The sequence below is a fragment of the Nomascus leucogenys genome, chromosome 2 (assembly GCF_006542625.1).
Source record: "Nomascus leucogenys isolate Asia chromosome 2, Asia_NLE_v1, whole genome shotgun sequence".
NCBI classification, from domain to species: Eukaryota; Metazoa; Chordata; class Mammalia; order Primates; family Hylobatidae; genus Nomascus; species Nomascus leucogenys.
The window spans coordinates 64,364,702-64,495,311 of record NC_044382.1 but is presented as its reverse complement, the minus strand read 5'-3'; the positions used below and the strand labels follow the sequence as shown (position 1 = coordinate 64,495,311).

The 130,610-nt window shown below is 45.5% G+C and overlaps 2 protein-coding genes across 4 annotated transcripts; both read right to left on the bottom strand.

Moving 5' to 3' along the window:
- Positions 1 to 15,182: 15,182 nt before the first annotated feature.
- CES1 (carboxylesterase 1) lies at positions 15,183 to 45,646 on the bottom strand. Of its 2 annotated transcripts, none has more exons than XM_030796899.1 (14): positions 45,506 to 45,646; positions 41,052 to 41,256; positions 38,138 to 38,282; positions 35,531 to 35,664; positions 33,347 to 33,500; positions 32,342 to 32,449; positions 31,514 to 31,618; positions 28,631 to 28,669; positions 24,631 to 24,771; positions 22,558 to 22,638; positions 22,147 to 22,294; positions 17,980 to 18,111; positions 15,861 to 15,933; positions 15,183 to 15,564 (listed from the first exon to the last, which is right to left on the bottom strand). In XM_030796899.1, the coding sequence occupies exons 1-14, from the start codon at positions 45,555 to 45,557 to the stop codon at positions 15,381 to 15,383; spliced, it is 1,701 nt and encodes a 566-aa protein (XP_030652759.1). In that variant the 5' UTR covers positions 45,558 to 45,646; the 3' UTR covers positions 15,183 to 15,380. The 2 variants fall into 2 exon arrangements, with proteins under 2 accessions (XP_030652759.1, XP_030652753.1); XM_030796893.1 differs by having other exon boundaries at positions 41,052 to 41,259; positions 45,506 to 45,583.
- Positions 45,647 to 59,859: 14,213 nt separating this feature from the next.
- CES5A (carboxylesterase 5A) lies at positions 59,860 to 89,770 on the bottom strand. 2 transcript variants are annotated; one of them, XM_003263063.2, is made up of 13 exons: positions 88,843 to 89,770; positions 87,523 to 87,727; positions 85,282 to 85,420; positions 83,247 to 83,380; positions 79,600 to 79,753; positions 77,013 to 77,117; positions 75,075 to 75,179; positions 73,231 to 73,371; positions 70,042 to 70,110; positions 66,564 to 66,711; positions 63,271 to 63,420; positions 60,405 to 60,477; positions 59,860 to 60,319 (listed from the first exon to the last, which is right to left on the bottom strand). In XM_003263063.2, the coding sequence occupies exons 1-13, from the start codon at positions 88,913 to 88,915 to the stop codon at positions 60,094 to 60,096; spliced, it is 1,722 nt and encodes a 573-aa protein (XP_003263111.2). In that variant the 5' UTR covers positions 88,916 to 89,770; the 3' UTR covers positions 59,860 to 60,093. The 2 variants fall into 2 exon arrangements, with proteins under 2 accessions (XP_003263111.2, XP_003263112.2); XM_003263064.2 differs by lacking the exon at positions 63,271 to 63,420 and having other exon boundaries at positions 59,862 to 60,319.
- Between the last annotated feature and the right edge of the window lie 40,840 nt (positions 89,771 to 130,610).

The following is a 130,610-nucleotide window of genomic DNA, read 5'->3' as shown; positions in this document are numbered from 1 at the left end:
GTCTTGTACTGGAGATTAATCCATCCTCCGCAGAGACAGGACAATGAAAGAGGCAATGTGAGAAGGAAGCTGGCTTTGCTGGGGATGGTTTGGCCTCAGGATGAGCAGAGTCTAGAGGGCTGGGTCGTGGACAGTGCTCAGGGGAGCTCTGGGCCTAGTGCATGCTTCTGAGCCCCAGACAATTTCCAACAATAGGATTTAGGAGTGCCAGAGTGCAGCATCCCTATCCTCCATTTGGAGCTGCCTATGGAAATGGAAGTGGCCCAGGCTGAGAATTTGCCTGGATCAGGGAAGAGAGAAAGGTGCCGAGGTGATCCTGTGGCACTGTTGGATGGCCTTTATTGACTCTTGCACAGGTTTGCAACACCTTCCTCAGTATGTACACTAGCCTCCTAGACCCCTCCCTGGGGCTGTCTCTTTCAACAGCTGGTCTAAACTCCCTCTGTAGCCTGGACCACTTCTGTTGCAGACAGTGACCACCTTGGAGTAAGTCTCCAGAGGGTCATCCTAATATTGTGTCTTTCAGAAACTCAGGGGTGATTTCTGGTTTCTGCTATAATGTAGAAAGCTCTGAAGAGTGTCACTCCTGCCTTATCAGAAAGAGAAAACTGGATTGTCCTCAAAATCATAACTTTTCCTGCACCAAATAGCTGAAGTTGCAAGGCACATGATTACCCTGAAACCAATGGGAAGAAAAGCACTTGGTGGAAATGTGGGATGTGAGCACTGGCTTACCTCTAACCTGTAGGCAGTAGATGGAGTGACCATAATGAGCAGAAATACTCTATGAATTTTAATCAGTGCTGAAGGCCAAGTGTAGGCCACTGTGAGAGTATAAAATCTCTGGGAACCATGGGCCCAAGGAGGAGTTGACTCCCTTCACAGACTCTACCCAATGGACGTCTATCAGGAGCTGACAAGAAAGATTGGGGTAGATAGTAAGACTGGAGAGGGCCAGGCACGGTGGCTCAGGCCTGTAATCCAGCACTTTGGGAGGCCGAGGTGGGCAGATGATGAGGTGAGGAGATCGAGACCATCATGGCTAACACAATGAAACCCCGTCTCTACTAAAAATACAAAAAATTAGCTGGGTATGGTGGTGGGCGCCTGTAGTCCTAGCTACTCAGGAGGCTGAGGCAGGAGAACTGCATGAACCCAGGAGGCGGGGCTTGCAGTGAGCGGAGATCATGCCACTGTACTGGCATGTCACCTAGGCGACAGAGCGAGACTCCATCTAAAAAAAAAAAATTCGCCCTAGGCAGAGCTGCAGGGGAGGGTGCCACGCGGGCTCAGGGCCTGCACATGAGTAGCTGCCCCACCTGGTGCTGCCCCAGGTAACGCATCTACAAGACGAGCCTCCCTTCCCCCAGCAGGGACAGATCCCACTGAGTCCTGCCCCGCGTGCTCTGCTAAAAGTTTGTATCAAGTGTGTGCCTCATTATTCCCTGCGACGGGAAGGGCTGGGGAGAAAAAACCTACCTTGCCACTTGATTGTGTCAAAATACAAGGGAATTCATTGCAAAGAGCTCGCCGTGCTCCATGAACAGGGTGGAGCTCAAGTCTGAAATTAAAGGATGGGTAGGAAGGGGGACGGCCAGCCACAGCGTGGTGGAAGTGTGACCCTGAGCAGTGGTGGCAAGGGGGCCAGCCCACGGGCAGCAGGGCTTCTGTTGGCAAGGTTGCTGGAGCACACCGTGGGTGCCTGGAGGACAGCTTATCTACCTTGACATGTAGGAAACAGACTTCTCCCTTTATAGGAAGATAATGCCATAAAATGTCTGTCTACCTATCTATCTATCTATTATCTATCTCTCACCTATTTAGCAATTATCTATCTATCATCTATTATCTATTATCTATCTAATCTATTTATTTCATTAATTACATTTATGTAATTGTATTTCAAGCTCTATTTACCTCCTGAACTTTTCATGTGAGAGACTATATTTATTCAATATATGCTTTAGGTACGTTTCATTTGGATTTCTCTTAGTACACACGATAGAGTCCTGATTAAAATCATTGCTGCATTTGATCATTTATATTCTATCCTGTAACTATAATTTATATGATCACCAGTAATTTTATCTGTATCAATCTTGTCTCCTGTATTAGATAACAGGTTCTTATGGTCTGGTACAAACTTTTAAGTTTTTTATTGAATATAACATACATATAAGAAATATATATATACACATACACACACACAAACACACACATGCTATGTATATATTGTGACTTGATAATTTCACTAACTGGTCACACTGTGTAATTAGGACCCAGATCAAGACACAATATTACCAGCATCCCAAAAGCCATATGGAGCTCAATTCCAGGCCCTGCTCACTTTCCCCTCCTTGCCTATCTACCCAAAATGGTCCCACAGTCCTGACCTCTAGCAGCAATATTACTTTTTCCAGGTTTTGTGGTTTATATGAACAGAATCATGTACTCTTGCATCTGGTTTCTTTCCCTCAAAATTACATTTATGAGATTCACATGTATTGTTGTATATGGCTGTAGTTTGTCATCATTGCTGTATAGTCATTCATTGTATGGATATGCCATAATTTACTGGTGTAGGGCATTTGGAGAATGTATTAGTCTGCTCGGGCTTCTGTAACAAAATACCATAGACTGGGTGGCTTAATCAACTGAAATTCGCATTTGCATAGTTCTCAAGGCTAGAAGTTCCATAACAGGACACAGTGAGAAGGCAGCAGTCTGCAAACAAGGAAGAGAGCCCTCACCAGGAAATGAGTCAGCTTAATCAACTAAAATTTGCATTTGCATAGTTCTCTAGGCTAGAAGTTCCAGAACAGGAAACAGTGAGAAGGCAGCAGTCTGCAAACAAGGAAGAGAGCCCTCACCAGGAAATGAGTCAGCTTAATCAACTGAAATTCACATTTGCATAGTTCTAGAGGCTAGAAGTTCCAGAACAGGACACAGTGAGGAGGCAGCAGTCTGCAAACAAGGAAGAGAGTCCTCACCAGGAAATGAGTCAGCTGTTCTCATTTAATGTTCTCACTTTAGATGATCATGCAAGGGACAAAATCTCCAGAATCTTTCCTGGGCTGGGTCACAGCTGGGGTGGGAAAGCTGTAGCCCCTCTGAAACTTCCCACATAGCTGTCCTTCTATGGAGGCCAGGAGCACATCAGGGAGGGTACAGTCCACAGTCCCCCTCCATCCCACCAATCAGTCTCCAAGGGGTCTTCACATCCACAAATTATCATTTTCACAGATCAATAGCACACACACCAAGACACGCAAATTCAAACCAGATACCCAAATGGCACTTATTGAATTTGCAAGGATTTTTACCACTACTCTTTTGGTGGTAGTGCCTAGTGGCAAGAATATAGAAAACCAGGAAGTTTCACCACTGATGTGAGAGATCAGTAGCTCCTGGGATTTGGGCAGAACTTTGTGCAGTCCAGCTTTTTGGAGAAGCTTATGTCATTTATTCTTGCTGAGTCCTGTGTAAGCCCCAAAGCCAAGCTTTCACAAGCTAGGACTTAGGCAACTTTGAAAAGGAGGAGTTTATCTTCTACCCTCTCGAAGAGTGTGTAGGAGGTTCCCCTTGAGAGTAACCACTGGTCCCTCCAGATGGCTTGGCTGCTTCTGCCAGGCTATACTTTCAGAAATGCCCTTCATTGTGCAATTCTCAGAATTAAAGCCTTTCAGCATCTCCTCATTGCCCGAGGATGAAGTCTGTTCTCCTTGGCTTGGCATTGAAGCTCTCTGTCCTCCATTCACCCTTCTAGTCCAACTGGCCTCCCCAAGAAGCCCCTGAACCTGCCTTGTTCCAATGCTAATTTCTTCTCTGCCTCTCCAAATTTTGCCCATCTCTCAATACCCGGTACCATCAAGAGTCATCACAGCTTTGGGCATTAACATATAGGAATATTGCTAGTTCTCAGGTCAAGAAAACACACAGAACATGCATCTCTATGGAGGCCACTCTATTCACCTGGATGCTTATAATGTAATCTGTAGTTTGAGTTCACAGGGTTCTTTCCAGATTATAATTCAATCTTCACTTTTCTGTGTCTAAATTTTTACATTGCTTTCTGAATCATCTTTTTTCCCATTTTATTCTTAACCGGCTAAAGGAAGGCTTAATAGAGTAGCCCTAATGAATAGGATCTGGGTTTATAATCAGGCTTTTGTGATTTGAATCAAAGAAATGCAAAAACTTAGTGTTTATCAGAGTGTGGTGCACTTATTCCCAGAGTTGTGCAAGATCATTTTCGAGGGTGCACAAACTAGAAACCACTTATAGAATGGCTGTTTATTTATTTTGCTGTGTATTAGCGAAAAAAACCCCTTACTATCAAGTCCATGGTTTAATGAATATTACCTGTGAGAAGGATTGCCGGCAGTCTGTTAAAATCTGTCCCACTTTCCTTGGTACACAGCCAGATTACATTTTCCAGCCTTGGTTGCAATTAGATTGAACATGTGAATAAGTTATCACCAATGTCCTCTGAGTGGGAGTGGAGAGTGCCACAGCCAGGCCTGGCCCATACAAATGCTCCATGGTCACATTTCTGACAACAACAAAATAAAAGAAGCTAAATATTGACATTACAGGGTTGGCCATTAATAAGATGAGACATGGATGCTGTTGTGTAACTGGGCTTTGCATAAGGGGTTTCCATTGTGATTGGATATTCCCCTTTAAGACCAAATCTGAATTGTTCTGACATGCCCAGGAAGAGGGGATATGGGTGAGACACTGACAGCATCTGCTGCAAGGGCTCCATGCCTGCTGTTATCATGGGACATAGGGCTGCTGTAGGACAAGTACTGAAAGATGAATCGTGGAAGGTTTTTAAGGTCCTAGTTGGCTACAAACAAGTTTGTTGAGTATTGGAGCTGGAGAAAGAGTGGGAGCCCTGCATGGGATCCAGAGGGTTGTCTAGGACCAAGAAGGCCAAAAGGAGGAGCCAGGGTGGATGTCAGGGAGGTGGTCTGGAGAATGGCAATGTCTGAGCTTGGCTTTTGTGTATCTCACTGTGTGCAGGAACGTGCAAGCACAGGGCCAGGACAAGGTCTATGCAGGACCTTCTAATACTGACCCAAGGCGTGTAGGTGGGGCGTGAGGTTAGGGATGCTTGGGCTTACCTAGAGAGGAGTATCCTTTCCTGGGTGCCAACTAGGGGAGGCTCACAGAACTCTTTCTTCCAGCTCTCATTCGCCTAGTCTGCAAGCCAGGAAATGTCCTCTCTCTAACCATGCTGGCAGGGTTTTTAAATTGAGAACTTCATAAGCATGATAAAAACCAGCTAACACTGTTCTAGCAGGTGCCCAGACACTCCTTTGCACAGGAAGGAGCAGGTGCTCATAACCCTGATTTCTTCACAGGGTCCTGATAACACCATTTAACCAAGACCACTGGAGTTGAATCTGTTCTTTCTTAAACTTGGCCTTGGCCCATGCTCTACGTCTGATCTACATATAGTGTTCCCATCTCCATCTTCTGATGGTTTTAGCAATAGTGTACTTCTGTTTTTCATCTCATTTCCCATGACTTTGAGTTCAGGGTTGTTTTTTTTGTTTGTTTTTTGTTTTTTTTTTTTGCCAGGACTACACAGATTTTATCAACTTTCACTTTTGTCATGTCTCACTCTTTTTGATGAAAATAACATTTCTGAATATAAAATTAATATGTTAAATTATAGAAAGTTTCAAAAATATGGAAACACAGAAAGAAGAAACTAGGTATCACTCTTAATTCCACTACCTGGAGGCAAGTGGTATAAATTTTTTGTGTTTTCATCTAAATATGTTCCATGTCCCATATACTTTAAAAATCAATTTTATATTTTGCTTTTGTTCATAGAACACTATGTTGTGAGGATTTTCTGAATGTTGATGCAAACTCATCAAAGCATTCCTTATTCCATCAAATGGCTGCATGAAATAGACTTTAATATTCCTATCCTATTAGACACTTAGCCTGGCTGCTCACATTCTGATGCTACAATAACATTGTGCTCAGCCTAAGGTTTATAAGTCTCTAACCACATGTCTAATAATTTTCTTAGGATTATTTTTAGAAGTGAATAACTAGGCTGGACCATAGAAATGTTTTAGAACTCTGAGCAGATATTGCAAAATTGCATTCCATTGCATAAGAAAGTGGATTTCTTTCTTTTTTTTTTTTTTTTGTGGGGGACAGAGTCTCGCTCTGTCACCCAGGCTGAGAGCAGTGGCATGGTCTGGGCTCACTACCAGCTCCGCCTCCCGGGTTCACGCCATTCTCCTGCCTCAGCCTCCGGAGTAGCTGCCTGCCACCACGCTCAGCTAATTTTTTGTATTTTTAGTATAGACGGGGTTTCTCCGTGTTAGCCTGGTTGGTCTCGATCTCCTAACCTCGTGATCCGCCCACCTCGGCCTCCCAAAGTGCTGAGATTACAGGCGTGAGCCACCGTCCCTGGCCAAGAATGTGGATTCTCTTTCTCATTTGGGATGCTAAGGTTAAAAATTAACATAACGCTGCAGGTTTCATAAACCTTCCCCACCAAGAAGCACATCAAGCCTGTTATAATCTGCATATCTTTCATGACTAGCCCTCTCATTGTCTCTGCTTCTCTTATTGTGCCTATTTGTCATTACCCAAATCTGTGCGCTACTTTCCTCTGAAGACTTGTGTTGTGATTGTAAGAATTGTATAAATATCAATGGCTTTAGCCAAAGAGTTTTACAAAGTACGTTTTAGGCAGCATGCTGCCTATAATAAGTTCTATCATTCACAAAAGCTCTTTCTTCTATGGTTGGCCTTGAGTTTCTTTGGAAAATGTTCGAGCGGCAAAGGCAAGGTCAAACCCTCCTTTTAGCAAGTTTTGCTTGACCTTGAAGCAGCCATTTAACAGGTGGATTACAGAGCCACAGAAGGATGGCATCTTTCCAGGTGTGCTTCCTGCTGAGCCGAGGGTGCAGTGAAGGATGCTGACAAAGATGAGTAAATAGATTATTCTTCATTCTCACATTGAAATTACATGTGCCGGTGGGGCATGAGGTTAGGGATGCGTGAGCTCCCATTGCTAAATCCTTTGGTGAATGAATTTTTAATGGTGTTAAGAAATGATGGCTGGAGGTGGTGACTCATGCCTAAAGCTCAGCACTTTGGAAGGCCAAGGTGGGAGGATTGTGAGAGCCTAGGATTTCAAGATCAGCCTGGGCAACATAGTGAGACCCTGTCTCTACAAAAGAATTTAAAGAGGAAATGATTATAGTGTACTACAAAATACCATATATAATATCATCCCAAGTTTATATACATAAAAGAGAGATATGCTAAAATAAACAAGAAGTATTCTCGGAGTGGTAGAGTTACGAGTGATATTTTAAATTTGATTGTTAAAACTGATTTTTAAATTATATAGGATATGGAAACATTTTAGAAGGACATACGAAAAATACACAGCCCTTACCTCAGGTAGTGGAATTATGAGTGATATCTAGTTTTGCTTAATGCGTTTCCTTATTTTTATCTCTTCTAATTATTCCTAATTTTTTTCATTTTATTTTCCAACTTTCTTACTGTACCCAAAGGGGAAGACATTGTAAATTTTCTCCACTAGCCTGGCATTGCCCTGACTCTTTCCTTCTTAGTGTAACTTCTCGGTGGGTATCACGACCAGTGCAAAGTGCTAACGCACAGGGACAGGAGGCCCATGAGGTAGCCCTGAAGGGGCAGTGATCTGTGGCTCCAATGAGCCAATCATTGGGAAACTGGCATCTTCTTGGGGCTGGGACAGGAGAGCTTTGTTGGTGGGAGAGGAGGGCAGAGCAGAAGGAGAGAGGGCAGGAGAGAGGCAAGTTCAACCTTGCTCAGCCCCTTCTTTTCTCTGCCAGGACTTTACTGCCTTAACACCCTAACACTCCCTGGCCAGGCAGGCAGCAAGACACATGGGGATAGTGAGCTATAAAGCAGTGAGTGCTGCAGATTCCTGAGACACAAGAGGCAAATTGTTCCCTCTCTGCATATGTTTGTATTTAAATAGCCTCACGTTCAGACAAGCAACTTGGATTTGCTTCAGTCTTCTCAGGATGGGTGAGAAAAACCCTGCAAATGCTCAAAACGAGGCAGAACAGAAGACACCTGTCAGGGTGGAGATGGCATCCAAGTGAATGAATGCAAGTCTATTATCAATGAATTACATCCATTGTAACCAGACTTAGAGGGATTGTCTTGTGTGAGAATGCACCAGCAGGCAAAGGGGTTTACGAGGCAGAGTCAGTGTCCCTGCACTGGCAGTTATTTTAAATGAATTGACCCAGGGTTTCCATATTCATTCATTAAACATTTGTTCATTGAACAAATATCTGGCTCTAATTCCAGTTCCACCTCAACCAGCTATGCAGCCTGGAGCACGTCACTGAGCTTTCCTGTGACTCTGTTTCTCTACTGTGCTGACAGCCAGAGGTTTCCTGCAGAGCTGGAGACCTTGGTAGCCTCCAGGTGTGTGTCTGGCAACATGAACTGTGAATGAATCCTTCTCTTCTCAGATGCTGAAGCACCCACCTACATGTATGAGTTTCAGTACCGTCCAAGCTTCTCATCAGACATGAAACCCAAGACAGTGATAGGAGACCACGGGGACGAGCTCTTCTCCGTCTTTGGGGCCCCGTTTCTAAAAGGTAATGGCTCCTTGCTGTCCCTGAGCTTGGAGTTAGGAGACCTGGGTTCCAGTGTTGGTGTGGTGGCCTTCAGCAAGTTTCTTCTCTCCTGGTCTTAGTTTCCTGATTATGTATAACAGGGTTGAATGTCACTGGGTTGTCCGCCAGCTTCCTCCCACTCTAACACCTGTGAGGGGGGCTGTGTATTCATGTGCCCTCTGCACAGACACTCAGAATCCTGCTCTGTGACATCCACAAGACAGGTGTGTGTGGGGGTCTCCTGAAGGATTCACTATACAGGGTTGAATGTCATCGGGTTGCCCCCCAGCTTCCTCCTGCTCTAATACACATGACGGGGGATGTGTATCCATGTACCCTCTGCACAGACACTCAGAATCCTGGTCTGTGACATGAACAAAACTGGGCTGGAAAGTGACAGACAGGACCTGCTGTGGAATTTGCTGTGCAAACAAACAAAAACAATACAGGATGCTCATTCTAACAATTTTGAAGAATTTCAGGACAGCAGGAGCACAGCATTAAAGCCACGTACAGCCCTCCCGCACAAGTCTCAGGCCCAGGAAACCGGCCCTGGTCACAAGAGCTGGAATATGAAGCTGCGCAGCCTGGATCTAGAGCCTGAGTCTTTAGGCGCGAAGCAGTACTGCCTTCTCACCCACAGCAGTGTTTGAAATCCCTGTCTGGGCCTGTCCTGGTTTCTAATTGCAGGGTCGTCATACTGGCCAAGGGCGCCCATTTGGAGGCGAGTCTCTGGTGCCCCCTTGTGGGCGGTGTCAGATAGCCACTCTGCTTCCGGGGCGGAGTCAGAACCACAACCCCAGGCCCAGGCTCCCAGCAATGTCCCCAGATAGTGGTGCGGACGCCTTGGCTGACACACCCAGGGACAGCATCAAGACTGGTCTCTTGGCTCTTTCAGCCTCTAGAGTCGTCTTCACGCATGGGCTGTTTGGATGGGAGTTTCCAAATCTTATTCCTCTTTCAAACTGAGATTAAATGCCTTCTGGCTCAGGGTCCTCCCCAGCCTCTAACACAAAACCGATCCAGTTCCTGGAATCTCAGAAGTGTTCAGCAAACTCTGTTACTGGCTGTTACAGCCAGTCCCTCCATGTCAGGACATTGCATCCTAGCACATTCTACAGTTATTCTCGAGAAATGCAAGTGAGAAAAGAGGGACGCCTGTCCTGCACTAACCTGTGTTTCTGAGGAACTGGCTACCAGCTGGGGGTTCCCATGATCACCGCCCTGAGTTTGATCATTTGCTAGAGTAGCTCACTGAACTCAGGGAACAACTTACATATATTTTTTAGTTTATTTTAAAGAGTATTATAATAAAGGATACAGATGAAGGCCAGATGGAACAGATGCATTGGACAAGGTATGGGGAATGGACACAGAGCTTCCATGACTTCTCTGGGGTTTACCACCCTCCCAGTACCCCCATGTTTTCAGCAACCTGGAAACTCTCCAGACCCTGTCCTTCTGGGTTTTGATGGAGGCCTCCTTACATAGCCATGATTGATTGAATCATTGGCCATTGGTGATCAACTCAACCTCCGAGGAGGACCCAAGGAGGAGTTGACTCCCTTCACAGAGTCTACCCAATGGACGTCTATCAGGATCCCACGAGAAAGATTGGGGTAGATAGTAACACTGGAGATGCCCAGGCACGGTGACTCATGCCTGTAATCCAGGATGCTCATTGTTAGAATAAGCATCCTGTATTGTTTTTGTTTGCTTGCACAGCAAATTCCACAGCAGGTCCTGTCTGTCACTTTCCAGCCCAGTTTTCTTGGGCCCCGTGGTGACGTTCACGTTGTTGATACCAAGTGAACTGCTCATAGGGTTTCTATGAAGACTCTCTGAGTTAATATGAAGAGTATTTTATAATTAAACACATAATAACTATGCAGTGAGTTTTACTTACTTCTATTACGGCTATTATTCTTTCTTTCTTTTTCTCTTTCTTTCTCTCCTTCCTTCCTTCCTTCCTTCCTTCCTTCCTTCTTTCCTTCCTTCCTTCCTTCCTTCCTTCCTTCCTTCCTTCTTTCTTTCTTTCTTTCCTTCCTTCCTTCCTTCTTTCTTTCTTTCCTTCTTTCTTTCTTTTGTGACGGCGTTTCACTCTTGTTGCCCAGGCTGGAGTGCAGTAGCACGATCTTGGCTCACTGCCACCTCTGCCTCCCGGGTTCAAGCGATTCTCTTGCCTCAGCCTCCCGACTAGCTGGGATTACAGGCATCTGCCACCATGTCCGGCTAATTTTTGTATTTTTTGTAGACATGGGGTTTCACCGTGTTGGCCAGGCTGGTCTCGAACTCCTAACCTCAGGTGATCCACCCACTTCGGCCTCCCAAAGTGCTGGGATTACAGGTGTGAGTCACTGCGCCTGGCCTATTACTGCTATTATTATAGAGTTCAAGGGTACCACGGACTGTTCACCAAAGGCCAATGTGCACTTCCTTGGGTACAGATCCATCTGCTGGGCAGCTGTCAGTCCATCCACCAGGTGGCATTGCCCAGCACTTCTTGGGGAGCCCCAAAACGAGTTTGACCTTGGTCCTGACCCAAGGATCCCACGGTCTGACAGGTTTGGCCTGTGGGCTGCAGCTTACCGACCCCTGCTCCGTAGCGTCTCCCCCTCTCTCTGGACCAGAAGGAAAACATATGCTATTTCTCCCCCCGCTGAGGCTCAAGGAGCTCTGGACGCTGTCTCGGACAGGACGACCAGGTGTGGTGTGAGGATTCCGCACTGGGGCTGTGGACGACCAGGTGTGGTGTGAGGATTCCGCACTGGGGCTGTGGTCAGCTTTCTCATGGTAAGCTTTGAATTTTCCTCCAGCAACAAAGGAGAAAGCACCCAGGCTTTCTTATCAGCTTTCCAGGTGTCAGCAAGAGGGGACAAGGGAAGGCTGAGGCTTAAAAGCCACCAGGAGTCAAACATTGAAATGTGAATTTGGACTATGACGCAGCATTAGGTTGCGTTTTCTTTAATCCAATCTGAAAATCATTTTTAATTGGTGTGTTTACATCATTTTTGTTTAGTATAATTATCGATATGGTTGGATTAAAATCTGTCGCTTCAGCAGTACTTTTTCATTTGTTCCTGTGTCTTTGTTCTTCTTCTCCTGTCTGCTTGCTTGTGTAGCGAGTATTTATGATTTCATGTTATCTCCACTATTGTGTTATTCTTCATGTCTCTTTTTAAAATTATTTATTGATTTTCCTGGGTATACAATATACGTATTTGATTAATCACCTTATACCTTCAGACAATACCAATTACACAAAGTGTAAGAATCTTACAAAAGTGTACTTCATATACCTGTCTCTCATCTTTCATATTATTTTTGTCGTATATTTTATTCTTACATATGCTCTAAATCCACAGTTCATTGGTGCTATTTTTGTTTTAAACAGTAATTAAATATAAGGAAAAATAGCTTACATTACCTTTGTTTTAAAGTTATATGTAGAGCTTCACTTCTTTGATAAATATCTAAGTTTTTGTCCTGTATCATATAACTTCTGCATAAAGAATTTCCTTTTATATTTTTGGTAGCACAAGTATGTAATTATAAATTCTCTCTATTGTTCATCTGAAAACATTTTTCCCTGTATTTTTTGAACAGTGTTTTTGCTGGATATAGAATTCTGCAAAGATTTTTTTTGTTTGAATACTTTAAAGGTGTCACTCCATTATTTTTTGGCTTACATAGTTTCCACTGAGAAATCTGCTCTAATCCCTTTCTTTGTATGCAATGTCTTTTTCCTCTGGCTGCCTTCAATATTTTCTCAATGTGTGTCTAAATGTGAATGTTGTTGTTGCTGTTGTTGCTGTTGTTTAATCCTGCTTGGAGTTTTCCAGGCTCTTGGACCTATGCCTTGATGTTTTTCATTACTTTTGGAAAATTCTCAGCCATTATCTCTTCAAATATTTTCTTCTGCCTGCTCTGTCTTCTCTTTCTGGGATTCCAGTTATGCATATGTTGGACCATTAGATATTATCTGACAGTTCTTTGATTCCCTGTTTTTTTTTTCACTGATTTTCTTCATTTTAAGTTGGGTAATTTATATTGGCCTGTCTTCTGCTACACTCATTCATTCCTCAGCTGTGTCAGATCTACTGATGAATACATTGGAGACATTTCTAATTTCTGTTACTATTTTTTTTTCATTTCTAACATTTCTATTTGCTTCTTTCTCATGGTTTCTACCTCTCTGCTGAAACTAGCCATGTGTTCATGGAAGTATTCCATATAGTTATTTTAAATTCCCAGTGTGTTAGTCTAACACCTAGGTTATCTCTGAATCTGGTTCTGTTGATTGCTTTGTTTGTCTGTCTCTCTCTCTCTCTCTCTCACTCTAAGCGATGCTATTTCACCATAATACTATGACCAGAGTGCAGGTGGTTATTCATAGGTGCAATTACAGTGCACTACAGCTTTGAACTCACAGGTTCAAGCAATCCTCCTGCATCAGCCTCCTAAGTAGCTGGGACTACAGGCATGCACCACTATGCCCAACTGCTTTGTCTCTTGTTAATAGGTGTTGCTTCCTTTATAAGGTTTGCAATTTTGAATTCAATACTTGATATCATGTGTAAGTGAGTTGAAACTGAAGTAAGTAGTATCGGTGACAGGAAATGGACATATCTTTTCTTCTGCTGCTAGACTGATTTTGTGTGTGCACGTGTGTGTGTGTGTGTGTGTGTGTGTGTGTGTATTTTGAGTGTGGTGATCGGGGAGTAGTTTTGTTGTTGCTATCGCTACCTTCAAATGCTTCCAGTGCTACCTTGTGCTGGTTCTGGTGTGCTTGTGTAAGGGCTGGTTTTCTAAAGGATTTTCCAATAATGTCTTGTTCCACTCTCAGCTTTAGGCCTGTCCTGTGCACTTGCTTTTACAAGAGGGTTGCTCTACATGCTTTGCTCTCTCTTCCAGCAGTAGATTTCTGTGACCTGGGACTTGCCAACTCCATGGTAGCAGCCAGAAGTGTCTGCTCCTGTCGTGGTCCAGCCTCAACCTTAGGCAGGACCTTCATTTCTTGCTGCTGGAGATGGAGCTTTGTCAGAGATATTGACCATCCCCAGCAGTAAAAGACCAATAATCTGGGCCCAAGATGACTCCCTGTCCCTCTCCCAGGGGTATAGAGTTTTAAAAGGTTCCTTATCTTCAACCTCAATATGTCTCTACCAGTACCTTGAGGAGGACAAGATTTCCTGGCCATTCCACAATGGTTGAAGGATTTTGTTCTTTAGGGGTGAAGAGTGTGAGCAGGGCTCATGCCTGCATTCCTGAAGGCAGACTTTCTCCAGTCTTACTCTCTGGGTCTCTCCAGACCCAGAACTCCCCTGAGCACTGTCCATGATCCAGCCCTCTGGACTCTGCTCATCCTGAGGCCAGGCCATCCCCAGCAAAGCCACCTTCCTTCTCACATTGCCTCTTTCGTCATCATTCTGTCTCTGAGGACAAAGTATTAATCTCCAGAACAAGACATAAGCACCAATTTGGCCTTCAAAAGATCCTTTATTCCCAAAGCTGAGGTCACAAATACAAAACTTGCTCCTTCATGGCCTCTGTCCCCTGCACCCCACCACCTAATCTTTCTCATGGGCCCTGGTAGATACCCATGGAGTAGAGTCTGTGATTGGAGATAACTCCCCCAAGGGTCCATGGTTCCCAGAGATTTTATACTCTCACAGTGGCCCACACTTGGCCTTCAGCACTGAACAAAATTCAGAGAGTATTTCTGCTCATTATGGTCACCCTGTCTCCTGCCTGCAGGTGAGAAGTAAGCCAGTGTTCACATCCCACCACTCCCCCTAGGTGCTTGTCTTCCCTTTGATTTCAAGGGAACCATGTGCCTTGCAACTTCAGCTCTTTGGTGCAGGAAAAGTTATGATTTTAAGGACAATCCAGCTTCCTCTTGCTGATAAGGCGGGAATGACATGCTTTAGAGCTTTCTACATAGTAACAGAATCCAGAAATCACCCATGGGATTCTGAAAGACACAGTTTAGGGTGACCCTCTGGAGAATTACTCCAAGGTGGTCACTGCCCACACCAGAAGTGGTCCAGGCTACAGAAGGAGTTTAGACCAGTTGTTGGAAGAGACAGCCTCATGGAGGGGTATGGGAGGCTAGTGTACATACTCAGAAAGGTGTTGCAGGCCTGTGCAACGGTCAGTAAGTGCCATGCAACAGTGCCACGGGATCAGCACAGCATGTCTCCCTCTTCCCTGAACAGGACCCATTCTCAGCCTGGGCCACTTCCATTTCCATGGGCAGCTCCAAATAGAGGGTAGGGATGCTGCACTCTGGCCATCCCAACTCGTACTGTTGGAAATTGTTGGGGGCGCAGAAACGTTCAGCAGACCCAGAACTCCCCTGAGCACTGTCCATGATCCAGCCCTCTGGACTCTGCTCATCCTGAGGCCAGGCCATCCCCAGCAAAGCCACCTTCCTTCTCACATTGCCTCTTTCGTCATCATTCTGTCTCTGAGGACAAAGTATTAATCTCCAGAACAAGACATAAGCACCAATTTGGCCTTCAAAAGATCCTTTATTCCCAAAGCTGAGGTCACAAATACAAAACTTGCTCCTTCATGGCCTCTGTCCCCTGCACCCCACCACCAGACAATTCCCCATCCATGGTAAGATGCCTTCTGAACCGGCAATCCCTTTCTTAAAAGACCCCAGTCTTTGCTCCTCCAGACTCCCAAGGCTGGCTGGATCTTCATTCACAGCTCTACATGTTCTGTGTGGGGTGGTTTCTCCAGTGCCTTCTTGGCAAAGAGGTTGGTCCAGAAAGCTACTTCTTTGTCCTTCAGCTTCTGGGCCACCTGGGTGTTGGCACCAATTTGCAGATACACTTCCTTCTGGTTGTACTCTGGCCAGTGGGGCAGCCCTTCCCCATTGGGGTTTCTGGAAACAGAATCAAATAGAATTGCCCCAAAGCTGCTGTGTGTTTCCAGCAATCTTCTTAGATGTGCGAGGATGCCCAAGTTATCTCTGTCAAGGGGGTTGTATACCTCCAGAGATGGAGAGCTCACTATCTCCTGGGGCAGCCTCTCCATTTGTAGAGAGCTCTCATTGTCAGAGTGCTATGGTCACAGGGTCAGAAGTTTGATCACTAGAACCTTAGAAGCTGCCCCTTCCCAATAGGCATGCCCCGCCCCCAACCCTCACCAGCTGTTCTCTGTCTTTGCCAAGAGCCTCACCCATTTCGAGCAAAGTTGGCCCAGAATTTCATCACCATCTTGCTAAGTCTGATCTCCTCTTCTGAGGCACCCTCTGTGGGGAAAAAGAAGAAAAGCGTTTGTTACTCAAAGTGTGGTCTGTGGACCTGCAGGTCTGCTCTAAACAGTCTTGGTGCATGGTCCACACACACTGAGCCAAAGTCTGCACTTTTAGAAGATAGTGGTGGACTTGTGTGTACATTACCTTTGAGCGTATCTGACCTAGGGCTCAGCAATGGGCATGCGTCATTCCATTGGCTGGCTGCCTTTGTCTCCTGTGACCCTCACCTGCCTCCTTCCTGCTCACAGGAAATGCCCCACCCCAGGGTTTCCTCTACATCAGCACCACCTCCCAGGGTTGCTCTCTCTTGGGTCTTTTCTCCTTCCCCGGCACGCACCCACAATTCACATTCTGAAAAACAACAGAGCCTCAAGGCGCCTAAGCATGCACAGTGAGATGCCCAGAGGCTCTGGTGCATTCTGAGCAGCCATGGGGTGAGTCCCATCTGATCTGTAACTACTGAGAGTTAAGACTTAGAAGACATTGTGAAAGGATTTTTTAAAATATTGTATAATGTAAACTAAAACTAAAATCCTAACACCCCCAACTGACTGAACAGACCCTCTCTGGGCTAAGGGGAGCCCCGAAAAACCTTCAACTCTGTTCCTGCCTGGGAACAGACAGGAGGTCAGACATGCCTCATAATACTCCCTCCCTTTTGTGGTTTAGACACCACCAGACCAGCATCAGCAATAAAATAAAGGTCATCATTCTGACAGAACACACTCTTTGTGGCAATAAGACACCAAATTAAAAACGAGACCTAAGGCCACGTCGGGCAAGGATTCAGGCCTACGTCTTTACCCTTAAAGAATCCACTTTGTTCTCACTGCCACGAGGTGCTTCTCTTTCTCTAGCAGCTAAACCAGCACTGGCCTGGAGTTAAGCAAAATGAAAACAGTAACAACGGCTGCAGCTGGGATACGCAGACAAACAGAACCCTGACTCGCCAGACTTAACTACCACTTTGATTGCATAAGAGACTGATTTCAGTAACTTTCTCCAGATAAGAACATCACCAACCATGGACTGGACCTGGCCGGTGTACAGAGGCTGCTCGCTTGCTGAGCTTCAGTGTCCTGAGAAGACCTTTGGACTTATAGGCCATAATTGTAATACATTTAAATATTAGGTGTCCACCACCAGGTGAACATGGGCCATGTTACATGAATGTTTGTTTAATACACATGTGTCAGGACTGTCTTCATGAATATCCATTGCTCCCCCGTAACCTGTTGAACATGTATGTTTAGCAAATCCGTTCACATAAAGCTCCTACCCAACCCCTCCTTCCTCAACAAGCCTGTGTCTGGGCTTGGCCAGAGGCACCTTCCCAGCCTGTGGGATGGCCACCTTGCTGACTATAAACCATATCAAAAATAAATTCTCTTCTCCTATTCCAAATTCACACATCCTGTGAATTCTAAATTAACAATTATTAAATGTATTTAATGTGAAGGTTTATGAGTTTTTGTTAGAGACAGACAGAAAGACAAACAGACACACATTAGACCTGACTCAGTGTTAACACCAATTCTAACCTCACCTTCACTCACTTTCTCAGCGCTCTTGGGAGAGGAAAATTGATTGGTGGCTTCTCAACCTAGAGCAGGGCCCTGCATGTGTCCCACCGCCTGTCATGTTGATGACACAGCCCAGGATTCTGAGTGTCTGTGGCAGAGGGCACACGAATACACATCCTCCCTCAGGTGTGTTAGAGCGGGAGGAGGCGGGGGGACAACCCAATGACATTCAACCCTGTCATAGTGAATCCTGCAGGAGACACTCCCCCACAAACCTGTCTTGTGGATGTCACAGAGCAGGATTCTGAGTGTCTGTGCAGAGGGCACATGAATACACATCCCCCCTCACATGTGTTAGAGTGGGAGGAAGCCGGCGGACAACCCAGTGACATTCAACCCTCTTATACATAATCAGGAAACTAAGACCAGGAGAGAAGAAACTTGCTGAAGGCCACCACACCAACACTGGAACCCAGGTCTCCTAACTCCAAGCTCAGGGACAGCAAGGAGCCATTACCTTTTAAAAATGGGGCCCCAAAGACGGAGAAGAGCTCATCCCCATGGTCTCCTATCACTGTCTTGGGTTTCATGTCTGATGAGAAGCTTGGACGGTACTGAAACTCATACACGTAGGTGAGTGCTCCAGCATCTGAGAAGACAAGGATTCATGCACAGTTCATGTTGCCAGACACACACCTGGAGGCTACCAAGGTCTCCAGCTCTGCAGGAAACCTCTGGCTGTCAGCACAGTAGAGAAACAGAGTCACAGGAAAGCTCTGTTATGTGCTCCGGACTGCATAGCTGTCTGAGGTGGAAGCAGAATTTGAGCCAAATATTTGTTCAATGAACAAATGTTTAACGAATGAATATGGAAACCCTGGGTCAATTCATTTAAAATAACTGCCAGTGCAGGGACACTGACGCTGCCTCGTAAACCCCTTTGTCTGCTGGTGCATTCTCACACAAGACAATCTCTCTACATCTGGTTACACTGGATGTAATGCATTGATAATAGACTTCATTCACTTGGGCACCATCTCCACCCTGACAGATGTCTTCTGTTCTGCCTCGGTTTGAGCATTTGCAGGGTTTTTCTCACCCATCCTGAGAAGACTGAAGCAAATCCAAGTTGCTTGTCTGAACGTGAGGCTATTTAAATACAAACATATGCAGAGAGGGAACAATCTGCCTCTTGTGTCTCAGGAATCTGCAGCACTCACTGCTTTATAGCTCACTATCCCCATGTGTCTTGCTGCCTGCCTGGCCAGGGACTGTTAGGGTGTTAAGGCAGTAAAGTCCTGGCAGAGAAAAGAAGGGGCTGAGCAAGGGTGACCTTGCCTCTCTCCTGCCCTCTCTCCTTCTGCTCTGCCCTCCTCTCCCACCAACAAAGCTCTCCTGTCTCAGCCCCAAGATGATGCCAGTTTCCCAATGATTGGCTCATTGGAGCCACAGATCACTGCCCCTTCAGGGTTACCTCATGGGCCTCCTGTCCCTGTGCCTCAGCACTTTGCACTGGTCGTGATACCCACTGAGAAGTGACACTAAGAAGGAAAGAGTCAGGGCAATGCCAGGCTAGTGGAGAAAATTTACAATGTCTTCCCCTTTGGGTACAGTAAGAAAGTTGGAAAATAAAATAAAAACAATTAGGAATAATTACAAGAAACAAAAATATGGAGACGAGTAAAGCAAAACTAGATATCACTCATAATTCTACTACCTGAGGCAAGGGCTATGCATTTTTTGTATTTCCTTCTAAAATTTTTCCTTATCCTTTATAATTTAAAAATCAATTTTAACAATCAAATTTAAAATAACTCTACCACTCAGAGACTGCTGCTTTTTTATTTTAGCTTATCTCTCTTTTATGTATATAAACTTGGGATGATATTATATATGGTATTTTGTAGTGCACTATAATCATTTCCCTTTTAAATTTTTTTGTAGAGACAGGGTCTCACTATGTTGCCCAGGCTGATCCTGAAATCCTAGGCTCTCGTAATCCTCCCACCTCAGCCTCCCAAAATGCTGAGAGTGTTAGCAAGAACCACCACCTCTAGCCATCATTTCTTAACATCATTAAAAATTCATCCACAAAAGGATTTAACAATGGGAGCTCACGCATCCCTAACCTCATGCCCCACCCGCACATGTCATTTCAATGTGAGAATGAAGAATAATCTATTTACTCATCTTTGTCAGCATCCTTCACTGCACCCTCGGCTCAGCAGGAAGCACACCTGGAAAGATGCCATCCTTCTGTGGCTCTGCAATCCAACTGTTAAATGGCTGCTTCAAGGTCAAGCAAAACTTGCTAAAAGGAGGGTTTGACCTTGCCTTTGCCGCTCGAACATTTTCCAAAGAAACTCAGAGCCAACCATAGAAGAAAGAGCTTTTGTGAATGATAGAACTTATTATAGGCAGCATGCTGCCCAAAATGTACTTTGTAAAACTCTTTGGCTAAAGCCATTGATATTTATACAATTCTTACAATCACAACACAAGTCTTCAGAGGAAAGTAGCGCACAGATTTGGGTAATGACAAATAGGCACAATAAGAGAAGCAGAGACAATGAGAGGGCTAGTCATGGAGGACATGCAGATTAAAACAGGCTGATGTGCTTCTTGTTGGTGGGGAAGGCTTATGAAACTGGCAGTGTTATGTTAATTTTTAACCTTAGCATCCCAAATGAGAAAGAGAATAAAGAAATCCACATTCTTATGCAATGGAATGCAATTTTGCAATATTTGTCCAAAGTTCTAAAACGTTTCTGTTGTCCAACCTAGTTATGCACTTCTAAAAATGATCCTAAGAAAATTATTAGACCTGTGATTAGGGACTTATGCACATTAGGCTGAGCTCAGTGTTATTGTGCATCAGAATGTGAGCAGCCAGGCTAAACATCTAATAGGACAGGAATATTAAAGTCTATTTAATACAGCCATTTCATGGAATAAGGAATGCTTTGATGAGTTTGTATCAACATTCAGAAAATCCTCACAACATAGTGTTCTGGGAACAAAAGTAAAATATAAAATTGATTTTTAAAGTATATGAGACATGGAAAATCTTCAGACAAAAACACAAAAAATTTATACCACTTGCCTCCAGGTGGTGGAATTACGAGTGATACCTCGTTTCTTCTTTCTGTGTTTCCATATTTTTGAAACTTTCTATAATTTAACATATTAATTTTATATTCAGAAATGTTATTTTTATCAAAAAGAGTGAGACAACAGTAAGTGAAAGTTGATAAAATCTGTGTAGTCCTGGCAAAAAAAAAACCCTGAACTTAAAGTCATGGGAAATGAGATGAAAAACAGAAGTTCAGTATTGCTCAAACCATCAGAAGATGGAGACGGGAACACTATATATAAATCACATGCAGCGCATGGGGCAAGGGCAAGTTTAAGAAAGAACAGATTCAACTCCAGTGGTCTTGGTTAAAGGTTTTTATCAGGACCCTGTGAAGAAATGAGGGTTATAAGCACATGCCCCTTCCTGTGCAATTGTGTGTCTGGGCACCTGCTAGTTAAGCGTTAGCTAGTTTTTATCATGCTTATGAAGTTCTAAATTTAAAAACCCTTCCAGCATGATTAGAGAGAGGACATTTCCTGGCTTGCAGACTAGGCGAATGAGAGCTGGAAGAAAAATAATCCTGTGAGCCTCCTCTAGCTGGCACCCAGGAACAGAGACTCCTCTCTCCGTGAGCTCATGCATCCCTAACATCATGCCCCACCCACACAGCCTTGGGTCAGTGGTAGAAGGTCCTGCATAGACCCTGCCCTTGCCCTGTGCTTGCATGCTACTGCACGCACTGAGATGCACAAAAGCCAGCCTCAGACATTGCCATTCTCCAGACCACCTCCCCCACAACCGCCCCAGCTCCTCTCTCTGGCCTTCTTGGTCCTGGACAATCCTCTGGATCCCATGCAGGACTCCCACTTTTTATCCAGCTCCAATACTTAACAAACTTGTTTGCAGCCAGCTTGGACCTAAAAACCTTCCACGATTCATCTTTCAGTACTTGTCCTACAGCAGCCCTATGTCCCATGATAACAGCAGGCATGGAGCCCTTGCAGCAGATGCTGTCAGTGTCTCACCCATATCACCTCTTCCTGGGCATGCCAGCCTGACTTCCACCTCCAGCATCTGCAGCTGCCGGCCTGAGGCCTTTGTCTGGTCACAAGAGACTACTCCGCCCTTGTGTGCAGCAGGTCAAAGTCACAGGGAATAAACAAATCCTTGCAAGAGCCTTCAACCAATGACCAGTGGAAGCTGGTGAATAAATACCCGGCTCCCTTGCCACTCAGATGGGTGCCCCTGAGCGCTGTATTCTCGGTGTTTCCTTGAGTTTCCCAGCTCCAGTTGTCCACAGTGGATACTCCCTTGGCAACGCATCATGGATTGGATTCCATCTCCTTCCTCTCTCACTTCCCCACTTCCCTACTGCTGTTATCTGGGATCATCACCTTAAAAAACCACTTGCCTCTGGATTTTTTTTCTCACAGTCTTCCACTGGCATAAACCAAAATAAGACAGCACCTCACTCCATGCCATATGGAATCAGCCTTTGAGGCCTAACCCTCAGCTCTTTCCATGTCTGTCTATGCTGGGAGGTAGGTGGGTCAGATACAGAAGCTGGTGGGGTTTGTGTCCCTCCCCTGTTCGACCTCTGGGATTCACCTCTGTGGTTCCGGGCCACAATCACAGATGGGACACCAAACATCACATCTGCTAACAAGTCCAGGAACAGGTCTTTCTTTTTGACAGGGTCGTCTGTTCCTCCTAAGTACTTCTCAATGGCTTCTGGAATCAGTTCCTTAGCAATGTACTGAAATAGATCAAAAAGTGACCACCATCCCCTTGGTGAGCGATGTAGCTTCTCCAGCCCACCAGGAAAGCCTGCCTCAATGGTGAACCCCACAAGCCCTGTGCAACTCCCCACTAGGGTGGAAAGTGAAGTGGGAAAAGTGGAAAGATGGGGGAAACCCTGAGGCCCCAGTCTTCGTTCTGCCATTTAATTGCTCTATGATTTGGGCAAGTCCTTGTTCCTCTCTGGGTCTCAGCCAATTCCCATGATTCCTAGACTCTTACAAAAAAGGGATAGGACTTCCACAAGAGTGACATGGCTGTCTTCTGGTCCAGTTTCCCTTCGGAGAGTGGATAGCCCATAAACTGTTAAAAAAAAAAAAAAGTTAAGCATTTATGAATCATTGGGAATTAATGAGAAGAAACAAACTGACCAACCAAACAAACCAATGCAGTCTGAAAGTCCTCTAATTATGGGGGCTTTTAAGGGCATGGGTCTTTACTGAAATGGGCAAAATCAATGAATCAAATGGGCTTATATCCAGAAACTCAAGCATTGCAAAGATTACCAAAAGAAAAAAAATTTTCGGAGAACCTGTGGCAGTGTTTTGCAGTGTGTGTGTGTGTGTGTGTGTGTGTGTGTTTGTGTGTGTGTGTGGCTGAGATCCCTACAGTGGTCAGTGACATGGAGAGGCAAGGTGGCTTCCAGGCCAGTGTGGAACACAGGGCTCTGGGGAAGAGGACACAGACCTCCCAAGTACCCCCACCTGTCACAGATGACACTGAAAGCCTTAGATCCTGCCTTCATGGCTTTGGTCTTTGGTATAACCTCCGAAATCCTTCTGAGGGGCGAACTGCACATCTCTACTCACATAACAACTCTTCCCAAACCTCTGCACTCAGAGACTCGACCAATCTCTGGCATTGCTTCTAGCGGCTTAATGCTGTGTCCCTAGAATGACCCTAGTATCCTTAACATACCTGCCTGGGAAGGCTCAACCCTGCCAGGATAATTTACTCTGCTCCAGCCAAAACCTAGAGAGAAGCAGACAGGCCCCTGAACCCAACTAGAGCAGTTACTTTGGAAGCCTGCAATGATAAACACTTTCTCTGCCCTTTGGGATGTGAATCTACCACCCAACCCCGTTTCCATGAGGACCTGAGAGCCTTCTCTTTGCAATGCAAACATTCAGGGAGCTCACTCTTGATCTTCCCAGTCCTTCTGGAAAGAGTAGAGCCTGACTTCAGTGGGTTCTTCCTGCGGTCTAATGCATGGCTTCCTCTGCTGAAGACAAGAGAAGTTTGTTTCTGCCCCAGGTGAGCCAGGATGAAGACATCCAGGCAGTCTAGTCACATGAACCAAGCCTCTTCCCCAGAGCCCTGTGTTCCACACTGGCCTGGCAGACACCTTGCCTCTCCATGTCACTGACCACCATAGGGATCTCAGCCACACACACAAACACACACGCACACACCACACTGTGTTTCCCTTGGCACACCGGGCCTATGAAACATGACCAGGCTTTTGTTTTGGGGATGTGAGTCCAGTCCACGCTGGACTATTTCCCATATTGCAATCATATTACTGAATAAACCATCCTACTGCTTTAACCAGGGTCAGTTTTGTTTATCTTCAACAGGAAGGAGAACCCTTCTTTACTTTTAGCACTCAATTACTTTTTCCATTTATTTGTTTCCAACTTTTCTTTTAGGTTTGGGGGTACCTGTGCAGGTTTGATCATGGGTAATTTGGGTCTCTGGAGTTTGCTGTATAGATTATTTTGTTACCAGGTATTGAGCATAGCACCCGATTAGGTAGCTTTTCCATCCTCATCTTCCTCTGACCCTCTACTCTCTAGTAGACCCTGATGTCTGCTGTTCCCTAGAAGTCAATGGTAACTCAAGAAGAAGCCACTTTCTTTGGATATTTTCAATGAGGTGATGAAGAGTATGAGTGATTTGTGGGGGAAGTATGCATACCCAACCCGAGGTGGGAAGCCAGGAAGCCCCCAACTGCCTCTCCGGACTCCTCAACTCCTTCCCCCTTCTAGGCTCCCTCAGTTTTCCCATCTGCACAGTTATTTTCTCTACTTGCCCTCCCAGCAAAGACACTTCAGGATTCTTCAATAGGAAGACAATCAGAGAGTCTGGGGAGAGGGGATCCCAGGGCCCTGATATCCCAGTGACGACTGTGCCCTCCTGGAGGAGATTTCCGTGGAAATGGTAACTAACTCCTGCTGAAGGGCACAGCTGCTCAGGACTCAGAGTGCGGCTTGGAGAGGGAAGCACTTCTGGGACTAGAGACAGGAGGGCTGATGGCGGTGGGTGAGTCCCTCCAAGAGGCTTGCGCCTTCTCACCATTGGCAACATCCAGCCAAACTCCTGCTTGTTAATTCCGACCATGTAGGGGATAGTGTGGAAGTTCCTTTCAGCTTGAAGCTCTTCAGGTGTTTTCGGCAGCAGCACTCCATCAATCACGGTGGCCAACAAGGAGTGACTCTGGGGGAGAGAGAAGTGCAGTGCCTGTGATTCCCTCCCAAGCCACATCCACGTCCCCAACTCTGCCTGTCTGGGGGTGAGACCAGTACCACAGACCGGCATGGCTGCACATACTCAGGGTCCTAACTTAAGGGGGTAGGTCTCTGTGACCCAGGGGTAGAACTTCAGGCAGAGGCTGACACTGGTCAGGTGATGAGGAAAGGAAGAAATCTTCACTCAGATTGAAATACATATATTATCTATATAAAATTACATGTCGATATATTTCAATTTGAAGTGCATGCATTTCCCTCTGTGTGTCCACAGTTATTTTCGGTAGTCCTGGCAGTTGCTTCTGATAAAGCCCCCACGAATGCTGAATTAGAGAATACAGGGTCATCACTCAAAGGGGAAATACTGGGTTAGGTTCTTGCAAAACTCTGGCCACAACATTTTCATCACCCTTCTTTTATGTGTGGGTTTCTGTTGAAAGAGACTTCCATGGTTCCATCCCACACAATAGGTATTACTTTAGCCCTTTCCATCACAGCCTCACGTATGAATCGGCCAATTGCCTTCTCCTTCTTCTGAACGTGCTATTTTGTGGATTTCTCAACACCGAATGCATGGCCAGCAGCACTGCAGCTCCTGCCTCACCCAAGCTTGTCTCACACAGGCGCCTTCCCCATAAGGCACAGCACAGCCTGCTTAGCCCAGGAGCGACAGACAGCAGTGCTGCTCTTGGGATCACTCTAAACAGTGACATCACCACAAAAAGCATAAAAATGCAGAACACATGGCACTAAATAGACCACAAAGAGGACACTTGTTAGCATGAGAGATGAAACAAGAAGACAAGGTTGCCTCGCCGGATCTCAGATGGAACGTGCCCATCATGCAAATCCAGCTTCCCCTGCGCTGTGCCTGCCTGTGTGTGACCATGAAAGTGCCACCAGTATCGATTTGGGGGTTATAAGGACATTTTAGCAAGCAGGTGAATTTATAAATGCAGAATCCGTGATTAATGAGGAAGAGATTGTGCTATCTATCTGTGATTTAAACAAGAGCTGTTATTGATCCATGGGTGGCTTTGAGGAGGTACCAAACCCTCATCACTCAAGGAGCCTAGACTAGGACATGATTCCCTATTAGAGAGAAAATTATGAATAAAAGAATCAGTGATGAACTCACAGTATATTGAACCATGTCCTAATTTTAGGTTTTACCTTTGATGAATAATTTTTAAATGGTCACAGATTAGAGAGAGCCCGACTCACATGTTGCCATCAGGGCAGCTAGTTCTGGGCACAGTTATATTTCATATTTAGTCACAATGGTGTAGTTGCTAAGATAGAACATGGATGTTGCTAAGATAGAGCATGGACGTTGAAACCAGATTAACTGGATCTGAAGCCTGGCTCTGCTACTTACTGGCTGGGAGTTTCACCTGTTTGGGCCTGTTTTCTCATCTAAGAGGTGAGTTATTGTGAGGATTAAATGGCTGAACATATAAAATACTTAGCACAGCACCTGGTATCTGGAAGGGCTGAATAACTGTTAGGCATTACTTGTTAGCAAGGTTGCTGTGGGTCCCTCTCATGGACACCAGTGTTCTGCGCCATCTTCCCAGTTCCATGCCCCATGGGCTGTATTTCCCTCCTGGATATCAGATGGAACTGGACAATTCCTAGCCTTTGAGACCCTATGGCTTCCGGAACCTTTGGTCTGCTCTACAAAAGCCAATGAATGACAAGCTAGTTCGGGCTGCCTGGGGGAGATGTTCTGTGAAGTGGACCAGACCCAGCTGGACAAGGCGCAGATCCTAATCCAATATGGGTGACAATGCAGAACAGGATTGGGGTGCAAGTCCAGCCTCCTTGAGAAGCTGTTCAGTTCAGGCAGGGCTGCTGTGGGAGGCCAGCAAGAGGAGCAGCCCCTCTGGAAGGAAGATGCAGGGCGGGCTACGTGGAGGAGGCGCTGCCCGCCTGCGGTGGGCTCTGGGCAGTGAATGGTATTGACAGGTGAGGAAAGGAGTGAGAATTTCTAAACAGTGGGAATGGCATGAGCAAAAGGACATAGGTGTCACTGTGCAGGGTCAATTCCAGAAGCAACCAAGAGTTTTGGGCTTGGAGAAGTGCTGTGGGGCTGGGTCTAGAGGGAGGGACAGGTGCAGAGCCTACCTTTTGCACAGTCTGGCACACAGTGCGCACGCAGGTATGTATTGAAGGACTAACTCCATGGAGATAAGGGGATTTGTCTCATAAGAAAGGTCAGGCTTTTAAGAAGTGGGGGTGATGTGCTCTAACTCTGTTAAGGAAGGCCAGTCTGGCTGCACCATGAGACATGGAAATGGGGAGAGAAGTTGAAGTAGAAGAGGATAAAAGTTGAGGCAAGAGACAGGAGCACTTCAGTTGGGCGACAGCCATGCTGGAAGACTGCCATCAGCAACAACGACAAGTGATAGTTGTCCACTCAGAGTTTGCAAGTGGCTGCCCTGTGTGGAGCATAGCGTTGTGTCAGAAAACTCAGGGCTTCCTCTACTCCACCCCCTTTCTTACCCTCTGCATCCTGTCCATCAGCAAATCCTCTCAGCTATTCCTTCAAAGATATCCAGACTCCAACCACTCCTCCCATCCCCACTGCCACAGCCCTGTCTAGGCTGCCAGGAGCCCTTGCCCTTGCCTGGATTATGGTAATGCAGTGGCTGTCCAGCTGGTCAACTGCATCCACTCTGCCCCTTTCCTACAGTCTATTTGAACACGAGAGGCAGACACCTTTGTGAGATCTAAGATCATGTGACTCCTCTGTTCAAAACCTCCAAAGGCTTCCCATCTTGCTCGGAATCCAAATCCAAGCACTTTAATTGATCTCTCTCCCACTGCCCATTACCTCTTTAGCCTCAAGCCAGTCTGTCCCCACTCTCAGTCCTCTCCAGCCAGACTGGCCACTTCTGTTAGGGTCTTTGCAGTGGCTGTTTCCTCTGCCTGGAATAGGCTTCTCCAGGTTTCCTGACAGCTGGCTTCCCACCTCCTCCAGAGCTTGGCTCAAATGCCACCTTCTCATTGAACCATTCCCTGATCCTGCTACTTAAATTAAAACCATCCGCAAACTCTACCCCCTAATGCTGCATACCATCAAACAGAATACATACTTGATTTGCTTTTTTATTGCACTCTCCCTGCACTGTAATGGAAGGTCCCAAGAGGGCAGGTAGTCTTTCTTGTTTCACTGCTATATCCCCAGCTCCTAAACAAGTCCTGTCACGTAGTAAGTGTTTATTATCTTTGCTGAATGAATCTCATGTACTCCACCCATGACCATTTAGGAGAGTGCTGTGATCTCCAGGGACGCAGCAGAGAGGACAGGATTGTAAGATGCTGCAGAGGTGATGTCACCAGAAACTGTCAACCCACTGGGAGGTGGGGATGGGGGTGAGGAGATCAGGAGGATACTGCTGGAGTTTCCTGTGTGCTGGGAGGACGCGAGTGTCCTTGGTCTGAGATTTAGGCTTCCTCCCTCCATGGCTAAACATCCCTGTTATCTCTGCCTCCTGATTGTGGAAGGTTCTGGTTCAGCCTCCTCCTACAGTGCCATTTTGGGGAGCAGAAAATGTAAAAAAGAAGGGGAGTGGGCAGAGCCCAGGGAATACGATGTGACGCCTGGGAGCACCGGACTGGGAGTCAGGAAAATGGGTTCCAGGCCTGCCACTAGTCTTCCTGGCTGTGTTACCCAGATGAGTCACTGCCCCTCTCTGGGCCTCAGCAACGAACACACAGGAGTTACTATAATTACCCAAGAGAGGATTCTTTCACTCACAGTTAATTGGACCTTAAAGGTGCTAAGACTCAAAACCTATAATCAAGCAACAAAAGGTCCTTACCTCTTTGGTGTCTCCCTGTAAGTCCAGAGTTAAGAAATTCTGTGAAGACAAAGGCAGAGGATGTGGGTGAGAGACTTCCCAGGAGAACACTGAGCTGTGTGAGTGGGGCAACAGAGGGGTCAGGTTCTCCCTCCTGGTGCCAAGCTGGCTGGGCCGAAAGGATGTGGGCAGGACTCTGGCTCTGCTAGGCCTGAGCACAGGGTGAAGGCGAAGCAGGGAGGGATGGGCACCAGCATGGGAAGGACGGGCCAGGGACTCTAAGCCAGGGTTGATGGAGCTCTGGAGAGGACACCCACTGGTTGAGGCTGCCCAGTCCTCCATCCCTCTCCTCTTCCTCTTCCCCTGGGAAGAACATGCCAATTCTCCTTCAGAGACCTCCTTCTTCTCCCATCACTCCATGAATTCAGATATCTATATGCAACCTGCGGTGCTCCATCTCCCTGAACATGAGTGTTAGTTCAGGGATGGGCATACACTCATGTCAATCCAACAGAGTTTACCCCAAAACTTTTGCAGGAATTGTTTAGAAAGAGGGTTTTTAAGCAGATAGGACGTAAGTCTAGAGTGCTGTTGTCTTTAACCTTCCCAGGAGATATATCTGCCTAAGAGTGAAGCCAACACAGAGATGTGCAAAGCTGAAGGATAGAGAATGGTAGATTCTCAATAATATCCTATGATCATCTGGATCCAGCCATGCCTGAAGCCATCAACTCCTGAGATTTTCAGTTTACATGAGAATGCTATTGCAACACATTTCTTTATCTGTTCAAGGCACTTGGGAGAGTTTCCTCATCTCCCATTAGAAAGCCCTGACTCATGCAAGCTCACTGAGTCTCATCCTACCCCATGCATCTCTTTGGTGTGTGTTCACCAAGATTGCAGTGACTGTAGTGTTGCACTGTAGGTCCCAGATCTGACCTGTGCTCAGGATGTAACCAGTGAAGGTCCCTCCATTAAGGATTGAAGTCCCACTAGCCAGGAGTGTGTGTGTGTGCATGCGCAAGTGTGTCTGTGTGTGGCTCTTTTTGTGTGGGTGTCTGTGTGTGGGTGTCTGTGTGTGTCTCTGTGTGTGTGTGTCTGTATGTGTTTCTCTGTGTGTGTGTCTGTGTGTGTGTGTGTGTTTGTGTGGCTGCATGTGTGTGTACTGGAGGCAGTGTGTTATCATGGAGGCGCTTCCTCAAGATCGCAGAAAAACTCAAAAGAATGTTCCAGGATCTTAGGGATGGGTTTCCCCAAAGACTCAACTCTTCCCTTTTAAGCTGGGTCCTCTGATGCCACATGCAGAATTGCTGGAATATTTGCCTCCTTCCAGGTGTTAGAAAACAATTGTGTTTTAATTCCTTGAACACTTTGGTCACTTAGAGCCTGAGCCAAGGCCTAAGCACCAATACCACATTGGACTCAACTCATGGACACACAAGCAGAGTCCAGTGGTAGATGCTGGCCCTGGCACCCAGGAGTAGCCTCAGGTCCAAGGAGAGAGTGCAGGCTACTCCTGAGCTTGGAATTCACCCTCTTCCCCCTCAAAGGGAATAGTTCCCAATGGCCCTGGGTGCTGTGTCATCTGGGTGTTTGTCCTCCTGGGCTTCCCTGTGATGAGAGACTGCCACGTCCGTCCAACAATCCTAAAGGTCCCCAAGTCCTAATATGTGAGGATGGCAGGGATGGCAGAAGATACTCTAGACCTGCAGGTGTGGGTTCTGGGTCCTACAGTGCTGCCTCTGTGACTAATTTTAACTGTAACATGGGCCAATTACAAAATTTCTCTGTCTCTGTTACCTCTGTTAAAATGGGCACAATGATTTCAAAGCTGAATTTCTCAAGAAAGATAAGGTGGAGTCAGGGTTAAGGGCATGAACTCCCCAATTCCACTGTCTGGTCTCAAATCTGGCTCCCTCCACCTTCTCTGTGAAGCATCCCTGATTACTATAATGAATGCTTCCCTTCTATGCTGCCACCATACTCAACCTGCGAAGTATATGAATGTGTTTCTCTTTGGATAGTTCCTTGAGAGCAGGGACTATGTCCACTTCATACCTGTTTTGCTACCTCTAACACCCACCCCTACATATTTAGCATGGATGAATGGATGGATCAATGGAGGGATGTATGGAGTTGGTCAATACATGGAGTACAGTTGAATTGAATGGATACATGAATAGATGGGTGAAAACTAGCGGACAGGTGATAACTGGATTGTTGATTTTGGAGGAATGGGTGATGGAGTTGAGATATAAGGTGGCTGGATGATCCATGAATGGTGGATGGATTGAAAATAGATAAATACGAAGTTATGAATAGGTTGACATTAGATTGATAAAAATATATGAGTGAATTGGATGAATTAGTGAACAGATAGATGGATAAGACAATCGTAGATAGACGGATTAATGAATGGCTGGATGGATGACTATCCTAGGATGACAATTGAGTCAGAGTCTCAGAAAATCTAGAAAACTGGACCACCACCAGGTCTAATACAGACAGTTTCTAAGTCAACCAAGATAAATCATGACATCTTTCTGAAAATCGTTGAGCTTACTATCTCCATCCTCCAAATTCAGGATGATGGTGTCCCTTGGGAATATGTAACATTTAATTTCTTAAAAATACATCTGAAAACAAGAATGGCAAAATATTAAATTTTGGTCAGGATTGGGGATTGTTACACAATTTTTTATCATGTTATTTTTTGACTTTCTTTTTATACATTTGTGGCATTTTACAATAAAAAAGGACAAGTCAGATTCTCCATTCAGATACTGAGACTCCTGAGAGTTGAGAAATTGTCCCAGGTAACTGTCCCTGGGCAAGAGGACAGCTGAAATGAAGAAGTCTGGGACCAAGTTTACAGGGTTTGGGCTACAGGAACAGGCAACCTACCATTTTCAATGTCGTCTCCAAGAGCTCCTCTTCCGTCTTCTGTCGCAGGCAGTGAACCATGACAGCTGAGGTGGTGGTTTTGCACCCAGCAGTGATAGCAATTTGCTGCAAAGATCACAGGAAACAACAGAGTTCAAGAGTGACATCCCTTCCCTCCATCAACGAGGAAAGTGGCATTCTATCCCAAGCCCAACTTGTACTAGTGGCAGGGGGGGCAGCAGAAGACACTGTACACCCGCGGGTGTGGGTTCCAGGTCCCACGGAGCATTGCCTCTGTTACTAATCTCAATTGTAACATGGGTCAATTATGTAATCTCTCATCTCTGCTACCTTATCTCCATTGAAATGGACATAATCATCTTAAGCTGAATGTATCAAGATACGTGAAGTGGAGCTGAGATAGACAGCATGGAATCCTGAATTTCCTTGTCTGCTTTCAAATCCTGGTTGTTCCACTTACCAGCTATTAGGCCATAGGCAGACCCTGAGAGACACAAGACACCATCACTGCCCAACATGGCACCAGGCCCTGGCACATAGGAGGAGTGCGGTCACAGACAGGGCACTGTACTGGCCGCTAGGGCCATGAGCTGGAGTCCCAGCTCTGCCCTGACCACCTGCTGCCCTTGGCAAATCCCTTCCAAGCCCTGTGTTGGTTTGCCAGGCTGTGAAACTGGGACACTGATCAGGGTGTCTCCTCGCCCTTCCTGCTCAGCCATTGGTGCCTCAGTGATTCTAGGAGAAGTTTAGCTACAACCCACTGCAAAAGATCCCTGAGGATTCAGGAGCATAGAGCCAAGGGGGTAGGGGTGTGAGCTGGAGACCTACTTCAGCCAAGGGCTTGACATCACCTTTCTTCACCAGAACAGCAGTGAGGGCTACGCCACTCTCAGAAATGGCCCGGTGGAAGAGGTTCTTGGCCAATGGAGACAAAACCTGAGAGCAGAGTGGAGGGGAGGAGAGTTCATGCTCAGGGGTGGGGTCAGTGACTCACTCACTCTTCCAGGCTAGATCTATCCCAGTATAAAACCAACACAGGATTGAGGAATCCAGTAGTGGGCTGACCCTCTGCCCACCTCGAGGCAGGCGGAAGGCTTCCTACAGCTCCCAGCACCTCTCATATGGCTTTTCATCCCAGCTTACCCAGTGTCTCCCGCACCCAATCCCCCACCCCAGCAGGACCCCTCACACCCCCAGGTTGTGTCTATGACCCACAACCCCTGCCCCATCCCTCCCTATCCTCGGCTCCATCCCTCCTTCCTCTGCCTGCCTCCCCTAGCCCACCAGACCCCACAGTCACAAAGACTGTTGCCTCCTTCTTGGGCATGGACCAGCCATCAGACCACCCCAGAGGAATTCCCAGCCTGCTCAGTGTCCATGTCCCCGCCACATGTAGTTCAGGTTTAAGCCAAACAATGACCTCTGTCCACCTCTTGTCTTTGCCTGCCCTTACTCATAATTTATGCCTATTCCTACTTCCCAGGAGAAGGGATGTGAGTCCTTATGTTAAAATGAGTGGGAGGGAGAGAGAGAAAGAGACAGAGAAAGAGAGAGAGAGAGCTCAACCAAGATAGAAGCAGAGAATGCCACCATTGCAGACTGCAACTGGAGATTTGTATGGCCCCGGAACACTAAGCTGAGCTCTGAGCTTCCTGGGGGCCAAGGAGAGCTTGGTCTTTAGCTTTCCACCCCCGATGCTGGGCTGTGAGTAGGGCCAGTCCTGAATTCAGGTATTGTAATCAGAGGTATCCATAGCTGGATTGACAGGTGTCCAAGAGGTCTCATCTGCATCACATCAAGTGTGGGGTTGGGCCTGGTGCCAGGAACACTCACAAGAACAGAGACACTTTCTGCTCCCGCTGACTCTCCAAAGATGGTCACAGAGCCTGGGTTCCCTCCAAAGCCGGCAATGTTGTCCTGGACCCAGCGCAGGGCAGCCAGCTGGTCCAGGTGACCCCAGTTCCCTGGGCTGTGTTCATCCCCTGTGCTGCCAGGAAGAGAACAGGTTGAGGGTGGAGAGCAGAGATGTCATGCAGGACCTTCAGGACCACAGATGGGACTGGGGGCTCTCAGTGAACCCTTAAGAATAAGGCTGGGCTTCAGCATCTCTGAGACCCTGCCTTCACTAGTACAGCATTGTGGTGATGTATGGTTCTACATTCACTCAACTGGCAACTATTTACTGAGCATCTACTGTATGCCTGACACTGTCCTATGAGCTAGAGCACATCTGAGACCAAAGCAGGCAAAACCTGTGACGACATTGAGTTCCCACTACAGATCACAAGCAGATAAACAGATACATAGAGAGAATATAATGATGTTAGCTAGTCAAAGTGCATGAGGTAAATACAATGGAGTAAGGAAAAAAACAGGGGTGGGACAGGGGGTGGCATTTCAGATCCCAATCAGGGAAGGCCTTTTGGAGGCAGTGACATTTGAGGTTTCGGAGATAAAGACCTTCATAAAACAAGCACAATGAGCACATCAGCCTTGTAAATATCCAAAGAAAGGAATTCCAGGCAGAAGAAAAAGCAAGTGCAAAGGGCCTGGGGCCCAGTCAAAGAAAGTGTGAGTCAGGAGGTGCAGCTAGAGAGGGCCCTGGGGCCTGGCAAGAACTTCGGCTGTCATGGTAACAAACATGGGATGCCCCTGCAGGGTTTTGTGCAGAGGCATCGCATGATTCAATGCATGTGTTAAGTGATCACTCTGGCTACTGTGCGACTCAGCCTCAGTATAAAAGTGGCAGGGATCTGAAACTGTTAAAGATCATAATCAAGGTGAGAGACAGAGAGCTTTGGCTGGGCTAGGAGCCAGGGAGGAGGTGCAAAGTAGTGGACTCTGAGTGGATTCTCAAGGTGGAGCCAAGAAGGTTGTGAGAAAAGAGACAGTCCGGGCTGCCCACAAGGCCTTCTCCTGAGCCCCCGGGAAGATGCGGCAGCAGCAGCTGAGTGGAGGCATGGTGGGAGGACAAGGGGGTCTCTGTTGGGAGTGGGGCAGTGGGAGTCAAGGATTCAGCTTGTCCCTGGGAAGAGTGGGGCGCCCTTTAGACAGCCAGGGGCGGGGAGGAGGGAGTGAGTGATGCCTGTGGGCTTCAAAGGTGAGATGGGCTGGAAACAGGGGCTCTGGGCTGCTCCCTGGGATCACTGGGAATTAGTAGGGAGGGAGAGGGAGACAAGAGAGGCCTGTGGACAGGGAGGAGGGAGGACCAGGAAAGGGGCTGGGAAGGAAGCGTGTCACAGAGGCTGAGCGGCCATCTGCTGCTGCTGGGAGGTCCTGAGAGGTTGAGTGGAGAGCAGGGGGAGGTCACTGATGACAGCGATGAGGCCAGCCGAGTGGCGTGATCAGGAAGAAACCTGACAGGCATGGTTGGAGGAGAACCTTAGAAAAGGTTCATAGCAGTCGCACCTTGAAGGAGATCTGACTCCTGTCCCCATGGAGACCTGATGGGAAGACTCCATCCTTGCTTCCTGCACTTGCCAAATTTCAAGCAGAAAATGGGGTGAGTGGGTCCCAACACTCCTCTAGGAAGGGGTCAGATGCTCCCACACCCCACCGTCTGCAGCCCGCATTCCTTCACCCACAACATGTCCTGCGCTCCATCTGTGACTCTGCCCCTTCCTTCCTTTCCATGAGAAGTCAGATGTGTCAACCTTCACCTGCTGGGCTGCCTGCTAAGTGTCATGACAGAGAAATGCAATGTGCTGGAGAAACATAGGTGAAGAAGAGATGAGTCTTTCAGTGGAGGAAACTGGGGGCTGGGTCTTGCAGGATGAAGGGGAGTTCTTCGGGTAGAGTAAGCATTCCAGGCAGAGGGAACAGCACATGCAAAAGCTTAGAGGCAAGTGGATGAGTGGCTGGGTAGTGAGAGGGTAGGCAGTGTCCAATTATGAAGGGGCTTGGATGCCTTACTGTGGAACCTAGCTAACCTCCCCTGAGGGCTGGCATGACCAGAGCTGGGTCCTAGCATCCTCGTGCTGGGGGCCAAAGTGCAGTGAGGAGAGTCCAATTCCTTACCTGAAGAATCCCCAGATGCCCAGGCGGTATTGAATGGTCACCACCACCACGTTTTCATGGGCAGCAAGGGCCAGCCCATCATAGGTTGATGCTGTGCCCACCATCAGCCCCCCTCCGTGGATCCACACCATCACCTGGGCAGGGAGGAAGCAACATACCAGTTACAGGACGCAGAGCCAGGGAGCACTCAGAAGATGTCTTGTTTGGTGACCTACCTGTTGGTTACAACTGAAGGAGGATTTTATCCAAAGTTCACCAGCGTCCAGCAACGTTGCAAAAGGCAATCTCTCTCCTCCATAATTCTCCCAACTGGTGCCCAAGCCACCACCCCACTGCACATACCCTGGCTGCCCCTTCCTTTCTACCCAGCCTCCAGTGCCTCCTCCCCGCAAGGCTCTTCATGCTGAGAACATCATCATGGGCATAGCAAAGGCTAAGGATGTCCTCTTCTCCCCCTCACTCCCAACACCCTCAAGCCTGGACTGCTCATGCACTCAGCATGAACTCAGTTCATGCACTCAGTACCCATGGGGGAGCCCTTATATCTCAGCTTCATCTCAGTTAACTCTCTCATGGTGAAGTAAACTTCTCTGTGCATGAATGATTGTCTCGAGAAGCACACGTGCCTGTGATGGTGTCTCTTCCTCAAATGCCTACTTATGCCTCTGCATCCCCAAATCCCATCCACCCTGCAGAGCTCAGCCTAAAACCCACCCCCTTCAGGATGCCTTCAATCAATGGACTAACACTGTCTGAGAACTTAGTATGTGCCAGAGACTCTGCTAATACCGGAGGATGAGAGTGGATACAATTCCTCATGCATGGTTCTTGCATTTTAAAAGTCCACATAGCGGGGAAGAAGTGAGAGGGGCTAAAATAATAATATTGTAATAATATTATTCATGAAATATAAAAGAACTCGTAACATAAACTATGTCCCAAGTGCTGTTCTAAGCACAGTAAAATGAACTATCCATTGGGTAGGTACTAATACTGTGTCATTCTCCAGATGGGAAAATGGAGGCACTTAACCTGCCCAAGGTCCTACAACTCAAAAGTGGTAGCAGCAGGACTTTAACCCAGGCAGTCTGCCTCCAGAGTTCACATATTGAGCTGCCCAGCACACTGCAGGCGCCGGCCACAGTGCAGTGAGTTCACTGTTAGGGCAGGGGTACGAGCCTGCCTCTGCCTACTTAGCCAGGGACTGAGATCAAGCTTAGTGGTCACCCTTGACTGATCATATGTGATGATTCCCATTTTGAGGAAACAGAGGCTTAGAGAAATTAAGAAACTCCCAAGTCTCTCAGCTAGTCAAAGGCAGAACCAGGATTTAAACCCAGACCGTGTAGTTCTAGAACCTGTGGCCATTCCTGGAGGTTCTCCTGCCTCCAGGTTCCCAGAGCCCTTGTTTCTCCCACACCTCTAATCCCTGCATGCCTCCTGGGGAGGGACTGAGTGTGCATTCATCTTTGTGTGAAGGCTGAGCCCTAGGGCGGGCCTGCAATAAAATGCTGAAGGGAGGATATGTCTCTACAGCCCAGAAGGCAAGATCCTTGAAGGCAGGGGCTGTGTGGAGTGGGTTCATGTTCCTCTTTCCCTGAAGCCCCAGCTCTAACTGTGTATATGGGGCACTGAGTACACAATAGAAGAATGAATGAACAAATGAATGAATGAGTGAGTAAACCTTTCTCCCACTTCCTGTGTCTCACAAAGCACACGTAGAGCCAACTTCTAGTCCCACATTCGCAGACCTCCTCCCCCACTCCTGGGCACCATGCCACAGTGCCCATGGGAGACTGTCTGGAGGCAACACCCATTGTTTTTTTACCCTGGGTGGCCTCCTTTACCAGCAGACCCTCCCCACCCTCCAACCTGCAGATGGCAGGCTGCCCTGTGTCCAGCCCTTCATTTATTTGGGAAATTCTGACTCACTGGGTCATCAGCCTTTGCCAAGACAATTAGGGAGGAAAATTAGATACCAAAAAAAATCCCAGATATTTGGCCAAAGGCAAAAGGAAGAGCTTCTGGGATTGTCCCAGGCTCCGCTCCCAACACCTGTACCCAGACAGTGAAAGTTACCCCAGATAAATGTTGGTGTGCTGGAGAAAGGCCACATACAAGCTCAATGCCCTACTCCATGTCAAAAGCACTGGTTTGAAGATCAGAAGACTTGAGCCAAAACTACCCTACTGGGTGACCTCCCCTTCCCTATCTGGGCCTCAGTTTCTCTATCTGAAAAGGAAGAGTTGGGGTGTTGGCTTTTCTCTAAGTTCCTTCCACCACTAACATTGAAAATCATGTCTTACCCACTCTGGGTATCAGATTTTTAATTCAATAACTAAAAGTAATATTCTTATCCTTCTATTAGCATGAGGGAACTTGGACCAATTAAGATGTTCATTAAAGATGCAAAACAAACAGTGCCTGTGTCACGAGGGTAAACTGAGGTGTGGAAAACCAGTGTTTCCTGTGGAGGCCCTGGGGTCCTGAAACAATCCTGGCCTGTGCAGCTCCCTCCCCAAGCTGCCTTCACCCCCTTCCGGTCTGCCCCAGACGATCTGGGGTACTGGCGCTGACACGTCTTGACCAGGGGATCCCATGGCTTACCGGCAGCCTGCTTTTCTTGGTCAAGTCAGCAGGAGTGTAAATGTTGAGGTAAAGGCAGTCTTCAGAAAACTTGAGAGGAATGTTCTCCTTTCGGTTTGTAAATAGCTCTGAGAGTAACTGCCCCACCTTGGGATCTTGGGTGCACCTGGGGAAGGGGAAAGAAGAATCCCTGAAGTTCAGCCAGATCTAAGCGAGGTGTCTTCTAGGGCAGCGCCTTGGACTGGGAGGTTTAAGCCTGAAAATGGACTTGATATTTACAGACTCACGACACTGTAGTGGGTAGGAGGCTATCAGGGGCTTCAGGTGGGGGCGCTGGGACTCACTAAGGTCTCCTAAGACCAAGCAGAGTGGGAAGGGCTTCACACCTCTTTTCTTCCCGGAGCCTTTGGGATCCCAGCATCAAGGAGGGGAGACAACAAATACACTGATCCTCCCTGGGAGGTGCCATTTCTTGCAATAGCTCAGGGGTGAAATCTTTGTGGGACAACATCAGGAGAACTATGCTCTAGTTTTATCTCTCCCATGCATTTACGGGGTGACCTTGGGTAAATTCCTTTTACATTCTGGGTCCCAATCTGCCAGGTCTAAGTGAGCGGAGTGATTTCTTTTTTTTTTTGAGAAGGAGTCTCGCTCTGTCACCCAGGCTGGAGTGCAGTGGCACAGTCTCGGCTCACTGCAAGCTCCACCTCCCAGGTTCACGCCATTCTCCTGCCTCAGCCTCTCCGAGTAGCTGGGACTACAGGCGCCCTCCACCACGCCCGGCTAATTTTTTTGTATTTTTGGTAGAGACGGGGTTTCACTGTGGTCTTGATCTCCTGACCTCGTGATCGGCCCGCCTCGGCCTCCCAAAGTGCTGGGATTACAAGCGTGAGCCACCGCACCCAGCCGTGATTTCTACATGAGACTTGCTGCCCTGCCATGCCAAGATTCTACCATCCGCCTCTCCCAGGCAAGTGCTGTTGTGTTGCCCTGATGAAACATCTCAAGGATACAACATAGATGAACATTGGTAATAGTTATTTAGTTCTCCCAGTGTTCCAGGCACTGTTTTAAGTACCCTTTGTATATTAACTCATTTAAGACTCAGATTAGTCTCATTAGGTGGGTTCTATTATCTCCATTTTACAGATGAGAAAACTAAAGCCCAAAGAGGTTAGAGAACCTATCCAAGGTTACATAGCCAGGTAGATACATGCCATGTGGTGCTTATACACAAGTATATTATAAGCAACAGTCCCAGATCTCAATGTACCAGAAGGCAGGCATCACCGCCCCCACTAGGTATATGAGGAAACTGAGTCACTCAAACTCTGGGATGACACAGCTGTCAAGTGACAGAATCAGAGCCAGCAAAGAAGACTTCTTGATTCCACCCTGGGAAATTTTCCTAAGATCACCAAGTGCAAGAGGAATAACAATAATAATAATTTAAAAAAGACATTCCAATGTGAAGAAAGGGAAAAAGAACTCAACCTCACTGTTCTTCAGATAAATGCAAATTAAAGAGGAAAATAATATTGCTGGTATTGTTATTATTATTTTGTCTATACAATAGCCAAAAATATTTTTAATAATCCCAAGCATTGCCAAGAGTCTGCCAAATGGAGATGTTCATACATCAATGGGAGGAGTGTAATTGGAATATTTTGGGAGGGAAATCAAACAAGAGATACATACTCTTTGACTCAGAAATGTCATTTCTGAGAAGTTATCCTAAACTATTCATGAATTGCATAAATGTTTCACATTCATGATGTTATATTATTAAAAACATCATATGTAACTTAATGACCCCAAATAAAAGCTTGGGGAAATTAATTATGGTTCAATACCCAATGTAATGCAGCTTTTAATACCAGGCTGTGCTATTTAATGGCATGGAATGATGCTCATGATATACTTATAAATGAGCAAAGCAGGCATCCAAATTATCTCAATATAGCATTCCCTTTTAAAGGAAGAAAGTATAGCAACAGGCAAAAAAACTGGAATACGAACAAAATATTACATCGTAATACATTGCCATCTAAAATATTGATAGTTGTTCTCTCTGGGTGGTGGGATATTGTATGTGCTTTTAATTTTCTTACTTTTCCTTCTCTGAATTTCCTAAATTTTCTGTAATAAGTATATATTACATTTGCACCCAGAAAATAAAAACAGTAAATACTATTTTTTAAAAAATAGCAAAGAAAAGAAGGCAGCCAGAGGTGGGCTGCTGGAAAGCCCCCGAACACCTAGCTGCTGAGATGAATAGGGTCTTCTCTGATGCCTGTAGGGTCCTTGGTACCCTGGGGAGAGGTGGTGAGGCCAATTAGAACCTTTGGGCTTTTCTTCCCAGCTTGGCCAGGGTGAATAGACACACCTGCCATTGTTCTCCTCAGGAATAGGCACACCTGAGAGTTGAGCACTTGCCGAGTGGACGCCTCAGTACACTTGCCACCCACACACCTCCTGGCCCACCCCTCTCCCCTAGTATGTCAAAGTTCAAGACAGCGGAATTCATGGGATCCTTCCTTCTGATCTCCCTCACCTGCTTAACTGCTTCTTTGTTTCCAAGGCACTTATCCCGTTCTAACATATCACATATTCCATGGAGTAATTTGCATGTTGTTCTTATCTGTCTCCCCCTGCTAGAATGCATGCTCCATGAACCTAGGGATCTTTGCTTTGTTCACTAATGGATCCCAAGAACCCAGAACATGCCTAGCCCACAGTAGGTGCTCAATAAACATGTGTTAAATAATGGACTCCAGAATGCTGTGAGAGTTCTGGAATGTTCTTAAGGATCTACAACGATCTTAAGGATTCCAGAGCAAAGGATTGGCCCATTGGGGGACTGCCTTGACTCCTTCCTGCATCACTTTGAGGTGAACATCCCCACGGACGCATGCCACAGCCACCCCTGGCTTACATAGGAGGGTACGAGGTGGCATTCTTCACGAAGCTCCACGGTTCTGCAGGCTGTGGTGGAGTAAACCTCAGGGGTCCAAGAGGAGGCTTGGCAAAAGGGATTCCCAGGAAAACGGCCACAGGCTGTGCAAATCCTTCTAAGCTGACGAACTTCCCCAACACTTTGCCATGCACGGTGTCTACCACAGGTGGCGAGGACGGATGCCCTGCTGGACATGGAGAAGAAATCAGGATGCATCAGAGGCAAAAGGCTGGACCCGGATTCCAGGTGGAGTTTGCCACTTTCTAAGTGAGTAACCTTAAATAAGTCACCTAAACCCTCTAGGCCTCAGTTTCTCTTGATGTACAATAGGGATGAGGATCAATGTCCCTCCTAACCCATCAAACTGGTTTAAGGGGCAAATTAGAATTGGAGGCATAAAAACATCCAGCCAAAAATAAATGCAAGAAGGACAGCTACTAGGAAAGAACAAGACATTTAGCTTCCCCCTTAGAAGTCTCTGGAAACATTTATCCATTAGAATCCTGGCACTGAGCCGCATGCTTGATGAGAGGATGAACAAGGGGTGTCCCATATTCTGACAAGCACTGACCCTTATAGGGAAGGGTCACATATACACCTGGGGCTACAGCTGGGAAGGAAGTGGCCATGTCCTGGGAGAGGTACCCATAAGGCAGTCTATGAATTAGAAGAGGGGTAAGGCCTTCTGATTGCGGGCATCATGGAGGAGCTGGGACTTGCAGTAGGGGAGGACTGAATAAGGGGAGATGAGAAGCAGGGAGTGGTACACAGCAGTGAGAAGAGAATGTGCTGAGGCTCAGAGCAGCAGAATGCAGAGCCTGCCTGGGGGAGGGGGCATGGCCCACATGCACCAGGTGGAGTCTGAGGGGAGTGGAAAATATTCCTGGAATGAGAGAGCGCATGTCAGGGAGAGCCTAGAATGCCAGGCTAAGCGCTTGAGTTTTCTTTAGTGGACAAATAAGCAGCAGGAATCGTTCCAGATAAAGCATGTGATCAGGTCAAGGAAGATTCTTCTGGTGGCCCTGGGCAGGTCTGCTCCATTCTTGCAGCACGGACAATGTTTCCTCATTGAGCTGAAATTCATTTCCCACAGCCTCCGCATCAGTTCTGGTTCTACCTGTCATGGGACTATACTGGCCTGATCTGATCTGCAGCCTGTGGCCTTTCAGACAGTTGATCTTGCTGCCCACCCCTCAGTTCCTATCTAGCTCCAGTGACTTCAGTTTGTATGAGCTTCCCTCCTGGGAAGTGATTTCCAGACTCTTGCCCTCCCAGCTGCTCTGCTTTGGATACAGACAAGACGTCAACACCTCCCTCAAAGTGTGGGGCTAGAACAGAACAGAACAATTCAGATTTAGTCTTAAAGGGGAATATCCAATCACAATGGAAACCCCTTATGCAAAGCTCAGTTACACAACAACATCCATGTCTCATTAATAGCCAACCCTGCAATGTCAATATTTAGCTTCTTTTCGTTTGTTGTTGTTGCTAATTACAAGTAATACTGAGATGAATTTCCTTGGAAGCATGTTTATCGACATAGCAGTGGGTGGTGGCATTACATGTGGCCTGTTTTCTTGGTGATTTCCACCTTTTCAGCACTGTATGGGATTTCTGGTCTTCACCTGAAATCCTCCCCACCCTCCCATCTTAATTATTTTAAAATTTTAAATAAAAAAAGAAAAAATATGAAGAAATATGATGATGTCTAAAAGGTCTTTTGAAAGACTTGGAGACCAGGCACAGTGGCTCACCTGTAATCCCAGCACTTTGGGAGGCCAAGGCAGGCAGATCATTTGAGGTCAGGAGATCAAGACCAGCCTGGCCAACATGGTGAAAAGCCGTCTCTACTGAAAATACAAAAATTAGCTGGGCGTGGTAGCATGTGCCTGTAATCCTGGCTCCTCCAGAGAGAGAGAAGAAGGAAAGAAGGAAAGGAAAGATGGAAGGAAGGAAGGAAAGATGGAAGGAAGGAAGGAAAGATGGAAGGAAGGAAGGAAGGAAGGAAGGAAGGAAGGAAGGAAGGAAGGAAGGAAGGGAGGAAGGAGGGAAGGAGGGAAGGAGGGCAGGAAGGCAGGAAGGCAGGAAGGCAGGCAGGCAGGCAGGCAGGCAGGCGAATGGGAGTGAGGGAGGGAGGGAAAGAAAAGAAAGGAAAAGAAAAGACTTGGGCTGGGCGCGGAGGCTCACGCTTGAGAATGGCGTGAACCTGGGAGGCGGAGCTTGCAGTGAGCCGAGATTGCGCCACTGCACTCCAGCCTGGGCGACAGAGCGAGACTCCGTCTCAAAAAAAAAAAAAAAAAAAAACAAAAAAAGAAAAGAAAAGACTTGGTCCCTGACCAGAGGTGGGGGAAATGGAAGGGAAAGAAGACCAAAGAGCTGGCTTGTGATGCTGGATCCCTGTTACACAGGCTCGGTGGAGATGTCAGTGGGATATCATGGCAAGATGGTGCCACAGGACAAGCACACTTCAAAGCTGGAAGGAAGCCTGGTGGGGGAGCAGGGCAGAATCTCCTCCTGGACGGTGAGGGTACATACGGTGGATGTGTATGGCTTCATTGAAGATGCCAGTGTGAGACAGAAGAGAAAAAAAACAAAGGTCAAACACAGGGACCACTGTAGCCAAGACCGAAGATCCATCAGAGTAGGGGGAAGAGGACGTTCCCATGTCTTCGAAGCCCAGGGAGGAAGAGGGCCAGGAACCAGCTAAGAGTGCTGAGGACTTCAGGGAGGTGGAGGAGGGTCAAGGCAGAGAAGAAACCACTGGGCTGGTCCTTTTCAGCTCAGGGATTCCCTTCAACAGGATGAGGTGGATGGCAGCCAGATTGTCAAGGGTGAAAAAGTGGGTGAATAGAGAGAGGCAGAAACAAATCTGAGAACAAGAGCAGTTGCCACTGATGTTATAAAGCGTGAACATGGTGGGCACCTACTGTGTGCCAGGCATGCATTCCAGTTTGTTTAAATTATTCTTCAAATAAGCCTTGCTGGGTAGGCATCAACATGCCCATTTTACAGAGGAGGAAACTGAGGAAGTGGAGGCAGCCTGTATGGTCTTCCTAAGGAAGGAAATGGATGGCATTGCCAGGAGTAACCAGAGGTAAAGGAACATTCAGCTCCAAATAGGCTTCCTCTCTTCCTCTGTCCTTCCCCACAGTTCCAGAGTTCACACAGCCTCAGGCCGCCAGAAGGAAGACAGGAGGCAGATGGGGCTGGGCTGTCAGGATTCAGGACCCAGAGACAGACCCAGGCATGATTTTTGGGTTGACCTTGGGCAAGTGCATTTCCCCATGTGAGTCTCAGTTTCTCTGTCTATAAAATGGCACAGCGGTATTTCGAGGCCCCTTGCTGCGCCCCTCTATGTACCATGTGTTTTGTTTTCTGTATTCTGATGCTCTGGCATCTGAGGCCTTGTTGACCTTGGAGAAACTGTCCCTCCCAGAGTCCAGCCACCCCAGAGCCCACACCCCAACCGCCTTTTGGATGGATTGCCATGCCCTGGCCACTACCCACCTGCCCTAATCATGCCAGGGCTAGGTACAAAACAATTAGGAACAGCCCCTGTGCCCCAGAGCCCCCTGAAGTATCCCAACTAGCCATTCCTCAGCCTGCCTGCCCTGCCTTTCCTCTTATATCCTTGGAAGCCACAGTAAAAGCCCCTTGGCCTCAGATCCGCCCTGTCCCCTCCCCATGCTCTGCTGCTTCCCCTTGTGCCCTGCCCACTGGTGTCCCCCTCCTGTTGAGAAGATGAGTAAGAAACTGTCTTTTTAATGGCAAGAGGTCCTGATATAGTGGCCCGACCACAGCTCAAATTTTCTATTCATACACCACATTTTTAAACATCGCCTTTAAATTTATCCACCCTTTTTCGTACTTTCTACATGCCAGGCGCTGCCAAGAGTGCTTTAGAAACAACCACCCATTTCCTCCTCACCAAAGCCCAGTGAGGTAGGCAGCACTGCCACCTCTATTTGAGAGAGGGGGTAACCCAAGCATGGAATAGCTCAGTCCCTTGCCTAAGGACACACAGCGAGAAAGCGCCCAGAGGGAACTCAAACCCTTGCACTGTGGCTCCAGAGTAGATGCTCTTAATATTATGTTGAGCCGCTCTCCGTTATCCAGCCGTAACGGGACTAATTATGGGACAGCAAACTGAACTGCCTAAATTTCTTGTGTGTGCGGCGTGAGGTGGGCCGGCTGCCGGCCTGCATCAGGGCGAGCAGTGCAGGGCGGTCTCAGGATGTTCACCCTCCCTGCGTCTCCGCGCGGGCCAGGCTGGCGGGGCTCAGCTGCTCCAAGTCCAAGTCCAAGTACGGAGGGCGCGCACCGCGCGGAGCCGGACCTGTTGTGTCTTTGCCTTTCTACGCATCTGCGCCCATCTCGGCCCAGAACAAGGATTTCAAAAAGTGCCCCGCATATTTGACTTCAGAAGGACTCACCCCAAGCCGCCGAAGCAGCGAGAGCGGCCAGGACAAGAGCACGGAGCCACATCGTGGAAGGGCGACAGTCCCCGGAGCCTGTGAGGTCTCCCTGCAGCTCAGAGGGGCTGCGCTGTCCAGCCCTGGAGCCAAGCCCCGCCCAGAGTTACCGCCCTGCGCTGCCAATTGCCTAATCCTCTAATTGGGAGAGATCAGAAAAGCCCTCCCTTTTCCCAGATCTCCCTGGGCTTCTAGTGGGGCCTCAAGCCAAGCCCACCCACAGTTTACCCTCTTTCATCAAACCAGTCTGGACTCTACTCTCAGATTACAGAGAGCTATAAACTTGCCCAACTACTTGTTACATAAGGGTTTCACCCTTGCAGGACTCTAACCTCAGTGCACTGTGACGGCCCCCTAAGGCCCACACCAGCAGGCAGATGCTTTTAGGCAAAGGGAAGCTTTGATCTGAGGTCCTAAGAAAAAACTGGAAAATGTTAGAGCCACTCACACCTCACAGCTCAGCTGGGTAAGTTAGGACATATCTCAGCTCCCAGGCCTTGTGTTTTCATAGCTTTCCAGGCTCTCAAGCTTGGAAGCGATCTTAACGGGTCCCCTTTCTGAGGCCTGAATTAGCTTCACAATATCCTGCCAAGTGGCCCAGCCTCCTGTCACACACCATCAGTGTCAGAGAACTCACTACTTTCCAAAGCAGGGATTTTTGGACAGAATGTAAAAATGAACTCCGTCCCCCCATAGTCCCTGGCTCTAATCATCCATCCATCCATGTACCCATCCATTTTGTGAACATTTACCAAAATGCTTGGCACCTGGCCACATATAATGGATACAAAGGCCAATTCAAGACATGGTTCAGCTTCTCAAGGGGCTCACCATTGTAGACAAGACAGATGGGGTGGAGGAGCAGTAGGGGTGATGTCAAGGCAATGTGAAATCACCAAATTAAGGGGATACAGAGTGCTCTGGGCACACCTGGAAAGCTGTCATTTACAAGCTGCTGGGGACACAAGGAGGTCACTCAAAGCCTCTTTCATGGGATTATTAAATGTCCAACAATAGGGAATTCACTAAACACACTCTGGTACCGCTGGCTAAGGAAATACGATGTATTCACTCAAAATAGTGATGTGCACAGCTATTTATTAACAATGAAACACAGGATGCGTTGTGAAAGGAGAAAATAACAGGTTATAAATTGTTGTGCGGTGTAGGCAGTTCCTCAAAAAGTTCAACACAGAGTTTCCATATGACCCAGCAATTCCCCTCCTAGGTGTCTACCAAAGAGAACTGAAAGCATGTCCATACAAAAACTTGTACACAAAGAGCAGTGTCATTCATCCCAGTCAAAAAGTGGCACAACCCACATGTCCGTGACCGGATGAATGTGTAAATAAAGTGTGGTCTATGCATGCAGAGGCATATCATCCAGCCATAAGAAGAACATGCCACAACGTGGATGAAGCTGGAAAACATCGTGGTAAAGGAAAGAAGCCAGCCACAAAAGGCCACATGTCGTATGATGCTTTTTATATGTAATTTCCAGAATAGTCAAATCCATGGAGACAGAAAGTGGTTGACAGGGTCTGGGGAAGGGGAAAGAGACGGGAATGAGGAATAACTGCTAATGGGTATGAATTTTATCTTGGGGGTGGTAAAAATGTTCTGGGATTAAATAGTGATGATGTTAGTGCAACTTTGGGAATATACTAAAAACCACTAGATCGTACACTTTAAAAAGGTAAACTTTATGACACGAGACTTATATTTCAATAAAATAATGAAATATTTTTGAAAATCTAGATAGGTATAATATGGTCCCGTTTTAGTAGTAACATATGTCTTTATTTGCGTGGGAAAATATTGGAAGGCTATATATCTAATTAGAATTACAACAGCCATTTCCTGGCTGTAATCTTGTCAGTGTTTTACTTATTTGCATTTTCCACTTTTATTTCTTCATACATTCATTGACAAATATTTACTGAGAGCTTACTGTGTGGAAAACACTATGCCGAGAGTTTTGTATGCAGGATCTCAGTTCTCAAAATAACCCTGTGAGATTAATGCTGTCTCACGGTCTTAAATTGATTTCTGTTGTTTAAGCCACCCAGTCTGTGATATTTTCTTCTGGCAGCCTAAGTAGACTAATACATAGGCTCAACTCAATTCTGTTATTTATTCCCAAAAGAAACTAAGGCCCAGAGATGGGGAGGGATTGCCTAAGGCCACACAGCGACTCAATGGCAAAGTCAGAACCAGAACTTGAGGCTTCTGCCTTCCAGCACAGTGTGGCTGGCAGCCATTTCTCTTGCTTTTATACATCAGGAAGATATTCTAATCGGTAGCCTTATCTAAGGTAAATTGCCTTGTCAGTTCGTTGACCCAGGCTTAGCACGGTAGGGCTGAAGCGATAGAAATAGCCAGGGGAGGCTGGGCACTGTGGCAACCCTTCCCGCTCGGTAATCCTAGCACTTTGAGAGGCCAAGGTGGGAGGATTGCTTGAGAGAGGAGTTCAAGACCAACCTGGGAAACATAGTAAGACCCTATCTCTACAAGAAGAAGGGGAAAGGAAGAAGAAAAGAAAGAAGAAGAAAAAGAGGAAGAAGAAGAAAGAGAAGGAGAAGGAGGGAAGAAAGAAAGAAGAAGAGGAAGAAGAAGAAGAAGAAGAAAGACAGAGAGAGACAAAGAAAGAAAGAGAGAGGAAGGAAGGAAGGAAGGAAGGAAGGAAGGAAGGAAGGAAGGAAGAAGGAAGGAAGGAAGGAAGGAAGGGAGGGAGGGAGGGAGGGAGGGACAAAGATGGGAGCCATGTACCAGGTACCTGGGGAGCTATGTTCTATTTTCCCAATGTCACTTGGCAAGCCTGCCCTTGTCCAGGCCAGACCACTATTGACATTAGGAAAGATTGGGCAACCAGCAGCCATAAATCACATGACAGTCCCAGAGCTGCTGATGGATTCTTGCCCAAGGCCATGAGTTGTAGCTGAAATGAAGCTTCTGGAGACCCAAATTCAAAAAGGGATGCTCATTGGCACTCATTCTAGCCACGTGCAGGCTGGTAAGGGGCGTTGTGTGATGGAAATGAGGATGCTGTGACAGCATGCAAATCAGTCCCCAGAGCTAATTGACTCTACAAAAGTTGACCTGAGCTTTAGGGTTCCTCCCTTACTTTTATCCAGGACAGAAACCTGGTTGATAAACTGCATGCTAATAAAAAGCATCCCTATCTCTATCCACAAGGGAAAATCTGGGTGGTCCTCCTAAGTAGAAAGCAAGGCTAGTCCCACTCACTCAGCACAATACACACACGCACACACATATGCACACATGCACATGCCTGTTAGCCATCCTGCCCTGTTGCCCTAGCCAGCTGGCCTTTGCAACCTGGGAAACAGCCCTGGTTCTTGGCCTATGAAGATTTTATGGTGCTGTGTTCACAAAATATAAAAGGTAAGGATTAGTTCTTCTCCTGAACCACTGCTCAATCACATGCCCGCTTGTGACACCAGCCAATTGTGCAAACAGAGAATTTTTTGGCCACTCCTAGGTTTTGCCTGGGTCTGGCTGAAGCCTCTGACACCTTTTTCTGGTTCATGATGACTCTGCAGATTGTGATGCGTGAGGCTGGAGCCTACCAAGCCTTACAATAGATCTAATTTTTGCTTAATACATGTAACTCCCCTGCAACACTTCAGCTGTAAGCAATGTGTCTCTTGTTTAAGTAGCAGTTGGTTGCGGGGAGGGGGGCGGTGGTTATTGTTTTCCCTGGGGAACACCCTCTGGTTTCCCATGTGGAACTATATGATGTGGAAAGTAAAATCCGAGGAACTGGCCTTAACTTCTAAGCAGGTGGTAGGACTTGGGAAAGTGAGCATATCTGGGGGCTTCAAATGAACTCCCCCAAACCTTTCCACCTCCATCAGTTTACTCAGCAGATATATGGAAAGCTCATATTAGAGAAGGCATTGGGCACAACAAGCCCATGTCCTGCTGAGCTCCTCACTCAGCTTTGTCTCTGAACCGTGGGATTGATCAGGTGTAGATTTTGTGGTGGAGAACACTGAACTGGGAGACAGAAGTCTGAGAATCCACTGGGTGACATTTGGGAATTCCTTGTGGAAAAGCAGGAGGTGGCTATGGGGGAGGGGCTCTCTCATGCACCCTTCACCATGGCTCCACACTCTATGAATCCAGGATTCTATGACATTCTCCACTGCAGCCTAGGCATATGCAGTGTTTCTGGAAACTCACTTATTCTCACACGAATATCATGGTTTTTTGCCTCATCCGCATATCATCTGTACTTCCATGAGCAGTTTTCTTTAAATGAAGCACTCTTTTTACTTTAACATGCTCACTCAAAAAAGAGACTTTATACCATTTCCATAAGTGCAAGACCTGTATAACCTGCCATAAATTAGAGGTATGCATGGAAAACGTGTGACTGCATTTTTTAAATTAAAACGATGGTAAAAATAAAAACATACATAAAGAAAAGCCAGTAAAAACACTTCTAGTTTACAAAAGTGTATAACTGAAAGAAGTCACTCAATGGGAAAAGTGAACCATTGAAGGCCAGTTAGTTACATGAAAGCAGGTCCAGCCTTGATCGCCATCATAACCACCATGTAGGTGACAAGGCAAGGGTTACCTACCTTTGGCAAGGGTCATCGTCATCAAGGTCATTTCTTTCTGCTTCAGGGAACATCTTCCTGTTAACATTCGGTTCAATGGGCAGAAATTGTATTATGTTACACCTTCCCAGGACCACGATGCTGTGTTATACTTAGGGGGTCAGACTCCCTGGGGTCAATCAGGTCCTAGGACTGACTGGTCAGAGCATCGGGGGAAATTTTGGCCTGGTCTTGGGTCATAGAGGAAAGAGCTGTACTCCCACGGGCATAAGTAGTCACCCTCAACGGCTCAAACAACCGGAAATCGGGCCATGTACATTCATTAGGCAATCACCCTGTGAGTGCTGAGCAAGAATTATTAGTGAGAGTAGGGTAAACTATGGTAGAAAACAGGCCATAGTTTTCATAGGCCATAGAATTTCAATGGCTTATTTTTCACTTAGGTAAAGGACTAGAGCGTTGTTCAGGTCCACAAGGTGGCTCCATATGGTCATTCAGAGATCGAAATTAGGGTATCGGCAAACTTTCTCTATAAAGGGGCGAGATAGTAAGTACTTTGGGCTTTGCAGGCCATGGGCTGTCTGTGGCAACTGCTGTGGTAGTAAGGCAGCCCATAAACAATACCTATGCAGATGGGCATGGCTGTGCTTCAATAGAACTTTATTTTTAAAAAGACAGTAGGCCAGATTTGGCCCTCAGGCTGTAGTTTACTCAGTCTTGATCTAGGCTATGGTGGCTTTGCCTTCCTTCACTCATGGTTTCTAAAGTTGCCATAGATCAATTCCCTGTCACCTGGAAGAGGCAGGAGCAGAAGTGTGACCATGGAGCATTTGTATGGGCCAGGCCTGGCTGTGGCACTCTCCACTCCCACTCAGAGGACATTGGTGAGAACTTAGTCACATGTTCAATCTAATTGCAACCAAGGCTAGAAAATGTAATCTGGCTGTGTACCAAGGAAGGTGGGACAGATTTTAACAGACTGCCAACAATCTTTCTCACAGGTAATATCCATTAAACCATGGACTTGATAGTAAGGGGTTTTTTTCCCTAATACACAGCAAAATAAATAAACAGCCATTCTATAAGTGGTTTCTAGTTTGTGTGCCAACTAAAATGATCTTGCATAACTCCAGGAATAAGTGCACCACACTCTGATAAACACTAAGTTTTTGCATTTCTTTGATTCAAATCACAAAAGCCTGATTATAAACCCAGATCCCATTCACTGGCGCTACTCTATTAAGCCTTCCTTTAACCTGTTAAGAATAAAATGGGAAAAAAGATGATTCAGAAAGCAATGTAAATAAAAATTTAGATACAGAAAAGTGAAGATTGAATTATAATCTGGAAAGAACCCTGTAAACTCAAACTACAGATTACATTATAAGCATCCAGGTGAATAGAGTGGCCTCCATGGAGAGGCATGTTCTGTGTGTTTTCTTGCCCTGAGAACTATCAACATTCATATATGTTAATGCCCAAAGCTGTGATGACTCTTGATGGTACCGGGTATTGAGAGATGGGCAAAATTTGGAGAGGCAGAGAAGAAATTAGCATTGGAACAAGGCAGGTTCAGGGGCTTCTTGGGGAGGCCAGTTGGACTAGAAGGGTGAATGGAGGACGGAGAGCTTCAATGCCAAGCCAAGGAGAACAGACTTCATCCCTAGACAATGAAGAGACGCTGAAAGGCTTTAATTCTGAGAATTGCACAATGAAGGGCGTTTCTGAAAGTAGAGCCTGGCAGAAGCAGCCAAGCCAGTGTTTACTCTCAAGGGGAACCTCCTACACACTCTTCGGGAAGGTGGAAAATAAAATTATCCTTTTCAAAGGTGCCTAATTCCTAGCTTGTGAAAGCTTGGCTTTGGGGCTTACACAGGACTCAGCAAGCATAAATGACATAAGCTTCTGCAAAAAGCTGGACTGCACAAAGGTCTGCCCAAATCTCAGGATCTACTGGTGTTGGCCCTGTGTTCTCACTTTAGAAGGTCATGCAAGGGACAAAATCTCTAGAATCCTTCGTGAGCTGGGTCATAGCTAGGGTGGAGAAGTTCTAGCCCTTCTGAAACTTCCCACATAGCTGTCCTTCTATGGAGGACAGGAGCACATCAGGGTGGGTACAGTCCACAGTCTCCCCTCCATCCCACCAATCAGGCTCCAAGGAGTCTTCATATCCACAAAATACCATTTTCCCAGATCAATAGCACACACACCAAGACACGCAAATTCAAACCAGATACCCAGATGGCACTTATTGAATTTGCAAGGAGTTTTACCACTATTCTTTTGGTGGTAGTGCCTGGTGGCAACAATACAGAAAACCAGGAACTTTCACCACTGATGTGAGAGATCAATTAGTTCAAGCTTTCTTGGGGGCAATTTAGCAAAGTCTATCCTAACATTTCAAAAAGGCATCCCTTTTGCCCCAGCTATTTTTTATTAACCATGTTCTTTATTTTCTCCATTCTGACACTTTGACATGCAGGGCTTTGCTCCTAGAGGGACTGTGCCTTCCAGGGTTAGCCAATTGCTAGAGATATAAGCCACTTGGCTCTTAGTGTGCCTTTCATACATAAACTCACCGATCCAGAGCCCACATCCCCAACCACCTCCTTTGTGGGGCTCTCCCACTCTAAACTAATAGCCTCCCACCCTAATCACCCCAGAGCTAGGTACCAGATGGAACAGCCCTGATGCTGCAGAGCCCCCTGAAATTGTTCAAACGAACCAATCCTAAACCTGCTCACCCTGCCTCACCTCTTCCTTCCTATGGAAACCACAGGAACACCTCTTGCCACATCCCCATCACCACCACCTTCCGATGGACTCCAGCGTTGTCTGTGCAGCGTCCTTCTCCCATGGCATGGAGTGCCCCCTTGTCTTGTCTTGGGATCTGTAACAAGCTACTTATTCTTTCTTTCTTTCTTTTCTTTCTTTTCTTTTCTTTTTTTTCCTTTCTTTCTTTCTTTTATTTTCTTTCTTTTTTTTTTTTTTTTGAGACGGAGTCTCACTCTGTTGCCCACCCTGGAGTGCAATGGCACAATCTCAGCTCACTGCAACCTCTGTCTCCCAGGTTCAAGTGATTCTCCTTCCTCAGCCTCCCGAGTAGCTGGGATTATAGGCACCCACCACCAGCTATTTTTTTTTTTTTTTTTGTATTTTTAGTAGAGACAGGGTTTCACCATGTTGGTCAGGCTGGTCTCGAACTCCTGACCTCAGGTAATCCATCCACCTTGGCCTCCCAAATTGCTGGGATTACAGATGTGGGCCAGCACACCCAGCCCAAATTGCTTTTTCAATGGCTGACATCTGATCGGTCGGCCTGCTGTACCTAAATAATGATAAAATCTTTATGTTAAAGCACTATTCTCTAGGAATAATTCTGAATGAGCCCAAAGATATAGGTATCAGATGGTCACCTCAGTGAAGTTGACAATGGTACAAAATAGGAAATCATTCGAATGGCTAACAATAGCAGATAGTTAAATAATTTATTGAGTATTATATCATGGGATGCAATGTAGCTGTCAGAAGGGTAGAAAAAATTGTTTTTAAATGCTTGTGTAAAGGAAAAACAGTTTACCACTTCCTGTAAAAGAAGAGGGATCCAAAATTTTTTATTTCCCCCCCAATTATCCTAAGAAAACAGTGAAATAAAGTTTTTAAAGCTACAAACCCACATTGACAAACTGTGAAAGAAGAGATGACAGCATTTTGGGCCCTGAAAGGCCAACAGAATGATGAGAACTAGTTTTAGAACAGAAAAAGGAGACGTTAACTCATGGAGAGAAAGACACCACCATGCACCTATGCAATCAGAATAGAGACAGAAAAGACTCTCTGGGTTTAGGGGTATTGGATACCTGTAAAAGTTGGGGCGTAGGTATCCCCCACTTAAGCCCATGAGGAGTGCGCCTCTCCCCTTCGAGCTCCACCCCAAGGCCAAAGTTTCCTGGAGGCTCTCTGCCTCTGCCACTCCTAGAACTGGGCTGACCCCAGGAACTCTGACCACCTAATTACAACAGAATATCGGAAGGTCCTTGCCAGATGTCAATATAAGGTGATTTCTGTGCAGAGATCTGAGTGTCAAAAGGAAGAAGTTTCCCAAAGCTCATGTAACGGCTGCAGTAATGATGACTCTTGACAAAGTCAATGCCTGGCCACAAAACAAGGTCTCATGATGGTGGACAACTTTGTCCCTGCCTTCATATTACTAATTGACCATCGACAGTCCATTTTTCCCATTGAATAACTTATTTTCAGAAATGTGCTTCTATAACTCAGTTGTTGCATGCAGTGAAACTAATGGAGGAATTATATAGTAATGAATAAGAATCAAAGTGTACCAATCCTTCTAAAAATACCGAAGATATCAGCCAGAGTTCTGTTCTCTCACATGAAAGGTTCAGGAGGAGGTAAATAGAGCTTGAAACACAATTACATAAATAAATGTAATAAATGAAATAAATAGATTAGATAGACAATAGATAGATGATAGATAATTGATAGATGATAGATAATAGGTAGGTAGATGATAGATAGATAGATAGATGATAGATAGATAGATAGATGATAGATATCATGGCATTACCTTCCTATAAAGAGAGAAGTCTGTTTCCTAAAGGTCAAGGTAGAAAAGCTGTCCTCCAGGCACCCACAGTGTGCTCCAGCAACCTTGCCAACACCAGCCCTGCTGCCCATGGGCTGGCCCCCCTGCCATCACTGCTCAGGGTCACACTTCCGCCACGCTGTGGCTGGCCATCCCCCTTCCTACCCATCCTTTCATTTCAGACTTGAGCTCCACCCCATTCATGGAGCACAGCAAGCTCTTTGCAATGAATTTCCTTGTATTTTGAGACAATCAAGTGGCAAGGTAGGTTTTTTTCTCCCCAGCCCTTCCTGTCCTTGGGAATAATAAGGCACACTCTTGATACAAACTTTTAGCAGAGCATTTGGGGCAGGACTGAGTGGGATCTGTCCCTGCTGGAAGAAGGGAGGCTCATCTTGTAGATGCGTTACCTGGGGCAGCACCAGGTGGGGCAGCTACCCAGGTGCAGGGCCTGAGTCTGCTTCCCACCCTCCCCTGCAGCTCTGCCCTGGGGGAATCTGGACTGAGTTGGTCCAAGGAGAGGAAATCCCTTTTGTCCCTTTGAGGTAGGCTCCTGGAGACTTAATGGGAAAGTCCAGGAAGTGGAAAAGGGAAAAACTGCTGGCTCCAACCTCTGTTCTGCTAGTGAGTTTAGTCTTTTCAGTCAGACTTTTCAGGGAGTGGATTCTACCTTTTCCTCTTTCCAAATGTTACAGATGGAATGGATAACACTATATTGTATTGGCTTGTATATAATTTAACTATTTTTGCATGGTCTTATTGTCAGTCCAAGTTCTGCGATATCACACCACCAGCATCTCAGGAGCCTCAGAACAGAGGGAAGTATTCTTCCTTTGTGATAATGCTGCCCTCTACTGGACATCAGGAAATTCACAGGTGAAGACTGATGTAGTTTGTCCCTAAAGTTTTGCTTTGATTTAATTTAATGGATAGGGTTCAAGATTGTTTAATAAAAGGGGGGGGGAGGGGGAGGCAGTGGGTACTGGAAAAATAAATTGTTTATTTTACAATAAGAAAGTGATTAGGCCATCAGAGAAATGCAAATCAAAACCACAGTGAGATACCATCTCACACCAGTTAGAATGGCCATCATTAAAAAATCAGGAAACAACAGGTGCTGGAGAGGATGTGGAGAAATAGGAACACTTTTACACTGTTGGTGGGACTGTAAACTAGTTCAACCATTGTGGAAGTCAGTGTGGCGATTCCTCAGGGATCTAGAACTAGAAATACCATTTGACCCAGCCATCCCATTACTGGGTATATACCCAAAGGACTATAAATCATGCTGTTATAAAGACACATGCACACGTATGTTTATTGTGGCACTATTCACAATAGCAAAGAGTTGGAACCAACCCAAATGTCCAACAACAATAGACTGGATTAAGAAAATGTGGCACGTATACACCATGGAATACTATGCAGCCATAAAAATGATGAGTTCATGTCCTTTGTAGGGACATGGATGAAACTGGAAAACATCATTCTCAGTAAACTATCGCAAAGACAAAAAACCAAACACCACATGTTCTCACTCATAGGTGGGAATTGAACAATGAGAACTCATGGACACAGGAAGGGGAACATCACACTCCGGGGACTGTTGTGGGGTTGGGGGAGGGGGGAGGGACAGCATTAGGAGATATATACCTAATGCTAAATGACGAGTTAATGGGTGCAGGAAATCAACATGGCACATGGATACATATGTAACAAACCTGCACATTGTGCACATGTACCCTAAAACCTAAAGTATAATAAAAAAAAAATTCAAAAAAAAGTGATTAAATATTTTATTTTTTTACAATGGTGGAAAATTAGAAGTGATTGTGAAAATGATGTGTACCTGTCTTGCTGGTGAGTAGGATGTGATTTGGCGCTTTAGGAAAGTGAATTTGTAGAACTCAAAAATATTGACTTATAAAGGGCATGGCCATTGGCCCAGTTCATCTTACGCAAATCTGGATGCCATAAATAATATTTAAAAGTAAAAATACTGGGGTGGAGGTTGCAGTGAGCGGAGATGACGCCACTACACTCCAGCCTGGGCGAAAGAGTGAGACTCTGTCTCAAAACAAAAAAAAAAAAAAAAGAAGAAGTCATTCCCAATGTTGCTCATCAAATTATGACCATATCCGGGATCAGACTAATGGCTAAAGAAACTGTGACACATCAACACCAGGCAGAGAATAAAGCAGTTTTTTTGTTGTTGTTGTTTTGGAGAGCCTCTAGGAACTCGAAAAATATATATGCCGCACTCTTAAGACCCAGTGGTTCTTAATCGGGGTGTTCATTAAAATGCCAGAAAACTGAAAATACTTCTAGGTCCCATCCAAGGAGATTTTGCTTCCGATTGACTGGCTAGTGGCCTGGCCGTTGGTATTTTGGAAAAGCCCTCCAAGTGATTATTTTACTTACACCCCAGATAGAAAACTCCAAATTAAAGGGGAAAAAAACAGACACCAGTGGCATTTAAATAAATGTCAACTTTAACTCCACAAAGCATCTGATTGCATGTGGACAGAAAGAGAAGGAAAGAGGGCCCTATATCTGGATAACTTAGAAATGTGCTCCCCCTAGCAAGATATCTACCAAAATTAGAACCACATTTGAGGATGCTGGCACTGCGAGCAATGTATAAATGATGCGTGTAATGTCATTTAATATGATCGTATTTTTAAAAATGAGTTGAGTGGTGTTTTCTAGCTGTTAGTTTTTCCAAATATCAATATAGAAATTAGTCTTCTGCAGCTGCAGAGGCAATTCAGTTTCCAGCTTGCTTTCATGGCCTAGAGCCATAAAGTGGCCCAGAGCATCTCTGATCCACCCCTCCCACAACCACCTAATCCAGAGACAGCCGAGTGCTTTGGACCATCTGATGAGAGAGGTAGCTGCATGGCAGTAAGAGTCCTGCTCTGAAGTGACAAGAGCCTTAAGGCCTAGTTTTGACTTACTGCTAACTTGCTGATACTGCATACTTGCTGAGTGATCTTGGGTGAATCTTTTCACCTCTCTGAGGTTCACTATGAAATGAGAGGTCAAGGGTCCAAACTTAAACACCTTCAGAGGTTGAGAAATATCAGTGAGTAAAATAGACCAGGCACAGCACAAAGTGGAACGGTGTGGACTGTGGCACGCTGAGAACTTATGCCTCTGTAAAGGGGGCAGCCACCACTCAGTTCCTGCAGATTACTCTATCTTTGCTGAGGATAGTTGCACAGGTAGTGCACTGCAGAAGGGTAACACTTTAGAGAAGGTGTCATTTGCATCATAGATGCAGATATTTATCCATGGCAGTTTCCCGGAAGATGTCTGTAGAAGGTTTTGAGGAAGGGGCACCTTGTAATTTGCATAAAAGGTGTTGTATGTGCCGGGCGCGGTGGCTCATGCTTGTAATCCCAGCACTTTGGGAGGCCGAGGCGGGCGGATCGCGAGGTCAGGAGATCGAGACCACGGTGAAACCCCGTCTCTACTAAAAATACAAAAAATTAGCCGGGCGTGGTGGCGGGCGCCTGTAGTCCCAGCTATTTGGAGAGGCTGAGGCAGGAGAATGGCGTGAACCTGGGAGGCGGAGCTTGCAGTGAGCTGAGACTGCGCCACTGCACTCCAGCCTGGGTGATAGAGCGAGACTCCATCTCAAAAAAAAAAAAAAAAAAAAAAGGTGTTGTATGGACCGCCAGAAGTGCTGGTTATCACGTGGGAATGCAGCTCTGTAATGGTATCTTCTGGGTATTCTTCTTGTTGTTGTTTCCTGAAGAAGCTAGAAATATGGCATTTAATGTGAAATTTTCCTAATTTAAAATTTGCTGGCAACAAATTCCAAAATATGTTTAACGTTGTGTGGGCCAAACAAAATACTTCAGGGGGTCAGATTCAGGCTCTGAGTTGGAGATCTCTCACCCAGATGAGTCACTGGCATCTCAGAAACCCTCCTATTGTGTGCATCTTATGTAATCTTGAAGCAATCATGAAGAAAAACTAATTACCCTGGTGAATTATACGGATATAATATGGATTATGTGGCTTTATAAAGTAAGAGTGCATCCTTTGAATGATGGTATTTAACATTCTCCCTACCCTGTGACTAACTTTGATTTGTCCTTTCTTAATGTAAATGCTATTTCTCCAGAGAGAGCCTCCTAAGGCTTTAATCTAACTCAGGTTCCCTCTGTTACACTTTCTTGAAAACACCTTATTCTCCTGAGTGACACCTATCAAAGTTACAGTGTGAGATATCCACTGGCGTGAATGTTTGCTTAATGTCTGTTTGCTCACTCTTTGGTAGCAGCCATGTTTTGTTCACTGCTATATCCCTAGTGGGGATACGCCTGGAATATATCAGATGCTCAGTGTAGATTTATTTTTTATATTTTATTATTATTATCTTATCTTTTTTTTTTTCGAGAAGGATTCTCACTCTGTCACCCAGTCTGGAGTGCAATGGTGCAGCTTCTGCTCACTGCAACCTCCACCTCCCGGGTTCAAGTGATTCTCCCACCTCAGCCTCCCGAGTAGCTGGGACTACAGGCACACACCACTACGCCCGGCTAATTTTTGTATTTTTTTTAGTAGAGATGGGGTTTCACCATGTTGGCCAAGCTGGTCTTGAACTCCTGACCTTAAGTGATCCACCTGCCTCAGCCTCCCAAAGTGCTGGGATTACAGCCATGAGCCACCACACCCAGTCAGTGCAGATATATATTGAATGATAGATTCATCTCAACCCCATCAGGGAAGCTTCATTTCTTCTTGGCATTGCTGATCTGACCCTCGATGCCTAGAATTTGACTTCTAGGTTTTTTATTTTGGATGATGCCAGCTTTCCATGGCTGTGGATACCCCATCACCCACACCTCTCTGAGCCAGAGAAGAGACCCAGCTCAAACTCGTGATGTCCAAGTCATCCATATTTGGCTTGTGGCTGAAGCCCCTGTGGGTTGGGATTGGGGGACTTGCATTTTGGGTAACATACACAGACACCTTCTCTGACAGAAAGTGGGTGCTGGGGGCAGGGGGAGAATTATCAGCACAGAATTAAATTCTGCCCCCATATACATATTTTACATTCTGATTTTATTTCATATGAGTTACAAAACCATTATTATGACAACTAATAGGCCAGCCCTCCTTCAAATTTATTGAAGAAATCTTGTTGCCTTCCAAGACAAATTGCACTTTTTGATGTTGAAAAGAATTCCGTAAGGATCATTCTTAAGTCCATAAAATATCAGCGAAAGCAGCTTGTTCTGCGAAGTTCCCCATAGAAAGCAGCTGAGCTCAGAAAGAAGCTAATGATTGCCGGAGAAATTGTAGGAGGAGAAGGGAAAGCAAAATCACAGAACGGTAACTTCTCAAGGAGCACAAGAGAAAAAGAAAGGCTGGAGGAGAGAGAGGAAAGTTAAGGAAGAAAGAGGACTGTGGAGCGTGTCGGAGGCAGACAGGATCAGGGGGATGGTGCTGGTCCAAAACTCCACCCGCGGTTCTTTGAGTCTCTGTCCGACGCTCAAGTCCAGCTGCAGATACTGCTCGGTCAGATTATAGGCTGGCCACAGAAACAGGTCGTCTCCATTAGGATGCCTGGAAGGGAGAGCAGAAACAGGGATGAGATTTTCCTCCTCACACCCCAGGCCTTGGCATGGGGGAGACCGGGAGGTTTACTTACCCGGTTCGAGCAAAGGTAGCCCAGTATTTCATCATCTTCCGGCTCAGTAACTTCTCCTTCTCCACGGCTCCTTCTGAAGGAGATAATCACAAAATGCTGCTGCTCTGGGTGAGGCTCGGGAAGCCCCGGGTGCCTTGTATTTGATGAATCCCTTTCACACCCCTCCTCCCACTGGAAACTTACAAGCCTACCAAGTCACTGTACCCATTTTATACATGCAGATACTGAGGCTCAGAGCAACGGGGACCTGTCCAAGGAACTGTGGCTTCCGAATGGTGGAAGCTGAACACACATCTTCCCTGTCCACCCCGTGTTCCTGCAGCCAGTCCCATGAGGCTGCAGGTTCCCTGGGGACACAGACCAGCTTGCTCCCTCTCTCTGTCTCTTTCTGTTTTCTCCTCTGTCTCTCTTCCTTCTCTCCATCCTCTCTTCCTTCTCTCTCCCTATCTCTCGCTTCCATCTCTCTTCCCTCTTTTTCTTCTCTCTCTCCCCTCTCTTCCTTCCCTCTCTCTCTTCCTTCTCTCTGCTTCTCTCTCCCTTCTTTCTTCCCTCTCTCTGTTCCTTCTCTCCCTGTCTTCCCTCTCTCTTGCTTCTCTCTCTCTTTCCTCTCTCTTTTCCTTCTCTCTCTCCCTCTGCCTCTCTCCTCCCACACACATTTTTACAATTAATTTTTGTATTTCTTTATTTAAAAAGTAGAAAATCCAAAATGCAGAAAGAGCATCTAATATCCAATGAAAATGTTTCCCTTTCATCTCTTCCCTGCAGACACCCAGTGGCGAGCCTCAGAGGCACTTTCCCAAAGACAGGCTCTGCAGGTACCAGGGTGTAAGTGGACACTTTTCTACACATCTGGCAGGAGACTGGACATGTATTCTACATATTGCTGTTTTTATTAAAATTGATTTCATTTATAGGACTTGTCACTTATCAGACTGCCATTTGTTGTTCTATGAGCATGTAATATATAAAAACATATTTATATGCAATTATATATAAATATAAAAAGTATTGTCATATTTCCAATCTTTTCTGGTAAAAGCAATATTTTAGTGTGCATATATACTTTTGCACATGTGGAAGTATAATTACACAAAAACTCTAGAAGTAGAATTGCCAGGCTAAAAACTACATGCATTTTAATCTATGTTATTTATTTTTATAAAGATGGGGTCTCACTGTCACCCAGGCTGGAGTGCAGTGGCACGATCATAGCTCACTGCAGCTTCCAACTCCTGGGTTCAAGCAATTCTTCCTGCCTCAGCCTCCCAAAGTGATGGCATTATAGGCATGAGCCACCACACCTGGCTAAGACTACATGCATTTTTTTTTTATTTTATAAAAATAAAAACAATTTTTGAGACAGGAGTCTCACTCTGTTGCCCAGACTGGAGTTCAGGGCCATGATCACAGCTCACTGCAGCCTCGAACTCGGGCTCAAGTGATCCTCCCACCTTAGCCTCCTGAGTAGCTGGGACTACAGGTGTGTGCCACCATGCTTGGCTAATTTTGTTTATTATTATTATTATTATTATTATTTTGTAGAGAGGGGGTCTTACTGTGTTGCCCAAACTGGTCTGGAACTCCTGGACTCAAGCAATCTTCCCGCCTCAGACTCCCAAAGTGCAGGGATTACAGATGTGAGCCACCATGCCCAGCCTTACATGCATTTTAAATGTTGATAGACTTCTCTATTAATGTATAAAATTGTTTCTCACACCTCCTTGAATACATTATTTTAAGTGTTTTGTTTTTTTCAAACTTGATTGATGAAAAATAATTCCTTGCTAAGGATGGTCTGCAGTTTTCTTGTTATGAGGGAGGTTGAGTGGATGGATGTTCATATGTTTAGAAGCCACTTGTGTTTTCTTTTCCATGAACTGTTTGTATCTGTTACCCAGTTTTCAATTAGGTTATTCTTTTCTTATTAATTTTAGGAGCTCTTTAGACATCAAGGAATTTAACCTTTTGATACCTATGTTGTTGACTTTTTGCAGTTTAGGGAGTCCATGTGCCGTTACATAGTATGGGCTCAGGAATGGTTGCTGAGAAATAACAGTGACATTTATTAGGTATTCACTCTTACTTTATGGGACTTGTTTTATTTAATCCTTGTGGCAACCTAGGAGGAAGTTCTTTATTATCTGTGTTGTGAGGATGAAAAACTGAAATAATGAATAAACCACAGTGCACAAATACACTCTATACGGAATGTTCTGTCCTCTTTGTCAAGAGGCCAGTGTGAATAAGTTAAGAGCCTGCATTGTGTAATGTCTCTAACTAAATATTTTAGTGATAGCTCCTGTGTGTAATTTTCCCTGTAATTTTCTTCCATTGATAACCTCATCTGATTGGTTTATTTTAGGCACCAAATATGTCATAAATTTAAGAATAAATGAGCTAACATCACAAGTAACAGTTCACAAGCATTTACATAAGCTCATCTGGGTGCAGAGCACTTTGAGCTGGAATTATGAAAAACATGGTCCTTGCCTCTTAAAGCTTCAGGTTGTGGCCTCATGGGATTTCTGGGAAGGGGAGGGAGGGTAAGACCAGTGGTCAAAGAAAAGGAAGAAAATGGTTCTAGTACATTTTTTTAAAACATTATTTAGATTGCTTGAGTGCCCTGAAGTGCCCTGAAACCTGTAGGTTTCAGTACAAAGAGAAGCCCTCATCAAGCAACTGTCATGGCACTTTTTCATCTTGGCTTCCAAAAATGGAAGTGAGGGCATTTTCCAGAGAAAGGTTGTGTCCACCTGTAAACCGCAGAGGTGATTAAATGCCAACCCCAAAGTCCTCCAGGCTCTTGCATAGTGGTGGGGTAAGCAGGGGGCTTCATGTGAACTGTGGGGAGTGGCCAGTTCCTTACCGAACATAACAATGTCACCCTTCAGGAAGGCACCACCGAACACAAAGCGGACTTCATCACCGTGGTCGGCTTTGACAAAAGCTGGCTTCGTGTCTTCAAAGCACTGAGGCCGGTGCCGAAACTCATAGAAGTAGACAGGTGCACCAGCATCTGACAAAAGGTCAGGGAAGGTCAGGCATGCATGTAGCGTGGAGCAGGGGGCTGGCTCTGTGTCCCCACCTATCAAGTCTTGGATGTATAGACCCAGGGGTGGGACAGCTCAGAGACAAAAGGCTACGTAAGCCAGCCTCACTTCCCCTTTCCTCATTTGAGGCTGGAATTTCCTGCTACAGCAGTGCTCATATCCCTAGTGATGAAGAGCTCATGTCTGAGAAGGCAGTAGTTCTACTTCTCAAAAAAAGTCCTCTATATTCAGCCAAGATCTACTTTGTTGGGACTTTCTCTCAAAGTTCAAGTCTTTTACCCATTATTGGAAAATATTTTCTTTTCATTACTGAACTGTAAGGGTTCTTCTGTTCTGGATATGATTATTTTGTCAAATAATTGTACTATGAATATTTTCTTCCAGTCTGTGGTCTGCCTTCTCATTTTCTTAACAATATTTTTAAGGCAAAATGGATATAAGTGAAATCTGCCACTTTAACCATTTTAAAGTGTGTAATTCAGCGGTTTTTAGTACATTTAGGATGTTGTGCAACTATCACCACTATTTAGGTCCAGAACATTTTCATCACCCCAAACAGAAACCTCAGACCCATTTAGCAGCCACTCCCCCTTGGCCCCACTTCTCAGCCTCTGGAAAACTCAGTTCTACTTTCTGTGTCTATGGCTTTGCCTAATCTGAACATTTCGTATAAATGGGATCATACAACATGTGGCCCTTTGTGCCTGACTTCTTTCGCTCAGCAAAATGTTTACAAGGCTCATCTGTGTTGTAGCATCCATCCGTATTTCATTTCTTTTTATGGCAAAATGATAATCCATCATTAAGTATATACTGAATTTTCTTTATTGATTCATCAGTTTATGAACATTTGGGTTTTTACCATTTTGGCCTATAATGAACAAGGGTGCTATGAACATTCATATACAAATTTTGTTTGAACATCGGTTTTCAATTATCTTCAGTATATCCCTAGGACTGGATTTGCTAGGTTATATGGAAACTCTATGTTTAACTTTTTGAGGAACAGCCACAACTGTTTTCCACAATGGCTGCACAGTTTTATGTCTCCAACAACAGTGTATGAAACTTTTGGTTTCTCTATATCCTTCACACTTGTTCTTACTCCTTTTCTTTTTAAAAAAAATTATAGCCACCCTAGTATATGACACATGCAAAAGAATAAAGATATATTCTTCCCTCATACTATATAGAAAAACTAACTCAAAATGGATCAAAGACCTAAATGTAAAACTAAAACTGTAAACCTCTTATAAGAAAATATAGTGGTAAATTTCTGTACCCTTGAATTTGGCAGTGGATTCTTATATATGACACCAAAAGCACAATCAACAAAAAAGTGGATGAATTATATTTCATCAAAATTAAAAACTACAGTGCAACTTTTGTATATTATCAACAGAGTAAGAAGGCAACCCGGCAACCCACAGAATGGGAGAAAATATTTGCAAGTCATATATCTCATAAGGGATTAATTTCCACAATATATAAGGAACTCTTAAAACTCAGCAACAAAAAACAACTCAATTCAAAAATGGGCAAGGGTCTTAAATAGACATTTCTCCAAAAACATACATACAAATGTCCAATAAGCACATGAAAAGATGCTCAACATCTCTAATAATTAGGAAAATGGAAATGAAAACCATAATGAGATACTACTTCAAACCCATTAGAATAGTCATTATTTAAAAAACAACAACAGAAAATAACAAATGTTGGTCAAGATGTCGAGAAATTGCAACACTAGTGCACTGCTGGTAGGAATGTAAAATGGTGTAGACACCGTGGAGAACAACATGACAGTTCTTTGAAAAAATTAAACATAGAATTACATATGATCCAGCAATTCTGCCTCTGGCATATACCCCAAATAACTGAAAACAGGGACTTGAACAGCTATTTCTACAACTATGTTCGTTGCAGCATTATAGCCAATAGCCGATTGTAGCCAATAGCCAATTGTTCCTTGCACAATAGCCGGATGGTGGAAACAACGCAAATGTCCATTAATGAATAAATGGATAAACAAAATGTGATATATACATAGAATGGAACATTATTCCTTAATGTTCCATTAATGTTCCACCTTAAAAAAGGAGGAAATTCTGATGTATAGTACGGCATATAGGAATCCTGAGATCTTATGCTACGTGAAATAAGCCAGACAAAAGGACAAATATTGAATGATTCAATTTACACTGAGTAACTAAAGTCACTAAAGTAACTAAAAAGTCAGTCATAGAGACAGAAAGTAGAATGGTGGTTATTGGGGTCTGGGGGAAGGAGGGATGGAGAGTTATTTTTAATAGGTACTGATTTTCAGTTTGGGATGATAAAAACGTTCTGAAGATGTATAGCAGTGATGGTTGTATAACAATATGAATGTACTTAATACCATTGAACTATACACTTAAAATGGTTAAAATGGTAAATTTTTTATTAAGCATATTTAACTACAATTTTCAAAATGTAAAAAAGAGTATGCCATTTCATTTATAAATATTTGTGAATTTTCCAGATTTCCTTTTGTTACTGATTTCTAATTTCATTCCCTGTGGTTGAAGAAGATACTCTGCATGATTTCCATCCTTTTACATTTACTGGGATTTGTTTGATGACCTAACATATGGTTTATTCTGGAGGATGTTTTATGTGCACTTGAGAAGAATGTGGAATCTAATGTTACGGAGTATTTGGCTGCATTTAAAATAGTTGATTTAAAGTCTATTACTTTAGGAGTTCCATTACTCCTTATAGCTATAATGTTTGTTCCATTACTATGTATGGCTAGGATGTTGGGGAAGACATTTCTAGAAAGAAAAAATCATTGGGGACAGCGCCCAGAAAATTATAGGGAGATGAAAATTTTCTACATGGTCCTGAAGAAGAGGAAGAAACAGAAACAACTGATCAACATTCCCAAACTCTGAAAGGCAGGTGAATGACATAGGTCCCCATGGCATGTTTCCATCCAAACACACCTGGGAATGCCCTCTCCATGAGGGAACAGAGGCAGAGAAGGCAGCCGGTCAGTAGACAATGTGGATTTCCGTGGCCACCAGCCTCACTGGGCTGTGGTCCTGGAGCGGGGTGCTCAGAGACTCACCTCTGTGATATCGAGCTGTGATCAGTGCAGGCACCACAAAGAGCACATCTCCAAGCAAGTCCAGAAGACTGTCTCGGATTTCAGTCAGGGAGTGCTTGTCATGGAAGTATTCATTAGCCACAAGGTGCAAATACTGAGGCGGGATGTGCTGTAAAAAAATTGTAGTCCTAGGAGATCCAGGTCAACCACAATGGCCAACATGTTAAACACTCACCTGTGCAGGTATGATTCTGAATGCTTTACCCACATTGCTTCCTTTAACCCACACAGCAACCCTATGATGCAAGTATCAAAACTAGCCCCGTTTCACAGATTAAGAAACTGAGGCTTAGAGAGGTGAAGTAGTTGGGTCCAACTGGAAGAACCATGATTCTTTCACAAGTCTATTCGCATCCAAATCCCATGCTCCTGACCACAGGCCTCTCTCTCATGTCTCAGAATGAGTCACTCCTGGGCAGAACTGGTTGCATCATCTGTGGAGCTCAGTGCAAAGTAAAAACATAAACTCCTTGTTCAAAAAATCATTAAGAATTTCAAGATGGTAACAGCTGAGCATTAAACCAAATGTAGGACTCTTCTGAGCAACAAGGTCCTCTGTGACTACACAGGCAGAACATCCATGAAACCAGCCCTGCTCCTGGTACCAGTGCTGCCTCCAGCCCTTAGCTATTATCTTACCTAAGCTAGTTGGTCTCTTGGAGCCTCAGTTTCCTCCTCTGTAGGGATGTGGAGGATTATATGAGATATGAAGAGAAAAGTATGCTGCTTGGCCCAGAGCAGTTCTTTGGTCCTGTTGGTTCCCCCAGGCCCCATTGCTGAGTGCCTTAATAGGACATTTGATGCTTCTCTGACCTGGCACCAGCCTGCCTCCCAGGCTTCTCCCTCTCAACTTTCCCTAGGCACTAATGGCAGAGAGTGCATGGTAAATTCCATGAAGATTCAGGGATCTGGTGCTCTAGGAAATGCTGGAAAGGTGTTGCAGCTCAAACCCCTACCACTAAGACAGCAGCCCTTGATGGGTTTCTTTGGAATTTGGAGGTGAGGAAGTGTACACCACATTGGGGAATACTGCTCAGACTCATTTATTGGGTCCTCAGGAGGCTGGTGGTTTTTAATCAGCCCAGAGCAATGGAGGCCTCTGCAGTATGTCCAGTCTATGGTGTAAGGGCCTGGCCTCTTTCGCCATATAACCAGCAGACTCCATGGTTCTGGAGGTGTCCAAGATGGGTATAGATGCTGTGTGGAGTCTCAGGTGAGTCCCCATAGGACAGTCAGCGTGCAAAATCCTAGGGTTCTGGGGTAAGGCTATGACTTCTGCATCAGAGAACTACTTACTGTTTAAAAAGCAGCCCCTAGCATGCTACCGTGCCTAGGAGAAACACATGCCCTTCCATTCCTCTTGCACTTTCCCGCACAACCTACTTCCCACTCTACTTGAAATGTCCTTCTGCTCAGTTTTTCCCCTCCCCTAAGGCTCAGATCAATGAGCATCTTCTCCATGAGGCCATCTCCAATCCACCTGAGAATTCCACTGTATAACTTATATCATCAATATCTCTCAAACCTTAGTCCCAATTCATCATCAGACAGCTGCAACTCGTCAAACATCCCTCCACCAAGGGGGCCTGAGGGATATCTGCCTGTAGTGTTTCTTTCTGTTTCCCTTCTTCTTTTTTTTTTTTTTTTTTGAGACAGAGTCTCTCGCTCTGTTACCCAGGCTAGAGTGCAGTGGCGAGATCCCGCAGCTTCAACTTCCCAGGCTCAACAATCCTGCTTGACCTCCCAAGTAGCCGGCACCACAAATGCACACCACCAGCCCTGGCTAATTTTTTTATTTTTTTGTAGAGACAAGGTCTCCCTGTGTTGCCCAGGCTGTTCTTGAACTTCTGGGCTCAAGCAATCCTCCTGCCTTGGCCTCCCAAAGTGCTGGGATTGCAGATGTGAGCCACCATGCCCAGTTTCAGAGGGCTTCTTCCTTCTGTTCTCCATCTTTAGGATGAAGTCTATGCTCATTACATAGCTTACAACAGCTGAAAGCATTCTCTCCTGCTGCAGCCAACCCTCAGCTGATCTCTTCACACCCCTCTGCTCCCAGTTGGTCCTCTTGGTTCTTCCCAGTTTCTCCACCCACCCCTTCCATCACCAGACAAGCTCCATTAATCCTCCAAACCCTTCTCCCCAAGAGAGCCACCTGTCCCCTTCTGTGGGCACCACAAGGCCTTGGACATTCCTGTGCTTCGTGTGTATTGTATTGAAGTGTCTTGTCATCTCTGTCCACCCCACATTGCACCCCAGTGCCCAGGGAAGTGCAGGGGCATGTGGACTCTCACTAAACATGTGTTCCATGGACAAGTGAACAAAATGAACATTGGCACTGAGTCCACACTGAATAAATGTTTATGGAGAAAGAGGAAGATGGAAAAAGGAGAAAAGAAAGGAAGGAAAACAATCCATCTCTATATCCTAGTGTCTAGAGTAAGACCAGATACTGCTAAGTTTGTGCAGTGAATGAATGAATTAGTGATGAAACAATAAATGAGTGAATGAATGAGTAAATGACCAGTCTTGCAGAACCTGGCCTGATGCCTGGCTCATGTGTAGTGAATACAGGTCCCCAGTCTCATGTTTGTTTCAGCATTCAGAGCTTTTCAGACTGTAGGTAGATAATGTAGCACCTATGCCGCATGTTATGACACAGGCTCAGGGTGGGGGAAACACCCCAACACCCACATTAATGCATCCACAGAGAAACATCTGAATAGTGGAATAAATAAAATGAATAAATGTATGGGAACAAAAATGACTGATAGACACAAATCAGTCAAGGTCTGGTTTGGCTGCTGGGTGGGTTACAAAAAGCCTCTGGGTTTTTGGAGCTCTTCCAGGTTGGGGATTGTGGATTGGGTTTGTGTGCCTATTGATATAGTTTCTACCTGTGTCCCCCACCAAATCACATGTTGAATTGTAATCCCTAATGTTGGAGGCGGGGCCTGATGGGAGGTGATTGGATCGTAGGAGCGGTTTCTCATGAATGGTTAGCACCATCCCTTTGGTGCTGTTCTCATGATAGCGTTCTCATGAGATTTGGTTGTTTAAAAGTGTGTGGCACCTCCTCCCTCTCTCTCTTCCTCCTGCTCTGGCCCTGTAAGACCTGCCTTCTTCCCCTTCACCTTCCAACATGATTGTAAGTTTGCTGAGGCCTCCTGAGAAGCTGAGCAGATGCCAGCATCATGCTTCCTGTACAGCCTGCAGCACTATGAGCCAATTAAGCCTCTTTTCTTTATAAATTACCCAGGCTCAGGTATTTCTTAATAGCAGTGCAAGAGTGGACTAATACACCTATGCTTAGTAAAGGTCTATTGAATGACTGAGTGAGTGAGGAGTGTCTGTGCCCTTGGCTTCTCCTGCTGAGTGTGACCCAGGGCTATCTGTTAAGTGCATGTGTCTCTGGAGTACTGCAGCCTCCCAAGCTACTCACCAGGATGTTTTGTATCAGATGGAGGGCAAGGGACTTGTTGGAGCCACTGAGGATCTCAGGAGCCTCCTTCTGTGGAGAGAAGCAGTGCCCTCTGTAAGCCATCTGGTCATCAGAAGGTAAACCCATCTCCCCGAGGGCCTGGGCAGCTGACTTTCACAGGGGAAGCTGGATAAGGAGTCCTCAAGCCCAAGCAGCCATGTGTGGAAGTGGCCTCAGTGTGCTTGTCAGATAGTTAATTTCTTCTCACTTTTGATAAAAGGCAGCTGTTCCTTGTCGTTCCACCTGCAGCTTTGTGGGGCCCGAGTGGCCACCTTGTGGGAAGGCTCCCATTAGGGGCTTAACTGTGGCCCCCTCAAAATTCACACATTGAAGCCTTAACCCCCTGCAATTCAGAATGCGAGTATTTGGAGATAGTACTTTTAAAGGGGTGATTATGTTAAAATGCAGCTGTTAGAGTGGGTCCTAATCCAATCTGGCTGATGTCCTTATGAGAAAAGAAAGTTTAGACACACAAAGTGATATCAGCACCTTGATCTCGGACTTCCAGCACCTAGAACTGTGAGAACATGAATGTCTGTGGTTTAAGCCTCCCAGTCTATGGTATTTTATTATGGCAGCCCTGACTGCCTAAGAGGCCCCAACTTGGCTTTGACACCAAGTTCAAAGAGAAGCCAGAAAATTTCCAAACTAGTGTTTGTTGTTCTCCTTCTAAAGACCTTTGTGAGTGGGGCCACAAAGAAGAGAAGCCACAGTGGGAGGTCAGGCAGTGGTGGTGAGGCTGGTGACTGAAAACACAGGCTTCCTGCGCTGCCCTCACCAGCTGAGAACTTGGCAAGGGACTCAACTCTTCCTGCCTCAGGCTCCTCATCTGTAAGATGGAGTTTGCAACAAGTACCTCCCACGAGGGTGGTGATAAGAACTTAGTGAGTTGATATTTGTAAAGCTCTTACAATGGTACTTGGTATATAGTAAGTGCTTCATGTGATTATTTGTTAAATTACCACTTTCTGGCAAAATTACAGCTTTAAAACCTGAGGCAGCAGAAATGCTATCCACTTGACAAAGGAATTTTGTTGGTATGTTTTCTGCTGAAAATCTTGGGGTAATGATTCACTAGGGCCAATACTTAAATTAATACTAGGGCCATACCTGTCTCCTGGAATCTCAGGGAATCCTCAGAGTCATTTAAATTACCCACAAGTATATTTTAACTACTAAAAACCTTATCTGTACATGAAGGAGCTGGGATTTGTTTCTTGGGGATTTCCTGTGGTCTCTAACACCTAGCAATGGGTTTAACTGCAAATTCACATGGAATTCCAGCACCCACACAGGCTTTTGAGCTCTGCAAATTCTGTCACTTGAATAACTCCAATATCTAGCATTTACTGAGCACTGACTATATGCCAGGCTGTTTGATGTAGAACTGTGAAGCAGGTGCTAAGATTAGCCCTATTTCACAGATGAAGGAATGGAAGCTCAGAGAGGGTGGGCAACTCCCCTAATATCACACAGCAGGTAAGCAGAGAACTCGGTATTTAAAGGGAGAGCCTAGGCTGGGCACCAGCCCATGCCTGTAATCCCAGCACTTTGGGAAGCCAAAGCGGGTGGATCACCTGAGGTCAGGAGTTGGAAACCAGCCTGGCCAACATGGTGAAACCCCGTCTCTACTAAAAATACAAAAAAAAAATTAGCTGGGCATGGTGGTGGGTGCCTGTAATCCCAGCTACTCGATAGGCTGAGCCAGGAGAATCACTTGAATCCAGGAGGTGGAGGTTGCAGTGAGCCAAGATCACACCACTGCGCTCCAGCCTCGGCAACAGAGTGAGACTCCGACTCAAAAATTAAATTAAATTAAATTAAATTAAAAAGGCAGAGCCTAAATGCATAAAAATTATACACCCCTGTCTCCTTACTAGCTGGGAAATGTTAGAAATCCACTTTAGCTGCTCTGAGCCTCAGTTTCTTTAAAATAGGGAAAATCATGTCTGTTTTCACGTTGTTGCTTGGATGGCCTGTGCTTGGCACTGGAAGGCACTGGGGAACTGGTTACAGTAGTTACAGTGGTGATTGTCATCACTAGCACCTGCCTTCTTCTTTCTAACACACACCCAGAAACCACTGAAAGGCCTTACTTAAGCCATGAACTGTGATTCAGTGGCCTCATGTGCAACATGAGGACAAAAATCCCTAGTCCCACTTCAAAACATTGCCCTGGGGGTCAAATTAATAATGGCAGAACATGCTTTCACAACTCAATGAACTTGGGACTCTGGTTCTAGACAGCCAACAACTAGCTTTGTAATTTGACATACCTCTTTATTTCTTAACCCTATTTCCTCCAACTTAAAATAAGGAAGTCAATCTATATAAATGAGCTTCAACAGTATTAGGAATTTGAAGTCTCCACTCTTCTGAGGACAGATGAAAAGTTTATTTCCAAAGAAGAGAGTCTTCCTATGCCACAGAATCAAAAAATCATGGGTCTTTCCCAGCACCTGGGCCTCAGCTCAACAATCTCTCCCTAGAAGAGCCTTTCCTGACCACCTGTTATCCTCTCTAAAGATACCTTCTCTCCCCACTTGTGTCATTCATAGCATCTATCACTCTGAAATCATCTTCTCAACTTTGTGTCTCATCTGTCTCTCCCCACCAGAGTGTAAGCTCCCAGAAAACTGGTATGCTGTTTTTATAAGCCTCTAATAAATGCTCAGTACATACTTGTTGAATAAATAAAATGATTTAACAATTTTGCAACTTATACAACCTTAGCATTCTAGGATGTCAAAATGCCAGAACCAAGGCGGGACTTGAAAAATTTAAAGGACTGAAGTTTTTCAAACCTATCTGAATGTCAGCTCTTTAGTGGTAACTGCATTTTTTGGAAACGATCATTTATAATATTGTTTGAACAAAGACCAAATGGACCCATCCCCTCTTTCCTTTTTATATAGTTGTTTCTTCCACCCTAAATCTCATCACAATGAGAAGCAAGGCAGACACTTGCTGTGACTGGCCTGGTCCTCATTTGCCCTCTTTCAGAGAGAGGAAAGGTGATCACTGTGTGCTTGGCTGGTGGGCTCCAGCACTTACAATACCTGATGTCTTCTGTGGAAATGCCCAGCTGTTGAAGCCAAGAGCTACATCATGGTTTGAGGGAGTGGCAGTATGGACAGCCAGAATTCTTACCATAGGCAGCAGGAAGCCACACTCATGGTTATTGACTCCGATGATGGAAGGAATTGCTTTAAATGCTTTCTGAGACAATAGATCTAGAGGCTCATTAGGAAAGAAAGCACCATCAACCACTTGAGTGAAAGACTTTGTTTTCTGTAATAAGGAAGAAAAAAAATCATCAGCTATTTCTGTCCACAAAATCTGCTGTCCCAAATCCTGGCCAAGCAAAGCCAACCCAGTCTAGCACTGGCTTAAATGCACTTAAAAAGTAAAAACAAACACTATGGGCCCAGCTCAATATATCAGTCCCTGGCAGCTCTGCAACGTACTTGTGCAAGGGGGCTAAACTTGTCTGTGCCTTATGTTCTCATCTGTTAAATGGGAATAATAATAATATCTACCAAGAAAAACAGTGGCCTGTGATATGGTTTGGCTGTGTCCCCACCCAAATCTCAAATTATAGCTCCCATAATTCCCACATGTTGTGGGAGGGACCCGGTGAGAGGTAGGGGGCAGATCTTTGCCATGTTGTTTGCATGATAGTGAATAAATCTCATGAGATCTGATGGTTTTATAAAGGGGAGCTCCCCTGCACAAGCTTTTTTTTTGCCCACCGCCATGTAAGATGTGCCTTTGCTCTTCCTTCACCCTCTACCATGATTGTGAGGCCTCCCCAGCCATGTGGAACTCTGAGTTTATTCAACCTCTTTCCTTTATAAATTACCCAGCCTCAGGTATGTCTTTATTAGCAGCATGAGAAGCGACTAATACAGCCTAGCCCAGAGATTCTCAAAGTGTGGTTCCTATACCAGCAGCATCAGCATCATCTGGGAACTTGTTAGAAATGCACATTCTCAGGCCCACTTCAGCCTCCTCAATAAGAAACTCTGGGGTGGGGGTGTAGCCCAGAAATCTTCTGTAGCCGGTCCTCCAGGTGATCCTGATGCATGTTCAAGTTTGAGTTGCATGTTCAACTGGCCAAATGCAAAGGGAAAAACTGTGGTAGATGGAGTGGTCAGGACTGTAGGGGTTGTAGGATACTGTAGGTGTCTCCCTGAGACACAGTGCCTTGGACATGCCTGGATATTTTTTGGGTCTCAGAAAGCAACACTCAGCCCTAATCATGATTTCTTTAGGTTTCTGTTTTGAGATTTGGGTAGAAAGGAGCACATGAAAGAGTTCGACACAACATCAGGTCCAGGACTTATTATCCATTTCACTGAGTCTAGCATGGCTCAGAGTGGACATTCAGTACACACCACATAACTAGAAAATGTTGAAATCTGAAAGATAATGATCTTGTCCATTCAAAGACTGTCATCAAAGGCTCTCAAGATTGGAAGGGACATAAAAGATCATCCGGTCCAATTAACTGTCACTGATTGAAAGTTTGTCAGTGGTCAGCTAGATTTTCCTTGAATACCTGGAGAGGTGTGCATCTCACCACCTTCTAAAGGAGCCCAGTCCTTTTCCAGACAACTGAAAACTTTTCAGTTACACAAAACTAAAATGACTTTCTAACAGAACGTCCAGCCTTGATTTTGACTTCAGCTTCTGGAAGCATGCATAACAAGTGTGGTCCTTCTCTCCAGTGAGATGCTTTCAGGGACTTAGAGACAAGCCTTTTACTTTGCTCAATCTTCTCCAGGCTAAGTTGCACCCCTGCCTCAACAATTTTCTTAAATTACCTACAAGGGTTCTATAACCCTACTTATTTTTTTTACTGCTGTTACCAAGTACCCCAATCCTCCTCTTTTCTATGTTCCAAATTCAAATAAATAACAGAGGGGTAGGATTTGTTCATCTCTCCATTCAAAGGGCAAGCCTGCCCCCAAAACTGCCTCCTCTGTCCTCACCTGGCTGAGGGTCAGCAGCTCCTTGGAGGATTTTGTCCTCAGGCACCTCAGCAGGGCCTCAGAGTCTGATGCATTGTCACCACAGAAATGTGCAACCACCTGCAGCTATTTTGTAGAGAAGGACCGAGTTAGAGCACGATATTGAAAGCATCTAGGAAAACAAAAGCTTGAAAATGCCCTCCAATCAGCCACAGGCTGGCCCTCCATATATGAGTCCGTCCTGCTACCACTGCCTAGACCCATGCCCCTATAATGGAAGGTGCACATGTGGACAGTTTCCCACTGCATCACCCTCAGTCTCTTGCCTGGCTCTCCTTGTCATCTTTAGTAAACACCACAACTGGAGATGGGAGTTTGTCAGTCTGTGGCCGTGGAATGGAATCAAGATTCCTGGTCACAAAGAGATCAGTCCTGTGAGCTTGGCTGCAGTGGTACTTTGCCCCTCTGGAATCTAGAAGCCCAACCTTGAGGTGCTGAATGAAGACAAACACCAAGAGCGAGGAGCAGCTTTGGAAGCTCCTTCACTGTCAGTAGAGGCAGGACTCCAGATCAGATTCTCAGCTTGTCAGCCCTACCCAAGCCCCAGGCCCACTCACAGCCTGGAATGTCCTACCTGTCTTTTTCCCTGCCTCTATACAAATCCTTCTCATTCTTTAAGGCCCAGCTCCTTCCCTCCACGATGTCCTTTCAGGGCATTTCAGCCCCCAGAAATCCCTTCCTCATCCAATCTCCTGTAAGCTCAATGTTCCCCACCTTCCATGCCTGGCCCATTGCTGAACATCTGCTTTCCTTGTCACTGAACCTCCGTATTTGTAGAACTCACTCCCTGAAAGTGGTGGTTCTTAATCTTCTGCGAGTCATGGATAGTCTGAGAATCCAATCAAAGTTACAGACCCTCTCCTTGGGAAAACGTGCAAGCATGTGTAGTCTGGTACAATTGCGGGACCACTTCCCAAACCTAACCATGGATTCCAGGATTTAATCCTATCTATGGATAGGTGATAAAAAGATTATATTGCCCTCAAATTTAGGAAATGCTTTCTCCACTGATAAATCCCAAAGTTCTAACAGAGCAGGGAAAATAGTGGGCACTCAGTGATGTGTGTCAAATGAATAAATATATGCCCAAACTGAAAATAGCTTTATGGAGAATGTTACCAAAATCAATATTTCTGTGTATTGAGGGTATTTTTTTTTACAATTTTATGACTCTGTGTTTCTGCTCTTGGTATATACTGTTACTTTCTGTAAGATGTTTAAGAAAATTTACCACAGAAATGATTAATACTCAAGAGATGACTCCACAGCCCAGTGCTTAATTAATATGCATTGAATGAAACAGCTCATTCGTTAACTCATTCATCCAGAACATTTATGGCTGCCTGATATATACCAGGTATTATGCTGGGGGCCTGAAGGACAGAGAGATCCTCGTCTCTAGGGCCTCACTATCTAGTAGATAATTAAGACAAGAGACAGATGACAAATATCGTGGGATAGGTGCCCCTTATAATCCCATGCCAGACAACATTAATCAGTCACAGCATTATTTCCCACTGAGCTGGAAACAGCCTCTGAATCTTTCTTAACAAAATGTCCTGGGTATTCATTCCCAGTAGAGTAGCATAGGCACAGAAGAACTGTACAGGATACAGGGGACTGAGTTATCTATCACAAGCAAAGAATAAAGGGTAAGACTTAAGAACCATAACACACATACACACACACTTGTGCACACCAGTGGTGTGGCATTGTGTAGTTAGACCCATTTCCTGTTGAACCAGACCTTTTATGGAGGAAAAAGGTTCACCTTTGGCCAGCATGAGGTTCCTTGGGCATGGTCACTAAGGAAAGCCAAACACATGGTGAGAAGGTGCCTGACCACATTCTCTGCTAACTGAGGAGAGGAAGCTGGCAAGGTGTTAACAGTATACGTACGTCCTCACTCTTCTCATAATCATGGGCCTTCAGGTAAGGGATGATGGCCACCCCACTCTCCATGATGGCTTTGTGGAATAAGCCTTTGGCCATGGGAGACAGTATCTGGAGAGAGAACACAGAAGACCCAAGAAAGGTTACTCCCCACCGACACACATACCATTCATCCCTCTTCAAAGAAACCTTCCCAGGAAGCCTCCTTAAAAGCTCTAAGCTTAGAGGGGAAAAAAGCCCTGGCTTGCGGGTTAAAGGACTAGCTGTGAAGGTTTGGGCAAGTTACTTAACCTCTCTGAGCCTCTGGTTCTTCATGGACTTTGATGTCAAATGTTCAGGCATGTGATTTCTAGTTCCTTCACTTCCTACCTAGGTAACCTCGGACGAGTTGCTTAATATTTCTTTATTTCTTTTGTTTGTTTGTTTTTTGAGATGGAGTCTCGCTCTGTGGCCAGGCTGGAGTGCAGTGGCACGATCTCAGCTCACTGCAACCTCTGACTCCCAGGTTCAAGTGATCCTCCTGCCTCAGCCTCCAGAGTAGCTGAGATTACAGGTGCGCACCACCACGCCCAGCTAATTTTGGTATTTTTAGTAGAGACAGGGTTTCACCATGTTGGCCAGGATAGTCTCAATCTCCTGACCACTCACCTCGGCCTCACAAAGTGCTGGGATTACAGGTGGGAGCCACCGCACCCAGCCAAGTTGCTTAATATTTCTAAGTATCAGTTGACTCCCTTGTAAAACTGGAGTAAAAATTGAGCCCATATCACAAAACTGTTGTGAGGAGCAGGGGAAGTAATAAACATAGAACTCTTCACAGAGAGTCTGGTCAAATTTTGCTCATGAAATAATGGTTGTTATAATATATGAAAAGTTAGGTTAATATAAGCCACCTTAGAAGGTAATTTTGAAGATGTAAAAAGACCACATATATTGTCAAGTGCTATTCAGCAGAAGCTCTCTTAACTCACCACCATGTTACTGATTTCTGCGATTAACCTGCCAACTGATGCCAAGGAAATGCTGACCATTCTGAGCCAATGGACCATTTTCTAACACCTCTGTACATTTTTCTTCTCACCAGTTACTTGCCAAGAATCAAGTGTGTTTGCTTCCAAACCTGTTTTGTCAGTTTCACTTGTTATTGTAATTACATAATCAATGAAATATCATGAGAACAAATGAACTGTATGTGTACAAAGAAAATCAAATTATGTCTGGAAAAAAATTATTGATAAAGGATGGCTAAAAAATATTGCTGTCGGGCCAGGCATAGTGGCTCATGCCTGTAATCCCAGCATTTTGGGAAGCCAAAGCAAGAGGATCACTTGAGCCCAGAAGTTCAAGACCATCCTGGGCAATATAGCTAGACCCCATCTCAAAAAAAAAAAATTAGCTGGGCGTGGTGGCGCATGCCTGTAGTCCTAACTCCTTGGGAGGCTGAGGCAGGATGATTGCTTGTGACCAGGAGTTTGGGCTGCAATGAACTATGATCGCCCCACTGCTTGCCATCCTGGGCAACAGAGTGAGACCTTGTCTCAAAAAAACATATTGCTGTCACTGGGCATGGTGGCTCACGCCTGTAATCCCAGCACTTTGGGAAGCCAAGGCGGGTGGATCACCTGAAGTTGGGAGTTCGAGACCAGCCTGACCAACATGGAGAAACCCCATCTCTACTAAAAATACAAAATTAACTGGGCATGGTGGCACATGCCTGTAATCCCAGCTACTCAGGAGGCTGAGGCAGGAGAATCGGTTGAACCCGGGAGGTGGAGGTTGTGGTGAGCCTAGACTGCACCATTGCAGTCCAGCCTGGGCAACAAGAGCAAAACTCCATCTCAAAACAAAACAAAACAAAAAACCATATATGTGTGTGAATGTGTATATATATATATGCTATACAGATATATAGATATAGATATAGATATATAGATATACATGTCTATATATATATTGCGGTCAAATTGTGTATGGACAAGAAAGAAGTAAAATATTTGCAGGAAAAGTATAAAAATCCCAAAGGCGCTAAAGTCAGACTGCTTTGCAGGCATCTTTAAGTTTGTGCCACTATAAAGAAACTGAAACTGCGATTTGAGGACAGCGAATTTTGCAGGTGGTTTATGCAAGATAATCCATGTTGGAACTCGAGTCAGCAGACCAACTCTGCAAACATAAGGCCCTGTATCCAACTGTTGGTGAGGAAATATAGATTTTATGGTTTAAATTAAAATAAAATATTTATATGCATCTTTTGGCATTTCATGCCTTAGCTGAGTTTCCTATTAAACAATTAATTACCACTCTGGTAATTGAATACTAGGGTTTCTCCTCTACAAATATAAGGGAATTTTCCTTAAATTATTACTCACTATGTGACCTTAGGTGATTTATTTAAACTTTCCCAGTGATGGCTGTCTTGTCCATGAAATGAGACTGAGCCCCTAACTCATAATGTGTTGTCAGGCTTGAAAAAGACAATGTGTATTAAAGTGTTTGTTCAATATGAAGACACCAATCAAACGTTAGTGACTCATCATCATTTTTGGAACCTCCCGCACTGAGATTCATTCAAATCACAAAGCAGAGAACTCACAAGACTAGAAACACTTATGGCTCCCGCGGACTCGCCAAAGATGGTCACAGAGCTGGGGTCCCCACCGAAGAACTCGATGTTCTTCTGGACCCAGGACAGAGCAGCCACCTGGTCCTTGAAGGCCCAGTTCCCTGGAGCGTGCTGATCCCATGTGCTGAGGACAAGAGGCAGGGTGAGAATTCTCAGTCAGCCATAGTGTGTTTCCCACAGCCCTGGAAGTTCTCAGCAGAGGCTGTGGGCAGGTGTCAGTGGGGAGGGGACTGAGAGTCAGAGGCCTGGAGGAGCTGGGGAAACCGGGCTCAGTTCTCACACTTTGCTGAGATTTGGATTTCCTTGAGAATTTGATGAAAGCTATGCACCCAAGAAAAATGCACATACAATATTGTAGGTGCCATTTCAAGTATTCACAGGTTCCTCAGAATCCATGAATCCCAATCCATGAATCCTTTGTTGCCCAGGCTTGTCTGGAATCTATGAATCCATTCCTGAGAGTTGGTCTGTACTAGAAAGCAAGGGTTTCCTGAGCACAGAATTTTCCATGAAACTAAATTAACAGTAGTCATAATAACAATAACAGGCCAGGCACGGTGGCTCATGCCTGTAATCCCAGCACTTTGGGAGGCCGAGGTGGGCAGATCATGAGGTCAGGAGATTGAGACCATCCTGACTAATATGGTGAAACTCCGTCTCTACTAAAAAAACAAAATACAAAAAAATTAGCTGGACATGGTGGCGGGTGCCTGTAGTCCCAGTTATTCGGGAGGCTGAGGCAGGAGAACGGCATGACCCCAGGAGGCGGAGCTTGCGGTGAGCTGAGATCGTGCCACTGTACTCCAGCCTGGGCAGCAGAGCAAGACTCTGTCTCAAAAAAAATAAAAAAATAAACAAACAAAAAAAAAACAATAACAGCAGCTGCAGCATGTACCAGACACTGTTCTAATGGCTTTAAGGCTAATACTCCTACAACCCTCACACCTATGAGGTAGGTGGTGCTGGTTTTTCTCTCTTTGCTTCTTTGGGTCTTCTCCACCCTTCTCTGCCCTGCCCCCCAAAAGCTGACCTCTAGGAATGACATCACCCAGGCCTCAGCTGTGTGCCATGAGGGTGGGCTAGAGAGAGACTGCAATGTTTATCCCCCAACCCTGTGCTCCCTCTCTGCTGGGAAGTGTTTGGGCAGAGGCTGCTTTTCTCCACAGCAGCAGCTCATGCCAACTCCCTTCCACTAAACCTGTGAGCCTGCTGTCAGGAGACCAATGGATACATCAACTCTTTAATTCAGGCACAGAGAGATTAAACCCCCTTGCCCAAGAGCTAGAAAGCTGCAGTTTTGGGATCCCACGCCCCCACGCTGCTGCCCCTGCACAATTGCATGTTTCCCGGGATGGGATTAATGGAAGAACAAATGAAACAAGTGGAAATGCCATAGAACCAAAGAAATGTCTAGACCGAAAGATGCATGCAGGACACTATATGTGCACGTCATCCTGGGGCACATTCTACTCCCTTCCATTTTCCAGTTCCCCAGACTGCTCCTTCCCCTGGGTCCCCTCCACTGTCTATGACCACTGAGCTGGCTCTGACTCCACCTTCTCTCTCCCAGGACCCCGCTCAAGAAGAGTGAAGCCCTGCCAATTTTACCTCCATTCTACTGTGGCTCCCACCCTGGTCCCCATTTCTCCATCTCTGTTTATCCTGAGAAGCATTATACCTTAGTGGTTACTATCTCATTCTCGAGCACAGGATTCACAGCCTGGCCACTTATTATCTGGGTGACCTTGGGCAAGTCACTTAACCTGCTTTGCCTCAATGGTTCTCATGTCTAAAATGGGGATAATGATAGTGCCCACTCCACCTGATTGTGAAGATTGACAGTGCCAGGCAGACAATAAGCATGTCATATACACATGTTATATACATGTTAGCTATTGCTTTTGTGGTTGAATGACCCCATGGCCTTCATCAAGGCAGTGCCTCCCAGTGGGGCTCCCTATCTGCAGCTGGGCACCCCTGGCTCAGCCTCCACTCTGCTCCAGAGTGAGGTTCCTGGTACACTGCTCTTAGAAAGGTACTCCTGGTCCCTCAATCTGTATTGGATAAAGCCCAAACTCCATGTATGGCCTGGCAATGAAGGCCTTTCCCTATCAGGCCTGTCCTTGCCTTCCTGCATCCATCTCCTGCTGTAGCTTCATCTACCTATGATCAAAACCAGATACGACAAACAATTAATGAAAGCTCTTCTACCAAAGGAATCTTATGCAGAATCCTAATATATAGAGCAGCTAGAAGTTTAATTACTCTGCTCGGGGCACCCCATCAGACTCTCCTGCCTGCAAAGCACTCCCAGAGCCGCATTCCAGGGCTACAGGCCCAGTGCAGTTTGCAAAAGTATTGCTTCATCCCCATGTGTTGCTACCTCCCTCCCAACTTCCTAGCCTTTGCACAGGTAGCACCCTTTGCCAAGCACATGTTCTCTGAACCTGTTCTCCTCAAACCCAACCACATCCTTCTGGTGCAACTCCAATGCCACCCCTCTCCTGAAGCCTCCCTGATCCCTTGCAACTCCTTCCTCTGTTTCCACAGCCCCACGGCCTCTCACTGTTAGAGAATTAACCATGTCCTTCTTGGTAATGTGGATATTTTTGCCCCTACATTATCTCCCCCATAGTCAGGAGCCTCTATAAGGCAGGATTCATATTTGAATCATTACTGCCTTTCCCATAGTATGTGACAGTGACCCACAAGCGTAATCCTGGCCCCACCTCTCACTTCTCCTCTTTGCTTACATTGGACCCTCATCAGGACTTCTCCTGTCATGTCTTAGGCAGGATAATAGAAGCAGTCAAGAGACCTAGCTCTGTTTTGTGACCCTGGGAAGTTGTTTGGCCTCTCTGGGCCTCCATTTTCCAGCCATGAAAAGAGAATAACAACAGAGAACCTTCCTTGAAGGATTATTTTGATGATGAGTTGAAATAATCCATGGCAAGTGCACAGCCCCATGGCTGGTTCAGTGAAAGCCCAGCACATGTTAGGCATGATTGGAGGAGGAAAGCCACTGTGATTGAGTGATGATTCTCAAGTGAGCATTAGAGAAGCCTTGGGGTGAGGCTCAGGTAGACACTACTGACTGCTCACACAAACAGTGTCCTGTTCTTCCAGGGCACACAGTGGGGCTACATGGCCGCAGCTCGCTTACAGCTGGATGTAGCCATGTGACTGAGTTCTGCCAATGGTGAGTGAACAGAAGTGACAAGTGCCACCTGCAGGCTGGGCCAGGAGACCCTCCATTGCATGATCCTCCATGCTTTCTCGGTCCACCTGCCAAATGCAGAAGATCGGGGCCCTAGAGAATCCACATCAGAGCTCAAGATGTAAGGAGCCAGATCCCTGGTTGACCATGGGGAAGAATGTCTGCCGATCAGGGATGCTCAATTAAACTTTACCCAAGTGAGAAAGAGATTTTTATTGTTTTAAGCCACCAAATTTTGGGATTTATCTGCTACAGCTGCAAAAATTACCTAAGTAATTAGGGCCAGTTTTGTTCAATGTCCCAGAAGGCTCACTCCTTCTTAGATTGCTGGGCACTGTCTATGGTTACTGCACTGCTGCCCCTTGGGGACCTGGGATGTCCATCATTTGGAGAGACTCACGTGAAGAAGCCAAATATTCCCAGCCGGTACTGGATGACCACAACCAGCACATCCTCATAGGCAGCCAGGGCAGACCCATCAAAGATGGAGGCTGAGCCAGTCTTGAAGGCACCCCCTGGGAACCACACCAAGACCTGAGGAGGGGAGAGGAGCATCCAGTCAGCCCACCAGGCACCACCTCCCCTCCCCATGCAGTTTGAGGCACACGTTCTTAAGGTAAAATATAAATGTCCCACTTGCTAAGCAGGGTGCAAGGTTTTGTCTTTTGAAGAAGGCCCAGGGTTAAGCATGTGGGCTGTGACACCTGAGTGCCTCGGTTTGAGTCCCCGCTCTGCCACTGACTAGCTGTGTGACCTTGGGAAGATTATTTAGCCTAAGCCTCATTTTTCTCATCTGTAAAATGTGAAGAAGGAAAGTATCTCACTTATGAAGTTATCATGAGGTTTAAGCAAAATTCTGCATCTAAAGCTCATAGAACAATGAGTAATAGCACATTTCAAGTTTCAAGTGCTCAGAAATTGTTCACTAAATACCAGTGAGCCTGTGGCCCACGGGAAGATGGAAACCTTTGTAAGCCATGTATAAGAGCAAAACCAGCCCAAGGTGTTTCAGAGAAAAGCTCTCTACCTTCAGAGAGAGGAGAGGAGGGGAGGAGAGGGGAGAAAATAGGAATGGAGGAGGTGAGAGGAGGAGAGGGGGAGAAAAAGAGGAGAACGAGAAGAAGAAAGAGGAAGAGGAAGGGAGAAGGAGAAGGAGGAAGGAGGAAGAGAAGGAGGAGAAAGGATGAAAAATGAAGAAAGAAGGAAGAGAAAGAAGAAGGGTCAGGCACAGTGGCTCACGCCTGTAATCCCAACACTTTGGGAGGTTGACACGGGTGGATTGCCTGAGCTCAGGAGTTCAAGACCACCCTGGGCAATATGGTGAAACCCTGTCTCTACTAAACAAAAATTAGCCGGGCATGGTGGCAGGCACCTGTAATCCCGGCTACTTGGGAGGCTGAGGCACAAGAATCCCTTGAGCCCGGGTGGCGAAGGTTGCAGTGAACCGAGTTTGCACAACTGCACTCCATTCTGGGCAACAGAGCAAGACTCTGTTCCAAAAAAAAAAAAAAAAGAGGGAAGAGTAGAATTTTTATTGATTAGAAAAATTGGGATCAGGGAACATAAAACATTATTCAAATAGCATTATCTCTATTTATATATTTAATAACAAATCCATTCCATTCTCTTTCTTAAGGTCATATTAGAGATTACAGCCTTTGGGGCAGGTAAAGAGAAGAAAGCCACCGAGGAAAGGGGAGGTGGACAAACCTCTGGCTTTGGTGCCAGAATCTAGCACCTACTGTGTGTACAACATGGAACAAGTCGTTTATGCCCTTCCTGTGCCTCATCTTCTCCATCTGTGGAATGGGTCGAAATCATCCTTACCCACCAGGTTAGCGTGGGAGTTAAATCAGATGATGTACTGTGCCTGGCACACAGCAAGCATTTAAAAGATGTTACTGTTACAATATAAGACAGCCAGTTTCCCCTGGCAGAGGCGTGGGGAAGAGAAGAGGATGCGAGGGTGTGGCTAAAAAATAGAGCATGCCTTTCCCCCACTCACTGACACAGGGATATTTTATATTCTTAAATGAAACACTTAACATGATTACCTGACTGTCTTCATTATAAACAGAAAAGTTGGAGGATAAAATTATTCTTTTTGAAGAAAGATACCTCAAATTTAAGAAAAAAGTCAGACTCCTTTTAAGCAGTGTCTTTTCTGAAAGCTTACAGGTCACTAAATACACAACAGAGGGGAAAACCAAACAAAATAAAAATTAAAAGTTAAGGCACTGCCAATAAAGAATCAGTCAGAAAAACTGATCACGTGAATCTATCATTCAAATGATTTAAAAAAATTGTTGATGTGATTACATTTCCCTTTTACCCAACAGGGGGTAGTTCCAATTCCAGACATGTAGCTGCACTGCCTGGATCCCAGGCCAGAGTCCTGCTAGCTGGAGCCCGAAGCACACAGCAGGTAGCCTTACGGGGAGCTTGGAGCCTGCATCGGCGTGGGCAGGCGCATAGATGTTCAGGTAGAGGCAGTCTTCTGACACTCCGAATTTGGGGTAATGCACCTTGAGCATATGTTGATCTAAGAGCAGCCACTCTGAGTTCTGGAGGCACCTTGGAGAAGGAGAGGAGAAAACCCTCAGAAAAAGTTATCAGCAAACTTGCCTGGGAAGGGCCAGTTCTTCTGACAGCAGGGAGGCCTGGCCGTCTCCTCTGCCTGAGCAGAAGAGGCAGCTACTGGTACAAAGTCCAATCATGCCCAAACTCCCATGGTTTCCAAAACAAACAAGCAAGCCAATTATAATTCTCATTGATCTGGTTCCTGGGTAGGAAAGCACATGGTGTAGAATAATTGCACCATTACTCCCACCACCCTCCCATGCCTACACCACCCTCCTATGCCACCACCATAATATAGACACACATAACGACCCAAGCTGGCCCAACAACTCCCCAAACTGTAGAGGTCAGGACACAGTCAAATAACAAGGGCTTTGCCCCTGTGGCTCCCTATTCTGTCCCCAGATGAGCAAAGGAACATTTCCAGGCCTCTCTACCTGGAACCAACTGGGATAGACTTGCAGGGAGACTCCTGCACCCAGGCTTTGCTCAAGCCGGGCCCTTGCCTCGACTGCTCTCTCCCCATATCTGCATATTCACATTCTTCTCTTTGTTTCAGATTCACTCCAACTTGCCACCTCCTCCCAGAAGCCTTCTGAGATTTCTCCAGTTCTACCATACGTCTTCTTCGGAAACACCCACCTACTCTGTGTTGTTTTCCAGAACTTGCCCTAAGCTTGTGCGTGTGCGTTATCATCATCCCCAGCTCAATTATGAGCAGCTAAAAGCCTAAGACTCTGTTTTAGTCACCTCTGTACCTCAGAGCACCAGCACAGAGCATGATACACCGTAAGATTAAGCGAGGCTGTAAATGTGAATGCTTCTACGATACTGCGTATGCAATCAATTCTTAATAGAATAGTGTGCAATATCGCTGCACGTCTTCTCCTGCCAGGTGTTTATGCCTCCTTGCCCCTTTGTATGTTGTTGATCAGGCCTCAGCGCTTTCAGCAAAGCTGTCTCTGACTTCCCATCAAAGCTAGGCCAGGTGGGTCTTTGTTTCCCCTCAGCACCCTTCCCTGACACCCTAATGGTTGTCCTTGCCATCTTATATTTTAACTGTCAATTACTGTTTACATTCATGCCACCATCACCCCTCTGCATGCATCCTGAGGACAGCTGTGACTCAACCCCTGTGGTGTCCCCAAGCCTAATGGAGAGCCAGTTATCAAGTTGGTTCTCAATGAATATTAGTTGGATGAATGAATGAATGCACAAACAAATGAGTTTCAGTTTGATGTCCTCAGTCCTTGGACCACATGGGGTCATCTTCTGTGGCTTAGGGAATATCCTGGCACCAGAATTTCTTCTGCCAGGAACCCATGTGACCCAACCTGAGAGCTTGACAGAATCTAAAGAGTTGGAAGATTCTAGGGGATTTTCAAGTCTCACTGCCCATCCAGTAAGTCTCACCTCACCCCTCCACAATTAACCTGGTAACTGGTTACCTACCCGAGCTTGGAAATCTGCAGTGACCAGGAGCTCCTTACCTCCCAGAGTCCCTGTGACACAGAGACACATCCACATGTTCATTCCACGGTATTTATGGAGTTCACCATGGGCCAGATATTGCATCAGGCACAGTTTTGACAGCTGGAGCTAACACCCTTCTAGTGTGGTTCTTCTCAATAAAACCCTCACCCAGTCTGACCGTAGAGGCCAGGCTTGGGTGAGTAGGTATCACCATAGAGGCCAGGCTTCTTGTCTAGGTATCACAAGAAGATACCTAGACAGTCCCTTCTGACCAAAGGACTCAGTACGCCCATTTCAGCACTTCTAAAAAACCTGACTGGTGATCAGAGTCTCTAAAGAGCATTCAGATAATAGTTTCCTGGGCTCAGCTCGGGATATTCTGATTCAGAAAGTTCAGAAGGGAGCTTGGAGAATCTGCATATTTTTAAAGATGCCTCCAGCGACCTGGCCATCAGCCAGTTTAGGAGTCAGGGGATTACCGAACCACTCGCCCGAGTCTCAAGCCCTCTCTCTCCCTCCTCCCCCATCCGTGCCAACCCATCTTCTGTCCCACTGGGCTGCATGACCTGCATTCCTGCCACTCCCAGAGTCACAAACACCCGTGGGCCCAAACCTGGTCTTACAAATTAGGGTAGGAGGTAGCTTCTCGCAAGTTATCCCAGGGCGATGCAGGCTGCGGGTTCGTAAATCGCAGGGATCCCAGTGGGGGAGCAGCAAAGGGGACTCCGAGGAACACGTTCACAGGCACAGGGCTTCCCAGCACAGTGACTTGCTTGCCCTGAATCCATCCCAGCCTGGTGTTCCTCTGTGGCCCTTCAGCAGAAGGCCCTGTGGGAACACATGGGAGGAATCAGGAGCAGGCTGGGGACAGGCAGGGCAATGGCCCACCCAGTCTGGAGCTCCCCAGTGGGGACGTGCTTCCTTCACCCAGAGGCTGTGCAGCTGGTGGTATCCATGTTCCATCTCCATGAATCCAGGTCCAGGGCTTCTTCCAAGATTGCTGTAGAAGTCACCCCCATGAGACCACTGACTTAGTTTCTCCTAGGAGCCCAGCAGTACCTAGCCACAAAATTTCCCCGCATTCACTCAGGAACCCATCTCTCTTCTGCTGAGAGCTCTTTCTTTCTACAGAATTGGCACATACCGAACTCTGTAGATCCTGGGATGCCACAAACTCATCTTCCCAGGGGTTCCTACACTTCTGTCACTCCACATTCTCCAGCACCACTGCTGGCACATCTGTACAGCACCTGCATGATTGCTGGCTTTTCTTTCTTTTTTTTTTCTTAAAATTTAATTCCGATAAACTCCTTTTAAAATTTTACCTGGAAGAATTCCAAGTAATAACATTTATGGAATTGTGGTTTTGGTGAGTTAGATATATGCTTTTGAACACACATGAATATTCATGGGTGAAAATTTAAAGTTTTCATGCAGATACTTCCTGAAATCAACCCATCTACTTCCAGGATCATAAAGATGGCACTTTGGGAGACTGGGCATGGAGGGGTCTCAGTCACCACACAGAACGTGGAGCCTTGGGAAGGAAACTGCCCAGCTACTTACTTAGCAAGACCCGGGTGTCTTAGCACTATTTCTAATGTCATTTCATTACTGAAAGTCCTGTCGCTGCAGCCAGGAGTGCAGAAGCACAGGCTCTGCTCCTCACACTTCCCCAGGGCTCAGGATGGAGCCCCTCTAAACTCCTGGCAGGGTGTGAGCAACCCAAGGACAGAACCAGGGTATTCTGTGCGCCACCCACTCCCAGGAAGGAAGCTCTGGTCCTAGGTTCTTGGCAACAACAGAACATTGATGCCATCAAAGTACTACATAGCTCTCCATGGACCCTCAGAGACCTCTGAAGAATAACTTCATTTCTACCAGTGGAAAATCCTCACCCACCCCATCTTCTGAGAGCCCTCATCTCCGATTGGATATCTCACCCTTGCTGGAGGCTGCAAGGACCCAGATAGCCCAAATTAGGATCTGGCCTGGGTGCACCCAATTCCCGCTCATTTGGCTGCCTGCCTGCACTCTGTGAATATCGACGGCTGCTGCTGGCCTCAGAGAGCTTCAGTCGGGAGCCAGAAAGAGCTTCTTGTTAACAGGCAAATGCTGAATAGGCAGGCAGAGGCAGCAGTTACTGAAGAACAGCATCAGAACAATATTCTCAAACGAATTGACCAAGCAAGACTTTCCTGTTCTGATTTACATAAGAAGCTGATGATTAACTCTCGATCTGGGGAAAGATAATTTGATAGGCTTTGGACTTCCTGGATGGGGGAAACAGAAAAGACGTTCCAGACCAGGCAAGACATTTTAGGATTATGAGTTCCAGAGACCCAAGGATGAATGAGGTTTCCAGACCTGCCTGTGATGTCAGAAGGACACAGTGCAGGCTGAGGAAGCTGAGAAGTTTCTGAGAAGAGGAAGAAGGTTGCTGCTGGGACAAGCAAGTGGCTCTGAAGGCACAAACACTGCCAGCTCAGACTAGCAGCCCGGCTGGCCCTGCCAACAAGAGTCTTCAACGGCCATTTGGTCTACAGCCTCCTTGGCCACCTTAAGGCTTCTTAGATTATATTATTTCCCCTCTGGCTCTTCATAGTTGCCACCAAAAAGATTCTCCCTGGCCTTCAAATCTGTCCCTTCATCTGACCAGAAATATTATCAATTCTGTACACCACTGCTCACTCAACTGTTTTAAAGCACTTCACACAAACTATCTTGTTGCCAACACCACCACCCCCATTTTGGATGTCTTTCTTCTCCAGCTTATTCTTTGAAATCCAATTTAACTGCCACCTCTTCCAAGAACCTTCCCCTGATTCTCCTGAACTTTTTAGTGCTTTGCTTTTCCAACCTCTCTTATTTTCTAATAAATTGTAGCCATGACTGTCTTCCTCCTTGGAGTACACCTAGGACTTTTCCATGTGCATATTCATCATAGCTTCTTACATGTGCCCTGTGGCTTCCCAAAGCTCAGCCCTAGACCTTCTGTCTTCACAATTTCTACCATTCCCACTACCAAATTGACTATCAATTTACTAGATTTTTTTTCTTTAAATTGACATTTTTTAAAAGCTGTTATTAAAGAAAATTGTATCTACCTAGTGCAATAAGGAAGAGCTTTTGGGAAGAGCAAGCCAATATATCTTGCATTTCTATACCACAAAATCATTCCCTTTACCTCTAGCAACCATTACAAGGAAGGGGTGGTGTATGGTGGAGAAGATCCCCAAAATAGGACAAACAGGAAAATCCCGCCCTTCTGTACAGTGGATTTTGGAAAGGAGAAGGGAACAGAGGTAGGGAAAGCACGTGTGACGCAAAGTGCCCTGACTCCCCCTCTTAGAAGTAGGTCCTAAAGGGGTACAGCGATGAGATAAAGTGATGGGGTGCAGTGATGGGCTGAAATGTGTGCTAAGGATGAAATCTGTGCTAAGTAGTGACGGGTTCTCCAGGAGGATACTGACAGAAGGGATCCACATCTCAACCAACCTGGGGCAGCCACAGCAGAGCAGAAGTGGTTGGGCCAAGAGAGATCTCAGGGGGTGCTCCTATTTCCCTTGGATCCCCAATTCCTTGAAATTGATCCAAACATCATCCTGTGGCTTTGAAGAAAACTTGGAGGTGACTACCAACCTGGCTGGGAGCTAGAGGAGGAGGAAGGCAGGGGGTTACAGAGGTGCTTCATGGACTCGAGAACAGCGTGAAACCACAGCCTGGCCTGTGCTGGAGCACAGTGTTGAGCACTGGGCAGGGTGAGGTGGGGCACTGAGTCAGTCAGGGAGGATCAGTGGGCTTTGATCACGATGAGAGGACAGACCATGAGCTCACCACTTGAGAATTCATCCTCCTCCTAAGAGCCCCGGCAGTGGGACATCGCTGTGGAGACCACAACAACGCAAGGACTTCTGCAAGTGGGTCCAAGCTCCCTCCGCCCTCCCACTCATGTGGTCTTATTAGCATCCCATAACTTACACAGCCAGACACCATCTTAGCAAAGGAGTCCGGGTGGGGTGGGGAGCAAATCTGAGAGGCTATGGATTTATTTGAAGTGATTATGCTATCTAAAGAGACTGTTTAAATTACTGAATAGGATTTTACCAGATTGAGTTAGATGTAATTATCTATCATTAACCAGAGGGGTGAAGAATTCTCCTTGCTAAAAATGGAAATTAACAAGCATTATATGTATACATATATATGTGTGTGTGTGTGTGTGTATGTGTGCGTGTGTGTGTGTGTCTATATATATGTATCTATATATCTATATACGACATGCTATAATACCACCAAACCGAGTCTTTCTCTTCCACAAAATCAGAATGCAAAGAGAACTATAGAGGAAATGGTTTCCTAATGAAATGTCTTCTATTTGCTGTTCTCTCTAGGTACCACTTCTGTCGCAGGCATCCCCTAATGCACAGGACCTACTTTGTGAGGAACACTGATGATGTCAGGAATCAATGCCACTAGCCTTCATTATAGAATGCCTTACAGGTACCAGACCCTGGGCTAAATGCTTTCTTTGCATCTGTTACCTACTCATTTTGTAGATGAGGAAACTGAGATTTTGCAAGGTGGCATTGCTGGTCCAATATCACAAAGCTGAGAAGCAGCACAGCTGGGACTACAGCCTAGGTTTCCTGCCCTCGAACTGCAGGCTTTGCAATTTGGGGAGGAGGGAGTAGGAAAGGAGCGACAATAGAAAGATCTGGGAGGATGGGCCGGCTTCTGCAGTTCTTGAGCCATGAAAAATTACTCAATCTTCTAGAAAGCTGAATAACCACTTGACATCACCTCCTTGGACCTTGATGTCCCCATCAGTAGCACAGGCCAGTGGCCTGGATGGCCCCTGGGAGACATAGACCTTTGATAGGCTCTCCCTGTTCTCCCAGATTGCTCTGCTGAAACCCTGAGGGAGAAAACCAAGATGAGGGCTAAGGGCTTGTTCTTTAATCGGCTTGGCTTAAAACATAGGTTAATCTACCCCTGCTGATAGGTGGTAAAGATCAAAGCCCACGTTTGAATTCTCATAAAGGGAGGCTAAAGGAACCTTGAAGGTACAAGAGCAATGGCAGCCGCCCCAGGGTGGAAACCAGCCTGTAGGTGGACAAAACAAAGGAGTGGTGCTCTGGTGCTGGAGTCAGGTCACTGCACCCCCACACTGCATTCCACCACTACCCCCACCACTGCACCCCATCACCGCACCCCACCACTGCACCTCATTTCTACAGCCCATTGCTCACCTCATCACTGCATCCCACCACTGTGCCCCATCACTACACTCCATTGCAGCACCCCATCACTGCACCCCCACTACTGCACCCCACCACTGCACCCCATCACTGCACCTCCACCATTATCCCATTGCTGTACCCTACCACTGCACCCCACCATTGCACCCCACCACTGCACTCCATCATTACACCCATCACTGCACCCCCACCACTACCTCCATCACTGCACCCCACCACTGCACCCCATTGCTGTACCCCACCACTGCACCCCATTTCTACAGCCCATTGCTGCACCCCAACACTGCACCCCCACTGCTGCACCCCACCATTGCACCCCATCACTACACCCCATTGCTGCACCCCATCACTGCACCCCCACCACTGCACCCCACCACTGCATCCCACCACTGCACCCCATCACTGCACCTCCACCATTATCCCATCACTGTACCCTACCACTGCACCCTACCACTGTATCCCACTGCACCTCCACTGCTACCCCCATCACTGCACCCCACCACTGCACTCCACCAATGCTCCCAATTTCTATAGTCCATTGCTGCACTCCATCACTGCACCCCATCAATGCACCTACACTGTACCCCTAACACTGTACCCCACCACTGCACCCCACCACTGCACCCCACCACTGCACTCCATCACTACAATCCCACCATTGTACTACATCACTGTACCCCAATTACTGTGCCCTACCACTGAACCCTCACCAATATACTTCTTCACTGTACCCCACCACTGCAGGCCACTACCTCCCATCCCTGCAAGCCCATGACTGTGCCCTATCACTGCATCCCATCTCTATACCTCATCACTGCACCCCATCACTGTACCTCTACTGCTGCATCTCATCACTGCACCCCCATCACTATATCCAGTGTTTGTTTGTTATATTTTCCTCCCCTGAAATGTTTTGCCTTGAATTCTTTTCTTTTCTTTCTTTTTTTTTTTTTTTTTGCAACAGTGTCTCTCTGTCACCCAGGCTTGAGTGCAGTGGCATGACAAACTCCTGGGCTCACGTGATCCTCCCACCTCAGTCTCCCAAGTTTCTAGGACTACAGGTGCACACCACCATACCTGGCTAATTTTTTTAAATTTTTTTGTAGAGATGGAGTCTCACTATGTTGCCCAGGCTGGTCTCCAACTCCTGGTCTCAAGTGATCCACCAGCTTCTGCCTCCCAAAGCTCTGGGATTACAGGGGTGTGGCTAAGCATGGGCCACCACACTCAAGTGACTTCTCTACCCGATGATTAAATCCTACTTGTCTTAAAGATTCCATGAAAAACCACTTCCTCCATGCAGACCTCCTCATTCCCAAATGCTAGAATCATTCTCTTCTTCCCGCCCATGCACTTTTTGATGACTCTATTATTTACAATACCCTGCCCTTGTTCTATAGGTGGTATACCCAATGATAATGATGATGATGACTAAGACAAGGACCATGTGATCTCTCATGCAGGTCACAAAACTTCAGCCCACCTCAGATTTAAGCCATGGCTGCAGTGGACAGCAGTGTGCAGGCCCAGCCTCCCCTTGCACTGACAGCACACCACCTGAAGCATGGGTGGGCCCTGGCTTTCTATTTTCTGCCCCAGGGCAGAAATGTCCCTTCTGTCTTTGCTCAAGTGAGACCAGAATTACAGGACAGATGGAGTCCCCCAGGAGGAACCCTCAACAGAATGGTCATGAGAGCTGAGGGAACTCTGAGGTATTCTGTGTGCTGCATGAAAGTCCTGGGAAGTGGGGCTCCCATTGCTCACAGCATCAGTCTCAGGAATACCCCCTGGTCTCACCTTCCCTCCTCCCCCCAACCCTTGCTCCTGAGTAACCTACCTTCTTACCCAAATCCCTGCCTCAGGCTCTGCTTTCAGGCACACAAACCAAGTCAGTGGGTACGAGAAGAAGACCTAGAGAGCAGACCCTCAGTGAAATTCTGAAACTGGATCTTCCCCCTAGTCAGACAGCATCCTATTACTAAGACTGTCAGTGGTGAACTGGGATGTGGTTCAGAGGAGTGGGCTGCACTGAGGCATGCATTAACACTAGCACCTCTAGGTATAGAAGCAAGGGTAATTACAAGTATTGCAGTGTTGGCTGCCTTTTGTTAACTGCCTTGGAAACCTTGAAGAAAATGGCAGTCTCCGTTAATCAGCTATCAACACAGAGTACACTGTGAAAATCAGAAGGTCTCCTAGCAGCTTTTAAAGATAGCTGGGTCTCCTGGAACCAAAGTTAGACTATGCTGAAAATTAGACCCAGAGTTTACCCATAAGGGTAAGGTTGAGCCTGTAGCCTTGAAAAATCTCCTAAGCTAAAGTTAGGACACCAACAGGGAATGATTGAGACCCTGAGACATGGAATGGGGACATCCAGATGGATGCATTTGAGAACTATGAATACCTGGCTTCTCCTGAACTCTCCAGCCTGGCAGAAGCAGGCCTCTCCTTACTAGGGGACACCAGACACTTGTACTCTGGTAACAATGCATAGACTTGACCTGTGATAGATACTTCCCAAGATAAAGCTTTTCCTCATCAAGATCACCCAATCCACTCATTGCTCCAGGCCAGTAACCAGGGCCAGGCTTAAGCATAGCTTAAACAGGAATATGAGTCCCTTCCCCAGGAGAAAAGGGATTTCCTACTGAATGAATCGCATGATGTGGCTATTATGTCCTGATAGGAACGGAGGAAAACATGCGTGGAAGTTGGTCTTGAGAGTGGTAAGCCCGAGGGGTGGAGCAGAAGGTAATACTGGGTAGGAGAGAATTTATTAGCACAAGTGCGCATTCTCATGATGCAGGACTTACTGTCCTCAAGAATGCCTCGGACAGATGCTAATATGCTATGAGAGTGGACCCATGAAGCATGGACATGATAACAGCCTACAGAAAATGCGATGGAGATGTTAGAATTAGCCAATTAGAATGGCCAAGTATTGATGAAGAGATAAGAAGGTTCAGGGATGTGGAACTGTTAAAATAAATACATCTCCTAGAATGAGGAACCCACTACCTGATAATGTTACCTGAGAGTGACAAGAGGATCCCTTCACTGAGGCAGTAAGGATTTGCTAGGCAGGAAGGAATTATTTGAGAAGCTCAGTGGTGATAATCCTCATTAGCTACCATAGAAATGGGATCCCTAGCATCAGTGTGAATGAGTCTGGAATAGCAGAGGCCAGGTGGTGCTGCATAACCAGAGGTAAGGTGGAAATAATTACCTTAATGGGCAAAAAAACCAGAGTGGCAACCAGGATGCCTTGTCTCACAGAGATCTATGACAATGGCTAATAGGTCATGGTATTCCTAGAAGTAAAGTGGACAGGCAGCCAACTTGAATGTTGTTTAACTTGTAAAATCAGAGAAAGTCAAGAGATGATGATTAGAAGTATAGTTGGCCATAACAATGAAAAATCACAATCCCTTACTAGATCTTTCCAGATCTGAACCACTTCTCAAACCTACTGAGCTCATTGTTTTAAGAAGTCTGGGTCCTTCAAGAGAGGACAATGCAATGTCATTATAAATATATAACAATAAACATATCCCCAGTCCTTCCCAAGAGAGATTTATAGCCAGGACTTATCTCCTAATGGAAAGTTCTGGATGCGCGGTCACTTGGTGCCCATGGTCTAGCCTTTTTTTGATACCAGGACCCACTAATGCACAGAGGTGATTCTCAAAGGGGTTTAATTCCCTACTGTAGTAGGCATGGCCTTACACCAGAATTGCAGGGACCAGATCATGATCCTCCCACTGGAGTTTGCCATGAGCTCCACCTGCACCTTCTCCTATCCTTGACATTCCCACCATCACAGGCCTGCCAGATCATATCACCCAGGCAACAGGACTGATTGATCCACAGCCTGGACTTCCCAATGCCATTTCTTCTTTAAACCCTACCCCACTCAAACCTGGTGGTCTTCCATGTCGTCTGGAATTTGGGCTAGAGCCATATGTCTAGGTGTGGAGTGTGCTGCCTACACATACCAAGGAGACTTTGCCTCCTTCTTTTTAGCAAGAGTTGCAAGATGGTTAGATTTTTCTTCTACTTTAGTGGAGAAATCCTAGCATATTCTGCCCATGGGATTCCTAAAACCTTCACTGAAATGTCCCTTCCTTGAGTTTCCAAAGGGCTCATCTCCTACCCTCTGGAGCACAAAGCCTGCAGAGGGCTGGCCACCTCTTGCTCATCCTGTCCATTGAACTTGAAGTTGTAAATGTAACACATGAGCGTGATGTTCTTGAGACATCCAGGCAGTGTAGATGTCTTTGGACTATATTGTGAGATGCAGCTATCCCTGTAGCTGAATATTTCTCATCTCATGTAGATGCAAATTTTTCTAGTTGGAATGGATAAGATTGAGTTCACCAAATCTATAGCTGCAGCATACGTTGTAGCAGAAACCTTATTCACCTGTTCAAGCAGGGATGCCACACCTAGCACAGCAGCTATGATCAGAGTTACTGCTTGGTTGAGTGTGTGGTAGTCTATAGTCCAGGGGCTATTCAACTTCTGCAGCAGCCAGACTGATGAATTGAATGGAATTGTGAAAGGCACCACCACCATTGCATCTTTTTTTTTTTTAGATGGAGTCTCGCTCTGTCACCAGGCTGAAGTACAGTGGCATGATGGCTCACTGCAATCTCCACCTCCTGGGTTCAAGTGATTCTCCTGCCTCAGCCTCCCGAGTAGCTGGGATTTCAGGCACGCACCACCACACCCAGCTAATTTTTGTGTTTTTTTTTAACAGAGACGAGGTTTCACCATGTTGGCCAGGATGGTGTCGATGTCTTGACCTCATGATCTTCCCACCTTGGCCTCACAGAGTGCTGGGATTACAGGTGTGAGCCACTGTGCCCTGCCCACCATTGCATCTCTTAGGTCTTTAACAGTGGTGCTAATCTCTGCTATATCCCTCTCTGAGGATACAATATTGTTTTTTCTTTACTAATTTAGCCATGAAGTGGGAGTCTATTGGCTTCTGGCAGTTTCAGAGGTTTCTATTTGCGCTTCCCCACTGTGATAGCTCTTACCTCACAGACCATGGATTCCTTATTCATTCTCCAGGGAATCCTGGGAACCCTTGGAGGATTACTCCAAATATATCACTCCCAACTGATGCACCTGGGCACTAGAGAAATGACCACTAGGTGGGGTCTATTGACACAGTGAGCCCACTGTAAGCCAGTCTTTAGCTAAAGTTCCATTCACTACCTGGCTGTCATAGGTCCTGCTCTAACAGGGGGGTCATGGTGACACTTTAGGTCTCTACATAGCAATGTCAATTCAGACTCTGTGTCCAATAGTCCTGGAAATATTTGCTCAGTACACAGTCACCCAAATAAACAACCATACGTCCCTTCAGAAAAGAACTAGGAAAATTATCATGGTATATACTGCTGCAATTGTGCGGAGTCCTTCTTTCTAAGTATCTGGCCACCTTTTCATTCAGTGGTTTCAAGATCTGACAATTGACGCATATATGGGAACTGAGCAAAGATTTGTGGCATTTTACTGGGGCAGCCTCCCTTAGCCTTGTGCTACTCCTCCATGCTTGCTTTATCCTTTGTCATGCATGCGAAGCAGCACCTCTGTCGACAGTCTGTCTATGTTCCCCTATAGATACCACACTCCCTTAACCATCTCCACCACTCCTTACAGGTCAAGCCCCCTTGTCTGATCCTCTGTTCTTGGTGATCATTTAAGTAATTGCAGCCTCCTGCCTTCTGGCACTTAAGTGCCACTACCCAGCCTCAGAATGAGTGACTTTGAGACTCCCTCTTCTCCATCAATGTTAATGAACCCAGCTCTATGGCCTCCTCTCCTGCCATGTCCCCTGGCCCGCAGAAGAGGGCCACCCCACTGCCACCACTAAACTTCTTCCATTTTTTTGAGACAGGGTCTCACTCTGTTGCCCAGACTGGAGTGCAATAGCGTGATCACAGTTCACATCAGCCTCAGCCTCCTGTGCTCAAATGATTCTCCTTCCTCAGCCTCCCAAGTAGCTTTGACTACAGGCATGTGCCACCATGCCTGACTAATTTTTAAATTTTGTGTAGAGACAGTGCCTCCTTATGTTGCCCAGGTTGGTCTTGAACTCCTTGGCTTAAGTGATCCACCCACCTAGGCCTTCCAAAGTGCTGGGATTACAGGAGGGAGCCACTGTGCCCGGCCTTACCACTAAACTTCTTAGTGATGCTGGTGCTCCTTTCACCAGCACATTTGTGGTGAAGTCTTCAGACTATAGTCCAACTGTATCTGCCCTCCCACTACTGCTGATAAGGGCCTTTTCTTAATCTTTCCCCAAGGCTGCCTTGATCTCACACTTAGCCATTATCTGCTCATTAACAGCTCTCTGTCTCTCATTATCCTTCTCCAGTGTGCAGCTTAGCCATACCTGGCCTACTCTACTGCCTTTGTAGGCTTTGTTCTCCATGTATTTTTCAAATACTTACATCATTGCACCTCCTACAGCATTCCCTCTAATGTGGGACATTTTTTTCAGATCACCACCAGCAAAATCTAGCAGTTGAGCCATCACTTTGTGCCTCGTCAATCATCCAAGATGATATCCTCCACTCCTGCTAGGTGATCCAGTCCCAGACCCCCATCTTACCACCTGTCTTCTGAGACCACTTTCGTTGGTCTGAGAAGGATTAAACATGCAAAGGAGCTGATACCAAGACAGGATTAAACATGCAAAGATTTTATTAGGGGAGATGCCTGTAGATGGGAATTGGGGAGGGAGCTGGGAAAGTCCAGGAGAGCTGCCAGACTGTGATAGAATCTGCAAAGGAGAGATAACGAGAAGGTTGGGTAAAAGCATCCTAGGCTACCATGAAGACTAAAGAAGGTCCAGAAAGTGTGTCGGGGAGCCTGGGAGCCTATGTCAATCACCAGAGGAGTCTTGAGTCTCCCAGAAATGGGTCTGCCCTTATATCCCTGCTACACTCATTCATTAGCTAGGAGCAGCCTGTGGGAAGCATGGCCTTGATGTAAATGTTGTGACAGACTTCAGCAGCAAGCAGCTGGTGCCCTGGTTCAATGACTGGAAGCCATAGTTGGAAGCCTACAAGATTCATTCTTATGGCCGCTACCTACTATGGGATATCAAGTGAATAGGCAACCAGAGCTGGCCATTATGAACTGAGTATTTTCAGATCCAGCAACAAGATGAGGCAGGCACATTTGGTACATTAGAAATTGTGACTGAGCATGTCTGGCTAGCACAAGAAAGTTACATACACATGGCTGACCCCAAGTTGTCTCCCTCTACTGCACCAGTGCTCCCCCTCAATCACATCCATCCACTGCCTCATGACAGGTTCCCGACGGCTAGCTGGCAGAAGAGGCAAACAGGCCTGGTTTACACATGGACTGCCCTAAGAAGATGGGCTAAAATTCAGCTGTTACACACCAGCCACTCTGAGGAGTGACCTCAAAAGACAGTGGTGAGAAAAACATCCTCCTGGTGTCCAGTTTTAAGCAATATACTTGGTTGCCACTTTAAATAATCACAAAAGTGAGCTGAGATAAAGACATGCATGACTTCTGAACAGTGGTGAATGGCTTGTCCAATTGCTCAGGGGCCTGGGAAGTGACAGATAGCATCCTAAATCAGTGACAAAGATATGTGAGAAAGAATCATGAGGATTCATCTATGGGAGTGGGACAGTGTGTAGATCTTTGTGTTTCATGTTAATGCCCAATAAGGAACTCTACAAACAGAGCGACAAAACTCATCCAAGTCATGTCAACCAGCCGCCCTCCTCAGCCGTGCAGTGCTTGCACAATGAACCCATGAACAGAATAGCTATGGTGGCTAAGCATGGGCTCTGATTCACCAAGGCTGATCTTGGCAATACTGCTCCTGAATGCCCACTGGCCAGCAGCAGAAACTAATATGAGCCCTCACCATAGCACTATCCTAAGTGGGAATCAAACTCTCTTTGGTAACAAGTTGGTTATGTCAGACTCCTAACTCTGGGACATAGGGAAACGTGGTGACTCATCCTTACCAGAATTGACACCTACTCAGGATATGGATTTACGGGTTTGCCTTCCCTGCTCACAGTACCTTTGTCAACAATACCACCTGAGGGCTCTTGCCTAATCTGTATCATGGGATCTTATGTAATCCCGTGATTACATAGGATGTAATCACATCAACAAAAGGGAGCTATTTTGTAGTTAAGGATGAGTCTGTGAACAAATGGTCCCAGGACCCGCTGGTCCTACCATATGCTGCATCCACTGGAAACAGCATAATAGAACAATGGAAGGTCTATTAGGAGATCTGCTAAGGAATAAACTTGGTATCAACATGCTGCAGGGTTGGAATGTTGTACTACAGGATGCAGTATATGCTCTATAATACTTGAAATGTGATGCTGTGCCTCAAAGTCTAGAACAGACCAGTCTGAGAATCAACAGGTGAAAGAAATATTGACCCCTGTCACCATCACTCTGCATCACTTGCAGAATTTGTGTTTCATGTTCCCCAGAGCCTAGGCTCTGTGGAATATCAGGTCGTTTTCTAGGGGTGGAGGGATGCTTCCACGGGTCAACAGTTGACTGGTTGACCCAGCAGAGTCCACTGAACTTGAAACTAGAATTGCTGCCTGATGACTTCAGACTCTTGTTACCAGTGGACCAGAGGCAAAAAAAAAAAAAAAGTTACTACACTGATTATCATTAAAAACTAGGGCTGCTGCTATATATAAGGGTGCTTCTATGTTCAGTTAAAGAAAATTCAATGTGGCAAGCCAGGCCATCCAAAGTCTCAGATCCATCAGGGATAAGAATCCGGAGCATTTCACCAGGTAGACTTGGACTCAGGCCCTGTTGCAGCAATGGATACTGAACTTGTTCTTCTAACTCTACTGCCTAAGGTCTTTCATGGAGATTGAAGCTGCAATCAGCATGAAGACTATGTGACAGTGTAAACTTAATGTGGGTATGAACAGATCTAAGTGGAGCAAGGAGTGGACTGTAAAAGATACTGTCATGGGTGAAAGGTGACTATCTGAGGCAGTGACTATCTGAGGCCGAATTTACCAGTTGCAGGTTTAAAAAGGCAGATTTATTAGAGAAAGTATGAAAATATGTTGCAAGGGAGTAATGGGCAGAATCAGCAAGAAAGGAGCTGACTCCAAGGAAACAAAGGCTTCCTGGATATTTTATAGGATGGTTCTTGAGCTGCAGAGTGCTGCATGCAGTACTGATTATGGCAAGGTTACAGGGTGCTAAATTGCAATTTTTCTATCAGCCAAGGGTCTGGTGATAGCTGGACATAGGAATATTGTGAGTAATTTGCACAAAAAGGCTGTGTCCTGGACCATGAAGAAAGACAAACTTGTAGCTTATCTGCTTTTTCTTTTTGCTTTCTTTCAGTCCTGCCAGCCAACTCCTTTTTTCTAATTAGGACTCCACAGGTATCTCTGGTGTTCCACATCTCGCCCTCTCTGCCCACCACTGATTTCAGCTGCAGTTGTTGTAGACTGTACCGTGGGAGTACAGATTCCCTTCATGCTGACAAATTTCACCTCAATCATGGGCCATGCAGCTTTCCATTTACTGTCCCCAGGCTCCTTCTGATGTTGGAAACTCTACCTGGCCCATGCACAAGTTAGCATAGAAGGAGCAACCTTTAACCAATGGGGCAAGAACCAGTGAATAAAGGCTCCAGCTTCCTGTTATTCAAGTGAACAATTCTAGTAGATATTCTGTTAATTGTCCAATAGGTCTCTGGAACCAAGACCCAAATTGACAATAGGAAAAATCTCAAAAAAAGACCCTTACATTCACTTTTCATCCACTACCCTGTCTCATGTTCCCTTATTCCCTTATTCCTGGGATTGTCTGCTAAATAAACTACCTGAACCTTAGTCTTTGTCTCAGGCTCTGCTTTTCGGGGAACCCAGACTAAGATTTCCATTTTCATTTATTGGTTGTGTCAGTCACTGTGCTAAGCACTTTGCAAGCATGTCACATTGAATCTTCACAAAATGCTACGGAGTTGATTCTATTGTCATTCTAATTATAGATGAGGAGGCTAAGACAGAGAAAGGTTAAGTGAAGGTCACAGAGCTGGTCTTCAAATCTAGATCTCTGTCTGAGTCTAGCTTTAACCATCATGCTATTCAGCCTCTCCCACCAAGGTATGAACTGCATGACGGCAGGGACATTTTGGATTCACTTTGCACCCTCAGTGACCAGCTCAGAACCTGAGAGCAGCACTTTAACAAATGTTACATTTAAAATTATGAATGTGCTTTCTCTCTCTAATTTGATAGTTAAAGGGGAGCTTTACTCAAAAGTAGCCTAGAATGGCCTAAACCCAGGAAAATATTCAACCCTGAAACCTGCTAGGACTCAAAAGGGGCCAAACTGGATATGGACCTAAGACATAGAAAAAAAAAAAGGTATTTTTTCCTCTCTATTCTCATACACCATTCAACACAATGCTTCTGACACCAAATGTGTGTATTTCCCCAGACACCAAGACATTCTCCAAGAAATGCCACCTGGGTATCTTCTAATGCAATTCAGTTCTGACACTATCTACCTGGAGACAGCAGCAAATCCCACAGGTTGGGGGCTCAGTCCCATAAGCCTGCTCCCCACTTCAGATGCCAGTTGCAAGTAGTAGGTTGTGACTCTTACCAGCTATAAATTGGGGTTCCCATGACCCCTCCTTAGATTCAATTAATTTGCTAGAATGGCTCACAGAACTCAAGTAAACACTTTACTCACTTATTGGAAAGGATATTAGAAAGGATACAAGTGAACAGCCAGATGGAAGAGATGCAGAGAGCAAGGTATCTGGGAAGGGGCATGGAGGGTCTATGCCCTCTCTGGTAGGCCACCTGCCCCACCCGTGACCCTAAACCTCCACATGTTCAGCTATCCAGAAGCTCTCCCAATGCAGTCCTTTTTTTTTTTTATGGAGGCTTTATTTTGTAGGTATGATTGATTACATCATTGGCCATTGATAATTAACCCAACTTTCAATGTCTCTCCCTTACCCTCTAATCACATGGTTGGTTCCCTTGGTGACCAGCTCCCATCCTCTGGCTATCTGGGAGCCCCCAGCCGTCAGTCATCTCATTAGAATACAAAAGACACTCTTATTGCTCTAGGAATTTAAGAGGTTTTAAGAGCTTTATGTTAGGAAATGAAGGATGAAGATCACTTATATATTTCACAGTATCACAGTGAGCTAATCTTAAAATAGAAGCTTCTTAGAGACTCTCACTCAATTGGATTTCAGAACCAAGTCGTAGTGACCTTCTAGCCAGGAAAGGATCAGAGTCACAGTCACTAAAAGAAATTTTGAGTGCCCTTGATAGTAGCATAAGCTGAGTGTGTAGGGGTCTTGCAAGCACCCAAGAAGCATGGACTCCGTATTTCCCATCAGGCTGAGAAGGGAGAAAAGGTATGGGAAGGTAGAGAAAGGCAAAAGAAAGGCAGAAAGCTTAAGAAGCATTCCAAGACAACTTGAAAAAAAAATGAAAGAACCTGAAATTTTTGAGTGTAAGAAATACCCAGTTTAGAAAAAGAAAATCACATTAATTAATCTCAAATTTCAATGAATATTCAGACATGATTGAGGGAGCTTAATGTTCCAGATGTGGGCTTGAATTATTTTTTTTAATTTTACTGTTTTGTTTGTGAATTTGTGGAGGTAAATATAGAAGAGAATTCTGTGCAAGCATTTTAGGTTCAATCAATGGAAATCTTGCAGGAACTCTTCCAGAGAATAACAAAGTAGGGAATACTTCCAAACTACTTTAATGAGACCTGCATAAACTTGATTCCAAAACCCACAAAGGACTTTATGAAAAAATAAAAATTAAATAGTGATGTATCTTATAAACCTATGTGAAAAAAAATCCTTTAAAATACTAGCAATTCAAATCTAGTGATATATAAAAACATGTATCACAACAAACTGAGGCTTATTCCCAGTGAGGACTAAGCTCTGTTTTTTTCTTATCTTGCCCAAATATCCAAGGGGTCTGGGGAGTCATGCCCTTGTGAACTCCAAAAATCTGAGACAAGTCTCAGTTAATTTAGAGAGTTTATTTTGCCAAGGTTGAGGATGGACACCTGTGACACAGCCTCAGGAGGTCTTTGTTAGATATGAGTTCTAAATTTCTCTTCAAAGAATCAGTATGTCAATATGTTCAATTCTTTGCCTTCTACTTTTAAACTTAACTTCCTCCTAAAGCAACATTTTTCAATCACCTTCTCCACCCTGACTCATTCCGATTACCTGCTCCACCCTGACTCATTCTGATTATCTGCTCCACCCTGACTCATTCCAATTACCTGCTCATTCTCCACCCTGACTCATTCCAATTTCCTGCTCTGCCATAACCATTTTTCCCACCAAACCACTCACCTCATCACTCTCTTTAAATTAGCCAATCGGAATTAGTTTAGCCTGTGTGGTCTAACCCTAGCCAACAGGTGAACGACACAGCAGCAGGGGCCACATCTCAGGAATAAGAACCCCTTCCCCTCCCTTGTCCAGGTGTGCACTCACCATTGCTCCATCTGTGAGGGTGCACCCTTCTATAGAAGTAAATTGCCTTGCTGAGAAGAAAAAGAAAGAAAATCTTATATTCGAGTGCTATTTCTTTTGCAGCACCAAAACTTTATTTATAACATCCTGGTGACATGTGCCCAAGGTGGTTAGAACACAGCTTGGTTTTATACATTTTAGGGAGAGATGAGACATCAATTAACATATGTAAAATGAACATTGGTTCAGTCCAGAAAGGCAGAACAACTCAAAGCAAAAGCAGAACAACTCAAAGTGGGGAGGAGGCTTCCAGGTCACAGGTAGGTGACAGACAAGCAGTTGCATTCTTTTGAGTTTCTGATTAGCCTTTCCAAAGAAGGCAATCATACATGCAGTTATCTCAGTGAGCAGAGGGATGACTTTGAATAGAATGGGAGGCAGGTTTCCCTAAACAGTTCCCAGCTTGAATTTCTCTTTAAATTAGTGATTTTGGGGGCCCATGATATTTCCCTTTCACACCCTACAAACCATAAATTCTCATCAGATGGGTTTTATTTAACCCTCTATATCATGACTTCCTTTCTAATCTGACTGTAGCGTAACATACGTGACAAAGAAGAAAATAAAATATTTTACCCCAAACCATGTTTCTTTGCCATATTTTGAAATGGCCCTGCAAAGCCATCCTTTGTGGGGGGAAATTTATATCTGTAAAGAATCTCTATTAACATAGCTAGATCTTTTACTTCCAGGAGCTCCCCATTCTGAAGAGATTAACTGAAAGTCTAGTACCTTTTAAAGGCCTGAATAGAAAACATTTGCCATCTGTTGTCTCTAAGGGCAGCCACTATGAGACTTCAAAAGAAACTTGGTTTCCACAATCTTTTATCTTAACCTGAACATTTCCATTCTATTGATCCCAGGTCTTTAGACAAACTCAACCAATTGTCAACCAGAAAATGTTTAAATTTACCTATAGCCTGGAAGCCCCCACACACCCCCCACACCACCATCCCTGCTTCAAATTGTCCCACCTTTCTGGACCAAACCAATCTATTTCTCAAATGTGTTTGATCAGTGTCTCATGCCTCCCTAAAATGCATAAAACCAAGCTGCACCCCAACCACCTTGGGCACATGTTCTCTTGACCTCCTGAGGGCTGTCTCACAGGCCATGGTCACTCATATTTGGCTCAAAATAAATCTCTTTGAATATTTTACAGAGTTTGACTCTTTTTGTTAACACTGGTATGCAAAGTTTGTTTAATATTTGAAAATCAATCAGTGTGGTTTACCACATAAAAAATGCCTAGCTTAATACAAAAAACTTAAGCAATTATAATTTTGGCTTTTTTTAATTAATTTTTTCTCAAAATATAAGTGCTTGTAAGAGCACTAATGGAATTTTGCTTCCAGTTAGGACATAGAAGCTTTTAAAAGCTCACACTCTAATGACAACAACAACAACAAAAAATAGTGGGTAGACTTTTAAAAATTGTATAAAGCTATCAAAGAACTGTGGACACAGAGAAACCTAACTGAGCTAAATTCCACAGAGGGAACAAGTTATTCCTAAACGAGTAGAGATAAATATATGTAAGTACAGTTATATCTTTGGGAGAAGTTGCCAAGTTAAGGTCAAAAATAGGTAAAAGGATTAGCCTATCAGAGGCAGAGGAGTTGTTCAGGGACAAGGAAAAATCACCTATACTTCTAAAGTCAAATGTGGTTTAGCCCGGCAGGTTGAAATCCGGAAAAATGCCAAATACAGCCTTCTGGTCCCTGCCTGCCAATTCTCTTCCACAGGAGTTTTTCTGAGTAAGTAGTGGCACTGAGAAGCTGAGGGAAGCGCTGGAAAACAGAAAGAAATTTTGTATATTCACAATGCTCATCTATCAAAGCCCCAGAGAAGTGAGGGACTTGTTTCTACACCTTTGAGACATTTGAAACCAGAGGCCAATCATAACTAACCAAAGGCTCAACCCTTACTCAGCTTAATTTCTGCTTAAATTGATCAGATCAGACCTGTTTTCAATATCGGTATGAAATAGAAAAAAAATTGGAATCATAAAGAAACAAGAAAATGTGACCCATAATCAAAAGACAAGTAAGGTCAATAGAATCAGTTCCCATAAATGACAAAAATATTGGTATAACAGACAAGAACTTTAAGGTGATTACTATGAGCACATTTAAAAATTTAGTGGGGAAATTGGACAAAACAAATGGAAATATGAAGAATTTCAATAGAGAAATGAAAACTCTGCAAGAAATCAAATAAAAATTCTAAAGCTAAAAAATACAACACATGAAATAAAAAATTATTTAAATGTGCTTAATAGCAAACTAGACAAAGTCGAAAATAATTATTAGTGAACTTGAAAACAAGGTAATATCAAACAGTCAAACAGAAGCGCAAAGTGGAAAGAAGAAAATAAGAAAAATAAAAGCATCAATAACCTAAAGTATAATATAAAATGATCTAACATATGTATAATTGAAATCCAAAAGAGCAGAGAAAAAGAACAATGTTGCACAACTATTTGAGGAGGTATTGGCTGAAAAACTGATAAAAGACATCAAACTGCATATCTGAGAATCTGAACATATCTCAAGCAAGATGAATACAAATTTAAATACAAATTTAAAAATCACTCCTTAGTATATTATAATCGAATGCTAAAACTAAAGCTTAAAAAAGTTTTGCCAAAAGCCAAAGAATAAAAGACACATTGGAGTGTAGAAAAAAGCAATAAGAATGGTGGCTATTTTTGTTAGAAATAATAGAAACCAAAAGATGAAAAACTGATGAAAGAAAAATAAATGTTTTTCAAAATGTTAGAGAAAGAATATTTTTGGAAAATATTCTTCAAAAATGAAGACAAAAATAATAAAGTATGCAGAGAAAAGAAAGCTTGGAGAATGTTTTACCAGCAGACCCACACTGTAAGAAATAATAGGCTGGGCATGGTGGCTCACACCTGTAATCCCAGAGCTTTGGGAGGCCGAGGCAGGCGGATCATGAGGTCAGGAGCTCAAGACCAGCCTGGCCAACACAGTGAAACTCCATCTCTACTAAAAGCACAAAAAATTAGCCAGGCGTGGTGGCAGGTGCCTATAGTCCCAGCTACTTGGGAGGCTGAGGCAGGAGAATCGCTTGAACCTGGGAAGCAGAGGTTGCAGATTCTGCTACTGCACTCCAGCCTGGGTGACAGTGCAAAACTCTGTCTCAAAAAAAAACGAAAAAAAAGAAAAGAAATAATAAATGATGTTTTTAGAGTATGTAGGTGACATCAAAGAAAATGATGGAGTAGGGAGATCCAAGGCCCCATTTCTCCACAAAAACAGTAAATATACTGGCAAAAATGTCAGAATAAACTTTATCTGAACACTGGAAAGTAATAAAATTTTTACAATAATCAAACAAACATTTACTGCAGAAAAAAGTTGCTGAACCTCAACAGAAGAGTTATGTGGCATTTTTGGCACCCTCTTCCACTCTTCAGTTCCATGGCAGTTTTGAAGGTGGTAGCCTACAATGGAAGACAAATGCATTAGCTACTGCCACCTGGGACAAAGAATAAATCCCAGTGGAAAACAAGAGTCGTTTGTTGTGAATCCTTGGGGGAAACAATAAACATACCAAAAAGCTTGGGAGGAAAGATGGGAAGTGAGTTACTTTAAGGGATAAGGGCTTTGAAAGTTCTCACATATTCCTGGGAATCTAGAAGACCATGTGCTTGCCAAAAGTAGGGAGCACACTCAGAAAAAATCTGTAAGAGCCCTAAGCTCTCACATCTGGCTGACCTTCAGACTCTGCCCAAACAGAAAGTTAAGGCTAAGGCAGAGATGTAGATTGTCCAGCTCATTATTGAAGGCTTGCCTTAAGACACACACTGAGTACATTTGCAAAGATTGGAAGAATTTGCTTGTTTTTTTTTCCCTCAGGAATTCAAAGAAATCTCTGTCAAATTACTACCTGACTACTAAGCTAACCAAAGACTTAGATGTCCACAATAACAAATAACGAAGTTTCCAAAAGTGTGTTTATGAAGTCCAACCTATGAGAGTAGCTGCATGGGCTGTGTCCAGCAAATCCACAGGTGGCAGTACTGCCCAAAGCGTGGGAGCCCAGCCCTCACACCAGTGTGTTTTGGATGTGGCACATGGAGTCAAAGGAGATTATTCTGGATCTTTCAGATGTAACATCTGCCCTGCCAGACTTTTGACTTGTATGGAGCCTGTTACTACTTTATTTTCTCAGTCTTTTGCAGTGAAAATGTCTACCATTATATCTTGGAAGTGCCTGTTCTACCACTGTTGTCTTGGAAGCAAATAACATGTTGCTTTTTTTGTTTGTTTGTTATTTTACAAGCTCATAGCTGGACTTCAGATTTAAAAATTTGTGCTAGAACAAGTTAAGACATTTAGGACTATTTGGATAGAATGATTGTATTTTACATGTGAGAAGAACATGAGTTTGGGGAATCCAGAAGTGGAATGCTATGGTTTGGATATAGTTTGTTTCCACTAAAACTCATGTTGAAATTTGATCCCCAATGTGGCAGCATTTGAAGGGGGGCCTGGTGGGAGATGTTTAGGTCATGGATCCCTTATAAACAAATTAATGACCTCCTGAGAGGATGAGTGAGACCTCACTCTCATGGGAATGGATTAGTTCCTGAGAGAGAGAAGAACCTGATGTTCAAGAAGAGTTTAGCTTCCTCAGTTTCTATATTAGTCTGTTCTCATGCTGCTAATAAAGACATACCTGAGACTAGGCAATTTATAAAGGAAAGAGGTTTAATTGACTCGCAGCTCCACATAGCTTGGGAGGTCTCACAATCATGGTAGAAGGTGAATGAGGAGCAAAGTCACGTCTTACATGGTGGCAGGCAAGAGAGAGAGCATGTGCAGGGGAACTCTCCTTTATATAACCATCAGCTCTCATGAGACTTGTTCACTATCGTGAGAACAGCCTGGGAAAGACCCACCCTCATGATTCAATTACCTCCCACTCGGTCCCTCCCATGACATGTGGGTAGTATGGGAGCTACAATTCAAGATTTGGGTAGGGACACAGCCAAACCATATCAGTTTCTCTCTCTTGCTTCCTCTCGCCATGTCATCTCTTTGTACATGCCTGCTCCTTTTCCACCTTCTCCATGAGTGGAAGCAGCCAGAGGTCCTCATCAGATTCAGCTGCTCAGTCTTGAACCTTCAAGCCACCAGAATCATGAGCCAAATAAACTTCTTTTCTTTGTAAATTGTGCAGTATTAAGAATTCTGTTACAGCAACACTAAATGGACTAAGACATCATCAGTGGGATGGGGACACTGAGTGTTAGGGTGGGGTAAGGCTGGGGCCAGAACCCAGGTTCCTGACTCTTGGCCTGTGTCTTTCTCCATATAAGATGATAGAGGTTTCTCACTTTCCTCTGCCAGGGTGGAGGGCTTCACAATCTGACAGGCACTGTAGACTAAAGGGTACATCCATTATCTCATTTAATCCTCATGACAACACTGGAAGGAGGGTTTAGCCTCATTTTAAATATCACAAAACTGCTTTAGAAAAGTTATTATCTTGTGTAAGGCCCTGAATACTGAATGGCAGAGTCAGCATTTGAAAGTAAAACTTTATAAGGAAGTCCATGCCTTTAACTCCTACTTTACCTACCTGAGGAGAGTAGTGCTTGTCCTAAGGAATGGATTCACAAATGTAGATTTTCTGTCATTTGGGAACCACAGGAGTATTTCTGCACCCCTAGACTAACCCTCATTCCCCCATCCCCCCATCCTCTACCTCAGGGCCTGCTCACTGCTGTGGAAAGAGCTCGCCTTCTGCTCCTCTCCAGCTTGTGTCTCCAGGGATGGCTAAGTATTCTACTTGCTATATCCAAGCCAAGAGCATCCAACCCCAGGGTACCACTCCCTGCTGTCCTGCCAGAGAACCATTCCCTGCTGTCCTATGTAGGAAACAAAGCACTTTGCCTAGGGTTAGTGGGAAAGCCAGCAGGAAGCCAGGGGCAGAGGGAGTGATCTATTCATTAGTCTCACCAAAATGCCAAGATGCTCCCAGGGGTAGAAGACAAGAGTTCTTAGAGAAGGGGAAAAAAGTGTTCTAGGGCCTTCTAAGTGGCCCAGGCTCCTGGAAAGGGACCAAGATGAAGGTTTGCCTTGCTTTTCTTGAGGAATACTTGGCCTTTCTTGTCAGCCAACACCCAGCCCAAAGGGATCAGTCCTATGGAAGCCAGCCTTGGACTAGAGATGACCAGGCAAGAGCCTGGATGCAGAGACGCACCCCCAGAATACCCAAATTTTCTGGATGGAAGGACTCTGAGACAGCATCTCCTCCAAAGCTCTCAATGTACAATGGGGAAACTAAGATCCCACATGGGGCAGATAGTTTCATGTTTCCATTTTCCTTAAGAAATACTGACAGTTGACACATGTCTTTACCATCAGACTTTAACAGTTAATTTGCCATCCATAACACATTATTTGTAATAGTAAACTGAAGCCAACTCAAATGTCCAGCATTGGTAGAATAAAGAAATGTAGTAGTAGGATAAATAAATTGTGGTATATACATATAGTGGAACACTATACAGCAATGAAAAACAATGAACTGCTACTTTATGCTATGAAATGAATGAATTTCCCAGATAAAGTCAAACTAAAAAAGCCAAGGATGAAAGCATATATACTGAATAAGTCCCAGAATGTAAAGTTGAAAAACAGTCAAGCTAATCTATAGGGATAGAAGTCAGAATAGTGCTTGCCCTGGTGGTATGGACAATGACCATGAGGATCAGGAATGCTCTCAATTTTGATCTGTGTCATGTGGCTACAAGAGTAAAAATTGGTAAAAATTGATTTATGCACTAAGGATTTGTGTGCTTTCCTATATGCATGCTACACATTATACTTCAATTAAAAAGTAAAAGCAATCGTGGGTAATTCTCTAGTTCATACATGTAAAATCACATGTAGCTACATCAAGAAACTCTGAAACGTGGCCATGAGGTGTCTAGGGTGGGTAGATCCGCAAGACAGGAGTTTGAGTGATTTTTATTTTTTTCATAATTTTCTGCATTATTTGAAACTTTGCTTACAAGAAGTAAGCAATATTTTTAAAATCAGGAAAAAAAGCTAGTTCTGCTTATTTTCAGGAAAAACATAATTGAAGTAAAATAAAAGCAAATAACCCTGGAAGAGATCTTTAAAAAGGAAGACTCAAAGTGAAGTATAATGGCACATCATAGACAATCAATAAATGTCTGTGGAATGAATGAACAACCTCATGAAGTCATTCTGACAGACCAGGAAACTGAGACTCAGGGAGAAATGCTTTAAAGTCTCATCTCCATTTACAGAAAAAAAGGTTTCATCCTCATAAAGGGATGCATCCCTAGGAGGCATATGGGGCCCAGGGGCCACTGCCTCAGTCAATCCAGGTCTCCAGCACCATGGGAGAGGCTGAGGGCCTCTCTGGAAGATCATCTGACCAGGAAGACCAGGCCATGGTGGTCCCATCCCTGGGATCATCACAGGCATGGTCACCCTCATGACCACTTTCCCAGAGACCACTGTGTGTCTGGCACTGGGTTGGCAGCCAAACTTACTCTTCTCAAACACCTCATAATGGAAGTCTTGGCGGTTATATTCTGTAGATGAGGAAGGAGAGGTTTTCTTAAGTTCCTACAGCTGGTGTGGCAGTACCTGGGGGAGGCTGAGACAGAAGTGCTAAGGTAAGCATTAAAAACCCCATACAACATAATTCAGAATGAATCCAAATACACCACAGGTTTGTTTACCACCAGCAAAGCATGCACCTGGCCTACGTATCTGGAGACCTTTCTGTTTAAGTGCCTGCCCTAGGTCCTGATGCTAGCAGCTCAAAGGTCCTGAATGCCTCAGCCTACAGAGGAAGGGGGAGAGCAGCTCTGATTGATAGCACAGAATGGACAGGTCCCTTTCAGGATAGGTACAGGAGTCAAGAGCTTGCACTCTCATTGCCATTATAATGGAAGGTTTCCTGGATAAGGTTTCCAAATGAGAATGGCTAGAAAAGCACCTTGCCCTGCTGCATATCCTTCTGAGCTGGGAGCCAGCAACACTGAGGAAGCTGCTGAAATTCCCTCAAGAGGCCCCATGAAAAATCCAACTTGGAAAGAGGATCCTGGGTTCACATGGGAGTATTGAGCTGAGAAGCTTCAGGATTCTAGGTCTATCTGTTTTCAAACTGTCTCGTGCAACACTGGTTCATCAGAAGAGCCTCTGGTGCCACAGAGCATGGATCTAGGTAACATTCCTTCCATTGACCTTCAAAGGAGAATCTCACCTTCTATGTTTTACTAGGTTAAAGCAGTGGTTCCCAACCAAGGTGGACATTTGGCAATGTCTGAAGATATTCGGTAGTCACAGCTAGTGGAGAGGTACTGATATCTACTGGGTGGAGGCCAGGAATGCCACCAAACATCCTACAGGGCAGCCTCCCACTATTATCTGGCCCACAAGCTCAATAGTGCTAAGGCTGAGAAACCCTTGGCTAAACATAAGATATTGTCTATATTTGAAAATTTTGACCTACAAAAACACCCAGTGATTTCCCATGACTCATATTGAGTTTCAATAGATTTCAACTAAACAGAGGGTTCTGAAGTATTTTTAAAATTTGCAAGCTATTAATCTAATCTAAACCCCTCCTTGCACAGATGGCAGCCATGTGGCCCGGAGAGGGTAAGGGGATTTCCCAAGGTCACAGGGCAGCAAGTGCAGATCCAGACCTGAATGCACTTCATCCCTAGTGACCCTCTCTGTCAACACAGAAGCCTGACCTCCAGCGCAGGCTCATTTCTCCAACCACAGGAAATGGCTTCTTTCCCACCTACTGCTCTCATGCCCTGCCCCAGGAGAAGCTTCCCAGAGAGTTGTTTCCCATCACAAACTTGGGATGATATTCATTCAGACTCAAAAGAAAATCTGTTTGCTTAAAAAGAAAGAAAATGGGAACAAAAGAACCTTATCTTCAAACAGCCATGCAAAGTAAGGCCAGCTGTAGGGAACTAAGACCCACAACGTTGATCAAGACAGAAGAGGCATGTGAGGAGTACATTGGGAATGACAAGCCTTTCCTCTCAAGGAATAATAGCTTTGCCCCGATGGATAAGGAGCCTTTCACTCTAAAAGAATGAGCCCAGGGAATCCCATAATAAAGCTTGTGCAGGGACCTCAAAGAAAGGAGGGGAACTTGTCTTCCAGGAAAAATGAAATTGCAATGCCACAGCCACTTTCAGGGGCTGAAGACCCACAGCCTGCAGCAAAGTTCTACTTGTCAGGGCTGAGAAGTCCCCTGGTGATTGTCCAGAGGGAAAAAAGCAAGTGTGCCAAGCAGATTTGGGGTGAGGAACAAGAGTCGAGCTTGCTCTCACTCTGCAGCCAAAAGCCAGGGAACGGTAGGCAGTTGGATCTGCCAACTTATACAGTATTCAACTCATTCACACTCCTTTTAGTATCAGGACACTTAAATCTCATCCACTCAGTACCTTGCCCAAGTTTTGTTCAAACACTTGTCTATAAAGCACACGTGGGAAGTGCTTATCCCATCCTGCATCCTCATTGTGTGATAGGGAAACTGAAGCACAAAGATGAAGGGGTTTGCATGAGTCAGGGGGAGAGCTGCCCACCTCTCTCATACCTAGGCCAGGGCCCTGATATGGTTTGGCTGTGTCCCCACCCAAATCTCATCTTGAATTGTAGCTTCCCATAATTCCCACGTGTCATGGGAGGGGCCTGAAGGAAGGTAATTGAATCATGTGGGTGGGTCTTTCCCATGCTGTTCTCATGATAGTGACTAAGTCTCACAAGATCTGATGGTTTTATAAAGGGGGGGTCCGCTGCACACTCTCTTGCCTGCTGCCATGTAAGACACGACTTTGCCATTCATTCGCCTTCTACCATGATTGTGAGGCCTCCCCAGCCATGCAGAACTGTGAGTCAATTAAACCTCTTTCCTTTATAAATTACCCAGGCATGGATATGTCTTTATTAGCAGTGTGAAAACAGACTAATACAGGCCCTTTCCCAGAAAGGAAGGGAAATAAAGCCAGCAAACACATACCTTGGAGGCATCTTATTAAAAGATGTTTGTTTTGTTTTTAAAGCTTCACACTATAAAGTTAAAATAAAGCCCCTCAGCAAAAAATACACAAAGCTGCCCAACCATACAGTTTGAGAAGCAAATTCCCCATCCTGGCAAGAAAGCCTTCCTCTTACAAAATGCATCCGATCCTTGGCTCGGGCCTCTCCAGATTTTCTATTTATCGAGGGACGCATTTATATTCCCTGGTGCACTGAGCACCAGCCATAATGGAGGACTGGAGTCACCTGCCAAGGCCTGAATTCCCCCAGCTTCCCCCTGACGGTTTCCATGGCAAACACTTACACCTCTCATTTTATATGTAGGATTTAGGCCAACCAAAGGGCTCTTGCAAATGTTTTGTCTGACCCCACTGGTGTTGTTCCTCTTTTCCTCTTATATATCAATGGGTTTTATTTCAATTTTGAGGCTTACAATTACATTGCAGCTGTGCTGGGATTGTCTGTCTGTTAGCACGTGGTTTAGCAGCCAGCAGCCAAAATTCCTCATCCTTGTTCCTTTCAACAGGGAAGGATCGCAGCCTTGGTGTAGACTGTAATGAGGAACAGGAGAATTTACCCTCAAACCAAATCCTTCCTCTTTGATCTCAGCCTTTTTGACTGTGCATTTGGCTGCTGAATATTGCTTTGATCCTTCTGCCGAAAGCCACCAAAGATTTTGCACGTCCTTTGCTCTGTTTATAGAATGAAACAGAAACTTCATCCTCTGGCAGGCCAGGGCAGCGGCAGCAGGGGATGAGAAATGCGAACATTTACTCTAATGATGACTGCATTTGAGGAGGCTGTGATCCATGGAGCATGGAATGGGTAGCAGAAATTTTCTTATGTGACAACTTCTGTCCAGTTTGGTCAAGTCCCAAGAATGGCCATCCCCACTCTCCAGTGGGAAGAGATGGTGCAGTGTCTTCACTGTTTACCACTTCCTAACCATCAGGACTGACATCCTAAGGACCTACCTGTGGGAGGGATGTGGGAGAGGAGACGACTTTGGATTCTTCTCCATGTCCTGACCTACATCTTGTGAAATCATTGTTTATTTAAATTCTTCCCCAGAAGATACTCAGGATGGAGTAGTTATTCGAGGCATCATTTGCAGCTGTCAGAGTCCTGAACCCAGGGAATTTTGAAGGAAACTCAGAAGACACAAAAGTGCAGTCCCTGTCAGATATAATCGTATGCCTCTTGATTTATATATAGGAAGACATGGAGGGCATCATCCAGATTTCTGCCTCACAGCTGTTGCCTGAGATGCCACCATTGGTGACTCCTTCCTTACAACACACATGCCTGGAGGAGGATGTGGGGTAGCGAAGCTCAAGACCCTTAGATGAGGGGATGAGTTTGCCAGACTGGAGAATCCAGGTCAATATGGAAATAGCAGAGATCAGAAGAAAGATAGGAGAGAGAGAGGAAAGAAAGACAGACAGTATAAGGAAGAGGGGCAACAAAAACAAATGGCACACTTCATAATTCTGATGAGGGAATGGCCATTTCACCTCTACTAGGCATCAGTCTGAACTGAGATCCTTTTGGCCACAGAGTTCTAGACCAGGACTCGTTAGTCTAAAGGGATGCAGAGAAAAAAAAAAAAGACACAGCTCCTACATCCAAAGATACCGCCTCTGAGTTGGGGAGAAACAGGGCACTCCTGCTGTGATGCTCACCAGTGCACCTGTGTGCAGGTGTCAACATGCTTTCTACACCAGACTATGAGATCCAAGGGGGCAGGAGCTATAACTGCCTCATAAAAGGATGTGCCTAGCACGGTGCATGAAACCAGAAAGAGGTTCAATCAATATTTGTTTTTAACAAACTAGTTAATGAAGAAAAAAAGAAACAAAGGAATTGAGTACAGAAAATTGTCACCGTGCAGTGATTTGGAGCAAGATATATGAGTTCTGGTCTTGTTTCTGCCATTATGAGTATTTTTGAGTGAGGAGACCTAGGCAAGTCACACCAACCTCTCTGGTCTTCAGTTTTCTCACTTATAAAAAGGGGAGTATAATTATTCCAATCCACAAGGTTATAATGGCAGTCCAACTGCTTAGTAAGCTCTCAGAGACTAATAAGGAAGAAATAAGAGAAATAGTAAAAATAAAGGACAGTGAGGGAGAAGCACTGCTGAGCAGGGTTATCAGGTGGGCTTCTCTGCAATTTTACTCTCTCAGCAGTTTGACATCTTACTGGGGTCTTTCTAGCTCAGATCCTCTTTACAGACCTTTTACATCAGAAATTGCAAGACCTGGAAAATTAACTGGCTTAAAGCAGAGCATTCATAGAGCCATCAAAGAAATTGTCTAGTTGAGAGGGATTTAGATTGCAACTCTTCCCCTGTGGTACAAAGCCCTGTGTTGTAAGGGGGGGAAAGGGAAATATTTACAACCGGATGGGGAAAAAATTGCGAGAGGTTATTACGATCATTTTACTTGTAGGAACCTAAAAACATATCTTCAAAATACATAAAGCAAAGACTAACAGAAAAATAAGGAGAAATAGAAAACTCTTTACTCACAGTGAGATGATTTTAACAACACAGCCCCTGCTAAATAGGGAAATCAGACTATACTTGGATGCTCCAGAGAAAGATTTTTCATGTCTGGGACTGAGGAAAATAAAAATAAAATGAGGTAAAGGAGATTCCTGGAATTTAATTTCTCTGTAGAGATGAAGAATTGGCATGATCACGAAAGAGATCCAGTTCAACTCACTGTGGATTCACTGGGATTTGGGGCCAAAGTCAAGGCTAGAAATGAAATATAATTGTGCTTGTGTTCGTTCTCTGTGAATCTCTTTCTTCTTGCCCCTGTCAGGGAGGAGTACCAGGATGGGGGCAGAACTGAACTTAAGTGTAGAAATAGCCAGGATTTGATGGCAGAGGGAAAGAGAATTTGTGACTTCATAGGAAGTCTGAGAAGGCCAAAGGAAGGCAGATCATAAGGCACCAACTATAGATACACTCTGAGATTCTAATTCCTCCACTCCTGGACCCCTCAGGGTCAAATCTCTACTACTATTACCATCACCTGCCCAGTGATTACACAGGCACTGCATAAATATGTTATACTCGTTGTCTCTCTTAATCTTCACAATACCTATTTCAAATGGGAAGTTTTTAATACTAGTTCCATTATACAAAAAAGGAAACAAGCTCAGAAAAATTCAGTGATTTACCTATAGTAGCACAGCTAATAAGTGACAAAGTAAATAATAAGTGGAGGAAATAGACCCACCTGGCACAGCATAATAGCACCAGACACTCTCATCTTTCTAGTCACAGGTCAGGCCTCCCTTTACCACCAGCCAGGGGTCAGCACCCCATGTTTCTAATCCTTACCTCCCCCTACATCAGTCTAGAAGACTGCAAGCAACACAAAGTGTCAACTTCTCTTGTTCTCTCCTGGATGCCCAACTCCTAGTGCTATGTCTCACCCAAAGAGAGTACCAGGATATTTTTATTAAAATGAATTGAATAGATTGACAAAAATCATCCAAAATCCACCATACTGAAGCTCTATCCATGCAAATGGAGGCACATGGCTACTTGAGTCTCAAGTTTTATAAATTTTCTTTCCAAACAGGTTGCTAAATGTGCCAGTGGCCCAAGGCGAGAAGTTCTTCTCCCCAGATTTCTTACAGCAGCAAAGTCCTGCCCTTCCCATCCATGATGTTTTCCAGGCCCTGCATCCAGGCTTTATCACACAGACAACTTCCTATGCAGACTAAGCATGGAAGGTTTCCACAGTGCGGGGAGTTTCATGGCTAGGGGTCCTCTACTTCCCAGTTGCTTTTCTCCTTTTATCCAGGTTATCCTGGCACTCCCCAGAATATCTTTAAATCTGATTTTTTTTTTTTTTTTTGAGACGGAGTCTCGCTCTGTCACCCAGGCTCGAGTTCAGTGGCACAATCTCGGCTCACTGCAACCTCCGCCTCCCAAGTTCAAGCAATTCTGCTGCCTCAGCCTCCTAAGTAGCTGAGATTACAGGCACATGCCACCATGCCTGGCTAACTTTTGTATTTTTAGTAGAAACGGGGTTTACCATGTTGGTCAGGCTCGAACTCTTGACCTCGTGATCCGCCCACCTCAGCCTCCCAAAGTGCTGGGATTACAGGCATGAGCCACCGTGCCTGGCCCTAAATCTGATTTTTAACGAGATTCTTCCTCCCATGCCCAGAGCAAGCCCCAATTTCTCCAGGAAAACTCTGTCCTGTTTCCTCTGAGCTCTGCGAAGCACATAGATAAAGTTGGGCCTTAGCAGCAAGCTGCTGACGCAAAGTCCTCGTGATTACAAAACTATACCCCCAATGGAGAGCAAAGAATAGAATGATTAATTGAGAAGTGGGAGGAAAAGGATGCTTTTATTTTTTTAATCAACTAGGAAATCTTTGGACACTTTAGATAAGCCATGTCATTTAATCATCACAACAGTCCCAGGAAGTATTACTGTCCCCACATCACCTATAAGAACAATAAGACTCAGAGAAGTTAAGCTCCTTGTGCAAATCCACCGAGAGAGAAAGTGACAGACAGGGTTTGAATTCAGGTCTGTCCATCTCCAGGGACCTGCAGCCTCAAACTGGACAAGCAGTACATCCTACGGACTCTGTTACAGATGATCAACGCTGGTGTCCCTCCAAGGTGCACACATTCCCTGGTCACCAGAAAGACACTTAGGCTTAAACAAGACAACGTCTGACTGAGATCGTCCCTGTTTCCTGGTGAGAGCATTTGAGGAGACGGATGTTGATTGATGCAGTTTGTAATAATGCTCATTTTTCTGTAATTACTCCTTGAATTCCAGCCAAAGTGGGCCACACGGAGCTGCAGCTGTACGAGATGTCTGGATTCTCCCAGTCAGCAAACAGTTGGGAACAGGGTGGTCACAGAGGAGCCAAGCCGGGGCAGAAAGATGTCTCCATTCAGTGAATACTTATTGAATCCTTCCTCTGCACCAGACCTTGGAGGGAGGGAGAAAAAAGGCTTGAAGTTGACAATGTAGTTCCTTCATGTCAATTAAATGTTTATTTAAAACAGTGCAAAAATAGAAAAAGGGTGGTTTCTTCCTCTGTGGGAAGCCACGAGCACGTGAATGAACACCAGCAGTATGATGTGCTGGGTACCAGAATTGGAGTGTGCTGGGGAGTCCAGAGAGAGGGGCTTCCCAGGGGAGCTGGAGAAGACTTTTCAGAAGAGACATTTTTAAGAGAGACCTTGCAGGCAGGTCTTATGCAGCTGCTCAGAAGGTAGGTAAGAAGCTGAGCGGTAGACAGGAGGACCACCTTGGCTAAAAGCTGCAAGTCCTGAGCCAGCATGGTGTGCTTGAGGCACAGAAAGAAGTTCTGGGTCAGATGAATCAACTGTCCCACCACATGCTAGCTGAGAGACCTAAGGCAAGTTTGTTTCTCTGTGCCTCAGTTTCCTCTTTCATGAAATGGAGAGGAGTAGTCTCTGCCCATAGGGTTATTGTAAAGATTAAAAAGTTATTACACATCTAATGCTCAAAACAGTTACTGGCATAGATAGGTGCTCAATTAAGCTAGTTAATTTTATTTGGTGATGACGATGATGACGATGATAAGATACTAATGAGAAATAAGAACAGGACTTTAGGCCAAGGCCAAGTGATTGAGAGCTTCAAGTGCTATGGGAAGGAATGAGAAACTTCATCCCATGGGCAATAAGGGATTCTCTGTTTCTGAACGAAACTCCAGCAGACATAAGAGCACTGGACTTGATGCAACGGAGCCAACTCCTCACCATCAGCCATGTTTTGTCAGAAAGGGACAAAGGATCCAGTTCCTGCAGCATCAGCCATGCTTTGTCAGAAAGGGAAATGGACTTCCACGTTCATGAAGCCACTGTATATTGAGGATTCTCTGCAGCTTAGCTTTCCCCCTAACTAATTTAATTGCCAAGTGCTACTCATATGAAAGGTTTTGGGTTTATTCGGTGCCTCCAAGCTCCCAGACTCCATGTGTTACTCACAGAGGTTACGTTGTGGTTGAGGAGACAAAGTTAATGCTAAGAAACAGAAGTGTCTCAAAAAAGCATGCAATCAAATGGTTCGTCGTGCTTCTGGGGCTCAGGGAGCACGTGACATAGGCCCTCAGGGAAGGGGCAGATAGGTGTGGACCAGCATAGTCAGAGAGGGCACTCTCATTATTCTCAGGTGAGCTCCCCACAGCAGGTGACAAGGCCAACACATTCATCCCAGGCTTCTTGAGGGAGGGTGCAGAGAGATGAGCTCGACCTGACAGGACAAGTCTCCTCACCACCAAGCCCCTGTCACTGTCCTTTCTTGTGCCTGATGAGCGGGTCTGTGGAATTAACGAGGAAATCTCCAGGGCTCCTGGGAATTGAGATGCACGGCAGATCTGCTCCACAGGAAACTGCCCATCTTCCCTCTTTCTGTCCCACTCACTGGATCCCTCCATTCCTACTCATCCCTCTCAAAACTGTTAGAAAATGGATATGGATATGCCACTGTCCCCAGAAGCCCTCCTAGGCTACCAGAGTATGTATGGACTTACTATTCTCTTGTCTGGCCTCGGTATTGAAGAACCATCTCCTCCTTCCCCTGCCCTGTCTGATTCTTTATCAATTTGCTCCTCCCCTAGCCCCCATCCATACAGCCCTTAAATCAGCCTAGCTCTCCAACTTCATTTCTACTCCTTCACATCTTGGGGCCTCTGATATCTTCACTCCCTTGAACACCGGAGCTTCCTCTTCCTTTTCCTCTTATCCTGCCCAGTCCCATCTGTCAGCAACCCACTGCAGGCTTCTTGTCCTATAGTGTCTTCTCAGTTTTTTTTTGTTGTTGTTTGTTTGTTTGTTTGTTTGTTTTTGAGACAGAGTTTCGCTCTTGTTGCCCAGGCTGGAGTGCAATGGTGCAATCTTGGCTCACCGCAACCTCCACCTCCTGGGTTCAAGGGATTCTCCTTCCTCAGCCTCCCAAGTAGCTGGGATTACAGGCATGCACCACCATGCCAGGCTAATTTTGTATTTTTAGTAGAGACAGGGTTTCTCCATGTTGGTCAAACTGGTCTCAAACTCCTGACCTCAGGTGATCTTCCCACCTTGGCCTCCCTAAGTGCTGGGATTACAAGCGTGAGCCACCGCGCCTGGCCCACATAGTTCTTCTCTAACTGTGATAGTCCACACTAATCTTTCCCTTCTTGCTACCTGTATGTTTCAGGTGACCTGCAATTCCCACAGTTTAGTTCATCTTATGTCTTGTATTGGCCATAAGTACTTTGACTTGTAGGCCTGATTCCCCAAATAGATTGGGTGCCCTGTGGAGGCCTCTCTACTTTTCCACCTGCAATACACATGGTCACTTAGTACCAGCTCCAGAGGGGCTCCCCTTCTCAGGGGCTGAGGGCTGAACCCTTCTTCCTCCTTTCTCTCCACTCCAGACAAAAATTCCCCAAAAAGAACAAAGGAAGTTGTTCATATTTTCTCTAAAAGAATAAAATGCAGAGAGAATCTACAACAGGGAACAAATGCTCCACACTTGTAGACGTGAGGAGTGGAGAGAAGTGATGGGATTTGTAACAAACCCACAAAAGGGCAGTTTTCATTTGCCTTCATTTGGGTCAAGGCTGTGCAGCCTCCTTACCTCTGAGAGACACTGCCCTCCACTTTCTCTCCAGAGCTGGGAGGACTGGGAACTTGGGAAGCCTGGGTGAATTTTCTCATTCCTTTCCACTTGTCCTCAATTCATTGTTGAGGAAATGGAGGGCTAGAGTCTTTCCTGCACCCTCTTTCCCAATGAAATTGGACACAGAATGAGGATAAAAGTTAATCTGTTAACTTCAACCCACTCCTCACATTCATCAGCAAAACCAGACTATGCCTAGATGTTAAAACAAATCAAACCAAAAGCAAAGCAGGAATGACTGCAGTTAGACACCAAGGAGAACTGTGTTCTACATTGGGGTAGAACACAGAGAGGTGGCAGAGAGGAGCCATGGATATTTGAAGGAAAGGGAAAGGCTTTAATTACCATGGGTTGAGCACGCGTGTGTGCGTGCACACGTGCACACACACACACACGTCTGGAGGCAGAGGAACCTGATCTCACCCTCTCTTGAGTTCTGAGCTACCATGAATAAGAAAAAGGGGCCAGTGGGCAAAGTGAATGGCCCACAGGTGAACAGCAGATCTGAGGTCTGTGGCCCCACCTAGCTCTATGTCCGCTGCACTGGCTGCCTGGGAAAGTTAGGAAATCTGAATTTTGGTTACCTCTGCTGGCCTTGGACAAGTTCGTCCCCTTCTCTGGGCTCCATGCCTCCATCCTCAAAATGAGGGATCTGGACCAGATGGTCCCCAAGGAGCCTCCAGCCCTGCCTTCCAAGACAGTGTGAGTGCTTACTGTCTGCTGAGTCTGTTAGACACATTGCCTGCATGAGTGCCCAGCCTGATTTGGTCATCCAGCCCCAGAGTTCACTCCAGGACATTCACCTCTGCTCCCTGAGTGCTGGGCAGGCCTCAGCCTCAGTGAGCCTGACATGCCATCTGGACACTGGCAATATCAGATGTGTGACAAGGGGCACCTGCCATTAGACTCCCTATCTCAGGACACAGAGAGCAATGGCGATGTGCCCTGTGGCCACACTCCCTCCTCCAGGTCACTCCCAGCTAAGAGGCATCCTGCAGCCCACTCCTCTAAATGCACCATGCAGCCACCTCCAACAGCCACTGGCCTGAGTCCACTCTGCCGTCAAAGAAGCCAAGGTACCTGCTTACCCCACACCTGACAGAAGGAGCTATTCCATGGCTCAGCAAGGATGCCCTTCACCCCAGCACTCCCAGTCCTCTCCAGCAGATAAAGAACAGCTTCAGTCCACCTCTTCCAGGAAGCCTTCTCTGATTATGCTGGTCCACACTCATCTACCCCTTTCCTGAGGGCCTATGCCACTTGCTCCCTGAGCCCCAAAAACACCATTAACCATTTGATTGCACACTCTTTTGAGACACTGCTGCTTCTTAGCATTAACCTTGTCTCCTCAATCACAACATAAACTCCGTGAGTACCACATAGAGCCCAGGATCTTGGAGGGACCGAATAAAACCAAAACCTTCCACCATATGCATGCACTTGGCAATTAAATTAATTAGGGGGAAGCTAATCTGCAGAAAATCCTCAATGTACAGTGGTTCAAGAGCATGGAAGTCTATTTCTCTTTCTGGCAAAGCATGGCTGATGCTGCAGGAGCTGTGCCTACATCCTCTCGGTGCCCCATACCATTTCTGCACCCTCTAGCCCAGCTGCCCATGGCCAGCACTTGCATCTTTGCCCTTGGGCTGCCAACATTCACTCTGCTCACAGCAAGTGGAAGACTGGAGGTACCAGGGTCTGATGGGTGTCCGGGTAAAACTGCCCCTGCTTTCTCACTCCCTGGCCTGCCCTAAAGGCTGTCTCACATGATTTCCCAGAGCCTCCCTATGGGATTAAGCTCTTGTCATCCACACTGTGGCTGCTTTTCCTTCTCTTTGTCCCCTCCCCACTCATCTGCCAGTGCTTCTGCCTCCCAAGCAAACTAATTCACTCAGTCCTCTTTTTAGTGCATGAACTGTACTAAGACAAGAGTGGCCCCAGGTCCCTTCCATCTTGTTGCTCTGCCCCAGCCTCCACATGTCCTCCTGCTCTGCATGGTAAAACTGTGTCCCAGGTATATCTATGCTCCAGCTTACAGACAGGAAAAGAGAAGAAACTCAGGGAAGCAATTTTCCCGTAAGTGAGTGAAGTAGAAGCTGCCCCCATCCCTTCCTTTCATATGCCTTTGGTGAGAATTTAGCTACAAGGGAGGCTGGAAACACGCCCAGCTTAAAGTCTATTAATAAGGACAAGGAGAAACGATCGTGGTGGACAACATACAGTTTCTGCTACAGAACTTGAATAATACTCACCCATTTATTGTGCTCCAAAATATGCCAAAACAAAGGTTCATGTCTTTCATGTGCTGCTTTATTTAATTCTCACATCACAACGGAAGTGTTACTACTATTGTTTGCAGATAAAGAAATGAAGGCACTGAGAATTTCAATATCTTACCTGAAGAATCACATGAGCAAACCCAGATCTGGCTTATGGGTTTTCTAATCTGTGCTTATTCTGTTTTTTATTCCCATAAATGTATTTTATCTGGTGCAGTATCCCTACTTGGAAGGTGACAAAAAGGGGGGGCCAAAAAAGGGAAGAGACTAACCCAACTCACATAGAGAGCAAAACGCAGAACTGGGCCAGAATCCAGGGTCCTGGCCACTGACCTGCCGCTTTGTCTATGAGGCCTCCTCTGAGCCAGCTACCTCCAAACAGTTCCTGCCCAGACCCAGACCAGTGCCTATGGGGCTGCCAGGGAGAGGGATGTGTATTCTTTGGTCTAGTTGAATTCAGAGCCCCCATCTTAGACCTCAGTTGCATCTGAAGTTTCTAAATAGAAAATCTACCAATCAAGGTGACAGTGATGGCCCGGTGTCCCTTGTTACCTGTGCAGCATCCAATGCTGTCAGCTCACAGGCCTTGAATCAACTCCCCACCCCTCCCAGAAGGAGAGAAACGTGTATTCTCGTGGGCCTGACTGTTGGCATGCAGGCATTAGACAGGGAAGCAGGATTGGGCCACCAGGGTCCCCAGATCCTCCATGAAGTCATCTTCTCGCTGTCGTCAGTGTCAGTTGCCTAGCAACTGCCTTTGGCAGATGGTGGCACTGAGTGCATGCCAGTCTCTCCCATGGCTAAAAATACATTCCGACGACAACAGGTCTATTTTAAAAGATACAATGCGCTCCCAACGTCTTTCCTTGTCTGTGAGGAACTGTGCTGTGCCGGGTCTCTCTGGGCTTCTGATTTTGTCTGCTAGGGTGGAAGGGAGCATTCGAGGAAAAAAACAAAGGCCAGGCACCAAGGGGATGCTCAGAAAGTTGTCATGGAGGAGAAGGAGGAGGAGGAGGAGGAATAGGAAAAGGAGGTAGAGGAGGAAGAGAAAGAGGAGAAGGAGAATGAGGTGGATGAGGACATGGAGGAGGGGGAGAAGGAGGAAGACAAGGAGGAGGAGGAAGAGGAGGAAGAGAAGGAGGAGGGGAAAGACCAGGAGGAGGGGGAAGAAATAGTGACCTGGGGAGCAAATATGTAGTGTTCAGCAGCAAATCCTCTACTTTGGCCATATTCTTTACCTACTGGAGGGTGGGGTTAAGGAAGAAAAAGCATAGACTCACAGAAGCCTAGAACTGGAAGAGACACAATCCCATTTCACCGTTGAGAAAACAGAGGCCCTGAGAGGTGAAGACAAAAAGGGCTCTTTGCCATTGTTCAGTGTGCAAGAACTGAGCCCCCAGGTGTGGGCATGAGGCCACAGACCTCCAGCTCCTCTTGCCTATCTACAGGCAGTTTTATCACCCAGGACCTTGTAACTGCCCTGGGTTCACCTTGCCCACTGCCTAGACAGAGCCGATTTATCAAGACAGGGGAATTGCAATGGAGAAAGAGTAATTCGTGCAGAGCTGGTTGTGCAGGAGACCGGAATTTTATTATTACTCAAATCAGTTTCCCCGAGCATTCAGGGATCTGAGTTTTTAAAGATAATTTGGCAGGTAGAAGCTTGGGACGTGGGGAGTGCTGATTGGTCAGGCTGGAGATGAAATCATAGGGGGTCGAAGTGAGTTTTTCTTGCTGTCTTCTGTTCCCGGGTGCAATGGCAGAACTGGTTGAGCCAGATTACCGGTCTGGGTGGTGTCAGTTGATCCATGGAGTGCAGGGTCTGCAAAATATCTCAAGCACTGATCTTAGGGTTTACAGTAGTGATGTTCTCCCCAGGAGCAATTCGGGGAGGTTCAGACTCTTGGAGCTAGAGGCTGCATGACCCCTAAACTGTAATTTGTAATCTGTAGCTGATTTGTTAGTCCTGCAAAGGCAGACTGGTCCCTAGGCAAGAAGAGGGTCTTTTCGGGAAAGGGCTATTATCTATTTTGTTTCAGAATCAAACCATGAACTGAATCCCTTCCCAAAGTTAGTTCAGCCTATGCCCAGGAATGAACAAGGACAGCTTAAAGGTTAGAAGCAAGATGGAGTCGGTTAGATCTGATTTCTTTCACTGTTATAATTTCCTCAGTTATAATTTTGCAAAGGCGGTTTCAACCTCGCCAACTCAGCCTTTCTGTTTAATCACCATCATCTGCAGCCTTCCCTGGTACAAAGAGAATATCGAGTTCCTTCATGAATGCATTTAGTCATTCATTTATTTAACAAATATTTATTAAGCATCTACTGCCATATGGTGCCAGGCCTTGGAGATACAGCAGGAAACAAATCCACACTGTTCCCACGTCATGTTGCCTGCAGCTCACTAGGTGAGGCAGGCAGTGAGCTGGCGAGCACAGGGTGCCCTGTGCTGCAGAAATCAGAGTCAGATCCATATCCGGGCCTACTTACTAACTCTGCAGCCACAGACTTACCACTTAATCAGGGCTGCAAGATAAAATACAGGAGGTCCAGTTAAATGTGAATTTCTAGTTAATGACAATATTTAAAAATGTAAGTATGTCTCCAGTATTGTATTATCTAAAGTTCAACTTTTATGGGGCCTCCTATATTTTTATTTGCAAAATCTGGCAACCCTACCCTTAATATCACTTTTGTTCAGTTTCCTCACCTATAAAATGGGGGAAATAGTATCTACTTACAGATAATCTCTTTGGATTAAATGAAAATATGTATATATCTGTGACTGGCAGGTAAATGTCACTTTCTCCCCTCTTCAAGAAGGACTTAACCGGGGGGCTGGCCTGGCAAATGATGTGTCTGACCCAGTAGTTCAAAAATCAGGATTTTGTGTTAGCCCAGCCGTCTCCCCAGGGTCTGGTAGTAGGTGATGGGTGGGGATAACTCTGCTGTTTCCTGAGGCTAAGCCAGGGGATGAAGGAAATCTACAAGTTGACACCTGACTTACAAAGAAACCAGGAACCAACCAGTTCTCTGGGAGTATGTGTCTGGCTGGGGATGCTTGCTAAGGATATGCCAGGGTTCTATCTAAGACTCGCTGCATCAGAATGTCTAGGGAAGGACATGCCCTTTAAACAAAATCCCTGATAACTTTCTGGACTCTAAAGTTTGAGAATTGCTGGTCTGGGGAGCAGGAAAGAATTGCTGTCCCTGGAGAGGTGCGATCCCAAAGGGCTGCTTTAGAATGTGGGATCCTGGCCTGGATCCTGGAACAGAAAAAGGACACTAGTGGGAAACTGGGTGAAATCGGAAAAACGTCAGCAGTTTAGTTAATGGTATTGTACCCTCGTTAATTTCTTAGTTTTGACCCTTGTGCCATGGTTACATAAGATGTTAACATTAGGGAAAGCTCGGTGACGGGCATATGGGAACTCTGTGCTATTATCACTACTCTTGTGTAAATCTCAAATTAGTTCTAAATAAAAAGTTGTTTTTTTTTTCTTTTAAGCTTCCTTTGGCTCAAAGCCTGCATTGGGCCTTTCCCCAGTCCCACTGTGCATCAGAGCCCAGTCTGTGTGTTGACATTACTCCGGGCTGGAATTAGTTAAGCAAGTACAGGTAGCCTCCCCCACCCCCAAACACACACCAGGTACCAGGAGAGCATTTGCTTCTCCTCATTGCCATTCACACTGGGGCTTAAATGTCAGCCCCAATGAATTACATTTTAATCTGTCTAAGTGATCAACCTGGCCAAGGCCCTAATTGGATGCCAGGCACACCCGCTGAAGGACATGCATAATTCATCAGCTGGGAGGCTGCAGAAGGGCTTTCATCCTGGGCCAGGGAAGGGAGAGGAAAAGAAGGAGGGAAAGGGGAGAAAAGAGCAGTGGAAGGGGGTGGAGAAGGGAGGAGGGAGAAAAGAAAGGGGGAGGGCAAGGGAGATAACTGGAAGGAGAAAGGAGAGATGTTTGGGGAGGGGAAAAGCTGAACAGTGGGAAACTTGGAAGGGAAGAGTTGGAGGAGAAATAGCAGGTGGGATTGGAGGGGAGGGCAGGAAGAGGCCTGGAATATCTGATCATTGTGCTAACAACAAGGTCTTTAAGCACCACTAGAGGCCACCTCCTCCAGGAAGTCTTCATTCACTCCCCCAGGCGACCTTGGGCCCTCCTTCTCTCTCTCCCTTAGTGCCAGGATGTACCTCTGTTTCACTTTGACTACTCACAGGTCCTATAATGTTTATGAAATCATCTGTCCCTCTCCAGACCCTGGATTCTCTCCCGTTTGCATGATGTCTGACTTGATGATGGATCACCATGGCCTGGCAGAGTCCCTGTGCAGAGTGTTGAATGGCTGAAGGATAGATTTCTAGTTCAGACAATACAAAGAAACTATCTTAACATCGCTGTCCAATGGGTTCTTCTTGTTCACCACACAGACAAAACCAGACAGTGGCATTGCAATAAAGAAACAGTTTAATAGACACAAGACCAGCCACACCATATGGCAGACAGAAGTATTACTCAAATCAATCTCCGAAAACTCAGAGGCTGGGGTTTTTCAACGGTTGTTTGGCAAGCCAGGGATTCTACTTCTGGGTCCGGGCCACAGGACCAGTTGGGTCAGGACAGGTCCAGGTACAGCCATTGATACTCAGAAATGCAAACACCTGAAAAGACATCTCAAATGGCCAATCTTAGGATCTAAGATAGTGATGTTATCTGCAGGAGTAATTGGGAAAGCTACGTATCTTGTGACTTCTGGAATAATGACTGGTAATGGTTTATGTCTACACCTAGCAGAATTCAGCCTTCTCACATCCTCTTAACCTGGTGGCCTTTCATTAGCTTTACAAAGGTAGTTGAGTTTTGGGGAAGGCCTATTACCATTTATACTATAAACTAAATATTTCCCAAAGTTAGCTTGGACTAAGCCCAGTAATGAGTGAAGAGAGCCAGCTTGCGAGGCTAGAAGCAAGATGGAGTCAGCCATGTCAGATTTATCTTATTATCATAATTTTGCAAAAGCGATTTCATTAACTAATTAACCCAAATAGGATTTAAACCACATGAGCCCCCTGGCTCTGCCATCAAACTTGCTTCAGCTATGTCAGTCAAGTTCCCTAACACTACCCTCTACTCAGCCCTAACCTCTGTCTTCCTCTCCTGCCTCCCACCTCCAGAGACCAAGAACCACACAGGAAAGTAAACACAGCTTTAGTGGAAATGAAAGGGAAAGTCCCATATTTCTTTGGACACACCTCCTGCTGCCTAGTCAGGAACACAATCACTTCCCTGCTCCCTGCTTTCCACAGTCCTCTCCAACAGGGCTTCTCTTCCACTCCAGCTGCTGGTCCAGGTTGCCAATCAACTCCCTGTGGTCAAAGTCAGTGACCTCTTCTCAGAAGTATTCACCTTAATTGAACTCACAGCAGCATAGACTTCTCTCCTTGACACAATTTTCTCCTGACTCCTGACACCACACCCTTCTGCTCTTCCTCCTTCCACCTTGGCATCTTTATGCCCATTCACTCTGCTAAATTTCCCTTGTTTGGCCAAACCTTGAAGGCTGGCAATCCCCAAGGCTCACTCCTCAGAGCTCCGCTCTCCTCTGATCACTGTTCTTACTTTAATCATCTTATCCAGTTCCATGGTTTTAAGTGCCATCAAATACTAATGGTTCCTACACACTTACTCCACCTTTGACCTCTCCTTTAAGCTCCAAGCACAAATATTCATTTGAATGTCTGTACTGATTACCTATTGCTGCATCACAAATTCCCTCCCAAATTTAGTGGTTTAAAACAATAAATGCT

What these genes read in the sequence shown, in the direction of transcription:
- CES1 (XM_030796893.1), bottom strand. Translation starts at nt 45,557, where the DNA reads ATGTGGCTCCGTGCTCTTGTCCTGGCCGCTCTCGCTGCTTCGGCGGCT. An exon ending in GGAAGTCCTATCCCTTTTTT is followed by an intron (nt 22,295 to 22,557) that starts GTAAGAGTCTAG and finishes GATCTATTTCAG; the next exon opens with TACATTGCTAAGGAACTGAT. An exon ending in GCCAACTTTGCTCGAAATGG is followed by an intron (nt 15,565 to 15,860) that starts GTGAGGCTCTTG and finishes TTCTGTTTCCAG; the next exon opens with AAACCCCAATGGGGAAGGGC.
- CES5A (XM_003263063.2), bottom strand. Translation starts at nt 88,915, where the DNA reads ATGAGCGGGAATTGGGTGCACCCAGGCCAGATCCTAATTTGGGCTATC. An exon ending in GGAATATTTGGCTTCTTCAC is followed by an intron (nt 79,754 to 83,246) that starts GTGAGTCTCTCC and finishes TCTTGTCCTCAG; the next exon opens with CACATGGGATCAGCACGCTC. An exon ending in CACAGCTCGATATCACAGAG is followed by an intron (nt 63,421 to 66,563) that starts GTGAGTCTCTGA and finishes ACCTTTTGTCAG; the next exon opens with ATGCTGGTGCACCTGTCTAC.